The 144,179-nt window shown below is 41.3% G+C and overlaps 1 long non-coding RNA gene across 1 annotated transcript; it reads right to left on the bottom strand.

The window, feature by feature from the left end:
- Positions 1-58,011: 58,011 nt before the first annotated feature.
- LOC141983947 (uncharacterized) lies at positions 58,012-115,357 on the bottom strand. The gene is made up of 3 exons (XR_012638586.1): positions 115,268-115,357; positions 67,592-67,665; positions 58,012-58,122 (listed from the first exon to the last, which is right to left on the bottom strand). It is a non-coding gene; the product is annotated as an uncharacterized LOC141983947 (long non-coding RNA).
- Between the last annotated feature and the right edge of the window lie 28,822 nt (positions 115,358-144,179).

Here is a 144,179-nt window from a genome sequence, read left to right as displayed (position 1 = left end):
TGTTCAGATCTCAGGAGAGAACGGGAAATTGGTAGGGATTTGAGGGAAGAGACAGTGCCAGGAATTTAGTGCACTGCAGAGTCTGAAATATTTAGCCCATTGCTACCCACTTGAGTCTCAATGATCCTTAAGTAGCCTTTTCTTGGCACTCAAATGGGGAGCCAATCAAAATATATTTGACAATTGAAAAGAGTGTAAGAGAGGGGGGGAAATCAAGCTTTTCTAAGTAATATTTAAATAGTTGTTGCCTTCCTGTTAAAAGGACCTCAGTTAGCGTCACTGCTGTCATACCAACACTGTCACAGTTGTGAACATAAGACGCTCACCTTCGGAGAGGACCTAAATTTAAATATGTCCAGGATTAAGCAATAGGCCAATGAAACTCCATGGCAATCCTAATGGATTAGGATTGGGAGATCTTTGTTTTCCCCCCTTTGCATTCCTTGGTTTTGTTGTAATGCAAGAGATTCAAACACCTTTGTAAACCAGTTGTCTAACTTGGTACAAAGTTGCCCATCTTGGAATTTAACTTCTCTTGAGTTGCATAACTGTACTTTCAGTTCTGCTTGTCAGATGTGGAAAGTCTTGATGGAGTAAGACAGGATTTAAAATGAATGCAAACTTGCAAAAAATATTTCACTTGAGGCAAACTTTGACACTGCAGATTCTTAATGCAAAATTGGGTTGGACAGCACTTATCAACCAGCTAATCTGCTCCACTCACACCACTTGTTAAGAATACAGAATATCAGTTCAGTCCCTATGATAGTGGAGATCAGGCAGTGAACAATAGTTGTTATTTTTTTGTTTAAGTTAAAGTCTTAAATTCAACTTTTACTATGCAGACAAAGCCAGTATTTGTTAGCTGGGAACACACACTGAGATTTAGTCAGCTACAAAAGGAAATCAGCATGGGTCCGTATTTCAAATATTTCTTTTCTCTAGATTTCTCCTTCTAAATGCACGTGAATTGTGCTGGAAATATCCACTGATTACTAGTAAAGAAATGTTAATTGAGAACAGTCTTTCCAACTATTTCTACTAACTCTACATGCTAGAATTATGTGCTATCTAACCCTCAAAGATGCACACTGCTGTTTAAAGCAATCTGGTGAAATGCGATGACTGACCTAGAGACTGCACTTCTGAGGGACTGAGTCCCCAGCCAAACAAAACACAAAGAAATATATGGTTGAAAATAGAGAAGTAGGAACAGAGCTATCAAAAGAATGAATCCCCCAGTGAAACAAAATACCAAGAATTAAAATTTAATATGGTAGAAAGCAAAGTAAGCATTTTACACCTCTATTAAATTCTCCTTATAGGTTTTCTTTGCAAATACAGAAAAGATGGGAATTCTGCCTCCTTTACACAGACCGTTAAAGTTTTGTTGGTTGTGATTTATTTACACAGGTCTGACAAATGGCTTGAAATGAAATAGCTGCAGCAGGGAAATGATAAATTATCTAGAGAATAATGCAGTTTAAAACCTAAACATGTGTTTATAGTTGCTGTTTTGGGCTGGATGCCAAGGGGGCATTTTACTTAGCAAGTTATATTACTATTTTTTTATATAAAAATAAAAGGCTCCAAAAATAATAAAGGCAGTATAGGAAGAATTCTCTTTTGCCATGTTTCTGGGACCTACCAGGAACGAGATTTTCTAAAGAATTCACACACTGTTGTTATTAAAATGTCAATTTTTAATACAAAAAAGGGTGGGGGTTCAGTAAAGATATGCATTACACAGTAAATAATCTGGTCACTTGGTTGAGGTGCAATTTCTGGACACCTGAGTTGACCGCTGCTTAGAACAATTAGTTCTAGAGCACCCAAGAGGAGATGATATACCCAACTTATTCCAAAGTAGCACATAAGAGTTGGTTCAAGCAGCAAACAATAGTTGAGCCACTAAGCAATAGTGAACACAGGATAGTTCATTTAAACATCCTTGGGAGGAGGAAAGTCTCCACAAACTAGCATGATGACTCTCTGGCAGGGACTTAAAAAAAATGGGGAAGATTATCCAAAATGCCTTAAAATCAAAAGTAAAGAAATGACCATACTTGCATTCACTATAGATGCTACTTAAAGAAACAGTAATAGAGTCTCAAAAGGAGCACAATACCTCTCAACATAAAAGTAAGTAGGAATCATAGAATCATAGAATATCAGGGTTGGAAGGGACCTCAGGAGGTCATCTAGTCCAACCCCCTGCTCAAAGCAGGGCCAATCCCCAACTAAATCATTGTCAAGCCTGACCTTAAAAACTTCTAGGGAAGGAGATTCCACCACCTGCCTAGGTAACACATTCCAGTGTTTCACCACACTCCTAATGAAAATTTTTTTCCTAATATCCAACCTAAACTTCCCCCACTGCAATTTGAGACCATTACTCCTTGTTCTGTCATCAGCTACCACTGAGAACAGTCTAGATCCATCCTCTTTGGAACCACCTTTCAGGTAGTTGAAAGCAGCTATCAAATCCCCCCTCATTCTTCTCTTCCGCAGACTAAACAATCCCAGTTCCCTCAGCCTCTCCTCATAAGTCATGTGTTCCAGTCCCCTAATCATTTTTGTTGCCCTCCGCTGGACTCCTTCCAATTTTTCCACATCCTTCTTGTAGTGTGGGGCCCAAAACTGGACACAGTACTCCAGATGAGGCCTCACCAATGTTGAATAGAGGGGAACGATCACGTCCCTCGATCTGCTGGCAATGCCCCTACATATAATCCCAAAATGCCATTGGCCTTCTTGGCAACAAGGGCACACTGTTGACTCATATCCAGCTTCTCGTCCACTGTAACCCCTAGGTCCTTTTCTGCAGAATTGCTGCCTAGCCATTCGGTCCCTAGTCTGTAGCAGAGCACAGGATTCTTCCGTCCTAAGTGCAGGACTCTGCACTTGTCCTTGCTGAACCTCATCAGATTTCTTTTGGCCCAATCCTCTAATTTGTCTAGGGCCCTCTGTATCCTATCCCTACCCTCCAGCGTATCTACCTCTCCTCCCAATTTAGTGTCATCTGCAGACTTGCTGAGGGTGCAATCCACACCATCCTCCAGATCATTTATGAAGATATTGAACAAAACCGGCCCCAGGACCGACCCTTGGGGCACTCCACTTGATACCGGCTGCCAAATAGACATGGAGCCATTGATCACTACCCATTGAGCCCGATGATCTAGCTGGCCTTTTATCCACCTTATAGTCCATTCATCCAGCCCATACTTCTTTAACTTGCTGGCAAGAATACTGTGGGAGACCATGTCAAAAGCTTTGCTAAAGTCAAGGAACAACACGTCCACCGCTTTCCCCTCATCCACAGAGCCAGTTATCTCGTCATAGAAGGCAATTAGATTAGTCAGGCATGACTTGCCCTTGGTGAATCCATGATGACTGTTCCTGATCACTTTCCTCTCCTCTAAGTGCTTCAGAAAGCACTTCAGGAAGGCAAGAAGCAAATAGCTAAATGGCAAATATCAAAAGGTTGTTCGCACCAAACCCAGGTCCTTCAGAAAACAGAAATCAAACCCTAGTGACACCAATAACAAGGAGTGTAGGCTACAGAAGGCAACAGAAGTAAATCAGGAAGCCTGAGATGGAAACAGATATGCAAACAGCTAAAGGCATAAAAACAAATAACAAATTCTTTATAGCAGCAACAAGGAGCTTATGAAAGAATCAGAGGGTCTGCTAGCCCTCCACAGGTGAAAGGGAACAATTAAAGAAGATAAAGATGTTGCTGAGAAACTAAATGATTTCTTTGCATTAGTCTTCAACATAGAGGATATTGGTGATATACTTACCCTGGACCAACTCTTTTCTAGTAATAAAGATGAAGTACTATCAGAGACTGATGGGACAAACTGATAAATTTAAAAGCAACCAGTCACCAGTTGCTACATCCAAGATTTCTGAAAGGGACTTAAAATATAGATTCTGAACTACTAGTAAGTGCATTCACAATAAAATCAGCTACTACACCAGAGAATTATAGGGTAACAAATATTTTGCCTATATTTAAAGAAACCAATCCTAACCAGAGGTAACCTTTCCTGAACTGACCAATCAGATTTGAAGTGGCTTCTTAAATTGGTCACATGGCTCTAACACTTTAGAAAACAAAGAACAAAGCTATAGGGGAGAGAGGCAAGCTTATTTTAAACAATATTTGTTATGTCTTCAGGTTGTTGCACTTCATCTGTTAATCAGTGCTCTCTAAATGAACTTTCACAGTCTAGTTCTCTTAGCAGGAACTTCTTCTGTTATCAGCTACTGGTCTGTTCTGCTGTTCCATTCTCCCAGTCATATCATAAAATCATAGAATATCAGGCTTGGAAGGGACCTCAGGAGGTCATCTAGTCCAACCCCCTGCTCAAAGCAGGACCGATCCCCAATTAAATCATCCCAGACAAGGCTTTGTCAAGCCTGACCTTAAAAACTTCTAGGGAAGGAGATTCCACCACCTCCCTAGGTAACGCATTCCAGTGTTTCACCACCCTCCTAGTGAAAAAGTTTTTCCTGATATCCAACCTAAATCTCCCACACTGCAACTTGAGACCATTACTCCTTGTCCTGTCGTCCACTACTACTGAGAATAGTCTAGATCCATCCTCTTTGGAACCACCTTTCAGGTAGTTGAAAGCAGCTATCAAATCCCCCCTCATTCTTCTCTTCTGTAGAGTAAACAATCCCAGTTCCCTCAGCCTCTCCTCATAACTCATGTGTTCCAGTCCCCTAATCATTTTTGTTGCCCTCCGCTGGACTCTCTCCAATTTTTCCACATCCTTCTTGTAGTGTGGGGCCAAAACTGGACACAGTACTCCAGATGAGGCCTCACCAATGTCAAATAGAGGAGAACAATCACATCCCTCGATCTGCTGGCAATGCCCCTACGTATACATCCCAAAATGCCATTGGCCTTCTTGGCAACAAGGGCACACTGTTGACTCATATCCAGCTTCTCGTCCACTGTCACCCCTAGGTCCTTCTCTGCAGAACTGCTGCCTAGCCATTCGGTCCCTAGTCTGTAGCGGTGCATGGGATTCTTCCGTCCTAAGTGCAGGACTCTGCACTTGTCCTTGTTGAACCTCATCAGATTTCTTTTGGCCCAATCCTCCAATTTGTCTAGGTCCCTCTATATCCTATCCCTACCCTCCAGCGTATCTACCACTCCTCCCAGTTTAGTGTTGTCTGCAAACTTGCTGAGGGTGCAATCCACACCATCCTCCAGCTCATTTATGAAGATATTGAACAAAACCGGCCCCAGGACTGACCCTTGGGGCACTCTGCTTGATACTGGCTGCCAACTAGACATGGAGCCATTGATCACTACCCGTTGAGCCCGACAATCTAGCCAACTTTCTACCCACCTTATAGTGCATTCATCCAGCCCATACGTCTTTAACTTGCTGGCAAGAATACTGTGGAAGACAGTGTCAAAAGCTTTGCTAAAGTCAAGGAACAATGATTTCCTAGTTTCATTAAAAAGAACAGGAATATTCGTGGCACCTTAGAGACTAACAAATTTATTTGAGCATAAGCTTTCGTGAGCTAAAGCTCACTTCATCGGATGCATCTTTTTGTGGATACAGACTAATATGGCTGCTGCTCTGAAACCTGTCATAGTTTCATTAAGGCAGTTTTTACTTCACAGTCCCATCATGGTGTTTGTGGACTCATGCTAATAACACTTTAAAAAGCCGTGCATAGTTAAAGCCAGGGCAAAACTTATGCATAACAATCGGTTTCCATTTTTAAAAAGTAAAATTACAACTGGGCTAACAGGTCATAGCTATGGTAACTTTCTGCACAATAGAAAGGGCAACAATTGAGAATGCACATTTTTAATGTGGTTGTGTATGATATGGTACTCTCTTTGACTCAATATGCACAAGGGAGATGCACGTGTCCAGATAAATCTGTGCTTGCTTTTAAGTGTGTGCCTGGAAAAGACCATTGAGAATGGAGCAGGGAGCACACTGAACTAATTAATTCTGAAACCAGTACAACCTCCCTAAAATGATGTATTTAATAGCATATTGCACCTGGTAATGTGCTCCCCCAATATTCACCTTAAGGTTAGGAGGGAGGACAATGTTTTTCCAATGCCCCATTGTGCCTGTACCTCTTGTGACAATATATGAGATCCCCATTGCTCTTCTGCACTATCTGCATCTACACAGAGAGAAAAGTGGGGACTGCAGACAGCCCAGTAGCATAAATCTGTTGATATTCACATCAAAGTAGTTCTTATGAAAGGAAATACTAGAATGTTGCTAAATTCAAGCCACCCTTCAAAGGTCTATTCCCTATTCCTTTTGTTCAGGGAAGTAAGATGAGGAGAAAGAGAAGAAAGAAAGGAGAGGGACAGACAGAAATAATGGAGAGAGAGGAAAAGGGGGCATGTGGAGATGGTAAGGAGAGATAGGTGTTCCTGTGGTCTATGGATCCAAAAAATCTCATGGCCCACACATGCCTAGATATGAGAGGGATTGCCCATTTTCAATGGTATCCAGTCTCCTGCCCTATGTGAAGCACAAACATAAACTAGCTAATGTGATTTAAAAAAAAATCCAAATGATGGTGGCATTTGTTTTTTTTTAACCAGATCTGACTAAATTTCCTGTGGGAATCACGGGGAACATCATGTGCCACAGCAGAAAATGCTGTTATCTAGGACTGTTTTTAATCCGGACATTCTGTTACATTTGCATTTGCAGGTGTACACACAGAAGTTCACACCTCATGCTTGGTTTATCTAATCATCCAAAAATAGATAAAAATCAGAGCTCTTCCTATGGGCGTCCCAGATTCTAGCCATATTTGAGGCAACAGTGGGATGAATGATAAAATCAGACCCCTCTCACTCCAAGTGTAAGAGTGAATTGAAATTCAACAATACAAACCTGCTGCTAATATGGGCTGGTCTTTCAACATTTTAAAGGCAGTGCCGGTGTAGCCAGGGGGTGGGAGGACACCAGTTTATCCTCCCACCCCCTCCAACTCCCTGAAAGTGATTTTTGTAACAGCCCCTACCCCATCTGCTGAAGTTCCTATCACTCTCCATCTTCCCATTAGGAACAAAAAATATGGCTTTTGTGCTATGCCTCCTAGCCCTAACAGGGCAGATTCTGCTGTGCTCTGCACACCTAAGACTGGCTCTGCTACTAATACTGTCATTTTGTGATATATTAATCATGGTCTTCACAGTCTTAGAAACCGAGCGGGTAAAGATCCAGGAGCAAGATGTCTGTGTTTTTTTCAGTTTGATCTCTCTCTCTAGCTTCTTATATGTACCCACCACAGTACATCACTCTGATCCTAAAGTGATGTCTGTGATAATGTTAACTCTTATTATTGGATGGGATAATTTTTGTCTTTTTCTGTAACTCCTGTTTCTAGTAAAACATAATTAAAAAATCCAGTAATAGTTAATTCTGAAGGTTTGTAAAAGAGCTGTGTGCGCTGCTTTTAAGCTTGTGTACGCAGTAAATAACATAGACATAAAAGGACAAGTCTGAAAAGTTCTGGAGGTTCAATTACAATAAACACCCATCAGATGGGATGCTTTTCTAAAGCTTAGCCAAAATGAAACAGACAAGAGACATCCTTAGCTCACAGATGTAGCTAATTTTAGCACATTACTCTAACTTTACATTTCCTGCCTTTACCTTGTTCATGTCAGCAACATTACATAATTTTTATGTCTATTATTTATTTTGCATTTAGTAACAGCTTATCCCTTCCCCATAACCAGCCACAAATAGACTATTGTGAGTCTATGCGGGTGGACATCTTCCTCTGCAAATGTAACAATGTTCTGAGCCAGCTAACAGTCATCTAGTCTTCATTGTTCCCACCCAAGGAATAAGGAGGTTACCTCCTAAACAGTCCCACTCTCTCTGATAATCAACATGAGCAGCATTGGCTGGACTGCATTTCCCTGGAAACTTGATTTGGAGCAATGAATAAAAGTAGCATCATTACTTAAAGATAAGTGGGGTTTTTTTGCCTACTTTGAAGTCCTCAGCTTGATACATCAGCTCCATAATATTTCACTCCTCATTCCATGGGTCTTGAAGAGTTACACAATGCACAACCATAGTGGGATCAAACTGAGGGAGAGCAATGTAATGTTTGGAGAGAGACCAGAACAGAACTGTGTCCAAATACCTGCAATAATTCCAGCAGAGTATTTAACTGCCTCGCCAGTTATAAGGTAGCAGAAACAAAGTAATGATCTACATTCCCATGTGATTTTGTGAGCACTTTTTTCTCTTTGATGTGAGCCACCAGCTCTGGAGACCATTGTTTGCAATGGAAACAATGGTTTCAGGAGAAGGATGGTGAGTGGCATGAAACAACATGCAGAAATGGCAAGCAACATTGTTTTGGCAGGGAAGATGACACTTGTGTTTACACCTATTGTAGTTTCTACTTACAAAAACCAAAGCACTGCTTTGAAATGAATCATCTTGCGTGTGTTGTAGGCCTGCAAATGTGGCCATGTAAACGATGACACACAACACCATTCAGAATGGAACTATAAATGGGAGGCAGCATAGTCCAGTAGATTGTGCACTCTGGGCTCTGCGTCAGAAATGGAACCCAATTCTTCTAACACAGTCTCTGACTAGCTGTTTGAAGGAGTCATTCCACATCTCATCTTGCTCCTTACCCTTTCACTTACCCCTATTGGATAAAATTCTGTGGCCTGTCTTATCCTGGAAGTCAGAGTGGGCCTTTCTGACCTTAAAATCTATGAATCTGTCTGATAAATCATCATGATCGATCAGCCCATCAGCCCTCACAAAGAGAGTGCCGATCACAACACACCTTTCGTGTTGTTCTAGCCAGTTCCTCAGCCATCCACTGGCCAGGCTGTCAGTGGCATCGAACACCCAATCAGCACAGAACGCTGCAGCCCAGGACCCCTGAGCTCAAGCAATCTGCTAGCCTTACCTTACCAAGTAGCTGGGATTACAGGTGCGCACCACCGCGCTTGACGACTGATAAGTATCTGAGATATATCTGGGTATATTACATTTATATAGGTGGGGAAATAATACCCACAAATAATTCCCAACCAAACAGCAGAGTAAATGAGTGTGTTTCTAATAGCCGGGGACTCTGTGGTTATGGAGTAAAAATGTCAGTGGATTCACATTATTAGGGCTCTACCAAATTCCTGGTCCATTTTGGTCAATTTCATGGTCATAGGATTTTAAAAATCAAATTTCATGATTTCATCTATTTAAATCTGAAATTTCACAGTGTTGTAACTGTAGGATCCTGACCCAAAAAGGACTTGGGAGGGGAGTTGCAGTACTGCTACACTTACTTCTGCGCTGCTGCTGACAGCAGCTCTGCCTTCAGAGCTGGGTGCCCAACCAACAGCCACTGCTCTCCGGCTGCCCAGCTCTGAAGGCAGCACAGAAGCAAGGGTGGCAATACCGTGACCCCCCTAAAATTACCTTGTGACCCCCCCGCAACACCCTTTTGGGTCAGAACCCCCAATTTGATAAATGCTGGTCTCCCTCATGAACAGAAGACCAGATTTCAAGGGGGAAGACCAGATTTCATGGTATGTGATGCATTTTTCATGGCCGTGAATTTGGTAGGGCCCTACATATTATCCACAGATATTGTGTGATTCAGGATTGACTAATAAATAGATGTATAGCCACTTACTCTGGAGTGGGTCCGGAAATTAGCAATTTTTGTTCTCATAAACGACATCAACTTTTTTCCTCACCATATCTGATCATTTGATTTTAGTTCATATGGGACCTGATTCAAAGCCCACTGAAGTTAATAGAGAGGCTCCCACTGACTTCAGCACACTTTAGCTTAGACCAATACATGGCATCTCTGATCAGCTCTTCATTCCTATTCAAAGCTTACAGCGAGAAAAGGCATACTCTGGAAGCCTTTTTGCTTAAACCTTAGACTTTGCCACTGACGAATGTGTTCCATAAAGTTCAACTAACATTTTTTTTTAAATCATCTCATTCTGTAGGCAGACACAATGTGAAATAATAGAAAGCAATTAGGCATAAACTACATATCAGAAAAACAGCATTAGAAATAAGAACCTTAGCAACAAATGCCAGGACACAAAACCAGGGAAATGATATGGATGGGAAAGTTAAATGACTGATGAAAAGAAAAGTGTGAGCAAATGATAGATAGAGAGATGAAAGAAGAAAATGTTAGGAAACACCACCAAAAGGGAAAATAAAGAAAGATAATAGTGTTATCCCTTGCAGATAGATTAAGAAATGGGAATCAAGCCAGTGAAAGGAATAGAAGAATGGTATTATAATCTTTTCTTGAGAATGATGGCAATGAGCCATTATCCCGTTGGTTTTACCTTGGGTCGTTGCCCAGGCTGGACAATTAAAAAGATATTTTTGTCAAAGCGCCAACCATTTTATCTCACTGCTGTTAACAAGGTGTCACTACCAACTGTGCACACTGATTTAATCTGTAGTCCTAGGATTAAGAGAAACAAAAAGCATTCAGTAGAATTCAGACAGCTCGGAAGCACCTCCTTTGTGATAATGGTGAGTGGGCTTTTAGTCTCTAGTAGCTTGCAGGTCAAATATGGGACGCTCAGTAAAGTAAATGGTGACAAATTCAAAACAAATTGAACCAGCCAACTATGCTTTTTCATTGCACGCTAACCTATTCTCTTCTCCTCTCTCTCCCTGACTGGTGCCATCCTCAGGAAACCAATTTTAAATAGAAACATCTAAATATTAATATCCCTGGTTGCCCATCCAAAGCCTAAGGAATGAATATTGATGAGCCCACAGTGTTGCCACTGAAACCTATCACCACATCTATTTTCCAAGGCTCCTTCTGAGGGCTTTCCTGGTTTGATGGTGGAGTTATTTTAGTTGCATTGGATCACATTGGGTTAATACATATGTAATGCTGAGGCTTTATTGTAAGTGGTTCTAAATGATATACAAAAATTGCAAAAATGTGAAAAAATGAATAAAATAAATGCTTATAGGAGCTCATTGTCTATGTCACTCTCTCATAAACAGATTGTTGACGCTATAGCCGTTTCCTGAGGTTTTATTTTTTAAAAATATTGCAATTCTTGGAACCATTTCCACTCACTGTTTAGCTTTGAGAAAAAAGATAAGCAAGAATTCTCCATACTGTAAAGCAAGCAATTAAAATGTCATTCGCTACACTGTTTGAAGTAACCATCTCAGAAAAAAATATAATCCACAATGTGTAGCATTACAGCTGTTCATGCCTGAGAATGGGTGGGCAGATTGCTCTCCTTACTTCTTCAGCGTTTGGAATCAAGTGGGTCAAATCAAACCCGACAAAATCAGGATCAGATACAAGATCAACACATCCTTTTCAGCCCTTCTCGTTTTCAGTGCATACGCCCAAGAGATGTGTTAACAGATCAATCCTTGGATTTCAAAAATGTTTCCAGTCACCAGAAAATTAAATGCAACAGTTTCCACCTAAACAATTGTTTTATACGGAACCTTTACCCTTTATGCTATTTTGTTATCATCAGACAGTGTACTAGATGGTATAGGGGGGTAGTTTACCATCCTGATCAGTTACAGATACAGAGTTCATTGTAGAACAGGGCCTTTATTGACTTAAAACAGCAGTAGTGACTGCTATTGTCAGGGCTTTTTCTGGGGCTCCATCCCTAACCAATTTCCAGGTGCTCATAATTTTCTGAAACTTAACTTTTTGGGTTGAAATGTCCCAAGTTTTTTTTGTTTTGTTTTTTGTCAGCTTCAAGGATGCAGATCTCAAAGTGCTTTACAAAGGAAGTATTCCCATTTTACAGATGGAGAAACTAAGTCTAAATGACTTTCCCAAGGTTGCACAGAATGTCAGTATCATAGCCTGGACTAGAACACAGGGTCTTCCAAATCCCCATCCCATCGTCTCTTTACTAGGCCATGTAACTACATTCTGTACATGCACTATACCTATTTTTTATGGTCTTTTCTTGCTAAGGACCCACTCCAAAGCCATTGAAGTCAGTGGAAGAAGTAAACTATAAAGTGCACAGCTAAGGAATACCATTCCAAACATGCATGGCTAACTTAACTGTGCAGTGAAAAATGTAGTGAAGGTTTCCAGTGATTGAGGCAAGCACTTACCAGGAACCTTGCTATTACTTGTTGTGTAGCTCTTAAGGTAAACACTGTGCTGCTACTCTGGTTGGCAGGAATACACTCTTTCCCATTGACTTCCTAAGGTGTGTAGCGAGAAGATATCCCACCACCAGCACCCTATGAGTACAGCTGGTAATAAACATTGAATGACCAAAATGTTTCTGACCAGCTATACTCTTAAAGTTACATAGGCTAGCGGGAGAGAGTTTCTGTAGTAATATAGCCAACCAGTTCACATTATTATTTTTTTCCCTTAAAAAAACACCCAAGGAAAGTCATCACCAGAATAACTGCTAAAATTAAGAATGTAAAGGCTGCAGGGCTGTGTGCTCAAGACAGTGAACAGGAAAATTAAGGCTGCCCTTTGCCTCCCCATTATATGTCTTCTTTATGATTCAGTCACTAATTATATACCTCATAGGTGCTAAGATACTATGGTGACAGGACCCACTAAGTAACTAGGCCTCATATAACACTATTTCATACTATACATGTTTTCTACAGTCATATTCATGTATCATTTTATAGTAATTTTCACCACACTGTGTGTTACATAGACCCCATGAAAATTATCTATCTGAAAATTACACCGGGAACCATATTGCCTGTATTTAGGAAAACATAGCTATGTAGACTCCCTCCTCAGGCCCTACGCTACCAGCACTCCCAGCTACCTTCGAGACACCACTGACTTCCTGAGGAAACTACAATCCATCGGTGATCTTCCTGATAACACCATCCTGGCCACTATGGATGTAGAAAACCTCTACACCAACATTCCACACAAAGATGGACTACAAGCCGTCAAGAACACTATCCCCGATAATGTCACGGCTAACCTGGTGGCTGAACTTTGTGACTTTGTCCTTACCCATAACTGTTTTACATTTGGGGACAATGTATACCTTCAGATCAGCGGCACTGCTATGGGTACCCGCATGGCCCCACAGTATGCCAACATTTTTATGGCTGATTTAGAACAACGCTTCCTCAGCTCTCGTCCCCTAACGCCCCTACTCTACTTGCGCTATATTGATGACATCATCATCATCTGGACCCATGGAAAAGAAGCCCTTGAGGAATTCCACCATGATTTCAACAATTTCCATCCCACCATCAACCTCAGCCCTAACAAAGAAAATAACAGAACGCCACTAGCCGTCACCTTCAGCCCCCAACTAAAACCCCTCCAACGCATTATTAAGGATCTACAACCTATCCTGAAGGATGACCCAACACTCTCACAAATCTTGGGAGACAGGCCAGTCCTTGCCTACAGACAGCCCCCCAACCTGAAGCAAATACTCACCAACAACCACATACCACACAACAGAACCACTAACCCAGGAACCTATCCTTGCAACAAAGCCTGTTGCCAACTGTGCCCACATATCTATTCAGGGGACACCATCACAGGGCCTAATAACATCAGCCACACTATCAGAGGCTCGTTCACCTGCACATCCACCAATGTGATGTATGCCATCATGTGCCAGCAATGCCCCTCTGCCATATACATTGGTCAAACTGGACAGTCTCTACGTAAAAGAATAAATGGACACAAATCAGATGTCAAGAATTATAACATTCATAAACCAGTTGGAGAACACTTCAATCTCTCTGGTCACGCAATCACAGACATGAAGGTCGCTATCTTACAACAAAAAAACTTCAAATCCAGACTCCAGCGAGAAACTGCTGAATTGGAATTCATTTGCAAATTGGATACTATTAATTTAGGCTTAAATAGAGACTGCGAGTGGCTAAGTCATTATGCAAGGTAGCCTATTTCCCCTTGTTTTTTCCTACCCGCCCCCCCCCCCACTCCCCCCAGACGTTCTGGTTAAACTTGGATTTATGCTGGAAATGGCCCACCTTGATTATCATGCACATTGTAGGGAGAGTGGTCACTTTGGATGAGCTATTACCAGCAGGGGAGTGAGTTTGTATGTGTGTGTTTTTTGGGAAGGGGGAGGGGGGTGAGAAAACCTGTATTTGTGCTGGAAATGGCCCACCTTGATTTTCATGCACGTTGTAAGGAGAGTGGTCACTTTGGATAGGCTATTACCAGCAGGAGAGAGAGTTTGTGTGTGTGGTTTTTGGAGGGGGGTGAGGGGATGAGAGAACCTGGATTTGTGCTGGAAATGGCCCACCTTGATTATCATACACATTGTGAAGAGAGTGGTCACTTTGGATGGGCTATTACCAGCAGGAGAGTGAGTTTGTGTGTGGGGGGGCGGAGGGTGAGAATTTGTGCTGGAAATGGCCCAACTTGATGATCACTTTAGATAAGCTATTACCAGCAGGAGAGTGGGGTGGGAGGAGGTATTGTTTCATGGTCTCTGTGTATATAATGTCTTCTGCAGTTTCCACAGTATGCATCCGATGAAGTGAGCTGTAGCTCACGAAAGCTCATGCTCAAATAAATTGGTTAGTCTCTAAGGTGCCACAAGTACTCCTTTTCTTATAGCATGCAAGTAAGGCTTCACTTGGCATTACAGACATAACTCTTTTTCTGGTTTGTCAAGAAGCAAAGATTTCGGGTTTACTAGTGGCTTATGTAGATAAACAGTTAAAATATTCTAATAATTGTTTCCCATTAAACTCTACCCTCCTCAGATATGTGCAACAAAATATTAATGTAAAAGGAGAAAAATGGGAAAGAAGACAGAGAAAACTAGTTTTGCTTCTCATAATAACATACACAAAAGGAGCCTGTTATATTCTGCCTCAAACCACCCAACCCCCCGTAGAGAGTCATAAACAGAGAAAAATCTAAGTGGAACTAAAACCCAGATTTGTTTTTTTTCAGGCAAATACTCTGCTGCTGACCTACAGGGGCAAATATGCTAGCTCAAGCCAGAGATTCATGCTTTACTCACAGTCTCTTCCAAGATAGTCACAGTGTTGTAACAAGACATACCGTTGTTTATATGAAATAATGGCACCGAGATTATAATGAACATATTGTAATGTAGTCTGCAGACAAAGAACTACATCATTCTCACTGAAAACAGTAATTTCAATCACTAAGGACTAGCTTCTGCCCTGGCATCTGCATGAACAATTCCCATTGTTGAGTTGTGTGCCTGGAGTTAAAAGTAGATTTTGGTCTTATGTTTGGCAAAGAGTGCCCATAAATAGTTGAAAAGGATAAGGCCTTGGTGAGACACCATGCATTCCAGATCAGGTGTTCTGTTTTTCATCCTAGAAAGTCCTATTGATTCCTATTTTTACAATGAATGTTGTGTTCATCCTTATGTTGCATTGGGAAGAAAACGGAATTACTTAAACAGAGGAACAACTTGATCCAGAAGGTCGAGTGTGGGACCTGGAGCCAGAAATGCCTGACTTGGAATTCCAGCCACAATACAAACACAGAGCTGATCACCTGTTCTCTCTTGTCTTATGTTTAGCTTGCAAGCTCTTTGGAACATGGGCTGTCTTTTTGCAATGCGCTTGTACAGGGCTTGGCACAACAGGGCCTTGATCCCTGAATAGAGCCTAGTTGTTACCATAATACCAATAAATCAAGAAATAATAATTGGAGAGAAATCCATCAAAAAAGTTCTATCCACTGTGTTTTTGAATCTTAAAATACATTCCCACCAACCAAGAAAAGAATCCTCCATGAACTCTATTAAATAAGCAACAACCTGATGTAATGAATTATTCTTCATGCTTGGGAATGTCACATATGTAAATCCAAGTAAAGTTAAACACAAACCTGAACAAAACACAAATTTCATCTACCTTTCATAATACCATAGTCAGTTGATTACCACAGAGAGAAAAAGAGAGGTTGAACAGACACTTAAACACTTATTTTAATCTTCTTGTCAAACCAATGCAGCTACTCTTCTAAAGTGTGAGATCATTGGTTTGGCATTTTCCTATTAAAACTTTCCTACCTCTCACCCTGTAATTGGCCTGTGAATGTGAGATTGCATGGTAACAATATCCCTCACCAGGAATATAAACTTTTTCTAAAGTTCTTGAGTGACATGTAGCAGATAGTATAATTCACTTTCAACCATGTACGCTGAGATGCAGTAGTTTTCCTTTTTAAATCTGTGTGCTATTAAACTGCAAGGGCTAGATGTGATTTGGAAAAGAAGTTTAGAGCCTGGAATGTCACCAGACAGAATCCTTTAAAAATTTTCAGAAAATAGCTGTTTCTAAATCAAAGTATGAAAATACTGAGGCGGTAATCTTCACCCCTTAGCTCTCAGCCTGCTAACGTCCCCAGTACAGCACCCAAAACATATGGGGCACACTAGAATACTGCAGGAAAAGCTACTATGTTCTGGAATTAATCTCTTACCAGTAAATGAAGATTTCTATAACTGGAGTGTCATGTTTAACCAATTTTTTATGTCAACAATGTGGTAGGATAGCACCCACCTGTGTGGGATAGAGGTAAATGGGAGTCTTAAATGAAACAGAGATGAGTTTATATAATCGCCGAATAAAACTGCTGCGGCATGTGAGCTCTACTCAGCTGTCCTGTTAATAACTCATAACCACTGGCGGCAGGGAGACTTTTCCACTCAGTACAGCCAGAGACAGCTTAAATTAATAAAAAAGGAGCAGGCCAGTGGTACAGTCTGATCTGCAGTAAAGCTGTCTCTTGTCTGGAAACATCTGAATTTAACATGAATTAAAATCTGAAAGGTTCTTTTAAACTTTTGCTGCCTTTCCGTGTTCCTGTGGAGATCAGGGCGTTCACATTTCAGAGCGCTGTTGTCAGAAGGATTTTCCCTCTTGCCTTCAAACTGTTTGGTTGTTAAGAAAATTGATTTTATACACCCACCCCATATGTGGCTTTATGCCTCAACATGAGAGCAAAAATAGACTCTGATTTCTCGCAATTCATAAATAAACAGAATAAAATCATACTCTTCAGTGGTAGAGTCTTTCACCATCTCAAAAAGCGGCAGCTAAGTTTAATGGAACCACCTCAATCCAAGCAAATTAATCTTTTAAAGTATTTTAAAGTAGCCTTTAACCAGTATCTCAAAATTGGTCACTTGGGGTCTTTAGTCTCTCCCCTAATGTGGTCAGCAGCAGTGACAGTGTGTTTTGAAAATGCAAACTAGGCCAGTTTTTAAAGACTGAATGGTCTTCTGTAAGTAAAAAAAGCTCTTATCTCGTTGTTGGTTTTTGTGACACAAACCCCCTCCCACTTTCCCCCATTTTTCTTGGCTTATACGTACTGAAAAGAACTAAGAATGGTTTTCAAAGTATAGCTTCAAACTGCCACATGGCAGCTCAGAGGGTGTAGAAAAAACATATGGATTGTGTTTGCCTTTCCATCAGGTTTTAATTAGCGAGAAAGGATCCTTAAAGGTGCAGACTAGGTACGGCCATCCCACTTTGCAGCCTTTTACATTTCCCTGAAACTTCCTTTTTCTCCACAAGCATCCTGGGCTCTCTGCATTCCATCTCCATATACTTCCAAAAGGCCTTATTTCCCTAGACTTCCCTTTACCTGATGCGGGGCTATGCAGTGCCATATGCATTTTACTCTCCAGAGCATGACATCGTTATATGGAAGCTGGACCATAGCAGAGAGACAAGAAGCTACAAGATGTAAACTGCTTGGAGCAGAGATTATCTTTGTGTCTTCTATAGCATTGTCAGCACTTCAATAATAATAAAGTTTATGTTGTTACATATTAAGTTTGTAATGTAAGAATAATTCAATTTGCAGGATGCTTTTCATCCAACGTTTTCCAAATGCTTTACAAAAACATTATTTTCACATCAGTCCTTTAAATCAGTATTATATCACTTCACAGATTTGTAAACTGAGGCACTAGAGATGCTAAGTAACATGAGTATCACGTAGATAATGAGTGATAAATCCAGGAATTCTCCAACTAGCAATTCCTTGCTCTAACCACTGGACATGCTGTTTCATCCCAAGCTTCTGAGCTTGCTTGAAATCATCCTGTGGAAATTGGGCCATACATTTTCAAGAATTGGCTTTTTTACTATATTTCTAGTGCTTCCTTTTCTTCTTCAGGCTGTAAATTGTTGGCCACAGTATTGTGGTACTTTGTTTCAAGTCCCAGCTGGTACAAGTGGTATGTAACGTATTTTAGAAAGGTTTGTCCATTTTTTTTTTTTGAACCTAGTAAAAAGGTTCATGTCAAGTTCAGGTGAATTTTCAAATGAAATATTGGGTCAATTTTTATTTCATCCATACCGGTTGGTCCATCCTTACTACAGACCATGAGGCACACCCAGGTACCTGGGAGCAATGAAACAGTTAAACAAATATAGGAAATCAGTCCCAACCATAAAGGATACCCATTAATTTATGGATTTCAGTAGCATTCTTTCGTTTGCTGTTGAGAATTTTGGTTGGCTTCCGTAGTCATAAGACTTTTCCTAGAATGTATTTATGTAAATTGGCTCCATTTTTTCTTTGCGAGTATTCCCAACATGACAAGCATTTTGACATATTTATGTGACATAACTTGTGAAGAGATGATAGGGGTATTATAGCATTGAGTTTGTGATGCTATAGGTTAGGGCTGTCATATTTTCTGTTATAAAACACTCTATTTAACAGTTTATAAATCTAGGATGAAAATTCCCTTTGGACAGTAGTTTAAAATACAAGTTCTCAGATTGAGAAGTCATATGTTTTGGTAGAATTCAAAAAAACAAACAAACCCACAGCTGTTTAGTAGACTTTTGAGATAAGACCACAAACAAGTAAATGTCAGAAATATTTGTGTACTGTATTAATTCAAAAAACACATTTCCTTTTTGAAAATGAAACCTTGCAGCTTATTGGTCTTTACTGTGAATGCAGAGCTTTTGGGATAAAAACTGTGCACATCTATGGTAATTTAAAAACATTTCTTTATGTGTGAATAATGAATGCATTGATTTTGGAGGTGTTTTTAGATAAAAGACAGTAACAACTCACAATGAACCATTAAAGTGATACTGATGCCTCACAGAAGACTTTCAAAAACATTAGATTTCAATATCATTCTACTTCTAGATCTTAGATTTTTCCTCCACCATTATTTTACTGTTCAGGTCATTTTCATACAGATGAGAATTGCTGTTTTTTAAGCATTCATCTTTTCCTGCTGCTTCTTACCAACCTTTGAGGATGTATCTCAAATGGTTTGGGAGATCTATTTTGATAAGCTTCTTAACCAAACCTCTCAAAATCTTTGAGAATTTTCATCTCTCCTTCTCTTCCCTTTGGCTCTCATATACTTCCCCCTACCACACCCGAACATCTCCTACCTTAAATTTCTCTGTCATTTTGTGGTGGCAGGATCTTTGCACCAGAAAGCACATCATCTTTTCCCATTCCACCCCTGGTATGGCATTTTCTTAATATCTAGGGAATAGTATTTTTACTGCTGATCCTAAAGTTCACGACATTTTGCAATCTTCCCTAGGGGTTTAATATGTGAAGAATGGGAAGGGGATAGATATCTGCCTCTTGGAGCACTGCAGATTAGTGTTGTCTAGATGGAGGAGCAGCTGCCCACCACAATCCTCTGTAATACCCGAGAGAAAGGATCAGAGCCAACACTGCAATTCTGACCATCAATGCTGGCCTCAACAACACCTGAGGGACAATAGCATCAACCTGTGCTGTAGCAGTATGAACATGTACATTTATTCCTTTTCCATAGCTAAAAGGAATGCATGCAAATGAGCAGATGCACTGTCCCAGTACCCTGTTCTGGCCAGGAAAGTGATGGAGATGCACCAAGTATCATTACAGTAACTATGATTTCACTAACCCTGTTCACGCACACTAGATACAGAAATGGTACAGGCATGCCACGCGCTCCCAAAGAAATGCCATAATGACTGGGTAGCTGGGGAGTACCTGGCTTGTCTATTACACCATTTCTTCAACCAGAACACCACATTGTTAAATAAAGGTTAATATGCACAATAATATAACACCTTTAAAACTTAGTCTAGACAAGGCCCTCTTCTTCCAGTGTGAGTGAGCAGATCAATATGGGTGGGTAGCATCACAGCGACTCTGGGAAAGAAGAAAGATGGGGAGGTGTTACCTACCTAATTGTGATAGAGAGCAGTTTTGAAGGCTTCCTCAGAGAGATCAGTTTTCTCACTTTAACAAACCAAACCTGAAAACAGATTTGGTTTGAGAGTTAGGTGAATATTCAGGCTTATTCTTATTTGGGCTGAATTGGCTTCCTCATACCTTATTGCAACTCACATTTCCCCTTTTAAATCTACTGAATTCTTTCAAGACCAGAAACAGAAGAAAAACAAGATATCAGTGAATTTCATTAACATCTCACATTTGTTTTTAAAAAGAAAATCTCTCTCATACACATTAAAAACTAAGGGCTGACATCAGCATAAATCATATTCATGTAGGTGTTGAAGCTATTTTTTACAGGTAAATTATATTTGTCTCTAAGCAGAAGTAGTAATGATATTGCCACCTCATCCATATGTGTAGAGACTCTTCACAAGCATTTAAAAGTCAACATTCCTGGAGAGGATTATAGCCCTCTTTCCTCAGATATACTGCACCTGCAAGTTCTCCAGCAAACCTACACTCCTGCCCACCTGTAAGGGTGGCATCGTGTTCACTCTCACAACAAGGTGAGGCAAGCATATGTGCCAGTCAAAGAATCTGACATAGCTTGAGAAGGTTAACATGCAGAATGCTAAGAGTAACATTTTAAGAAGGTCCTGGCATACCCCATATTTTTTCTGCATTCAGTCCAATGCTCAGGGTTGTCCCACCTGCATAACCCTTGTGGCAGGGGATTAGAGCAGATGGCAGTGCCATTGTATTGTGTACAGACAGAAGGGTCATCACCTTTTAAAAATTCAGTGTTGAAGTTGTTTTCTTCTCGTAGGAAATTTCATGCTGGTGAAAGATGCAGCACAGTCTAATGGAGATCATTGTTTATTCACAGTACAGATATGGGCAGAGCAAGGATCCCTACTTGAAACCTCTCAGACTGCCTGCACCCTCACCTGCAGGGATGAAAGGGTATTTCAGCCTCCATGTCTATTCAGTCCTTGGCTTCTCTGCTGTGGTTTCCAACCAGGATACCATTCAGCATGTGTTTGTGGATTTGTTTGTTTTTGTGATGTGAACAGCTGTCTACTACAAAATGGCCTGAGATCACCAATTCTTTCATGCAGACCAGCCATCTGGCTGAGCAATTGATGGGAACACTTTCCAATTACCACCAAGCTGGGCTGGATCTGCAGTACTAGAGATGAAAGGCTTTGTATGGCATAACCAGTGGTCACCCAATGTCCTAAGAGTTCACACTGGTACATTATAAAGAGTTCCCATGGTCCAATATGATGCTTTTATTGTGAATAGCAGCTCTGGTGACATACCAAAAATTGATTTGTTGAATTATTTAGTTGATGAAAAATGACAAAATCAAATGTAATTGATGATTAGTATTTGACTAGCTCTAATAAATCGTCACTATTAGGCTTTTTTCTGAGGCCCATGCCTCAGGTCTCTCTCCATCTTCAATCTTGGACCCCTAGAGGAGTCATTAAAAGTGTCTCATACACAGGAGCATAGAACTTAGGTAAAGCCGCTCCTCCAGTCACATCAGTCAGTAGGGTGTTGCGCCTCGTGTTCATGTGCTGAGTGCCACAGAATCTATTAAGGAACTTATTTACTTGGACTCATCATACTCCTAAGATATAGAAGAGGATAAGGCTGGTCTCCAAAAATAAACTAAGCAAACTTTGGGGGATTGCAGCTCGTGGGCTGATTTGATCTCCCCTTTCCAACAGAGTGATGGGAAGAAAAGGGGCCTTTCTGCTAAATTCTCCCCTCCAGCAGGTTGGGAACCTGACCTCGTCTGGAGTGTCAAAAAATAGTACAACTAGCCCTGAGAGGGCTTCCATCATTCTCCACACTTACTGGCTCATTGTATCTACTACAGCTATTTGCTAGTTCCATTTCCTCTCTCACCTATTAAGATTCTAAGGCAGTTCTGTATTGAACCCATGCTCATTCCCCAGCTGCCCTAATCTGCTACCTCTGATACCTTGGGAATCTTAACAAGCATGCACACTCAATCCCTGCACCCTGCAGGGAATGCCAGAGGTTGACCTGGATGCTCTAAAACTGGTGATTCAGGACACAGCATATATCTCACTTGCTCAGTCTCCCATGTGGCTCTGCAATGGGGTTTGCAAACTTCACACAGAACATATGTAGAGGAAAGAGAGTCTTCCCCACTTATATGCAACCAGGCTGACCACACCCATGCTCAGCTGCCAGAACTGCCAGTCACGGAGACACGCACCCAGAGCTGACACCAATAAGGAAAGTAAGCCAAGCAATAAAGGAAGAAGAACAGAGGGTGAAAGGGAGGCAGAAGGGCCTGGGATAATAGCCCCAAGCCAGGCTGCCTATAGGGAACTAAATATGGAATCAAAGGAGGACTGCAAGCCCAGGAGTTTAAGGGCCGATTGATTTGTTTTATATTAAGTTGACAGACTGAGCTAATTTGAGTCAAACAGAGGAGACCCAGTTCGGCAAAAGTGAGCCACCAAAAAAGGACTGCACAGAACCATTGACAGGCTCACAACAGGGAACATATATCACTGCCCTTAGGTCTAGGGAGTTCGTGTATGCAAAGAGAGGTGTCCACTGTGGCATTATTTTTTCTCCCTCCTTATGTCAACAGATGTTCCTGTTATGTTGCTACTCCAAGGAAGGTGATTTGCTGGCCTCTCTGGACTCCTGGGCTCTGGTCCAGCTGCAGCTGCGTAAAAAGGATACATATAATACTGGACTCTTCTTGTTCTCATTTCAGCTTGACATGATTCTGGCACTGATTATCAGGTAGCAGCCATCGGGTTTCTCTGGATTCCTCCTCCCATCCACACCCTTTTATCTCCACGACCCTGCTCACTTTACTTAAGACTCAAATGATTTTCAGACTCAGGAAAGATCTTGTTGTGGCTCTGTTGATCATAGCATGATTTAGTTAGTTAGTTTAGGATTTAGTTTATAGAATCTTTATATCTCCATAAAATATTAAATGCTTTAATGTAACACATTTCAAGTACCCATCCTTTTTGACAGTTAAATGAAATCGGATCCGTTGTATTTCACATTTTATATCTTACATGCATAGCAGAATCACCATTTCTTACCAGTGACTGGAAAGCATAACTGCAATTTTTTAACCAGTAAGTGAATACATGCAATTACAGAACATTCTCTAGACATTACTGGCTCCAATCCTGGAAACCTAACTGCCATGTTAGGCACCTACATTCCCTAGGCACGGAAGTTTGCACCTATAAAGGCCCCTAAGTGCCTAAAAATCTTCCAGTGGACATGCCCACAGCTACTTAATACTCATGCCCAGCACCTAGCTCATGATTAAATCCTGAGGATCCCACCAGGCTAGGCATTCCCCCATCTATCTCACTTGTTGGGCCTGATCTAGTGGACTTGCTCCGAGGCAATACAACTATAGATTGAGCCCAAAAACACAGGAAGTGGTGGTAACCCTGCTTTGTCCAATTGCCCAGTGGTTAGAGCTCTCATCCAAAACATGGGTGGTCAGCGTTCAAATCCCCACTTGGGCTGAGAGGAGCAGAGGTGTGAACCTGACTCTCCTACGTGATTGGGAGTGCCCTAGCAGACTACAGAATCATTCTCACATGCCCTTTGGAAGAAAAGGCTGACCTGCCTTAGGCCAATCTACAGCAGCTGTGCAACTATAGTTAAGGTTGCTTCACAACTTCTGTTTAAAGTTCAACCTTTCTAAGCCCTCTAAAATCAACATGCTTAGTCTGATTTCTTTAGTTTTTGGTACGCCTCGGGAGGGTGCAGTGTAAGGTTAGTGACCCAAATCTGGAGTCATTTGAGCCAGGTGTTCTGGAGTTATAAGTGTAGGGAAAAATAGCCATTTTGTAAAAAGTTTCTAGACTTTGTTTGTTTGTTCCCCAAGAGATAGAGATCAAATTTTTGATGTGATGTGGACAAAATGATCTTTCAATTTGTAGAGTTTTAACCAGAGTAGTGCAATGGCACCCACTAAATCTTTGGGGGATCCAAACTGAGAACAGTATTTTAGAAAATGTACATTTTTTTTTTACACTGCTTGTGTGCCAATTCAGAAAAACAGCTAGCGAAATTTCTGTGTCATTTTATGTGGTTTAAAGCTTGATTATTGAAAGTGCTCTAAAATCTGAACAGTTAATCATATTTCTTTGAAATTTGGTATGCCTGATTGGGATGTGGAGTAATATTAGTGAATCAAATTTGGGGTAATTTGACCAAAGGGCTACAGAGTTAAAAGCCCCCCGCCCAAAATGGAAAGTAAATATGGAAGTGTTATTTACTCCTTCTGCGAATATTAGGGGTCACCAAATGAAAATACACTGCAGGTTTAAAACAAAAGGAAGTATTTCTTCCTCACAATAAACAGTCAACCTGTGGAACTCCTTGCCAGAGGATGTTATAAAGGCCCCAACTATAACAGGGTTCAAAAAAGAACTAGGTAAGTTCATGGAGGATAGATCCATCAATGGCTATTAGCCAGGATGGGCAGGGATGGTGTCCATAGCCTCTGTTTGCCAGGAGCTGGGAATGGGAGATGGGGAAAAGGATCACTTGATGATTACTTGTTCTGTTCATTCCCTCTGAAGCACCTGGCATTGACCACTGTCAGAAGATAGGATACTGGGCTAGAGGGACCTTTGGTCTGACGCCCCAGTATGGCTGTTCTTATAGTGTCCTTCCACTCCCTTGTACTGTTCAGCTGAGAGGTACTAGAGTAGCAGCCGTGTTAGTCTGTATTCGCAAAAAGAAAAAGGAGTACGTGTGGCACCTTAGATGTTCAAATAAATTGGTTAGTCTCTAAGGTGCCACAAGTACTCCTTTTCTTTTTGAGAGGTACTAATGACTGGATGAATCACAGACCTCGACGGCTGTGAACTCAACACAAGCAACTTATCCTTAGTTAACATAACTAAGGACAAGTTAATCACAACCCCACCCACCACCAAAGAGTTTTGGATTGAGTGGCTAGAGTTTGCTACAATTTGTGAGTCAAGGGTGGAAATTTTATTTTAGGGGGAATGTAATCAAAGTCTTGGGGGAAAATATTAGACTGAGTGCTTCCTGGGAGGAGCAGAGGAGTGGGTGTGGGGGGGGGGTAGGAGGAGAGGGGTTTGGGGAAGGGAGGAAGTGATGTAGCTTTTCCCTTTCCTTACATACAAAGGGTGAAAAACAGCTTTTCTTATACCATAATCACATCTCTGTTACACATGTCATTGTAATCCACACGTCTTCATATCACAAACAAACCTTTACCAAGCAGGCTCAACTACTACCTCCACAATGTAGCGTAGGCATACCTAACACACAGATTGCACCTGGAGTATGTGCAAATAATTCTGGTTGGCTACTGCCACCTCCAGGGGATCAGAGGGAAGGTGGCATCGGCAAACTTTTTTGTTGTTGTTGTCGTCCTTTAATAATGTTAGATGGACTCCTGTGAGTGAGAATAAATGGGCTGTAAAAGGCGGTGAAGAGCTTCTACTTTTCAGCAGTTGTGGGGTTGGCAGGATAAAGGTAAGTGTGTTATAGGACATATTGGGGCATTGCTGAAAGAGGGCAGTTAAGGTTGCATGAGTAACCTTAACTGTGTATTTATTGGATTTCATAAGTTTGTGTTTGTTCAATTCAGCATTCTGCAAGGGGATGACATTCACCAAACAACCTTAATTCTGCATTAACATAGATTTATATTTCGGTGGACACTTGCATCAAGGTGACACCTTCAAAAATTCTATGGCCCCTTTTTCTAGACATGTTGTTCCGACAGGCACATTCTGTTTCACTCGCCTTTGAAGATACTCACCATGTAAAAATCTCCCTTTATGCATATTTTTATGTCTGCAAAAACCTTCTGAATATCGGCGGATGTGATTGCAGAGCCATTGGCCATTATCTTTGAAAACTCATGGCAATCGGGGGAGGTCCTGGCCGACTGGAAAAAGGCTAATGTCGTGCCCATCTTTAAAAAAGGGGAGGAGGAGGATCTGGGAACTACAGGCCAGTCAGCCTCACCTCAGGCCCTGGAAAAATCATAGAGCAGGTCCTCAAGGAATCAATTCTGAAGCACTTTGAGGAGAGGAAAGTGATCAGGAACAGTCAGCATGGATTCACCAAGGGCAAGTCATGCCTGGCTAACCTAATTGCCTTCTACAACGAGATAACTGGCTCTGTGGATGAGGGGAAAGTGGTGGACATGTTATTCCTTGACTTCAGCAAAGCTTTTGACACGGTCTCCCACAGTATTCTTGCCAGCAAGTTAAAGAAGTATGGGCTGGATGAATGCACTATAAGGTGGATAGAAAGCTGGCTAGATTGTCGGGCTCAATGGATAGTGATCAATGGCTCCATGTCTAGTTGGCAGCCGGTATCAAGTGGAGTGCTCCAAGGGTCGGTTTTGTTCAATATCTTCATTAATGATCTGGAAGATGGTGTGGATTGCACCCTCAGCAAGTTTGCAGATGACACTAAACTGGGAGGAGAGGTAGATACGCTGGAGGGTAGGGATAGGATACAGAGGGACCTAGACAAATTGGAGGATTGGGCCAAAAGAAATCTGATGAGGTTCAATAAGGACAAGTGCAGAGTCCTGCACTTAGGACGGAAGAATCCCATGCACCGCTACAGACTAGAGACCGAATAGTTCTGCAGAGAAGGACCTAGGGGTTACAGTGGATGAGAAGCTGGATATGAGTCAACAGTTTGCTGTTGTTGCCAAGAAGGCCAATGGCATTTTGGGCTGTATAAGTAGGGGCATTGCCAGCAGATCGAGGGATGTGATCATTCCCCTCTATTCGACATTGGTGAGGCCTCATCTGGAGTACTGTATCCAGTTTTGGGTCCCACACTACAAGAAGTATGTGGAAAAATTGGAAGACGTCCAGCGGAAGGCAACAAAAATGATTAGGGGACTCCTGACTTATGAGGAGAGGCTGAGGAAACTGGGATTGTTTAGTCTGTGGAAGAGAAGAATGAGGGGGGATTTGATAGCTGCTTTCAACTACCTGAAAGGGGGTTCCAAAGAGACTAGTCTAGGATCTAGACTGTTCAGTGGTAGCGGATGACAGAACGAGGAGTAATGGTCTCAAGTTGCAGTGGGGGAGGTTTAGGTTGGATATTAGGAAAAACTTTTTCACTACGAGGGTGGTGAAACACTGGAATGCGTTACCTACGGAGGTGGTGGAATCTCCTTCCTTAAAAACTTTTAAGGTCAGGCTTGACAAAGCCCTGTCTGGGATGATTTAGTTGGGGACTGGTCCTGCTTTGAGTAGGGGGTTAGACTAGATGACCTCCTGAGGTCCCTTCCAACCCTGATATTCTAAGATTCTATGTTTCTATATGAAACCCTTTGGAAACTGTAGTCTATAACATCTGCAAATTGTAGTTAGCAGAGCCATATACAAATCAAAACAACTTTGTTGCTTCAATTATATTACTTTTGTGGATAGGTCTTGCATAGATCTTGAAAATTGCTTAATTAAAATATATATCTGTAGAGGCACAAAAATCAAGGCAATGTAGTATTTTGAGTTAAATTAGAAAGAATGAATGAAAATAAGCAGTTCTCAACCATACTCCACTCTTGGAAGAATAGTACATAGGAATATCTGTGAATCAGAATAGCTAAATTTCTTTAAGAGTCTGAAAGAGTGTGAGAAGAAGCAATGGTAATGGTTTTCCTTATTAGAAAAAAATGCCTATTTATGTATAACTCACCAGCAAGATTATCCCAATGTACAGACAGAAAAACAAACACAAGTACCATAGTAAAAATCTCAAGGAAATGGATTTCGTCTTCATAAAAAAAAAAATAGGGAATCCAGAACTATTACATTTGGCAGTGTAGAAGTGTGGAAAACAGAAAGCAGAATGTGTTGCTACAATGCTCTAATCCACCTTCAACATCCAGTATCCACAAAAATTACTTTACATACTGAGGAAGGATCCAAAGTGGAGTATGCTATCCAAAATTCCTTTCTTTTTATCCCTTGATGCTTTCTACTGCTTCCCTCATTCTGTTTTCCTCTATCTGCAAGACTCCTTAGGAAAGCCATTTGCAGCTTGCCCAGCTGTGATCCAACAGCCTAACTTAGATTCCTTTTTCTCTCTTTCACCTTTGTTTATGTTTGTTATTTCTTCCAGCATGTTTCCTATTTTACACCTGAAGAGCACCGGACAAAAGCTCTCTATAGACAATAATAAGAAAAAGACTGAACAGAAGATGTTTAGTATGACCTATGTGGATGGCAAACGAAGATCAAACATTAAGAAATACACAAGAGAAAGGACAAAAGAGGGAGGCATTCAGCATTTCTATGGTTTGCATTTTATTGTGACCATGGTTGAACCCATCTATTTACAGTCACGGAGAAAGAAAATATTTTCCTGACCACAGCTGAAGAGAGACTCTGACAGAGTTTTCCTGCTCGCCATCTCCCATGTCATCAGTGTTTTCTGGGAGAAGAATCTGAGGTGGTTTTCCACCTAAGTGGTTACAGCTGTTTCCACATGATCAGTCAGATGGAGTTTCTGCCTATGTTTGTTTTGGCTCTGATTTTCAACTGGAGCCCGGCAGGATGACAGAGTTTGCTCTGGGTCTTGGGACTTTGGACAAACATTCCAGAATTTCTGACTTCTTAACATTAATGTTTGATGAATTCTGCTCTTAATTTCTTCTAGAAAAAAAGTCAAGCCCACTGGGGATTTCCATTAGGATGAAAACAAAAGATGGTTGCAAGACCTTCTTTTGGGGAGTGGAAGGGAAAGAAACCATTTACCACCCTGTGAAAATGAGACTGCTTAAAAAAAAAAAAAAAAACACATTTGTACTGTAATTTTCTCAAATTGCAGGCTTCAGTTCTGCTGTATTTTTTCTTATTTGTCATGCTTGAAAGGAAACATCCACTGTGGGTATTTGTAAAGCTAAAACCTCTGTGACAAAGTTTGGAACATAGTCAAAGAATCAGTTGCAAAGATCAGTTAACATGTATGCAGTATAACTTTCTCAAAGCTGCTATTTTAACAACCCTCATCAACAAGCATCATCGGTCTATTATTTTATGTACATTGCCTTTAAAGAAACATGATAAAGATCTGGGGTAAAATCCTGAAAGGGAAAGGGAGTTCTGCCATTAATTTCAATGGGGCCATGTAGCAGGGTGAGACTCACTGGTGTGGCACCTCCTGCTGATCATCTAGGGAATTAGCTCTTCACCAGCACTGGAGTGCCCTCTGCAGGTCCGTATCTTGCCTGCCGCTGGCCCCGTGTCCCTCCCGGACGCTGGTGCCTCTTTATCTTGGGGTTCTGCCGCAGCAGTAGCCCCCTCGCTGGGTCTCCCCTCCCAGGGAACCCCCAACCCTCTAGACCCACCTTGCCTCAGTGGCTACTGCCAGTCATCAGCTAGGCCCCGTTCACTGGGGCAGACTGCAGTGTAATGGCCACTCATCATTGGCAAGGGTGTAGGACCTGCTGCCTTTGCCTATCCTCAGGCTGCCCCTCTGGAGCCCTAGTGCATCTGTAGGCCTTCACCAAGACCTGCAGCCTGGGGGTTTATCAGGCTGGAGCTCCCCAGCTCCATTTGCCCTTCCCCAGCGCTGCGCTGCGCTGCTCAGGCACCCTGTTCTCAGGCAGCTAGCCCTTCCCACTCCAGGGCTAGAGTGGGCCTCCTCAGCTTCTGGCCCAGAGCCCTCTTATAAGGGCCAGCTGGGCCCTAATTGAGCTGGCCACAGCTGTGGCTGCTTCCCCACTGCTTTCCCCAGCTGTTCTCACTCCATTTCCCAGCCACAGCCCTCTCCACAGCTGCTTTTAACCCCCCGCTCTGCAAGAGTGGGGCAGCTGCCCCACTACAGGCCAGGATTTCATCTCTGCTATCTGAACACTTGAAAGACTGGAAAATGGAGGTAATAAAACCTGAAATCTGGGAACATTTCTAATTGCACAGAGCTGGATGATGGATGGAAAAATGTATTCACAGGTTACTTGAAAAAGGGTAGCAATTTCTTTTTACTAAACTTGTATGTAAATAGTGTTCCAACAGCTGCATTACTGTGGAAGGTTGCTGCTGATTTTTTACACATATTGGTCTTCCAACAAGTAAGGGACATTTAAATGTACATCCTTTGGACATAATTATCAGATGGGCCCAGATCCTCCTCTCACTGAAGAGAATGAGATTAAGATTGAGCACAGAGGGACAGATCTTCAATTGAGGTGAATTGCCACAGCTCCATGGATGAAATGACAATTTTCACCAGCTAAGAATCTGCTTCTCAATAGCTATCACTCTGCTTTTGTTTTGATTTCAATGGTAAAAATGAGAGAAGGAAAAGAAGAGGGGGAGGGGAGGGCTTTGTGGCTGTGGAAATAGAAAAAACATTTTTAATGAATATGCAGTTTTGCACAGGAGCAGCTTTGTACACGCAGCTTCACAGAACACTTGAGTGCAGCAGGTGTATCAATCACTGTCCACTGATCCATGTTGGTGGCTGTAGGAGCTAGCACTAGAAATGATGCTAGTTTCACGTTGTGCACTCCTACGTCAAAGTGTGAAAGCTCCTGGCAGCCTCTTCCCCAGTTTGTTTATCCAATCAGCAGCCTAATGGAAACCTGAGTTTACTAATCTGCCCCACTGACTGTCTTTTCATACACTGCAGTGTGAAGGTGGATGGTTAGGAAAGGTTTTGAAGATTACATTTTAATTTGTCTTTCAGGATCAGCAAAAATCAAGGAAAGCACTTGCTCACATGCCATACGCACATATATAACCAAACCTCTTGAAGCTGTTCCCTCCTGTGCCTTTCAGTGGCTATATGACAATAGGGCCACGTTGGGGGCCAGCTGTCCTCAGTCATACAAAGTAAAGGCCTTCAAGAGAAATGAGGTGGATATCACCCACCACCGAGACTGAATCCAGTAGCAATTTGCTTTAAGTATTGCTATAGTCCAAGCAAAAATACCCAGGCTTCCATTTCAGTATGTAAAATGCTTTACTCTTTAAGCCAATACACTGAATAATTTCTGCCATACTTAGTTTGTAACGGCTGGATCCAAAGGGATTAGAATGAGGATAGGCTGGTGGCTTTTCAAATGTTAATGGGGAGCTCTTTCCATGCAGAGTGGAAGACTTGGGAGAAAGCGCACAGTTACTTGTGAGAAGCCCAGAGGAGTGGGCAAGCGAGGCTGGCATGGATGGCACAGCAAAGAGCAGGGTAACTTTACATTAAGAGATTAGAGTTAATAGTTTGGAAGGCGCTAGTTGATGGAAGAATCCTATAGGTGAAGATAAGCACATGCTCAATGTGTGGGAGAACAGGAACCAGATGTGGAATGCAAAGAGGAAGTGGACCGAGGTGGTCAAACCAACAGTCTAGAAAAATGAACTTAACAGCATCATTTGGAATGGATTTAAGGGGAGCAAGCTGGGAGTAATCCAAGCCAAAGAGGAGGAAATTATTGTAGTCCAAGCACAGGGCTTCAGCACACATTTTGGTAGTCTGTGGAGGAAGAAAAGGCTTTATCTCTGAGATGTTTTACAAGAAGAGGCAGTGAGATTGTCAGTGGATTGTCAACTGCATTTATATTGTTTAAGGGCTTAACTCTTATTTATAATAATTTAGGAACTTCTCGCTATGATATTTTTACACCCAGAAGACAAAAATAAAATATTAAATAAACTCTTAATAGTGTAAGACATTTTCACATTGAGGGTTCAGGAGACTGGTAATGAGATATGGAGAGTGTCACCTATGGGTCATGAGTATATGTCCAGTCCAGGGTAAGTGTTAGTGAACCAGTGATTACTATCTGATTATTGCTCAGTGGCTGATGCAAAATGAATTAGTAGTCTCAAGAAGAGAAATCACCAGAAAAAAAAAATCTCAAAGTTATCAGTTTTGGATAAGTAAAGTCTGGAGGTTTGATTGATCCATCCAAACATTTTGACAGGACTGTGTGACCCTCCCTCAGTCTCAGCACTTTAACAGATTGTTACTATACAATCTACCACCTGCACATTGATTTCCCTTGTCAGCCACCATCACAAGGGGCTTGTGGTTGGGGAGGAGTGGGCAGCCCACCCTCTCCTGCATTCATTGTTTTCAAGGAGTCCAGTTCTGCCAGTCAGCAGGATTATTTTCTGGAAGATGTCCAGTCAGCTGACTTCTGACTCTGAGCAGAGAAGGCATGCTGCACCAATCAGCCCTTTAAAATTTATAAGGAACTCTGGAGTCCTCTTCCCTCTGCATCCCGCTGAAACTGGAGCTTTTTGCAATATCTGGAACGTAAATTCCAAAGTGGTTTGAAACTTTCAGAATGATTCCCAAATTGAAACAGATGCACACTGTACTAGATAGGTTCCAAAGGTTTCCCCATATAGTTCACAATTTAAGATAGAAACTGATTGTAGTGGGGCAGCTGCCCCACTCCTGGAGAACAGGGGTTAAAAGCAGTCCTGGAGAGTGCTGTGGCTGGGAAAAGGGATTAAGAGCATCTGAGGGAGGCTGGTGAGATAGTTGGCCCCAGGTGTGGCTGGCTTAATCAGGCCACAGCTGGCCTGGTAAAAGGGCTGGGGGACCAGGAGACAGAGGAGCCTCACCCTAGCCCTGGAGTGGGAAGGGCTAGCTGCCTGAGAGGATGGTACCTGAAGCAGAGCAGTGCTGGGGAATAGGGCAAGGGAGCTGGGAAGCTCCAGCCTGGTAAGCCCCCAGGCTGCAGACCTGGATGAAGGGCTACAGAGGTGCAGCTTGGGAATAGGCAGAGGCAGCTGGTCCAACCACTTTGCCAATGATGAGTGGATTACAGACTGCAGTCTGCCCAGTGAGCGGAGGCTAGATGATGACTGGCAGCACCCACTGAGACAAGGTGGATTTAGAGGGTTTGGAGTTCCCCTGGGAGGGGAGACCCAGTGTGTGGGGGTACTGCGGTGGGCAGAATCCTGAGGTAAAGGGCACCAGGGTCTGGGAGGGACACGGGGGCCCTGAGGCAGGCAAGCCACTGGCCAACAGAGGGCGCTCTGGAGGCTGGAGAGCTAATTCCCAAGATGACCAGCAGGAGGCGCTGTGCCAGTGAGTCCTCACCTTGCTACACTGATCATAAACTTTTAGAAGCCGTTGACCCATCATTGAAAAGCTTTTGAACAGAGCAAACTGTGCCAGAATAAAAGGTTACTCGTGAGACTGAAGAGGAGCCAGTTTAATCCAAGCACCTCAGTTAATCATAAGACCATAGTTGTGGCAGATACAATAGAACATAGGCATCAGAAGCCGAGAGTACCATGGAATGTGATGTAGAAGAACAGTGCACATGCTTACTGAAGTCTACCAATCTCTATTGATAAAATACTGATCTGCTACTGGAGATACATGAATTGTACCTTATGAGGAGGCAAAAGTTCAAGTCCTCAGAAAGTTGAAGCCTGAGGGATAGCCAAAGGTGAGAAGTTTCATCCCTGCTACATCAATGCAGCTGTGTTCAAGAGTTGAATGGTTATTGGTCATGTAATTGTTAAAAGGAGAGGAATGAGTCATTCCTTGCTGAATGACATCAGAAATGTGATTCATGAACATCTGTACAAAAGGAGAGCCAGAGGAATTCTTTACAAGCCTGGTTTTGGTATGCACAAGGATTTAAACACCGCACTAGCAACATTCAATGTACCAACATATTGATGACAGCAGCATAATTTCAGTCCTTAGGAAGAAACAAGACAGACCTTAGAAATATATATTAATGGCAAATACTATTTAAAGGTAACTAACTCATTCTCACCACCCTGGTTCTAGTCTTCTAAAAGTTTCTGGGTGAAACAGTGATTCTTAATCTGAAATCCATTTTTGCAAAACAGATTTCCTGATAATTTTTTACAAATAATGGTGCAGAAGAAAAAATAATGTGTAATTGAACCAAGTTCATACAAACAGTCAAATGAGCTAGCAGAATAAATTCTTCAAACTATGAAAAAAATACTCAAGAAAGCAAAGGAAGATAATCTGGATCCTTACTGAACTATAATTTTGTAACAATATATCTGGAAAGACCTATCTAGAACCATGTACCTGCTTAGTAATGAATAGATATCTGGAGGGAAAAATGCCACTTACAACTCTTTTGAATTAGAAAAACAAAATATTTTTCATGAAATTTGTAATGGTTTTCTCCCCATTTTTCAACCAGGTCTACAACTAGTCTACATGAAACAAAAATTAGCCACTCTATTAAGAAGCTGAGCCTTCATAAGCAGATGCAGAAAAGCTATTGCCACACAAAAGTAAAACCAGCCTCCTCTTTGAAAACTGCTGACCAGATTGGTGTACATCAAGGAAGCAAATGAGAACCTGCTTAAGAGTAGAACAAAAGTACTGCTCCCACATTTTATATGGGAGTAGAGATGAATCCAGAAAGATATCTTGATGGTTCCAATACACTCTGAAAGACATAGCTTGAAACATCCCTATAACGGTGCCAGACTCACCACCACAGCACCTCCTGCTGGTTGCTTAGGGAATTTGCTCTTTCAGCAGTGTGCCTTCGCTAGTGGTGTTTCACCCTCCATTATTTTCTTGGTCTCCACCATCCTCATGTCAGACCCACATCACTCCCAGACAGCATCTGCTTCTCCAGCTGTGCTCGCTCTGCTGGCTCTCCCCACTTTCCAGGGGACCAGCAGCTTCTGGTTCTACCATTCACCTCAATTGCTCACTGCAGACCTCAGTCTAGCCCCTTCCTCCAAGGGCAAACTGCAGTCTGGCTTAGCCACTCTGGCAAGTTGGGGGAAAAGGGTGAGGGGCCCAGGCCCACCCGCTACTCTGGACCCTGACCCAGGGACACTCAAGCAGCAGCCATTTACTGCCCTCCTCTAATTCTCCTCTACTGCCTACTTCCCTTGGCCACTTCCCCATAGCCCCAGCACCTTCTCTGCCCCTTTGTGTCAGGGCCCCAGTCTAGCAGTCATCAGAGCTTTCCCAGCCTCTGCTCTGCCCTGCAGACTTCTTCTTATAGGGCCCAGCCTGGCCCTGATAGGCTGCTTTCAAGCCTCCACTTGATTGGCTCCCTATAAGCCCTTCCAGGATTGGATGGGGCTCTGCACAGCCTTGCTGGCTTGCTTTAACCCCTTCCACACCAGCTGCCCCACTACAATCCCAATCCACAGTATGTTGTGAATGCCATACCACATCAGAAAGAAAGCTTGGAAGGAAACAAGAAAAACTATGTACTCTCTAGTACACCTTTCATAGTTTCATAGAGTTCAAGGCCAGAAAGACCATCTAGTCTAACTTCCTGTATATCACAGGCCATTACATTTCACCCAGTAATCCCTATACTGAGCCCAGTAACTTGGGTTACACTAAAGAATTTCAGTCCTCAGGAAACTAAACTGTTGTGTGCCACAGGCAGAGATCAGGAGAGACCAAGGTGTCACCAATGTCTGAAACCCCTGCAATGGCAGGAAATTGATTAGATAATATATGTTCATGTGATCCACTCTCCATACTGCCAAAGAAGGCAAAAAAAAAAAAAAAAACCCAACCTGCCAATCTGATCTGGGAAAAAATTCTTTCCCAACCCCAAATCTGATGATCACTTTAACCTGGAGCACATAGAATATCAGGGTTGGAAGGGACCTCAGGAGGTCATCTAGTCCAATCCCCTGCTCAAAGCAGGAGCTATCCCCAATTTTTGCCCCAGATCCCTAAATGGCCCCCTCAAGGATTGAGCTTACAACCCTGGGTTTAGCAGGCTAATGCTCAAACCAGTGAGCTATCCCTCCCCCTAACATGAGCAAGACATACCAGCTGGTAGCATAAAGTAATGTATTATGTTAGCATATGAGCTCCCACTCAGGGTTGATAATGTGGCTTTACTCTCAGAATGTCAATGTTGTCTAATAACCAAGGACACGGTGCTACCTGAATGCGCCAAGCTTCCTTGGTGAGGGAGCTAGGGTTCTGAATCAGCATTACAAACCTTAAAGTTTGGCACAGGTTCAGTTTTAGTCTGAATGAAGGTTCTGGAAATGTTCAGGTTTTTTTTTTTTAAACTGTTTTTACCATCCTTAGCGAGCAGGTGTCCACACCACACACACAAAAATCTTCATCATAATTGGCACCAGTTTCTGCTCCATTTGGATTCTCAGCTGAGTGGTCAAAGTTTTAGCCCCTGATCCAGCAGAGTTCTTAAACTTTGGCTTAAAGAGAATTGCATGAATACATTGATGGTACTATTCAGATGTGTAAAGTTAACATATGCTTAAGTGCTTTGATGGATCAGAACCTTAATGGGTATGCAGGTCATGACTGAGGTGTAGTTTGTGGAGCTGTGTGAAGAAGCTACAACTAATTTGTTGATATAACTAGGTTGTGACTAGATGATTTCATTTTCCAGGAATGGTGCCTTTAAATATCAGTAAGTTAGTTAGAACACTTTTAAAAATAGGCTACACAATTCCCTGTATTTATCATTTAACAAAGAAATGATTAGAGATTTTATCTTCATTTGGCTATCGGAATAACTGTCTGGTATCCAATTAAAACTATAAGGTTTATCTACTGCTTCCAGTTTAAAAAAAAAATCACCTCCTGAAAAAGGACAGATTTGAGACAAAATAGCTACTATTGCTTTGAAAAATCTATACCACTAATCTCCTCACTAAACAATTTTCAAAATGCACCTGTAATGGTCATTGTCAAGAGGAGCTGGCAAGGGGCATCAGCTTCTGCCTGAGTTAATAACTGAGCCTGGTATTCTTGCTGATTATTTATGAGCTAGTGGTAGTTCCTATGGAGCTATTCTTACTGGAGGGAGGGGGAATAACAAAGTGCAGTAGTTAGTTGTCATTGAAAAAAGGAGTGGGAATGTAATGTTTCTTGCTACAACTGTCCAGAGTAAATACAAGGCTATATCATTATGTCTCATTCTTTCTGTTGCTTTTCTTCTCTGGTGGAGAGCAGGCAAAGAAAATGAATGCTTTAAACGATTGGGGGTAAAATTGGGGTCCCTAAAGAAGGAGATGGTATCAAAAGAGCCTCCACTTGTACAATGGAAATTGCTTTGCATAAACATAGACCTTGTCTGCATGAGAAAATTGTACCAGTCTAACCAAAATGGCTTAGAAACCAATTACTTACCAGTTTACAGGCGTACCGGAAGAGGGGGTGCAGGAGGCCATGGCCCCGTCACTTTTAAAAGCGAGAGGGCTATGCCCTCCACTTTTTACCAGCCACAAAGGTGAGCGACAGGGGGGAGGGGACGAAGAGGAGCAAGTCTTGGGTGGAAGAGATGGTGCAGGGCTTCTGGAGAAGGGACGATGTGAGGACAGGGGTTCGGGAGGCAGGGGTGGGGTGGGGGTGGGGGCTCAGGGGGAAGGAGTAGGGTGGGGTGGAGCAACAGGAGAAGGGGTAGTACAGGGGTGCAGCTGTGGAGGAAGGGGCAGTGCAAGGATAGGAGCTCAGGGGGCAGGGTCACACTTCGAGCACCGGTGGACTCTCCACTTTTAAGAAGCTTCCATCACCCCTGCCAGTTACACTAGGTACTCAGGCTCAGACCCATTGGAAGTTAGGAGCCTGAATACTTGGGCCTCTTAAACCAAACTGAGAAGACACACACAAGGGGGGGGGGAGGGGGTCTGCAATGCTGCAACAATTTTCCCATGTAGACAAGGCCTTCATATTGGGCTTGTCTTCTCGTGAGCTGCTTTCAACATTCTTTGACACTATTTAATTACTTCAACTATTTGTTTTAAAAGGCAGAACATTATTGCTAATGACATGTTGGCAAACAGTCAATCCATGTGGGAGTTAGCAGATAGACAAGAACCTCTCTGATACCATGTGGGTTGGTAACTGGTATATAATCAACTCAACAAATGTAGTGTAAAGGAATACAAAAGGCAAAATATTCAGCGTCCATTTTATGCAGGTAGTCTGCCTTGAAGGATGTTTTCAACTGGATCCATTCTAGTGTTCTCTATTCCAGAAGACACTCTTAGGGTATGTCTACAGTGCAATTAAAAACCCGCAACCAGCCTGTGCTAGCTGAATCGGGGTCATGGGACTCGGGCTAATGGGCTGTTTAATTGTGGTTTAGATGTTTGGGCTCAGGCTCTAGGATCCTGTGAGAGGCAAGGGTCCCCAGAGCTCAGGCTCCAGCCCGAGCGCTAACATCTACACTGCAATTAAACAACTCCTTACCCCAAGACCTTTGAGCCTGAGTCAACTGGCATGGGCCAGCCACAAGTGTCTAATTACAGGGTATACATACCCTTCGAGAACTGCAGAATTTTGAGATTTGCCCAGTAGACGTATGTGAAAATGTTCACCCCTGAAGTGAAATTGGAACATGTTGAGGTTTATACCTGTCTCATCTGATTTATTTACATCTGGAAATTGCTTTTAACTTTTTACACCCTTTAGTTTTAATTTCTTCAACTCTTACCTAAATCTGTAACTCACTATAAAAACCTGTAGGTAAAAATCTGTGGTGATTTACACATCTCTGAAATAATCCCTTCATTGAAAAGTGTGTGCTCCTGCAACAATGTTCTACTTCCTCCAGTAGTTTCTTTCCCATTTTATAGGTCTCTTACTTCCTTGTATGCTAATTTAGAAGCAACTAGCTGGCCCAGCATACAGTTGTTAGATTTTGCATATGAACAAGTATTTTCAAAATTAAGTCCAGACTAGCTCTGCCACTGAAGACATCCTCATACTGAAAATACTTTATAAAAAAAAAATGCTGCTTTAGAATTCAGCCCAGGTCAATAGTAATTTGGGGAGGTGGTGGGGGAAGAGTTATTCCCCACCATGTGACTATTTGGTGCACTAAAGTATATGAAATGAGGATGTGGCCATTACTCAACTGATAGATGTCTACATCACATAAATCTTCATCACAACTAACACCCTTATTGGGGGCATCAATCAAGAGGTCAAGTATTAAACTGGCATGGAGACTTCCTTATCACAACAGAGATGATCCCTCCAGGTCAGAGTTGAATCACTTACATCAGACAGTGAGAAGAATCATGCAGTGATGTTACATATTTTCAAGGTAAACGGAAGATTTCTGTTTTGTTCTGGTTGGGACCAAATAAACCCAATTCAGGGTTCAGGCACACCCTAAACAAGGTCCCCAGCTCTGCACCATAGTCCTGCCCATGCCATGCCCATGCCCCTCCTGGCAGCAGCGTTCAGAATTAAGTGGATCTGTTTACACTCTTGGAGCTATTGTTTTAGGTTGTCTGCAACTCAGACAGAAATTAGTTACACATGATTCACATTTAGTGAAAGGCATTATATAACAGCAAAGTATCATTAGTAGTAATATTTCCAATTTTTTCTTTGCATCCATGAATGCTAGAACCTTTTCTCTAAATGAAAGTTGAGCTTATTCTGATCTCATCCAGTGACTCCAGAAGATGGGGATGTAGGTATGAGCCTGTGCCTCAATCTGGCATTTATACTGACACCTTGTCATTGGTAATAAAGAAGGTGTGCTCAGAGTAGCCCATGTAAAAAGATAGGGTGGTTGGGTTTTTTTTTGTAATTTCATTTAATCTGGATAATTTATTATATGGTCCATTTTAAGGATGGTACTTTTTGACATAAATGAGAACCTGCTTTCAGTTCGGTTCACTGCCATGAATTTATTTTACTGAATATAATGTTTTAGCCAGCTATTAAAATTGGGTTCTGCAAAGGGAAACTGTTTGACTTCAGTTTTCACTTGTTTCCTCCATTTAAAGCATATTTTGGAGGAACATATTTTAAGACATATTGGTGTACATCAACTGAATTTCAATGCTGACAAATCACAGAGCTCATATCTTATCTGAAACACACACACACACACACACACACACACACACAAAACAGGTCTTCCTCTGAAATCATGTACAGCTGGCAGAGACAGAAGCATATGGAATCTTAGACAGGACCACACTTCTGAAGGCTAATAATAGTGTACATTTATATGGCATTTTTTATTATGAAGGATCTCAAAATGCTTTAAAAACTGTAGCTACTATCCATACAGCATCACACTATATATAAAACAAGCTGTCCTTTAGGAGAAGAGACAGCAACTATTCAGATCCATAGTGCTATATGCAATACTATATATGTATAATGGCTCAGCTGGTGTAAATTGGAATCTCTCCGGTGACTTACATGGGGCTATGGTGATTTACATCAGCTGAGGATCTGCTCCAACATCACTGAAATAATGTTGTTCCATTCCCCTGTGGAAGGTGGCAGTCAAACAGACAACTGCCCTATTTCACATTGGACAACAGTAGTAGGAGGACAATTTTTGACCAAGGACACAGAAAAAAAATCTTACTTTTATAAAAAGTACTGGGGGATCATTAGTGACCATAGGAAGCAGGCAAGACCTCAATTCTAAGGTTTCATCCAATGACCTGCACACAGTGCACTGAGGGAACTCCGTCGATCTGCCCTGACATGGCCATTATTTGTAGCTTGTGGTTCCTGGGAGGTTAGGTATTTCCATCCTGGTGCTCAGACCACTGATCCATCCCCCTTCATTCAGGTTTTATCACCAGGTACAGTGAAGAGCTAGATAAAGAAACTGATGTTGCTCTGGAAAAAGCAAATTAACACATAAGTGTAAACAATTTGTCACTACATAAAATGACAATGCATTGCTCGGTATCCATAGCAACAGCAGAAACCAATGCTCTTTAACAGTCTTGCCTGGAATCATATAAACTGCTTTGATAAAACATGAATCGCGGCAGATGGATGTATGAAAATAGAAATAATTTTGTATCCAAACAGGCCACCCTTGAAGTATAGCACCAGTTATACTACCCTTCCTGGAATCATTTTGTTCTATCATATTGAGCCCAGGATGGAGATAATTTGCTTCCACATATTTCTACTGCATGAGCACTTGCTAACAAAATGCAATAGCAACAATACTGCAATAGCTAAGGGTCAGCTCTAGCCCCCGCTATGGAGCAGAACAGGTGTGATTCTGTGCAAGGACAGGGGTTGGATTTGTGGGTTGGACACCTTCTGCAGGCCACAGACCCTAGCTCCACAGAGTCTCCCTTCACTACAGAGTCCAGGGAGCATTCGGGAGCAGAGCACAGGTGAGCTAGGATAGGGGTAGGGAACTGGACCAGAGATATGTTAGGCTGAAGTAGCTGTTATAGAGTGTCACCAAAGCTTGTCCACAGACCTGGGAGAAGCATTCATCTCATCAGTCTTTCCACAGAGAATACCCAGTCCCAGCTTGATAGGACCCTAAGCTGAAATAATTGCCATTGAGGGAACAGTATTGCAATTCAGCAATAACTTTAAACCTGGATGAATGGGCACCTTCAAGATCACAGGCTATTGCTTTAATTTCTGATAAAATTGATGCTAAGAGAGGTATGATTCACTGTGCATTTTTTCATGTGTATAAGAGGAAATGTGAGTAGGCAGGTATTGACAGAATTCCACCCCTGAGTGAGAAGGAGGAAAAGGCAAAGGTGTGTGTATTTACTTCTAGTGAAAGGAGATGATTGATAGTCCTGGAAAGTTAACTGTTCTCCTTTACCCAGAGATCAGGTAGTCTGCACTGAAGTGGAACCTTTTCTGCCCGGCTCTACCTATGGACCTTACCCCCCGACTGGTAGGAGCCACCCCTCTAGATAAAAAGATGGTCATGCCCCTTCAGTGGGCCTCTTCTGAGACTGTTACTCAGGAAGTCAACTATAGAGGTACTAGAAACTAGACTGAAACCACCAAACTCATCTCCCATAATCTACCAACCAGCCATTAAATGGTGGCCACTTTTGATCACTACAAACCTGGGCACATGTAGCCCAAATTACCGATATTCAAAGAAATATCTAACATGAAGTTCAGTGGAGTTACTCCAGATTTACACCCCTGCCACAGAGATCAGCATCTGAACCAAGATTTTGTAGTTGAAAATCAATCTGATAATCAGAGGTATGCATCTGCATTCACTCTTTTTTCCATCCCAGTATCATCCTCAAAAGTTGATACAATGAAGTCTGTCCTTGTTTCAAGGTGTTTATATACTTAGCAAATAAAACTTGTACATTTAAAATAGAACTTCTCCCACTACAAAATCTGCTCCCAGTGCTCATTACCTTTCTCCAAGGTGATTTATTCTCATTTTACTTCTGCAATAGAAGGCATTCTCCATCATTCAAAGGAAAAAACTCACAGAAAACCCTGGAAGGGCAACACAAAAGCATTTTTACAAATCAATGAGGTGCTATTTCAAAACCGAAAATGTGGCTCTATGCTATTGGTTATATTAGTGTTTTGCCCAAATCAGGAATGGGTCATGTAAAACCTAAATACAACCTTGCATTTCATTGCAAGAGTGGGCCAAGCTGCAGAAGCACTCCGGTCCATTTAGGGGACTCTGTACCATGATTTCACTAGGGCAAGATCCATAACTGAAGGGGAATGGCACTTCACATCCAGTTCTCACCCTATACCCTACAGAAACGAGCCACAAATTTATTTTGAGAGTTACTTCCCTTCACTCTGCTGTGTACCTTATCCTCTGGGTAAGTCCCTTTACTCAAGTTTTGTTATATTTTTCAAGACATGACCATTTATTAACATTCTCTTATTCTGATTCATAAGAATAGGGGTGCTGGAACTTGGGGTTCTGGGGGTGCGGCAGCACTGTCTGGCCTGAAGTAGTCATAATCACCAAAAACATGGTTTCTACTTTCAGCACCTCCTCTACAAAAAATTTTCCAACACCCCTGCATAAGAACATACTTTTCTCCTATTTTTGACTTACCCTAAAGCTGTTGTCTCACTGTTTGGGCTTCTGAATTCTAGTAGCAATGGAAAATAGCTACTTCAAGAACCATAGAGTTCCTCCTGATTCCCAGGTAAAATAATTGCTTCTCTACCTGTACTTACACTTTTACTCATGTTTCTCCTCCCAAATAGTCTCTTTGGCTCCATCTTGTGATGTACTGGTATTAGAGCTATGCCCAATGCAGTCTCCACCTCGCTCCTGAGAGCTTTCAAAACCTTACATTTCTATAAACAGAAAGTTTTGTTTATAGAAATCGGTCCCTGTGCTAATTTTGTATACAAGACTCCAAGACAGACAAATTGGCATGGGGTACATAAAGAAACTCTAGCAATGGAGTTTCTCTATTTTTACATCTGCTTTTACTGAGAACAGGATCTGGGGCTATGGTGCTATGATTCTAAAGTATTGTGAATTTAATGGCACTAGGTACAGGTTTTTAATAAAACAGTAACAATAATAAAAATGACCTATATACCAGTGCTTTGCAATATTGAGAAGTGAAGACTCAGAGCAAGTTAATAGGAATGACTAAAATTTTGCAAATAATAGCTTTTGAGAGATTAATATTTTTATGCTATTCATATAAAGTGTGTTTTCGCAAACCAATTTGTGAATGAACGTGAAGTAAAAATGATGTAATATTTTAAGGTAATAAATATTATAGTACAAAGTATTAAGTAGCGTGTGCAATTTCCTGGAAAATACAATGTCATATAACTCCAAATATATGAGATGTATTTTTATCTTGCTTTTGGGGTAGAATAACTGCACAATTACTGGAGCATATTAGTAGCATTGCAAATACATTGAAAATAATAAACTCAGGAGCTGCTTTAATCTGAACTTTCAGAGTAGCAGCCGTGTTAGTCTGTATTCACAAAAAGAAAAGGAGTACTTGTGGCACCTTAGAGACTAACCAATTTATTTGAGCATAAGCTTTCATGAGCTACAGCTCACTTCATCTGATGCTGTAGCTCACGAAAGCTTATGCTCAAATAAATTGGCTAGTCTCTAAGGTGCCACAAGTACTCCTTTTCTTTTTAATTTGAACTGTGTACATGAAATGTAGTACGTTGCAAGATCCAGTCTGCATCCTGGCAAAAATTAAGTTTGTCTCACAAATACAGAATGAACCTGCTCCTGATCGTGCATACGCCAACCAGTGTAAATGAGAAGTAGCTCAACTGAAGTCATTGCTGTGAAATCATAATATGGCCTTTTATGTTCAGAATTTGGTCACAGAGGGATTTTTATGGTATGGAAAGGAAATCTGAGGTTACCGTCTAGTTAAAATGATCCTTTTGAAGCACATGTAGGCCTTGTTATTCTTTGCACACAGCTGTAATGCACACTGTATACAAATGAACACGGGCCACTTACAATTTACAAGGCTGTTTCTCAAGACCACTCCAAACCCTCACAACTAAACTGAAAGTCCCCTGCTGAATCAGCTTAGGAAACACATCGTTTGTTCAGTTAATGCCATTCTGTTTCTCCAAGTGACCCTCACCCTCAACCTTTTCCCAGGTCTTTTTTGTTTTCTTTTCATTCAAATATTTTCCTGTTTTCCTGTGTAAATCTGCGTAATAGATTTTCATGCTTCCTGCTGGCATCACTTCATATGTATCATATGCATCCTGCCCATCGTTGTCCCACAGGTGGCATCATCTTTACTCAAGAGCCTGCCCTTTGTGGGTTGTGACGCTTCCTGTTGCAATCCCTATCTCTGTGGCTCCCAGAAGCATTCCATTTCCTAGGGAACATTCCTGCACTGAAGTGAACTGCCATTGTCTTTCATAATATAATAAATAATGCCCCTCTGCTGGAGCACACAGAGAGGAAACAGAGGAATTTTTACAGTTTTGCGGTATATGGTAATTTATGAGTGAGTAACATTTGAGGGCAAAAATCACTGCTAAGTTAGTGATTCATGAATACCTGATCACAGGAGATTCAGATGTTGATGCCTTTAGTCTTTTAGCGTCAGAGAAGCTCATGAAAATCAATGCTACCACTGTAGGTGTTGAATGAAAAAAAAAATAGAGTTGTATCTGATAGAGTAGCTAGAAAAATATGGCTTATTTAAATTTATTTTTCTTTATTTTGGTAGGTAATTACATTTTCCTTTGGCCTGAAATCTTTGGAAAGAAATGGCTGATTATTTCACAATGTTTCCCAAGGTCTCATAGTTGTAGGTCATTGTAATTCTGCATGAAAATGACAGCGATACAACTGGTAAACAAATCTTAGTCACTAATGAAAATAGTGAAAAAGAAGCCTGTCAAAAACATGCTGTTCTTTCTAAGAAAATCACAGCTACTATTGGTGTGGCACTCTGAAATGCAAATACTGTCGAGAACACAAAGATTTGTCTAACCTGAAATCTTCTCCCCAAAACCAGCTTTATACTGGTCTGTATCTTGGAATGTGTCAACAAATCTCCTCTTATTACTATGTTGTTGGTATGCAGTCATGGGGAATGGGACATATCCGTATTAGATTGTCCTTGCAGAATGCTGCCTTCCCTCATGGTCTGTTATAAATATTTTTTAACTTTTAAGTTCAGCATTCATCAACCTTTCGCCCTGTTCTCTAACATTTGAATTGGAGTCAAACACTGAACAAGTCAGAGAAGAACTGTTGTGATAACTGGACATACAACTTTACACTAACTATGAGCTCAACTGTGAAAAGAGAATTAAAGTCATAAAATGTCACACTAACCCATAACAACAAATATTGATGGCAAAAGGTGAAAAAGGGGGACAGAAAGACTGAATTAGTCCAAACAAAAAAGGCTTACTGATACTAACTCAAGGACTGTTAAAATCATGTGTGGTAAACAAGAGAAGTGTGGGGGGACCAAAATTGGTGTGTCGAAAATTAGGCCTAATTGGTGGACAAAATAATGAAGGGATGGACTATTCCAGCCATTATCCCCTTTTGAGGTCATTAAAAGAAAAGACTTTGGGGGAAAATCAAGAATGCTGGCTGACTGAAAGACGGGAGAACAGGAAGGAGAGAGTTTCAACATCCTAGCTGCTACTCCCACTGTCTCCTGGGAACCCGAGATTCACTATAACACCATTGGGCCTTCATCATCTTGATCCTGAGAGATCTTCTGACCAGCCCAGCCAGAGAGATGGACCCAGATGACCTCCACTGGCTTTGGCTAAATTCTGAACACCGCCTGGGATGTGAGTCTTAGTCAATCTCTCCCCATAATGTGTTCTTTTCTTTTCTACTCTTTCCTCTCCCTCTCCCTTTGTCATCTGTTTAATAAAAGTCTTGCTTAGCCAGCAAAGACTGCATGTTTTTCAACACTGTTCTGAGCCTGTGATCAAGAAGGCAGATAAAAGAGGTGAGCTGTAGTTCACAAAAGCTTATGCTCAAATAAATTTGTTAGTCTCTAAGGTGCCACAAGTACTCCTTTTCTTTTTGCGAATACAGACTAACACGGCTGCTACTCTGAAACCTAAATAGCCCTGTGATGGCACAAGTTTGTCAGGTCTCAGAGTGGTTAATAAGACCGTGCGCCATATCTGTGATTCTCCAGTAGTGAGACTGCAAGTGAAAGTCAACGCCAGAAAGAGAAGCTGCATTTTCTGTCTTTGCTGTTCTTTTCTCTTCCCTCTTGTGTGTGTTTTTCTTGTTGTGTCTTCTAGGAAATGGGATTGAACTTTAACAACAGCTCTAGTCCATCTCAACTCATTTCTTCTCTTTCCCCCAAAAGGACAGTTATTACCATCTTTAATACCATCTAAAAGACTATCAGACCAGGGGGATTCTTTCTATAAACCCTCCCTAGCTAAAGGGAAAGGAAACAAAGCATGTTGTTAAAATGGAAGCCTTACTTAATATTTTACATTTCAAACGTTTTAACTGTTTTTCCTTCTTTTCTGTATTTTTAATAAATGTATTAAAATATTTTAAATTGTGTGTTTGCCATGATACTAAGCAGGATGAGGTCTCTGTATACCAACCCTTAGGCCTTGTTTAAAACTATTAAATATGGGACAGTGACAGTCATTTTAACACCTTTGACTCTTTGTGCCCCTATATTCCATCAATCAATACAACGGAACCACTACCAGCATGCAGGACAGTAATGATAATGTCGTGGGAAGAGGAGATGCTGTTACAGAGGGGCAGTTCTAATACTTTCTGCAACATCACAATGTTAGCCAGATTTGAATGACCCTTTAGAACAAGCTGGGTAATTCTAAGCAGTACTCTGCATTCAGCCATCCACACAATTACCCTTTCGTGGCTATCGTAGCTCCATTATCTAGTTACTGCACCTTTACATTTTCAGGTAATCTAAACATTTTGTTGATGATGACAAGAAACAAGATTCTTCAAGAAACAAACAAAATAAAAACACAGCTCAATACATTTTGTATGCTGACTGGTGGGGAAATCAGCTGATCAGATCAGTCCTTGTAGACCACTTTTATGCAGAAACCAGTTAGACATGCGCTGTGCGTACAAACACTGTGTGAACTAAGTATGCCAGGATTCTTACAAGAAACAAGTTAAAGCATTCATGTTTTGGAAGAATGCTGCATTTTCCTTGCCCACTCATCTTACCCATGCATTTTGATTTGACATATTAAATCCTGGGTTCTATACACTGAACAATCATTAGTTCCATGTGGAATATTATTGATATAACCTGAAGCCTACACTCAAACTCATTGTAAAAAATGTTTTGTTTGTGGGGCTGGGAAAAAACTTACTTCCTCTCCTCATTTCCCCTGCTCCCTGCTTCTCTGGACAAAACTGATTGGCTATGGGGGAGTGCCACTCCAAAAAGAGACACCAAATTAGCTCTGACCCCTGGGAGGGCTTGAGCCAATAAGGAGATGGGGGGGGGGGGCATGGCGGCATGTGAAGGAAAAAGGAGGAGCCCTGAGCTAGGGCAGAAAGAGAGACTGAACTAGGAGCTCCTTAAAGGAGATCCAGCTGCTTGTGAAAGGGGACTCATAAAATCCCAGCCTGGAGCTGGCAGAACAGCTGAGACCATGTAACTGATACGCCATTCTGAGCTCACACTGCAGGCCAGTGTCAGAGAGCATGGCCAGGTTGGACTTACCCAAAGTGGGGGGGGGGGATTGCATGGGTGTGAAGCAGACAGTCTGCATATCTAGCCAGACATAGGGTGCCTGTGTGCTATATTCTGTATCAGGGACAAGGGAGTTTGTGTAACTCCTGCTAGATAACCTGACCAAGGTCTACTCCTGCCTTTGCCTGGGTTAGAGAAAAGTGTTGTTCTGTTGTTAAGTGTGGTGTGTGTTCCAGGCTTAACTCTCACCCCACTAGAAGAGAAGGTTGGTGTTTGTGCAGAGGTGCATGCCCAGGACCCCTCTCCAGACCCAGATGTTTTGTTTGAAAGACCAAGTTTTGTTTGAAGGACAAAGTTTTTGGTCCTTTATCACTGCCTAGGTGGGCAGGAGGTGGGAGTGGCAAGGAACTGACATCCTGGGTTGTGAAAGGAAGGGAGAGGGGATGCACTTTCTACCTTTGCTGGGTTTAAATCCCGTGCCTTTCTCACAATTTTTACATTACATGAAGTCACTATGTACATTTCAGGGAGATACAGCAATGCAGTGTCCCGCACAATGGCATCATGAATGCCATTATATGGGCATTTCCATGTGCTCTCATCCATCAGCACCACTGGTTTTTACATTTTGTTGTTATTTTTACATTTTACAGTCACTCAACGTGGAGGCCAACTTAAGTATCTCTTTATCTATGGGGTGTTCTATACCACAGAATGAAGGAGAAATAGGAGCACTGGTTCCTCCATCTGCATCGAGAAGATTGTTAGGTATCAGTGCACTGCACTGGATTGGGCATGAATAAGTGCTGTGAAGAGAAGCTTATTTCCATCCTGAAGGTTATGGCCCTGTTGATCTCTTCATACTGCCTAGCATAGCTGCATAGATATAATGGGGAGCACCCAGAGAAATTCTGGCTGAGTGTCTTGCTGCAGCATAGCCCTTCTATTTCTCCCCTGAGCAAGTTTTAGTTTACAAGACACAAAATAGCCCTCAAAACATACCCTCTCCCCAGCATACTGAGAATGAGAACCTGCTCCATTCCTCTGCCATAGCCCTCCCTGCTTCCTTAGATATCTTACCAGATCTCTTCCCTCAATTAAAAGCCAGAATAGGAGTTGCTTTCAAGCATGAAATTATATCATTTGAGTTATTCTTCCTCCATATTGCCTGCTCCTGGAAGTCAAACCCTTTGAAAGGTTACTGCGTAGGCCAGTCTGGCTGCTGCAGATTACCAGCTAAATATTGCACAGAGGAAAGTGGCTAAATCCAGCTGCTTCTCTTAAAAAAACAAACCACAATTTGGTGAGCAGTGACTAATGTCCTCCTAGAAAGCATAGCTCCAGAAAGGCCAATATTTTATGATCTTTTAAAAACCAAATAACACTAGAGTAATGTACTTCTTAGTGAATGACAATACAGATATGGACTGGACCCGTTCTTCAAACAGAGATTTCCCCATACACAAGTATCTAAAATATGGCTGATATTTTTACTGCTAGTTACAACCCTGCCTCTCAGCTCAGGTAGCTGGTTCCAAGAGCAGTTCAGCTGGCAGTAAGTACAGTAGAATCTTAGTGTTACAAACACCTCTGGAATGGAGGTTGTTCATAACTCTTGAAATGTTCGTAACTCTGAAAAAAACGTTTTGGTTGTTCTTTCAAAAGTTTACAACTGAACATTGACTTAATACAGCTTTGAAACTTTACTATGAAGAAAAATGCTGCTTTTAACCATCTTAATTTCAATGAAATGAGTACAGAAACAGTTTCCTTACCTTGTCAAATATTTTTTAAAACTTTTTTTTAGTAGTTTAGTACTATATTTGTTCCGCCCCCACCTCCTCTGCTGCCTGATTGCATAGTTGTGGTTGACTGCTCAGTTTGTAACTCTGAGGTTGATTAGCCCTGTCTTAGAAACCATACTGTCTCTGTGTGGTTACCTCTGATTACATTGTTTCTTTGCAAATGGTAGGCATGTCCCCCTCCTTTTAGGCTGGTAAGGATTGGGACACAATGTAGCCACTGCAAACTGCCATCTTCTGTGTCTTTGCCCTACAGAATATCTTTGTTGGCAGCCAGGAACCATGACCTAGACCAACTGTGCATTGTTAGGACAAGTCTAAGATTTTAGCATTGCAACCTCATGATTGGCCTCATTTTTCCCCTTCCCCTCACAGGGGACTGTTCCTGCCCTCCAACCATTTTACTTCTGAAACGTAAGGAGACCATTATTATGTTTCCCAAATAGATCTGCACAAATTTGTTCCACTTTTCTGTGAACTTATAGGGTTCCATTGATCCCTGGCCTAACTCCACAAGCTTCAGTAAAGCTACTGCCAGAGGTGAATTTGGCCCATGTTGCTCATATTTCTTTTTTCATTTTATTCTTTGTTCCTACTGCTCGGACACTTTAAATTGTATATGTTCCATGTTGTCAGAGGTCTCATGATAAAGTATTTACTAAAGAAGATTTTGTAAATGTTACTTTACCTTTGGCCAGCATTAATTGCACACTTGGATTTTCAAACATTTTTCACCATTTCCCTTGTGAACAGATGTAATGCACATGTTGGAGCCAAATATTTATAGCCATCTCCACTCCCTCCTTTCTGGCTTGTGCACACACCCCTGAGGAGGGTAACAAAGCTCAAGGAAGCCATTAACTTAGGCTTTAGTGAACTCAAAAAGCATGAGATTTATATAACTTGTCAGCACAATTCATTGTTCAGTGCCGGAATGGATTGTGTTGTTTTTGTGGTCTAGTGGTTATAGTAGGTGACTGGGATTCAGGAGTCCTAGTTTTTTTTTCCTGAGTCCACCACAGTCTTATAACCTCTCTGTGCCTCAGTTTACAACTTGTAAAATAATAGCAGTTTGCCCCTATACACCACCTTTCATTCTGAAGTGCTTTGCAAATGATGAATGATATCAGTGAAATGTATACAGTGGAGAGCAGCAGTCAGGCAACCAGCCCACAGCATACTGCACAGTTGGAAGGAAAGGGGAAATCCTGGCCCAAGACAATGCAGAAAAAAAGCCTATTCTTATGAAAGTGCTATAGAAACTTTAATGTCTCCACTGCTCCATATTTTATCCCAAACAGCCACAGGGTGAACTTCAGGGAACTCCATATATTTACTTTAGGAAGATAAAGGAGTGAGACAATTCTAGTGGGATTTGCACTTCTGATATTTAGTGTGCTGATATTTCAAGGCTGACGTTTAGCCTGTTAACCTGACTCTCTAGATTGTCACAGAATAATATAAAATTTGACTGAAAGGGGTGTTGTGAGGCTTTAATTAATGTTTGAGATTCTCTGCAGGAAGGCACTATGCAACTGCAAGTATTATTATTATGATGACGATGATTATTAATCATGTGGATCTATGGAAAGAGGATATGCAGTGTCCTGTGCTTTTATAATTTAGAATTAATGACAGTTTCTAGGGAGGATGGGCATTGCGCTCCATTTTGTGCCTGCTATTTAATCCTCTCTGATAGACTGCAACTGTGTCATGGTGGAGAGGCTTGCATGGGTGAAAACCCTCAGAGCTATACCTCCGGAGCCTTTATACCCTGGTAGGGTCCCCTTTGGCAAGCAGGTCTGAGGCAAGGCTCCTGACTAACCGTGGTCCAAACTTCAAAAGACCCCAACGGTGGATCAGGCACATATAGAGGACCTTCTAGTACTCTGCGGCTATGAAGTCAGATGACCGCTGCAGCAGGAGGGAGGCCCCGGTTGCTTTGGATCTCCTTGCCACTGGGTCAGGGTTTTCCTCCTGTCAAGTTTTGTGTGGTTACCGCCTGCACACTGGTTTCCCCTTGTTAAAAGATTTTATACACAGGCCTCTGCCAGTGGGTTCACGCCTGCACAAAGTCCTGCGGCAATGGACGAGTGGCAGGGAAGACAGGAGCAGTGATCTCTGGGAGTCTTTAGTCACAAATCTGCATGCAGGTGGCCACTGTGTGATGGTCTTTTTGTGCTTGGTTGAGACAGATCTGCATTTCAGCAGCAGCGGCTGTGACTGACCAGGCCTTTTCAGGATCCCCTCTGCTCACCCTAAATGGGGATGAGGCTAGAAAAAGTGCCCCAAACATAGGCTGGCTCACACTCTTCCAACTGGATGGCTGTATCCAGTGGGATCACTCAACTCTGTGGCCAAAACAAGAGATACAGGAGAATGAATTTTGCCACCTGGAATGTCCACACCCTTATGGACTCTCAGCACAGTGAATGCCCAAAAAGAAGAATTGCCATAATTGCCAGAGAACTGGCACGACTCAACATTGACATTGCAGCTCTTAGTGAGACCCACTGAGCCGATGAGGGCCAATTAAAAGAGAATGGAAGTGGTTACACCTTCTTTTGGAAAGGAAAGTGACCTGAAGAGAGGTGCATTCACATGATTGACTTTGCCATCAAAATAAGATTGCCAGTCAGCTTTTGGAGCTTCCCCTGGGGATGAACAAGCCTCTCATGACTCTGCGGCTCAAGCTTAGCAACAACCAGTATTCCACGGTCATCAGAGCATGCATCCCAACACTCAATGCTGAGGAAGACAATAAGGAGCAGTTTTATAGAACTCTTGATGCAGTCCTCACAGCCACACCTAACGCAGACAAACTCATCCTCATGAGAGATTTCAATGCCAGAGTCAGATGGGATTCCCAACTCCGGAGAGGCACAATAGGCAAAGAAGGGGTGGGAAATATAAACCCCAATGCCATTCTTCTCCTCAGCAAATGTGTGGAGCATGACCTGCTCATCACAAATACCATCTTTAGGCAGAGTAACAAATTTAAGACCACCTTGACTATGTTAGAGTCAGAGCCCGAGACTATACCGATGTCCATATAACATGACCTATGAGAGGTACCGATCCCTGTTGGACAGACCATCGATTAGTAAAATCAGTCATGTACCTGCATCATTTGAAAGTGATACAACGTCAAAGCACTTCAGGACCAAACTAGCTGCGAGACGTTCCAGCAACATCAGCCTAAGAAACTCTCTAACCAGCTTGACAACATCATTGACATTCAAGAGCACTGGGATCAACTTAAAAGCACCATTAACAATGCATGTGCTGAAACCATGGGATATTCCACTCACTGGCACTGTCAAGGCTGATTCCCCACTCCAGCACTTCTAGTGCAGAAGGTGGGGGCCTGCAAGGATTCTAAAAATCAATACTGGCCACTCCAGGCTTGTATTAAACTCCCAAGGTTACAGATTCTCTCCGACCTTGGATGGATAGATGTTGCCACAACCCAAATGCAAAGCCCTTGGAACCCAGGAAGGCACACTTGGGAATTCCTTCCTGTGGGGTACCCTCAAGCCCTTCCTCCACCCCCTCCAGGGAAGAGCTGAGAAAGAAAACAAAGGAAATTAGCTGTTGCCCCCAGCTAATTAAACAACATATGCACAAACCTCTTAGGACACCAAAAATCCAATCCTGTTCTTAAAAAAGGGTAAATTTTATGTTTTTTAAAAGAAAGAAAATACATCTGGAATTTAGGCTTTTGCTAGATTTAAAAACTGCACTTACAAAAATTAAACATCAAGAATAATCTTCTTGAGTTTCAACGTAAAGGTTACAAACAAAACAAAAAGCATTTGAGGTTAGCACAGAGGAGTCCACACGCCAATAAGAAATAAAAGAAATAACCCTAATCGTGTCTTCCTAGACATTCCTTGATTACTTACATATTTGGAGTTTCAGATAAGTAGGGTTGAGGTATGATTTGATACTTTTTCATACCTGGTTTTAAAGCTTTTTACAGCATAGCTCCAGCCCTCTCCTGCTCTGTCCCCTCTCCCTGGAGAACAACAACAGACAAAGGGAAGTTTTTTTTCCCAATTTTAAAAAGTTCTAGCCCTCCCATTGACTCTAGCGGTCAGGTGCCCGCTCTCTTTCTTTTACCTAGCCAGGGAGACTTTTTAACCCTTTACAGGTAAAGCAAGCAGAGAACAGCCACCAAGAGGGACTTTATAGCTAACTGGCTGGCTGGCTGTCCATAAAAGGGAGTTACCCACCCCCTTCATTTATCACACACCAAGACTGGTTTGATGAAAACAATGAGGAAATCCTAATGTTAATTCAACAGAAAAGAAATGCATTTTGTAATTGGAAAAATGATTCCTCTAACAAATGAAAACATGAGGCCTATCACCTGCTTAAACCAAAGTCCAAAGGAGGCTACGCTACGTCAAAAACAAGTGGTGGCAGGAGAAGGCCTCTGAGATCCAAGGTTTCATAAACCAGGATGACATGAGAAGCTTCTTTCCAGCAAAAAAAAGCTATTTATGGACCAAGCTCTAAAGGCCCACCCCCCTTATGTTCCCAGGATGGCTCTATCCTCCTCAAGTACAATGCAGCCATTAAACAATGCTGGAAGGAGCACTTTGAGAGCCTACTAAACCGCGAATTCATGGTCTCAGAAGACACCATTGAGTTTATTCCAGAATGCTCAGCAATGGAACACCTTGCTGACCCCTCATCTTTTGAGGAAGTCCAGCATGCCATCACTCAGACAAAAAATCACAAGGCACCAGGCCTACACGGCATCCCAGCTGAGGTTTTGAAAGCTGATACAAAAATGCTCCAGCACAAACTTTGCCAACTCCTCAACAAAACCTGTACTTGCGAAGAAATTCCACTTGACTTTAAGAATGCCACCATTGTTACAATATTCAAGAAAGGGGACAAATCTTACAGGAACTACAGAGGTATTGCTCTCCTCTCCATCGCAGGGAAGGTTCTTGCCCGGATCCTATTAAACCGCCTCCTCCCCCTTGCCAACTCCTTCCCGAATCACAGTGTGGCTTCAGGCCATCCTGAAGCACAACTGATATGATCTTTATGGCACGACAGATTCAGGAGAAGTGCAGAGAGCAACACTAGGAACTGTTCATGGCATTCATCGACCTAACCAAGGCCTTTGACTCTATCAATGATGATGCCCTATGGAAGGTACTGTGTAGGTTTGGCTGTCCACAGAAATTCATTTCCATCATCAGACTACTCCATGATGGGATAACTGCCACCATTTTGTTCAACAGCTCAGAGACCGAACCATTCACCATTCTAACCGTGTCAAGCAGGGCTGTGTGATTGCTCCAACACTCTTCTCCATTTACCTTGTTGTGATCCTGATTCTCATTCATTACCGCCTTCCTGACGGAATCGGGATTGAGTATCGTATGGATGGCCAACTCCTCAATCTTTGATGTCTCCAAACAAAATCTAAGATCATGAGAACTGGCATAACTGACCGTGTCATTCTTTCACACACAGAGGCTGACCAGCAAAGCACCCTAAATCTTTTCCCAGAATCCTATCACAGCCTGGGTTTCTCTCTCAACATCAGGAAAATCAAGGTACTCTACCAGCCCTCACCTGCACAAACTACTCTTTGTACTCCACAAATCACCATCAGCGGAGAACCCCTGGAAAATGTGGACCATTTTCTGTACCTTGGCAGCCACCTCTCCCAAACAGCCAGCATTGACACAGAAATTGAATACAGGATCCACTGTGCCAGCTCATTTTTTGGAAGATTACTCAAAGGAGTCTTCAATGATAGGGATCTACAAACAGTTACCAAGATCTTGGTCTACAAGGCAGTTGTCATCCCCACCCTTCTCTATGGGTGTGAGACCTGGGTAACCTATAGATGACATCTCAAGCAGCTGGAGTGGTTCCAGCAGCGCTGCCTCAGGAGCATTCTCAGGATCAACTGGGAAGACCGATGCACTAACATCTGTGTTCTATCTGCAGCCCACATCAGCAGGATAGAAGCACAGGTCATGAAATACCAGCGCTGCTGGGCTGGCCACGGTGTACATATGCCTGACACTTGCCTCCCGAAGCAAGTACTCTTCTCTCAGTTAAGTCGGGGGAAAAGGGCTCATGGAGAGCAGCAAAAGCAGTGAGCTGTAGCTCACGAAAGCTTATGCTCAAATAAATTGGTTAGTCTCTAAGGTGCCACAAGTACTCCTTTTCTTTTTGTGAAAAGCGTTTCAAAGACATACTGAAAGTACATCTTAAAAATGGAGGCATCAACCCAACAAACTGGGAGAACCTGGCACGGAACAGAACACAGTGGCACCACACCATACACCAAGCCACAGCTCACTTAGAGGAGAACAAACGTACTCGTGAGACAGAGAAGTGACAAAGGAGGGAAGAAAGGGCACAACAGTCCAGCCAACAACTATGTCTCCTCCAAGATTACACCTGTCACGTCTGTGGGAAAATCTGCAGGGCAAGAATTGGGCTCCTCAGCCACTTAAAAACTGACCAATGAACTCCCTTGGCAGAAATCATCCTCGCATCGAGGGACAGCCGAAGAGACAAGAGAGAGCTACTTAATGGGGAAAGACTAGTTTTTTTAACTCCATGACTGTACATATACTGAACAATGTTTTGTTCTGTTCTGTCAGGATGCACTGAGTGCCTTTGAGAAAAATATAGCTGCAGTTGGGATGCGATGAGAGAAAGAAGGTGTTTGCCAGAGTTTAGCAAATATAAATCATGCAGCTATATTGGTGTGTCATTTCTTTAACACTGGATTTCCACATTTATGCTAAAATTACAGGAAAGACACACAAATATTTTGTGAAATATTATGTACTTACATCCCCCACCCCTGTTCTGCCAGAATAGTAGAATTTTATCTAGAACCTCAGTGATTTTCTGTCAAAGAAAAATATTCTGCAGCACAATGACAGCTGAATGTGGTGAGAGTTACAACCTGCAGTTCAGTGCTGGCCTAGAATTCAAGCCAGTACCATGGCAACAGACTTCAGGACCTGTCAGGAGCTTGTAAGTCACTATATATGTACTGTATGTTATTGCCATGCATTTGCACCACTGAAGTTAAGCAGAGTTGCAGTTTTCATTATAAAGCCATATTTCCTGTTAAAATTTCCTCTGTGATGGAATTTAACATTGAAGCCAAGTATATCCTTCTCCTCCTTCAAAAAAAATTAGATTACTTTTAAATTGCACCTGTGCCAAAAATGAAAACTAAACAAAACCACAGTGTCAGAGCTCTTTTCCCCTAAGAAAATAATAACAAATTAAACTTGGCAAATAATTAGTGTACAGCAAAAGTTATACTTCCACCTTTACAGTAGATAACATTAACCAAAGATGATTTGTGAACAAAATGGCTTGACGTTAGGGAATCAGTTAGAGAAGGCACAACTGAGTGTAGCTGGGATGATGTCAGAGGCTGGGCGAGAGTCACAAAGCAGCAGTTGGGGGTGGAGATGGACAATCAAGTTGCTTTGTTAAAGGTTTATTTTTGCCGTTGTTTTAATCACACTAGCTAGATTTTTGTGTCTGTGGTACAAAACAACAATAATGAGAAGTGTTTATCAGTCAGTTGTGAGTCATATCTCATCACCTGTCATACAACAGCAGCCTCAACATGGAAAGTAGTGTAAAAAGCCTGTTCTGTGGCTATACAACCAAACTTAAGTATGCATTGTAATTACACAAGAGATGAATCAAAGCTGCTAAATTTCAAAGTGGTCTCTTGTTTCCTCTTCTGAATATTTCTTTATTGTTATAGAGATATCCTTCAGTCGTTGTCCCCAACACCAGGCATCAGTGCTAAAGTAGCAATGCTATTTTCAAATATAATTGGAAGACAAAATAAAAATATCAGGCCATATTTTGAAGGTTTTACTCAGTTTTTATTCAGTAAAAACTTCCATCTATCTCAGTAAGAGTTCTGCATACTTGAGGACTTAGGGCCATATTCTGTTGCCTTCTCTCTTGTTGAATAGGAGCTTAATACCAGTAGACCCACTGAAGCTCATGTTGAATAAGAGCTTACCCAGCAGACCCCCTGAAGTCAATGGTTATGTCACAACAGGTGGAGCAAGGTGCTTTTCAGTGTAAGGGAATCACAAGTCTGGCCCACAGGGAATGAATAAGTCCTCCAGGGTTTGCCCTTTTCAGCAGAAATCCTAAAGACGTGTAAAAGTGCAATGATTTTATCAGTTAGAATGTAAAGGCGTCTGTACATTTTGAGAAATAAAAATAAAGAACAACAACAAATAACTACTTCTTACCCCACCTTTGTTCTGTTGTTCCTGCAGCCTCTTTCTAACTTTTGAGTCAAGGAGATAACGTTGCCAGTGAAATCACAGCCTTGGCTCACCAACCAGTCTCTAAACTAAATTCCCTAAAGTTTGGGGTTTTAAATTCTTTTATTTCCTGTTTTAGATGTGGAATATGCCCAATTCTACCCTGGTCTAAGTCCTAGTTGGAATTGCCTCACTGATGCTTATCCATTTAATAAACCCAGAGCATGTCGTCTGTCTGACTGTTTCCAAATAAAGTGTTTGTTTATTCTGTAAAACCCTCTTTATTTCTCCTATGAACTCTTTCCAAATTGTTCATGAACTCTTAATTGATTTTAACAGAAACTGAAATGCTATCTCTGTATGTGTAATTGCCCTGAAAAAAAAAAGAGGAGTAAGGGAAAGAAAAGGGTGTGAAGAAGCAAAAGAAAAGAGAGAAATAGTATATATCTGAGATCTGCGAGAGAATGCTCTGCAAGCAGAGAAGTAATTGGTATTAGAATATTTTGGTTGCATGCTGAGATGCAGGCACCAATGCCAACTGCCAACTGTTTTACATGACACAGTTGGCACTGCTGATTTAAACAGATTGATGAATGGGACCTCCTCAGTAAAATTGGTGATAATTATGCACTATATACAGTGCAGGCTAACACTAAGAACACTGCATAGAAGGTGTTGGTTTTTTTAAAAAAAGATTAACTGATTTCACAAACACATACTGGTTTGCAATTGTAAATGCTGAATATATATTCATATTCAGTGACCATGGCTCTTCTTCTACTGCTCCAGTTCTTTTCAAAGAAGAAGCTATAAAAAGCTTTCAAGTGGGTGTGAAAAGGGTGAAGACCAAGATTTGAAATGTCAGGAACCATTTGCCTTGTGAAAATGTTGTAACTGCATTAGTCAATGGAAGGAGATAGAGAGAGATGGATGATTTACCATAGATAGAATCCTGTTAATAATCATGCTTTTGGTCTTTCTTCATGTTTTAAGGGAATAAAATTACCCCTCCATTTTTTGTTGCTGTTGTTTGAAGGAACAATTTTTGCTGAGCATTCAAACTTCATGATGGATTAATGGAACAGCAAGAAATTCAAAAAAGCAAGTCACCCTGTCACACCATCCAAACAATGACAGAGCAAAAATATCCTCATTCTAAGTGTACTGGCAAGAATGTCAGAGGAAATAAAGTACTTGTATGTCCTTAGAAACAAGGGCACTGTGAGTGCTACTCCTTGAAGAAAATATGCCATAAAGTTTCTGCTGCAGCTCTGAAGATACAGCAGAACCTCAGAGTTACGAACACCTCGGGAATAGAGGTTGTTAGTAACTCTGGAATGTTCATTAACTCTGAACAAAACGTTATACTTGTTCTTTCAAAAGTTTATAACTGAGCATTGACTTAATACAGCTTTGAAACTTTACTACATAGAAGAAGAATGCTGCTTTCCCTTTATTTTTTTAATAGTTTATATTTCACACAGTACTGTATTGTATTTTCTTTGTTGTTATTGTTGTCGTCTCTCCAACTGCCTGATTGTGTACTTCTGGATCCAAATGGAGTGCATGGTTCAAACTCTGGTGTTCATAACTCTGAGGTTCTACTGTAACTTAATTGTCCAGAGGAACAGAACATATTAACATTGTATACTGAACATGTCAATTACATGTACTGCCTATATTACATATTTATTAAAAAAAAATCTGGTTTAGTGTTATTTAGATCTATACTGTACTAAAAATAGTAGATGTTAATTAAGTCATTTTGTCTTATTTTATACCCTGGAACTATATACTGTATTATTCATCGTAGGACCAGCTCCTACAGATCTTTTGAAAAAACTAGAAGCATAATAGGTTATTACTATTCATCTGTCTAGCTCAGAGCTATCTAAGATGTCCATCACTGTGGTATCTAAGGCCCAGATCATCCAAGGTATTTAGGTGTCAAACTCCCATTGATTACAGGTAATCTGGATTTCAATGGAAGTTAAGCACCTAAATACCTTTGAGGAGCTGGGCCTAAAAGATTTCCAGGTTAATTATACTAGCATACTGAGATTCCTAGTTGACTTAATGGTGTCTTCTTCTCTCTCCCGTCCCTGGTTTCAGGAGGTTCTGCTTTGGGTGTGATGGAGCTCATTACGTCCATGGAAAATATGATTCACAACTGCAATCCACTGCAATCATCATCTCTCCAAAGGGTTTCAATTTGCAAAACTTTACACACACACCTCCCAGAATAAAGGGAAATTTAATCATAATAAGATAAATTGATTGGTTAACATACTAGTAAATCAGTAGTGTCTGAAAATAATAATTGCTGCTCAATATGGAAAAAGAAACAAAAAGAAATGGAAAACCCAAAAGGAGCAATAATTTAATGAAATGATGCATCACATTATCAACTGAGATAATAAAGCATCTGGGGAAGCCAAAATATTGTTGTCTATCTAGATGTTCTTATTTTCATGTCAAAAGAGGAAATGCAGAAGTGAAAGAAAGATCCAAGTAATGCAAGAATAAAATTAGGACCAACCAACATCTACTAATGGAGAAATAAATTATTTGTACTAGTTGGTTGTACAATTAAGTCAACCTGTTCATTGAACCAAATGGAATAGAGTAACAAGTAAAATGCTAAAATTACTTAAGAGAAAAAAGCCTGAGGTAACATAAAGTTTTCAATGTTTTGTAATTTTCTTCAACATTCATCTCGTTAAATGATATGACTGAAGAATCTCAACTAAATGTTGGCAAAAAGAATGGGGAGTATTTGTGGCACTTTAGAGACTAACAAATTTAGTTGGGCATAAGCTTTTGTGCGCTAAAACCCACGTCATCGGATACATGCAGTGGAAAATACAGTAGGAAGATATACACACACACACACACACACATATATATATATATATATATATATATATATATATATATATATATATATATATATACACACAGAGAACATGAAAATAAATCCCTGCCCTGAATCAGGTACAGCAGGGAATGATTGCATATTTATTGGACCAGAAATAGAATGAGGCAGAGCAGGGTCTTCCACATCCCAGATGAGTGGCCTAACATCTAGGCTATTGGTTATTTTGGAGTGTGTTCGGGTCTGTCTCTCTCTCTCTCTCACACACACACAAGCACACACACACACACACACAGGCATTTTCTTACCTTCTCCCCCCCCCCCCCCCCAAAATACCAACTAGTTCTAATACTCAGGCATCACCTTTGCGTGGTATGGGGACATTTTGACTGGTCGTCCTTTTCATGTGATTTTTGAAAATAGCAACTTTTTACTTTTTAAAATTACTTGTTTTGAATTTTTTTAAAGTCCAACAATAAAATGTTTCACAAAAATGAAAAACTGGTCAATTTAAAAAACTAATGCAAGGAAATAATGTCAGAAATTGTAACTGTTTTTATTCCCCTCCTCCCCCCATATTTTTGACCAACTCTAGTTTGCAGGTCTGTAGACCCACTAAGTTCTAGTTTCCTTTTGCCCTTGCTGTCACAGGTCACAAGGTGCATTCAAAGGTTTAGATTTCTAGGATGAGGCATTTTCTGCTTCTGAGGTTGGAGGAGAACAAGGCTGCTGCATCACCTTTTACTTCTTTTTCTTTGCCTTTTTCTAGAACCCATCTTTATTTGTTTAGTATCAGTTAACCTGAGGACTAGCTGAGCTATATAGTGTTGATGATAACATTTATTCAGATATGAAAGTAATATCAGGTGACTTCTTCAAACTCAAACTGCAAATGGTGCTGGTTTCATTAATGGCTCACCTTGCTTTTATTGGCAAGATCTTGAGGTGGTTGTCCTGTGATGAGCTGATTGCTAGTGATATGGTTAGGAAAACAATAGAAGAATGGTCTCTGAAAGTAACAGTAAACCCCTAAATGAAATCTGAGTTCTCTATTTCAGTGTTTCTCAATGACCGGTCCATGGACCGACACCGGTCCCTGAGTTCCCCCGACACAGTTTAGGAAGGCAGCAAACCAGTCCCTGGTATCAAAAAGACTGAGAAACAATGATCTATTTCATATTTAGTAGATCTGTATCTGGCTTACATGGCAGATTTCACTTGGCATTTCAAAGGACAGAAGTTCAATTTGTCCAGTTTCAAAGGTCAAATTACTATAAAAACTCTATCTACTTCCCTCTCCCGCAACCCCCAGTGCTGCTTGATTCTTCCTATCTAAATTTTGAAAAATCTGGTAACTCTATTGGTACCAGTCTGATTGTTTTAAGTTTGAATACTTGGCTGCCTATTACTCTTAAAAGTTACCAATAGCTACAGTGCTCATAACGTACTTTTATGAATTGCGCAAATAAACAGATATTCTTTAGGGTACAATTTGTTTTTAAAAGATTAAGATTACTTCAGGGGATGTTGAACTCGATACATTTATTTGTTAAATTAGTATAGGCCTGGTGAATATAAAATATTATATTTTATGTACTCTTGTTAGAAGGGAAAAATGCATGGCTATTAAAAGGCTTTTACCTGCCCTCAACATTTTTCCCAAGGCAGACAGTATTAATTACATCCGAATCAATAACTCTTAAATTAATCTTCCAGAACTACAGACAATTAGGGAAGAAAAAAACAAATAGTAATGTGCAGTGAAATAAACATAATTGTATGCATTTACATTTATTTTACAGTGCAATCAATCAAGTTATTTAGAAAATCTTAGCCTAGATACGTTTATTGCAAGCCTAATAAATGCTCTGATTCCTTTCTCCAGTGATTCAGTCATTCCAATTGTGTAAAATATTAAGCAGTCAAAGGCCCAATAAAGGACAGCAGAATCTGCATTCCATAAAGAGATGGTCGTCTTCCTGTGTCTTTCTTCGTTGGGTGTATTTTTAAATATTTGGATTCCATATTATTTGCGGAGTGCAGAGAGTGAGGGGTGGCCATGTGGGTGTTCACATTAATTCAGACAAGCTTACTTCAGATGGATTTAGAAACTATTCAGTATTTTCATGAATGCCTTGAATAATGGAATGGATAATGCTTATAAAATTTATGAATGACTCCAAGCTGGCAAGCGTTGCAAGCACTTTGGAGGACAGTATTCAAATTCATAATGATCTTGATAAATTGGAGAATTGGTCTGAAATCAACAAGATGAAATCCAGTAAAGACAAGTAAAAAGTACTTGACATAGGAAGGAAAAATCAAAAGCACAAATACAAAATGGGGAACTACTGTCTAGACAGTAGTCATGCTGAAAAGGATCTGGGGGTAATAGTAAACCACAAATTGAGCCAACAATGTGGTATCATTGCAAAAAAGACTAATATAATTTTGGGGTGTATTAACAGAAGTGTTATATCTAAGACACATGCAGTAAATGACTCACTAATCAGCACTGCAGAGGCCTCAGCTGGAGTATTGTGTCCAGTTGTGGGCATAACATGTTCAGAAAGATATGGACTGACTGGAAAGAGTCCAGAGGACAGCAACAAAAAAGATAAACCTGACCTATGAGGAAAGGTTAAAAAAAACGCTGTATGTTTAGTCTGCAGAAAAGAAGACTTAGCAGGATCCTAACAATATTTTTCAAATATGTTAAAGGTTTTATAAAGAAGATGGTAATCAATTGTTCTTCACATCCACTGAAGGCAAGATAAGAAATAATGGGTTTAACCTGAAACAAGAGTGATTTACGTTAGATATTAGGAATAACTTTCTAACTATAAGAATAGTTAAATAGTGGAATAGGAGGAAGGTTGTGGAATCCCCATCAGTGGAGGATTTTAGGAACAGGTTACATAAACACCTGTCAGAGATGGTCTAGGTATATTTGGTCCTGCCTCATCAAGGGTCGTATGGACTAGATAACCACTCAAGGTCCTTTCTAGCCCTACATTTCTATGATTCTGAAGTTCCTATTCCTTGTTGTCCGTATCCAGTTAAAATCAACCAAAGAGAAATGTAATTGTGAATGCATAACAGCTGGAGCTGATCATTTCTTTGGCCAAAATTGAGTGCAAAGATATGCCCAATAGTATACAGATGTCTAAAATATATCTAATGAGTTGACATCAATACATATGGTTGAACTTTAAAAAATTATTCAAAAGAATTAGGAATTAAAATCCCATTGAAAGTTAACAGCACCTGCGCTTCCGACTCCCTTAAGTGTTTTTGAAAACCCATTCTCTCTATCAGTATTCCATTCCTGAATTCCTTGTGGAAATAAAACTTCCACACTAAGAAGTTGTTGGTTTGCAAGAAATGTGGGATTGGTCCCCAAGTGGCACACACTCTGCAGTGAAGAATCTTCCCACCTAGCCTTGATCTTTTCCAACTACAACCACATATAGCCTGGAAGGGACAGTATGTTAAAAACTAGTTACCTTATTTTCATTTTTTTAAATAGTATGAGAGAATTTCTTTAAGAAAGATCAGCCATTGTGGGAGATGGTAGATGGACTCAATCTGTTAGTGACATGCTCCAAAGTGGTCAGCGACCAATTGAGAATGTGTTTCCATGCAAATTTCTCTACTGTCTATTGACAAAACCTGACTATGTGAAATGATTTAATCTTTTATTGGATCCTTTTCATCTTTGCCAAGAGAGCTGTTAACTTTTGGCTGGTAAAAGACATGTCAGTAAAAAACCACTTTTTCCTGATCCCTTGAGTGATTGGTTAATACTCGTTTCACTGGACTTCAGATGACAAGCATTGCACCATATGCAAAGGTTTATATGAATTATATTTTAAATACGAAAACATATCCTGTGGCAAAAGTTTTAAATGCTATAGTCAAGACTCATTATGGCCTCAGTCCTGCTGCTTGCTCCTTGCCTCTCCCGATCTATTCATTCCAGTGGGTTCCAACTGACCCACAGCTCCTGTGCTCTGTTGAACCATAGAGCCATGATCAAGGTAATCCTTACATGGACTGCAGAAGGGCATGGGGGATCCTTACTCTCCTGCATTGACACACAATGTAGGCACAATCTAGCCCTACATCTCCAAAGTACTGTGTAAACATTAACTCTGTTTAACTCTCCCATACCCAGATGACATTGGAAATGTGCAAATTGGGCTATCTTTTGTTATCTTGTATTTCTCTCTTAAATACTCCTTCCACTTCAGAAGGCAGTATCTTTTTAATGTCTATGAAACATGCCTTTTGCAGCTTAATAAAGCTGATCTCATTTGCTAGCTCTAAGAGGTGATTTATACTATCTCTATTGAAATTTGCAACCTGCATGGTGAAACACACCACATTTTGTTTCCAAGTTGTGTCTGATTTGACTACAATTACAGACCATGCCATGTAACCATTCCCAGTAGGTACTATAGGTTGTCAGATGACGTTAATTCTTCTTTTCCTCCAATGGGAATTTTCAGGAAAAAAGGCCCTCTGTATAATTGGCCTTGACAGTATAACTGCAGACCTTTTATGCTGGCCTCAACAATATTTCATTAGACTTATGTCGTTAGTAATTACATTTGTCTTAGAACATAACTATATGTTAAACCATTACTGCGGGGAAGGGAAAAAAGTTTGCATTTCACATTATAGGAATAGTGATTGGCTCTGAATCATTAATCTTAGGCATGCCGTGATCATCAGTAAGGAATGGAACTCCCTGAAACCCATTCTTTCCATGCTTTTTCTGTGAGAGATCTATCACATCCAAATATATGTTGTTGTTGTTTTTTGCAGGGACGGAGGGTTCATTTGGGAGTTTTGGTTCATGCTATGTATGATATTAAAGTCCTTGTGAATTGCATCAGCCCATGCCCACAAAACTTAAATGGATGTTTCCAATAAAGTGTGAACTTACTCACCATGAAGATTATTCTTTATTAATATTACAGTAGTGCCAGAAGTCCTCAACTGGGTCAAGGTGTCATTGTGCTAGGTGCTGTGCAAACATTTAGAAAATGAAAGCCCTGGCCCTAAAGAGTTTACAACCTGAAAGTTCCACTTTTCAGGGAGCCCTAAACAAGATCCCAGATCTTCTTATGCCATATGGTCAGTTCTAGATAGATAACATACCTATATCATGTTTAATTGGAGATTTGAAGAAATCCTGAATATATGTTTATTCAGATTCTAAAGTCTTTGGGTCTGGTGTCTTTCAGTGTCAAGTAAACTCCAAGTCCACTATTAGATGTTAACAAATAATAAAATAATAATAATAGATCATCTCCTTAGTACCCTCTTCATGGAGGTTGCTACCTGCCATGGGGAAGGGGAGTGGGAAGTGCCATCTCACTACAGATATATACAGGATGGAAAGGGTAGAGGATGGTTGCACTATTCACATTGTTTCCCCCAAGGCAACAAATGGGCAATACTCAGAAAAGTTAATAGAGCCTCGAGCTGGGCAGCAGGAAGAAAGAAGGCTTGTGGGTAGTGGGTGGAAGGGTTGGGAGAGAGGGACAAATGAGGGAATGGACGGGTGAGAGAGGGAATGGACGGGTGAGAGAGACAGAGCAGGTGAGTGGTGAAGAGGGGGTGATTAGGAGAAGGGTTGAGCATGTCAGTGATTGTGGATGGATGGGATCTGAGAGGGTGTGAGAAAAAATACTATCTTCTCCTACCCCATCATTTGCCATCACATCTCTCATTCAGAAAGGGGGACAAGGGGATAGCTTGGAGGAGAGGCAAATGTAATAGATACTTTGTCTCTCTCCTCCAGCTGTCTAAACTTCACCACATATATCTTTCCACTGGCCCTTCTCCATGGCCTCTCTCCCCTAACAGTCATCCCATTTTTTTCACTTTGAAAACTCAGACACCTACAGGAGCTGAAGCATGAAGTGTAGAAGGCAACAGGTCATGGTGATGGGAATGGAACAGGGAATCCCTGGTGCCTCCCTCATGCACCTTTGGTACATACCTATAACCAGCCACCCATTTAAGGCACCAGCCACGTCTGTGTAACTTCCTCCCTATTTGATAGAAGAACAACGGACTGGCTTCAACAAGAAACAAAGACAAGGAAAACAAGAAAAAAGAAAAAAAATCTAGCATATAAAAGCAATATTATTACCAAAAAACCACCACACTCACACACACACCCCACACTCACCTTATACTCCACTGAAATTTTTAAAACTATTATCTATTTTATCCAAATTGTTTCTTTTTGAATCCTATAAATTGGACATTTTAAGTCTGAATTATTTTTAGTATTACTTTCTGATCTACAGTACCTACCGGTAGTGTTTTTTTTTTAACCATTAAACTTGGTGAGAAAAAAGACTGAACAGACACTATGTTTCAATCCTTTTCTATCTCTAATGGATTACGTACTTTTAAAGGGAAGTATCCACTCTGTGTTGATGGACACAAACACACCTGCGGAGATCTGGTTTTGGCTGATATCGCATATCCAAGTTCCTCCAAGAGATTTCAATAAAAAAATGCAGTACCTGCAGAAAGTAAATTGAAAACAAACTGTAGTTGAACATTTTTTTACTTCCCAGTGGTGTACTTTGACCCCCAAAGGCAACTCTACTCTTGATGTACAGCTTTTCACCTTGTATCTCATTCATATTAAACATCACTTCTTTGTTATGTTAGGTTGTTGTGTGCTTCATTCGGCTTGGAAAAAAAATCCCTCCTCAGATATCAAGAGAAAAGCAGCAGAAGATAATTGAGCTAGCATTTGTGCATGAAGGATCTTTGGCCACTTTGAATATTATATCACAAAGGAAAAATTATTCAGAATCATCCTGGGTGTCACCACATTGACTTTTTGTATGCACAGATTAATTGATTCTATGTGTTTAAGATGTGGGATTTCAACATAATTTAAATCGTACAGGCCTCATCTGTAGCCAGTTGGAAGGGGAGGGCTGTTAAGAAAAGATAAATCTCTCCCCGAAAATTGGATTGAACCAGAAGAAAGTGGCTAGAGGTGTTCCTGAACCACAGTGCTGTCCCCCTGGCTCCAGCAAGTGACCCTCTGTCCCTCACAGGTATCATCTGTTCCCAAGTGGGAGTGAAAGTGATGTTTGCTGCTTGCTGAGAACAGCTGAAAGAGGCACAAAGGACAAAGTGATAAGAGAAATAATCTTTGGATTTTGTGTGAAAATAGAAGGGCAGGGAGCCTCAGACTTCAGGAGCTACGTGATGATGGCAGGAAAGTGATACTTAAACACAGCAACTCAATAAGTAATTTTCCAGCAACACTACTCCCATGCAGATGCATATTTAGCCATTAAGACATGGGCAGGAACCAAACTGTCACACACAATAACTTTATTAATGAAGAATGTAACTGACACTATTTTACTTAACTACAATTCTCTTAATGACTTGATTACTAACAGCAGTGCTGGAACTGAACAATGGCATGTGAAATCGAACATGCCATTGTTTGTCAATTTGTTTTGCCCTGTCTTCCTCAGAATTTGTGTAAAAGCCATTTCTAGCTTGGAATTTCATGTTAACTTTTGTGCAGTTATAATTAGCAGTCATTTCTGGCAATTTTGGCTGTGGATGAAAGACAGGGAGAGACCAACCTCCACACAAAATGTTTCACGTCCACATTTATAATACATAATGCAGACAAAAACACAGTCACAAAGGCTATGTCTACACTGGCAAAAGAACAACAAAACTTTTGTCTTTCAGAGCTTTTAAAAAAAACCCTGAAAGACAAAAGTTTTGCCACGACAAGTGCCAGTGTGAACAGCGCATTATTGGCAGACGTGTTCTCCTGACGACGGTGCAAACGCTGCTCGCTGGGAGTGGAAGTTTGTTGTCAGCGGAAGAGCCGACAAACAGTGGCTAAACTGCATGACTTCTAGCAGCACGGCTGTAGCGACACCACCATGTCGCTAAAAGCTGCGTAGTCTAGGCATAACCAAAAAGGATTAGCATCAGAGGTGGTAAATTGTTCCATGGCTTGCAGCACTTCTGGTGTTCAGACTGAGACAAGTATTGTCCCACACCAAACAATATTTTACAATAAGGAAGCAATAATAGAGGTTGATTTTCTGCTGGGAGGTCAGCCTGAAGTGAGGCAGAGATGGAAGAACCAAAAACGTGTGCACTAGAGAGGAAGAATGGCTTGGTCTTTGCATTGGAAGACATGAGTCCAATGCCTATTCTGTCATTGACTTCATCTGTGACTCTTGGTGAGTCATTCAGTTTCTCTGTTCCCATCTGTAGAACGGCATACTAGCACTTCCCCACTAAAGAGAAGAGTTGTGAAGATAAACACTTTAAAGATTGGGAGGTGCTCAGATACTGTTGTAAAGGAGACCACGTAAGCAGTGCTGGATGAGTAGATGTATCAGTTTGCTGTCAATCCTGAAAAAACAAAATCATTTCAGGTCAAACTGAAAATGAAATTTTTCTGCAAATCAACAAGTCAAAAACATTTTCAAGTCAGATCAAAGCAAAAGAGGACAAAACAAAACAAAAACAAAACAAAAGAACCTCCCTTGAAACTTTTGGTACAACAGTTTCTGTGCATGATATGGAGAAAGATTGGACCTTGGGTATTAGATATTATAGGAGACAGTCCAAGCCACTAGACTGTGGGATAGGCTCATGTGGTTTTTTTCCACTCTCTCCTCTTGAAGCTGTTCCACTGTGTATAAATAAAGAAATATTTACTAGACAGGGACTTGAGTGTCCCCCATCCACAGACACAGTCCCACACCACCAGGCTAGAAGAACATCCTCACTAGCTACTCCTCACCCACTGACTAGTCACTGTCATTCATAGTAGCAATTCAGAGTCATTCATGAGATTTTTTTAAATCTACTACATGAGTTTGAAGTGAATTGATGACTTGGTGGGGGAAAGCCAGTGTCACCATTGGTGGGGTTTTTCACCATCAGAGGGTGAGGCTCTAGAACAGCCTCCCAGTAGGAGTTTTGGGGGGAAACAACTTAATTAGCTTTAGGAGAGAGAATAACAAGTTTACAAATACAATTATGTGATGCTTGTGATGATGAGGGGCAGAGCTCAACAGCCCGGCAGCTCATTTCTGGTTTATGTCTTATGTTCCTAAAGCTCATGCCTCAGGGTTTCAGCTGGCCATGATCAGGGGTCAGGAAGGGATTTTTTCCTCCCTAATGTATTCCGGGAATACATTTTTATCTCCTCCGTCTAACTCAGGTAGCCATGGCTGGAGATAGAATATTGGGTGGGGTGAGGCAGGGCTCTGAGCATTCCCTCTCTCTCTCAGGTGGTTGGGTGGCTGGTTCTTGCTCACATGCTCAGGGTTTAACTAATCACCATATGTGAGGTTGGGAAGGAATTTTCCCCCAGGTCAGATTGGCAGTGATATTGCAGGGTTTTCACCTTCCTCTGTAGTGTGTGAGTGTGGGTCACTTGCCACGGTATCTCATTTAATCATTTCCTTGCCATTGCAGGGGCCTTGAGCACTGACGCACCTCAGTCCCTCCTTTTCTCTGCCCGTGGCACACAATAATCTAATCTCCTGTGGGTTGCCGTACTTTGGTCTCATTTTGGTTCCTGGGTTTAATGTGCAGGTCCTGGGTGGTGTTGATGGCCTGTGATCTACAGGAGATCAGACTATCTGATATAGTGAGTCCCTCTGGCCTTAAACTCTATGGCCATGTGGTGTGATGATGATTCTGCATCCACAAACCACTCACTATTCACAATAGTGTTTACTCTAGTTTGGGAGGCTTTAAAGCGAGAGAAATAAATGATCTGTCTGAAAGAAGGGCTGTGAGGTGGCATGACAAGGATGGAAAATGTACAAACCACGGATGGATCGGGAAGAGCTCCTGGATTAGTGCTAATGGATTAGTGTTTGTCACATTGGCAAAGTTGAATCACTGATAGCAAAAATCACTCGATTACAACAGACACTACAAATTCAGATAGATCATGCTGAAGATGCATCAGAGCTGGACTGAAGTACTCTAGTATCAAAAGGACTCCTTCATAAAACAAAAAATTGAGGTCTGATATTCTCAACCAAGATAAGGATCATTTCTAAGTCATATTTCTATCCAGATACCTTAAGACTAAATTGTGCCCTCCCCTGTCACAATGTGGTTGGCCCTTGTGACTGAAAATAGGCCCAGGTTCCCAGCTAAGCCAATGAAGGAGGTGGAGCTACACCAGAGCTATAAAGGGTCAGAGAAAGTTCAATGAGGGCAGAGCTTAGAGGGAAACTACAGTGTTGGGGAGAGAAGGTCTTTTGCAGTGATCCTGAAGGAAGGATATTGGGGCTGGGGAGGAAGACCCAGCTGAGACAGTTCCTGAGGGAGGAGGGGCTGTTCCTGGCTTAAAGCTAGGTGGAAGATTTGTTTTATGTTTGCACTGGAATTTTGTAAAGAAAGAAAGCAGCTCCCAAGGCATGCTGTGACTGAATGAGAAAGTGAGTTTGCTTAAGGATCCCTGAAGAAGGAGAAGACAGGCATGGGGCACTGCAGAGGCACCCCTGGCTACAAGGGGGAGTTCAGATGGCAGCCAACCCTGTTACAAACCCCTTCTCAGTCTCTTGCTCAGCCTTCCCAGGTATTGGGTCCAGGTCTGGTGTGGAGTGTGCAGCTAGTGCTTTCTGCATAGCAACCCCTCCGAACAAATGGATGGGGAAGAGAAAAGAGGGGTGGAAAGTGGGTAAAGCATTGACTCCATTCCCTGTCCCCCTACTCACTGACTAGGCATAACGGGGCAGGGTGAAGTAAGGTGCATCCTTTCAAGGGCTACAATAATGCATTTCTCCCCCTGAAGCAAGAGGACAGGAGCTGAGACTTTGAGTCACAAGCTGGATCCTTCCTAACACTGCTACCAAGGCAAAGCAATTACATACCAGCCAAGCTCTGGGCAGAGTCTCAGGGCTCACTCTAGCCTTTATGCATTTCCACTGTGCCATAGTGTCTAGGCACCATATATGCACTACAGTCAGCCAACCCTCAGCCTGGGCTCAGCCGTAGTCTCATTGAGTCTATTGCCCCTGGGTCTCCTATGAGAGCCCCGCTCCTCAGCAATCTCAATCTTCCCAGCAGGAGTTCATCTCACTCCCATGATTTTTTCAGGGTCCAACTACTGTTCACTTGTCTGCAGTCCCTGGAGGTGCTCCCCAGGTCCCACCACTGGCTGCTGGCAGGAAACAACACTCCAAGGCCCCATGCAAGAAAAATTATTAAAGGCCTAGAAAATATGACTTATGAGGTGCTCTGGATTTTCTCCAGTTTGTCCACATCTTTTCTGAAATGTGGTGCCCAGAACTGGACATAGTACTCCAGTTGAGGCCTAATCAGCATGGAGTAGAGCTGAAGAATTACTTCTCTTGTCTTGCTTACAACATTCCTACTAATACACCCCAGAATGAGGTTTGCTTTTTTTGCAACAGTGTTACACTGTTGACTCATATTTAGCTTGTGATCCACTATGACCCCCGAAATCCCTTTCTGTGGTACTCCTTCCTAGGCAGTCATTTCCCATTTTGTATTTGTGCAACTGACTGTTCCTTCCTAAGTGGAGTACTTTGCATTTGTCCTGATTTAATTTTATCTTATTTACTTCAGACCATTTCTCCAGTTTGTCCAGATAATTTTGAATTTTAATCCTATCCTCCAAAGCACTTGCAACCCCTCCCAGCTTGGTATTGTCTGCAAACTTTATAAGTGTATTCTCTGTGCCATTATCTAAGTCATTGATGAAGCGATCTTACAGAACCAGACCCAAAACTGATCCTTGAGGGACTCCACGTGATATGCCCTTCCAGCTGGACTGTGAACCGCAGATAACTACTCTCTGGGAATGGCTTTCCAACCAGCTTTGCAACTAACTTATAGTAGCTCTATCTAGGTTATATTTCCCTAGTTTGTTTATGAGAAGGTCATGTGAGACAGTAGCAAAAGCCTTACCAAAGTCAAGATATACCACATCTACTGCTTCCCTTGATCCACAAGGCTTGTTACTCTATCAAAGAAAGCTATTAGGTTGGTTTGACATGATTTTCTCATGACAAATCCATGCTGACTGTTACTTATCACTTTAGGATTTCTGCATTTGTGAAGGTGGGCAAAGTTTAAGCTTGCATATGAAGTTTAACTCTGTCTCCTTATGAATTGCAAATACAGTTGGCCTGGAAAGGCTTTTTTTGTTACCACAAAAAATGCCACCGAAACTGAAAGTTCATTTTTTCTTCTTCAAAAGTCTTGTGATTTTTGATAAAAAAATTAAAACCCACAAATCAAAAAATGTCATCCTAAAAACAAAACAAACTTTTCAGTTGTCCAGTTCATCAATGAAAACTCATTTTTATTTTATATATATAAATATTTTATATGTAATATATATTCAAATCACACATTTCCAATGACAATTTCTGCTTTAGTAAAAAAGTCAAAATATTTTGAATGAAATATTTCTGCCAAATTTAACTGCAATAAAGTAGAAGTGGAGGTGCAGCTCCACCTTCTTTGATTATGTTATAACATCATGGCCACAATTTACAAAGGTGAGTAGTGATTTTGGGTGTATCAATTAATGGGTATCCAATTTAAGACACATTAGGGGAACCCCTCCATGTGATAATAAGAATGCAGGAATTCGTTATTATTTTCTGCTTTTGCACCAATATATTCCTCTCTGTGGTCTAATTTCACAAATAAGAAAAAGGAAGAAGAAATCTGTGACGGGTTGGACCCCTTGGGAAGTCACCTGATGAGCTGAGATACCACTGAGTCTACCTGTTCTGACAGCATGGGCCCCCTTTAACCTGTTTTGTTGAACCAGGCTCTTAAAACCTCTTCTAACACACACAGGCCGGGCCACACCCAGCTGCAGATCAGGGAACTGATGGGCAGGATACCCTGGGAGAATAACATGAAGGGGAAAGGAGTCCAGGAGAGCTGGCTGTATTTTAAAGAATCCTTATTGAGATTACAGGGACAAACCATCCCGATGTGTAGAAAGAACAGTAAATATGGCAGGCGACCAGCTTGGCTTAACAGTGAAATCCTTGCTGATCTTAAACACAAAAAAGAAGCTTACAAGAAGTGGAAGATTGGACAAATGACCAGGGAGGAGTATAAAAATATTGCTCGGGCATGCAGGAGTGAAATCAGGAAGGCCAAATCACACCTGGAGGTGCAGCTAGCAAGAGATGTTAAGAGTAACAAGAAGGGTTTCTTCAGGTATGTTAGCAACAAGAAGAAAATCAAGGAAAGTGTGGGCCCCTTACTGAATGAGGGAGGCAACCTAGTGACAGAGGATGTGGAAAAAGCTAATATACTCAATGCTTTTTTTGCCTCTGTCTTCACAAACAAGGTCAGCTCCCAGACTGCTGCACTGGGCAGCACAGCATGGGGAGGAGGTGACCAGCCCTCTGTGAAGAAAGAAGTGGTTCGGGACTATTTAGAAAAGCTGGACGATCACAAGTTCATGGGGCCGGATGTGCTGCATCCGAGAGTGCTAAATGAGTTGGCGGATGTGATTGCAGAGCCATTGGCCATTATCTTTGAAAACTCATGGCGACTGGGGGAGGTCCCGGATGACTGGAAAAAGGCTAATGTAGTGCCCATCTTTAAAAAAGGGAAGGAGGAGGCTCCTGGAAACTACAAGCCAGTCAGCCTCACCTCAGTGCCTGGAAAAATCATGCAGCAGGTCCTCAAGGAATCAATTCTGAAGCACTTAGAGGAGAGGAAAATGACCAGGAACAGTCAGCATGGATTCACCAAGGGCAAGTCATGCCTGACTAATCTAATTGCCTTCTATGACGAGATAACTGGCTCTGTGGATGAGGGGAAAGCAGTGGATGTGTTGTTCTTTGACTTTAGCAAAGCTTTTGACACAGTCTCCCACAGTATTCTTGCCAGTAAGTTAAAGAAATATGGGCTGGATGAATGGACGATAAGGTGGATAGAAAGCTGGCTAGATCATCGGGCTCAATGGGCAGTGATCAATGGCTCCATGTCTAGTTGGCAGCTGGTATCAAGTGGAGTGCCCCAAGGGTCGGTCCTGGGGCCGGTTTTGTTCAATATCTTCATAAATGAGCTGGAGGATGGTGTGGATTGCACCCTCAGCAAGTTTGCAGATGACACTAAACTGGGAGGAGAGGTAAATACGCTGGAGGGTAGGGATAGGATACAGAGGGCCCTAGACAAATTAGAGGATTGGGCCAAAAGAAATCCGATGAGGTTCAACAAGGACAAGTGCAGAGTCCTGCACTTAGGAAGGAAGACTAGGGACCGAATGGCTAGGCAGCAGTTCTGCAGAAAAGGACTTAGGGGTTACAGTGGACGAGAAGCTGGATATGAGTCAACAGTGTGCCCTTGTTGCCAAGAAGGCCAATGGCATTTTGGGCTGTATAAGTAGGGGCATTGCCAGCAGATCGAGGGATGTGATCGTTCCCCTCTATTTGACATTGGTGAGGCTTCATCTGGAGTACTGTGTCTAGTTTTGGGCCCCACACTACAAGAAGGATGTGAAAAGCGTCCAGCGGAGGGCAACAAAAATTATTAGAGGACTGGAACACAAGAGTTATGAGGAGAGGCTGAGGGAACTGGGATTGTTTAGTCTGCGGAAGAGAAGAATGAGGGGGGATTTGATAGCTGCTGTCAACTACCTGAAAGGGGGTTCCAAAGAGGATGGATCTAGACTGTTCTCAGTGGTAGCGGATTACAGAACGAGGAGTAATGGTCTCAAGTTGCAGTGGGGGAGGTTTAGGTTGGATATTAGGAAAAACTTTTTCACTAGGAGGGTGGTGAAACACTGGAAAGCGTTACCTAGGGAGGTGGTGGAATCTCCTTCCCTAGAAGTTTTTAAGGTCAGGCTTGACAAAGCCCTGTCTGGGATGATTTAGTTGGGGATTGGTCCTGCTTTGAGCAGGGGTTAGACTAGATGACCTCCTGAGGTCCCTTCCAACCCTGATATTCTATGATTCTATGTCCATCTCCCTTGGAGTACAGACCCTGAGATATATTATATTCGCCTCTTCTCTCAATGTGGAAAAGTGGATGCACAATTTCTCGCCCCATCCCCAACCCCCACAGTTAGAAATCACATAAACTGGGTTGTATTATAAACTGGAAATAAATTTATTAACTATAACAGGTGTATTTTAAGTAGTTAAGGAGGTAGCAAGACACAGAACAAGGCAGATTACTAAGAAAATAAAACAGAGCACACAAACTAATCTTAATATACTAAAGAAACTGGTTACATGTGAGTTCTCACCCTAAATGTGATTCTAATAATCTTCTTCACAGGCCAGATGCCCTTCCAGCCTGGGCCCAGTTCTTTCCCCCTGTTCAGTCTTAGTTGTTTCCAGCAGTCATCTTGGGTGGCGTCGCAGGGGAGAACTGACAACTAGGATTATCTCACTCCCCTCTGCTACTAGATTTGCCTGTTACTTTGGGGTATGCTCATTTATTAGGGTTACTCTTCTGGGAGGGGTTTCTGTAATTCTATCAATGTACTGCTTGTGTCACTTGTGTTTTCATACGGAGCTCTACTTCTCCCTTCTGCAAGTCCCCTCCCAATGGAGCTATCTTGCAGGACCTAGGTTCCCCAGGACTGGGTTCCTCCAGCCCCAAAATCAGATGAACACACACAGACTTTAACAGAGCAAGTCTGAGTGGACCGGGTCAATCAGCACTCTTAAGCTAACCCCTTATATGTCCCTGGACTTAGTGGGCTGGGTCAAGCAGGATTTCCAAGCTGCCACCCTTATATGCCCATGGGCTCAATAGGCTGGGCCAAGCAGCACTTCCAAGCTGCCAACCTTATATGCCACAGGCACTGCACCAGAATAGAGTAAGCCTGAGCAGGCTGGGTCAAACTGCACTTCCAGGATGCCACCCTTATATGCCCCTGGACTCAGCGGACTGAGTCAAGCAGCACTGTCAAGCTGCCACCCTCATCTGTCACAGGTTCAGCATGTCCCTATCCCCACTTTCGTGTTACAATTGTTCTGGTAGTAACCCACTTGATGAGCAAACCCCACAGTATTTCTGGGCACTACAGGGATCTTTAGTTTAGGTAAGACGAGCGTTGCTGCAGAGTAAATGGGGAAGCCAAAACCACAAAAGAGTAAAGTTCAGAGAGAGAGAGGGAAGCACCCAGCTTAACCATAAAAGTTATTTACTGAATAATAGTGATAACACAAGGAGAGCCTAAGCAAATATAAGTTACATTATTAAAGATTACAAATGTTATATATAGAAAACTATACCTGATCAAACAAGTCAGGGTTAAAAAGTTATACCTGAGGTAGAAAAGAAAACACAGAGAGAGAAAGAGAAAGAGAAAGAGCTGGGGTCTCATCACTCCATGAAGCTTGAACTGCTCAGGGTTTCTAGGTGATGGTGGTAGCTCAGGGTCCTGAGTGCTGGAGACAGGCAGAGGTCCCAGGATGATCAGTCAGGAGAAGATGAAGTCCCAGTGGAACTGATGCAGGGTTTGGATCCAGACATCTGAACACATACTTGAGCATGGGTAAGGGTTTTTGAAGGGAAACAGCAATGGTTCAAGGGAGAACACTAGATTTGTTTATGGGTAAACTGATGACTCAAGGTTTTCTTTAAGCTAGACAATAGGAATTGATAATTGCTGGGTATGGCCGGTGTTCCTTCAAGGGAGCTCACAGTGCAACTAGGCAGCTTCAGTATTTTGGATATCAATCAAGAATTCATTACTAGAATGGTCTGATAACTGCTGAGCTGGGTGTGTGCAGGTGTAGGTTCATTAACATCTGGAGCAGAGATCCCCCATGATGCAGTGCTTCCCTGTTTTTCTGGTCCCAGAGTTCAGTGCGGTTCTTGCCTTGGAATCTCTGTTCTCCATTCTGTATGCTAATGGAGATGCCTCCCTGTCCCATCTTTGATACAGATGAGGCTAGGGAAGTTGCCTTAATCCTGTCACCCTTGTCCGGAGGGGTTTAGGTGTGTCTCCCACTGCCTTTTTATTGCTTTCTGTAAGTCTTTCCTCTGATTGGTTTTGGTTCAAGCAGAGGCTGGGCGGGGGGGGGGGGGAGTGTCCTTCACAAGTCAGACAGGCTGGATACTGCCCCCGGTTCCCCAAGAACACAGAGCTGACTGGTATCACCACCCTTAAATAGGATTTGCATAAGGAGCGAGTCCTTTGTTTCCTAGTTTGACCCCCACCCCACCCCTTCCCTTACAGTGGAAAGTTACAGGAAGTCTCCCAGGTAATGTTTTAGTATCAGGTGACAAGACCACCTGACTCTGTAGGGGCTTTGTATCCACTTTTCACAGGCTGACCCACACATTCACAGGAAGACTAAGCTCTTTTACAGCCCATTGTCCTTGTTGATGGGCCCTATCTGCCCTGTCTGTCTTTTCCATTGTTGTACCTGAAGTGTTAGCAGTGGGCGTCACCCAAAGTAGCATAGCTGAAATACTGATACATAGTCAATATTCCTAATTTCAGATACAGAAATGATACAGGTATACAAATAGGATAATCACATTCAGTAAATCATAACCTTTCCAATGATATCTCACATGAGCCATCTTGCATAAAGTATATCTCAGTTATGTCATATTCAAATCATAAGCATATTTTCATAAATAATATGGAATGACACATCACAAAATCCATTCCTGATTATATGGAGGGACTTTTTTTTTTAATAAAGATTTGAAAAGACAAATTCATCTATGGTGATATACTATATATTCTGTTATATCATCTGTACTCCTTTTGTGTGTAACTTATGAACTATGGAAATGGAGCAATTATATCATTACTTTGTTGATATGAAAATTAGTCTTCTATTGTGTAATTGCAAAGAGATTTCCCCTTTTATGGTTCCTTATGAAATATGTATTCAAAGCAATTATAAGTAACAGAAAGAAAAATATCCCATTTTCAGAATAAAAACAAACAAAAATACAATAATATAGCTTTGATATGACATAAGATGCAAAAAGGAGTTCTGCTATAATGCTTTGAAATCCGTGCTGTGCTTAAAACACACACTCGAGGAAAAAAAATCACTTCATATTTTAATTACAAAAAGTCACTATGATTTCAATTACGTATAGGGTTCAATTACATAATAGGTAGGGAACTAAATGGAAAATGATCCTTTGTAATTATTCAAACAGAAGGCTAATTTCCTGATTAACACCAGAGAAGGCAATAATTCAGAATTGCCTCAAACACATTGCCTGGGAGCTTTTTGAACCAGCACCCCACATTCAGAAAAAAGCAATTACAATGGATTAGGTTGGGCATCTGGGAATTTTGACACATGCATAAAATCTGAGCTATTATTCTGGCAATACCAAGCACTGCAATGTAAGTCTTTTGGGTCAGATCATGGCCTAGTCCTACACAGCTGCCCATGGGCATCATGGAGAGTAAGACCCACATGTACACACTTTCCTGGGTGGCCTCCTTGCACATTTGCTGCAGAAGCCGGGGGAACAGAAGCTGAGCACCCAATATTCCCATTCCCACCTCCCCGACTCAAGAGGAGGAAGAGGGGGAGGCATGGGCAGAGTTTTGGCTCAACCCCTTCATGTGTCCGCCAGCACAAGAGGGTTAGCAATCTGGTGCTGGGAGAGGTCAGTAGCTGATTACTGTTCCACAAAAGCAAGAGGGAGTTAGTGAAGGAACTGTGCCTCTTATGCTTGCTGCTCCTTAGGCAGTGAAGCTATGGATCACCCTTTACACATGACTAGATGTTAAAGCATAATATAGTCCTTTCCGTTTTTGGAAAGAAAGAAAGAAAGAAAGAAAGAAAGAAAGAAAGAAAGAAAGAAAGAAAGAAAGAAAGAAAGAAAGAAAGAAAGAAAGAAAGAAAGAAAGAAAGAAAGAAAGAAAGAAAGAAAAAGATTATATCTGAGCTAAAATGTTTCTTATGTAAAACAAGCCAAGTTAGAATAGTCTTTCCAGATAGAGATATGATAACTATAAAAACAGCCACATTAGAAAAATCTTAACGGTTTAATTAATCAAGTTAAACAAACTGCAGTTACAGCTCACTAGGTCCCCCTTCTCTGGGTCTGACTTCCATTTGTAGGTTTATGATTCTCTGGAGGGGACCAAGTTAGTCTTAATTGTTTCTTGTTTGAATTAACCACTTAATGATCTATCCCTTTTCTACTGTGGCGGTTTTATAGCTGTCATGTCTTTATGTGGCTGTAGTGTTTTTCTTTTCTTTTCTTTTCTTTTCTTTTCTTTTCTTTTCTTTTCTTACTTGTCTTTTTAACATAATATGTTTTCCATCAGATACAAAGTGTACAGTCTATGGACTGCATTCTCCTTTGTGGCTGAGAAGTGTTGATCACAGAAGAGGAGGGACATGTGTAAATGTAGCTTGCTTTGATCTCTGTGCTTCCTCGGTTCTAGGGCCATTGTCCACTTGATGGGTTCCCTAAGAGCAAGTTAGAACAGCATGAATGTTGCACTAACTTGCACCAGCTGCTTATGACCAAGGGCACAATTTGGCAGATGTGGAACATTGTTTGTAGGTTGGGGGTTAGTGTGTTAGAGCCCCGCAAATCCACAGACAGAGCCGTCCCTCGGGTAGGGCGAATCAGGGCGACTGCTCCAGGCCCTGCACTTTGGGGGGCCCCACAGGCCGGTGCGATGGGCCGGCGCGGTCAGTCCTGGAAGATGAATCCGTCACTTCTGCCCCAGGCCACACACCCCATCACTTCCACTCCAGGCCCCACACCACCTTGGGGATGGCAATGTCTGTGGATAGCCACTTTATATCATGGGTCATTTTTGGGGATAGCGGGTGGATGTGGATCCAAATTTTATATATAAAGCCCTGAAAATCTGTGGATAGCTGCTTTATATCTGCAGACATCTGCATTCATGGATTCAGATATCCGCATATCATTTTTGCAGATACAAATTTTCTGTCCTCACAGGGCACTACTTAGTGTAAGACCCACTTTGGAGAAAGTATGCTATCCCATGGAGTAGATCCTCCAGTGAATGGTGGAGCTGGTGTTAGTAGTATATGCAATGCAAACATGTCTAAAGAACGTGGGCCAAACCCTGCAGTTCTTACTCACACCTTGCCCAGTGGGTGTTTAACTTGAATAAGGAGTATGAAGTGCAGGATTAGGCCCATCTGAGTCCTGAGAGCCCCCGAGTACCTGACTAGGGTAACTCAGGAACAGCAAAGGCCTAAAAGTCTATTTTCTCTTTTAGATCATCAAAGGTCTGAATGGCTGAGGCAGATGCTGCTGAAGTTCATTAAACTATAGGAACCAGCTGCATAAAATGGGGCAGAGGAAAGAAGTGCAGAAAGTTGTAGGAAACCTGGATTCAACCTAAGAAGATCCTGTGTTTGGATCAGGTATCTGCTAAAACCCAAATGGGGGAGAAACTTTTATATGGACATTATTAATACCAACAGAAAAGGAAGAAGTTTCTTAAGACCTGTTAACTTCCTAGAAAGGGGAAGAGAATTTGGTGTTTTGTTCCAGGAATGACACCAAGCTGGTGAGGAAGAGCAGATATTGTGACAGGACATTGTAAAATGATAGGAATTGCATAAAAGGGGGGGAGGGGAAGAGAAAAGGGATTAAAAATATCACATCAAGTAATCAGTAGCCAGTCTTTCTTCATGTTTAAATTATTTACTACTTACATTATATAGGCACTCATATATGCAGTATGTTGTAAATAAATCAGGTGGCATTTATGTTGGGGACCAATGACCTATTCATTATTCTCTGTGGAAATGTCTCACAAATCATTGTGTTATTGTTATGCTCTGACTGGTTGTAACACTTTCTTGGGGTGCCCAGAGCTGTAAATCACCCTGTTACCTCATTGCTCAGCATAAAAGGGATCTGTTGGTATTACACTGGATGAAAACTCTTTGCCACTCCAGTTTGTTAGCCAGCCACACCCATTCCTCCGGACTCTGCCAGTCCTAACATTGCATTGCAGATTAACCCTTTGTGTACTGTGGTTCCCAGACTCTCCAGAGGTATCTCCCTGCTGCATCCAGCCACTGTCACTGGACATTCAGAGAAATTACCAAAGCCACTGTCTCCAAAAAGACAAGAGTACACACCAGCCTGTTTAGTCAACTGAGGATGTACATCTTACTTTAATATAACAGTACTGAGATGGGGATATATATTAACAGAGATTTAAGTAGTACTAAGCAAAGATACAAGAAACAGAAAATGGTTACCAGTAAAACTAAAGTATATTCATGTTTCCTTGTAAACTTAACAGACTATAGTCCTGGACTCAGATAAGTTTCTTATCTAAAGCAACCTTTCATTGTCACCCACCCACACGGCAGGGGATCCACCATCTGGGGTGCTGGAATGGAGAAGGGGGGGCAGAGGGACCAGGTGGCCATGGCCCCATCACTTTTAAAAGGGGGAGGGCTATGACCTCCCACTTTTTACTGGACGAAAGGACACGTGACAGTGGGAAGGGGACAGAGACAAGCGAGTAGGAAGAGGGGTCTTGGGGGGAAGAGGCAGCACAGGAGTAGGGTCCTGGGGGAAGAGGGGGGGCAGGGGCTCAGGGAGAAGAGGAGGTGTGTGTGCAGGGACTTGGGGAGAAGGGATGGCACAAAGGCAGGAACTTGGACCGAATAGGTGGTATGAGGGCAGGGCCTTGGGGGAGGGGTGGCAGGGGGTGGGGCCCTGGTTCAGGAGCCGGTGGCCCCCCTCACTTTTAGGGAGCTTCTGCTGCTCCTGTCCACCATAGAGATATACAGAGTGTGCTAGCCTCTTTTCCCCCTAAGTGGTGGATAATCAAAATGTCTTTTTGCTTCTCCTTGTATTCCCCAACATTTATTGTCTGTGTCACCAGAGTCAGGATGAACGCCTGGGATTCAAACCCCAGTGTGATCTTCTGTGTGTTGAAACCTTGCTGTTTCCTCCTCTTCCTGGTAATTCCTGAGATGCAAATGAACTGCCATTGTCTCTGACGTCACCAAGCTTGATTTACATTAGAGGCTGGGAAATAACTATCCTCCCTCTTGTCTAGAAGAAAATCTGTTTTCCCTGTTGTTTGGTTACAGACTTAAAAGCACAAATCAGTAAGTATCCATAATTCCTCAAAAAGTATTAATACATATATTTCACAATGATATTAATGACCAGTACGTCACTGGCTTTCACTTGATATCTCACATTCTTTATAGCTGAATATTGTGACAGCAATGTGTTAGGTGTAGTGAGTTTGTTAGGCTTGATGAGAGTTACCTTTACATGTCAGTGTACCCTTTGCCAGTGGGCACTGAGGGGCTGTTAGGGTCACACCTCCCCTCTCACAATGATGCAGGAGGTTCAGCCACTGGCTGATCCATAGGCAGTGGATCAGAACCCTCTGTCCTGCACAGGGCATCTGCTAATATATTTTCTTTCACCTCAATCGGCACAATTTCCATGTCATGTTCTTGGAGCATCATGCTCCATTACAGTGTTTGAAATAGGTGCTTTGGTTCTGTGTAACTAAATTAATGGACAGTTAGAACCCTGGATTTCCTGTGAAAGAGAGGGCCTTAACTGTTTGGTTGCCCACACAATGGCATAACCCTCTTTTTCTATGACAGAGTAATTCTGTTCAGTGTGTGTGAGTTTTTTACTTAAGGAAGCAATGGTGTGCTTTTTGTTACTTTTCCTTGACTGCATCAATATTGCATTAAACTAACGTCTGAGCCATCAGTACATAGTTCAAACAGTTTGTCAAAATCTGGACTGGCCAGAACAGGCTTTTCTGACAAGGTCTTCTTTACCTTATCAAAATCCGCTTGACAAGCTTTTGTACACAGGACTTTGTTTGACTTTGTGTTTTTTTGCAGGAGTCCGTGATTGCAGGCACAACATTACTGAATCCATGCACAAATCAGCAGTAATAGTTAGCCAAGCTTAGGAAACACTGGACCTGCATTTTGGTTGGGGGTATAGGCCAATTAATAATAGCTTCCACTTTCAAGGGATCAGGAGACATTTGGCCATTCCCTACCCTATGTCCCAAATAAGGAAACTTGACTGCTCCTATTTTACGTTTGGATGCCTGTACAGCAAGACCTGCATCTCTGAGTTTTGTTAATACAATCCCCAATTCTTGTGATCTGATCAAGAGTTAAAAAATATTGCTACATAGTTGATATAAGTCTTGTAATCCATATAACACTTGGTTGCTGAGCCTCTGAAAAGTGGTTCCTGTTTTAATCCACCCAAAAGATAACACCTTGAACTCATACAGTTCCATATCAGTAATAATAGCAGATTTTTTTCTATACATCATTGTCTAAAGGAATCTGCCAATAACCTTTAGTCAGATCTATTGTGCTCAGGTATTTTGCTTTGCCCAAAGTATCTAACATGTCACCAATTCTATACATAGGATATGCATCAGGAACTGTGACAGAATTATGTTTTCTATAATCAACACAAAAACCTTACAGTTTTATCTTTTTTTAGGAACCAATACAACAGGTGAGGCTTAGGAGTTGTCAGATTCTTTATTTAACCCATTATCCAGTACAGTCTGTATTTCTTTGAGAATTTGTTCCTGTTCTTTGCCAGTGGTTGGGTGTGCCCTGCCAGGTGCAGGCTAGGGTCCCACAGTGGCAATCCTATGGACCGACTCATGAGTCATCCCTGACATGCTAGAGAATACTTTCTGTGGCTTTGCAGCTTAGCCAGAATTTCTGCCCTTTCAGTCTGTGTTAACTCTTTACATATGTGTAGTGAGTTTGTTAGGCTTGATAGGAGTTGCTGCTAAATGGCTGTGAACTGTTTGCCAGTGGATATTGAGGGACTCTTATGGTCACACTGATTGCCTTCCATACATATTTTGTTCGAAACAACTCTTCAGCCATGTTAGTCAAATCAATCAAGACAATAAAATTCCTCTCATACTGTGGAAATACTACACAAAATGCTTCAAATGACTAACCCCTCACCACCCAGTGCATGTAAGCCAAAATACTGATACATTCTGCAGGCCTAAGTTTCACAGAGAGAGCACTGTTTATAAAGAAAAGCTATTCGCTAAAATGACACACTTGCAGAGAGAAACTTATATTTGGTTGTGAGCAGACACTGGATTGATTGGGGTCTGGTGTCTGAAATACTTGGTCAGATGCATCAGTAGTCATAAACAATTAGCTTCTTTCTTCATCAAAGAACCAAAGGTCAGCAAACTGCCAAAGCTGTCTAAATTAGTGACGATCAATGATTAATTGTACTACTTGGTTTTAATTACTACTACTTTAATTACTACTACTACTATACTACTTGATATATTATTTCTAGTATTGTTTTAATTTGTGGCTTTTTATTTTGTTAGTACTAAGGCTGTTGATTAATCGCAGTTAACTCACGCGATTCAAAAAAAATTATCGTGATTAAAAAAATTAATCATGATTAATCACAGTTTTAATTGCACTGTTAAACAATAGAATACCAACTGAAATTTATGAAATATTTTTCTACATTTTCAAATATATTGGTTTCAATTACAACACAGAATACGATTAATTAATCATGATTAAATTTTTTAATAGCTTGACAGCCCTAATATATATATATATATATATATATATATATATATATAGTTTTTAATTTTTTGTATAATAGAGGGAACTTTCATATTGCAATAAATGTGAGAAAGAGGTTGATTGTAAGGTCAAAAGCAACATTTTAGATCAAACTTGGCTCTTGCATGTAAATGAATGACTACTATTTATTATCAAAAATCAATGGAAACCACAAGTGCACATTGTGTTTGGCTTTATGAATTCACAGAAGGTTCACACATAAGGACAAAATCACCTGGGATAATATATTTGGAAGATTTCCTTACTATAAAATATCTTTAAGCTTTTGTAATAATAACGGGTCAGAATTTCTATACAAGTCAAGCATCTTTGTAGACTGTAGATTCACTTTACACAATCTTTAATTATAGTCTGTGAACCGCAATTAAAAGAGGGCATGGCTGAGACTAAGTGAATGGGACAAGTTGAGTTGAAGACAGTGCCATCATTTTAAAGAATGATGGCACTCCTTCCCCATAGCCGCCAAGTCCAGTCACACCATGTGTTCTGAATCTGTCCTTTCCTGGAATGTATACTATGTAAAGTATTTAAGTGCTTTTTATTCCATTTCAAAGGCAGATTTAGGAGCAGGAAAAGAATTTTGACAAGCAATGATGAATTATAGAATTTCCCTGAAAACCCAGTTGATGTCCCTGGGGGATGCTGGTTGTAGCTCACTGAGAGTCACAGTCGAGTTCCTGGTTTTCACCCTTGCTCCAGGTAGGAAGTAAATGTTAGGATTTCCTCCGAGACCTTTCCACCTGGCTTATCCAGAACAGCTTGCCCAGTCTGGAAAAACAAGTCTGAAAAACAATTGAACCAGTTCTCTGGGATCCAGAAAGAAATCACGTTGACTCCAGCTAATTGCTTTAGGCAGGTAGCAGCTCTTTGCCCATGCTGGCCAGGCCCAGATGCAGGGGCGCTAGGTACAGGGTGATGACCACAGTTCCAATTCATGTAACACGCTACAGAGTTTTATACCTCTTTCCTAGCTACTAACAGCTGTCTCTTGCTAAGGACAAATTGCTTTGCAGATTGCTCAGTTCAGGGTGTTCCAGCTGCTTACTTGGTTTACTATAAACATAGCCACAATAGTTAGTTGTTCCAGCAATTACTTGTTCAGCAGTTACTTGTTCAGGCATGGCTTAACTTGGGCCTGCTCAGGTCAGCTAAGTTAACCATACAGTAAATTGTACTAACCCCATATCTGGTGCAAGTCACTTCTAACTCTGTAACAGCTCTGCTGAGTTGAGGAGGCAGATCCAAGGCTCTGTCCACTTCTCACCCCCGCCCATGACTTCTGCTGGAGAAGGCAGAGAGTGCCTTCACTAAGGATACTCTCCCTTTCCCACACACTAACCCACGGTAGGGTAGCAAGGGGATGTCTTAGGCTATGTCTACACTATGCTGCTTTTAGCAACACGACTGTGCAGCTACAGCCGTGCTGCTAAAAGGCACACAGTGTAGCTGCTGTTTATGGGCAGGAGAGAGCTCTCCTGATGACAAAAAACTTCAACCCCCAGCGACTGGCATTAGCATTGTCAGCAGGAGAGCGCTCCTGCAAACAAAGCGCTGTTCACACCAGCGCTTGTCCTCGACAAAACTTTTGTCTTTTTGGGGGGGGGGGTGTGTTTTTTTCACACCTCTGAACAACAAAAGTTTTGGCTTTCACTTGCCAGTGTAGCAGAGCCTTATACTCCCTTACTCCTTTGTGTGGACACATACCATAGGTCCCAGTTGTACTTTCATTTGGACAGCAGAGCTGTACTGGTAACATCAACCCTGTGACTGTAGGTCATGTGCTCTTGGTTGATAATCTACATTTCATAACTTTTCCTTTTCTCTTGGTTGAATGAGGATAATATTCTCAATGGGTCAGATGTCATTTTTGATATCATAATCTTCTTAGGGACAGAAGGGATTCATTTCCCAACTGATGTCCCAGCAAGACATGAGGAATGTTTGTTCACATAAGATTTTGTAATCAGCAAGCTCAGAACTAAGTTTTTGGCCCTAGTGACAGTGATATGTTTCTGTAGTGATCTGGGGTTAAATGCTGACCTCACTTACAATGGAGTGACTCCATTAAAATTAATGGAATGACTCCTGATGTACACTAACTGAGATTAGAAATTGTCCTGAGATGGTATTTATTTAAAAATCTACTCAGTGAAAAAGCTAAAGGTTCATGCTTATGGAAGGGACACTTGGAAATTGCACTGTATAGTGTTAACCTGTGCATTTTAATCCTCATTCACAGAACAAAAAATATAGGAAGGGATTATTATATGACTGTGGATGCAAGCCCATGCTGGGTGTGCAGCTTTGCATGGAAAATAGATGCAAATATTAGAGTCTATGCAGGTGGTATTCCCATCCTGCTCCAATAAGAAGTCACACATATTGTATATAACGTAAATGTGCCCCCTTCCTGGGGTTTGCCTTGTTAATAAACAATAACAACATAATAGAAATGTCAGCCTAAGATTTTGCCTGAGCTTGGTTGTTTCTATAGTTTTCCCTGCACGACCCTTTGTCCCTCCCCCTATCTCCATATACTAGACAGAGATATGAAAACCCCTCTTTCCTGGTTTGGCAGTAATAGGACCTGATATCAAAGTGAGTCAGCTAAAATAACTGTGCATATCTGTGCAGGAGACTTGCACCTGATATCACAATAAGACAATTAAAAGGGCAGGGAGAAAAAAAGAGCCCTATATTGAAAGAGTGGGGGGAAATAATGGACAGAAAACAAAGAGAACATAAGTTTTATATTCTAAATTAAAGTAAACCATTTAAAGAAAATTGACCTGCTCCTAGCCTTGTATAAAAGCAATCCCAGATGGGACCCTTCACATTCCTCATGCTGCCTGAAATGCTTAGATGTGCACATTTCAGCGCTTCCTGTGCTGGGCTGTGATTTGGCTCCTAATAAGAGCTTTTGCTACAAAAGGGGCTAGGGAATGGAATTCTCACTAGCAGCCAGCTGGGTTGCATGGTAAATGGGACAGGAAGTCATGGTCTCTGTCTGAGAGAAACAGTAAGGAGACAGGCTGCACGCTGCCTTCCTTATCTCTGTAAGGAAGTCGGTTAGAATCAAGATGATATGAATTAGCACTACTGTTTTCTGTCTACTATTCCACATGCCTTTTTACAAACATGTCACCAACTGATTTGTATGCTGAGAAAATACATAACCCTTGCATGTGTTTTTGTCTCACTGTTCTTTAACTGGCGTGGTCTTTATATAGCATTTGGCAGAGCTCGAAGAACGAAGGGCCAGAGGAAATACAAACTGCTGAAGGTTTTCAAGCTCACTGCAGGAGTTTGTAATAGGCATTTATTTTTTCCTTTTAAAATGACAGTATAATTTATACCTTGATTTACAAATGCAATTTCTTCTGTGCTTGAATTTCAGACAGTCTCACTCTCCAAGGTTCTGGACATGTTGGAAGTAAATGGTTTTGACCTGCAATGAGGACCCAGACCTCTCATGTCTGGGCACATTCACCGTATCTGTTGTTCTTAGATTTTGTCAGTGTCTTCATTCAGGAGGGCAAAGTGCCTGCAGTCCTCCTATCAGTGATTAATAAGTTCTTTCTCAAGGAAAATTTCTTAGCACTGGGAATCTTGTCAATTTCATACCATCTATTGTTCCTTTTTCAGAGTTCATACGGAAGCATTTTGGCAATATTTGGAGCTTTCAGACTTCTTTAGTCTGTTTATAGTCAGGCTAAGCCACTGTCAGTGGCTGAAAATCTGTTTTTGTTGCTCAGTCATGGTTAGGTACCCAATGGTGGTTCCCTTAGATCCGTCAGCAGCCAATTGATACAATTGACGGGAGGGTAGTTAGGGACATTGTTCATCTGTACTAAAAAGATTCTCCGAACAGTTCCATTCTGTCAACCTGCATGCTCCACACCTATGTCAGTTGTTAGGTGTTGGAAGGTGCAGGGCAGGAGCATGCCCACTCCTGGAGTGGCATGAAACATGGCAGTCATCCTGCCTCAGATTCCCTTCTGGTATCTCCCTCAGTAATTCTCTCAGCCTTCAGCATAGTTCAGTTGCTGTGGTAATTTAGCCCCCTGGCCAAGTCAAAGCTGTCCACCCCTTCTAGGGTATCAAATTCCAAGCAAAACAAATCAGGCTTCTGCCCCAGTCTCATTAGGCAGAGCCCTTTGTTTCTGAGGGTCTGCCTTCTCTTCTTTTGTGTTCAGCCCTTCTCCTGAGCTCACTCTGCCAGTCCAGACTTCCCCTTGTATATAGCAGACCACTGCACCTCCTCACAGGGTGGCAGTACAGAGGGAACCCACATCCACCCTTTACTATGGATTTCCCATCAGGACCCCTAAATAATTGAGCTGTCTGCTCATGTAGACACAACCTGTCCTGCTTCGCCTTCCTATATTATGAGCCTTCCTGGCTGCCCTCCTGGTTTTTTTGTTTAAATAGAGGGCCAGTTTTGGCTCCTCCCCCCGAGTCTCTCTCTGATTGGCTCTCCCTCTCTGGGATCATAGAATATCATGGTTGGGAGGGACCTCAGGAGGTCATCTAGTCCAACCCCTTGCTCAAAGCAGGACCAATCCCTAATTTTTGCCCCAGATCCCTAAATGGCCCCCTGAAGGATTGAACTCACAACTCTGGATTTAGCAAGCCAATGCTCAAACCACTGAGCTATCCCTCCCTGTTCTACTTCCACTCCAGAGTCTCTCCTAGGTCTCTCCCTTGCCTCAGTCCTGGGGTCAAACTTCTTCTCCCTGGGGACAGGGTGACCATAGCCCTCCTTCCTGGGACTGTGCTTCACTTCTGGCAGGCTTCCTCTGTTTCCTCTTGAAACAGGATGACCACAACACTCCTTCCTGGGAATGTGATTGCACGTGGCTCTCCGAGAGTCATTTCCCCAATCCTGGGCTCCAATTCCTTCTCCCCTTGGAACAGTGTAGCCACAGTTATCCTTCCTGGGGCTGTGCTTAAATTGTGGCAAGCTCGCTCAGCCCACCAGGAGCCAGCAGCCATGTACTTCTCAAAGTGGACCCTGGGCCTCGCTGGAGAGACCTCCCCTCTAGCCTCTTCCTAGCACCTATTCCTGGGCTCAAACCTCATCTTTCCTAGGGACAGGGACTCCATAGCCCTCCTTCCTGGGTAGCATCAGCAGGGCTTTGGTTCCATTCCAGGGAGCTAACTTATCCTTGACTGCTGCTTCCCCTCTGCTACTGCTGCCAGGTGATGCACAAGCAGCAGCTTCAGAGTGCATTTTTTTCATCTGCATCTGACTAGGAGTTTGTTGTGACCTTTCCTCTCAGATGCATACCACACCACAGTTATCCCTACCTTTGTCACTTCAAGATTGTACTCTGCATAATGTAGGTGTGAACACTTGGAAACGCCAGCTTTTTAACCAGTGCATCTTTTAATCATTTGCCCACTTATTAACCAGTGCATCTTGCACAGAATATATGCTCCATCAATTGCACTGGTTTCTAGTTCTTTTACAGGTGTAATTCAAGGTTTCATTCACAGCCTATAGAGCCCTCTACAGCTTGAGGCCTGGTAATCTCAGAAGTCACTTTTCCCCTTAAATTTTATCTTGATAGCTGAGAGCAACTGTAATGCTTTGGTTGACAATCCACAGATTCGTACATCACAGCTCTGGAGACAGAGTGCTGTCAGTGGAGGTCTCGTGTCTGGAATTTGCTTTCCCTGTTACTTTAACACGTTTGTTGACATTAAGGGCACAGTGCAATTATGAAAGGCCTATTTATTAAGCATTCCTCCCTCCCCAACCCTCACCAAAATGGGAGTGATTTACCTAAGGAAAAACGTGAGAAGTGGGTGATTTTTTTTCTTTTCTTTTTTTTTTAAGTGAAAGGATGGAGTTTGCTGTGCCTAGAGAAATAGTTCTGTTAATAAGATGCCCATTTATTTACTTAAATTAGGTGATTTTTTCTTTATATACATGTGTAGAGATTCTTGATAGGTGCATTTTCTCAGGTTCATAAAAATAAACAATTGATTATCTCTAAGATGTTTAGGGAGATGAAGATAATAATACTTAGCCATTATGACACTTTATTCACCTTTATAGCAATTTACAAACATTACATTAGCTACTAATTAAGAAATTTAATTACAGACTATAAACATTAACTCGTTAGCTCTCAAGACACTCTTATGATGTGCAAGATGTAAGAAAATGTACTTAACCGAAAAATTTTTCCAATAAAAGTTTAAAACTTTGCCTGCATAGTACTTCATCCCTTTCTCAAAGAGTCACATGAGACTAAGCTATGTCTACACTACATCTGCTGCTGGCATAACTTATGTCGCTCACGGGTGTGAATAAATCACGCCCCTGAACGACATAAGTTACACCAACATAAGCGCCGCTGGACAACACTGTGTCAGTGGGACAACTACTGCTGCTTGTGAGGGCTGGAGTAGCTAAGCTGATGGGAGAGCTTTCTCCCGTTTGCTTAGAGCAGCTACATTAGGCCCTGTCTACTCTAGAGCGCTTGCAGCCGCACAGCTGTACCAATGCAGCTGCGCTGCTGTAAGATCGCTCATGTATCCTCCCTATGCCAATGGAAGAGAGCTCTGCCGTCGGCATAATAAAACCACCTCCATGGGTGGTGGTAGCTATGTTGGCGGGAGAAGCTCTGCCGTAGCACTGGCCACACCGGCACTTCCGTTGGTGTAACTTATGTCACTCAGGGATGTATTTTATCACACCCCTGAGCAACAAAAGTTATACCAACAAAAGTGGTAGTGCAGACATGGCCTTAGAGAGATGACAGTGGCGCAGCTCTAAGCTAGTGTAGCCGTGCCCTAAGGATCTCACATGGGAGGGTTCATATCACAGCTGTGCAAAGTAGGGGTTTTTTTCCCCTTCTCAAAATGGGTGGATGGTGTTTGTTCCAATTTTCAGAACAATCAGTCTGAGAAGCAGAACAATGGAATCTTTTATTTGAGAAGAATATTTCAGAATGTTATGCGCATTTGAAAATATGTGATTATAACAGAAATCTCACCGTAGCCCTCTCTATAGCTTCCGCTATGAGAGAAAGATACAATGAATCAAGACAGTTACTACATACTTACTGTGGCATCTCTTTACCCTGAGAGGGTCCTTGCACATCAAATGTAACGTATACCATGATAAGCATTAAATAAGCACATGCACTCTCATATTCTGTGCACTGACTGGAACTGTCACTTCATGTAAAGTGTAATGCTATCACATTTTGGGCACGACACAGTTTTATATTTAATTTCATAGATGAGCCTAGATCAGCATCTGTGTTACGATTTCCTTACAGTTGAACTGAAATACACTGGAGATAATAATGCAATTGTAACTATTACAAGGCCATATTTGAATCAATTGGCAGATCAAAGCACCTGCTACAGCTGTTAAAGTGTTGAAATAGCCATTTTTCTGGCTCTGAGTGACTCAAAAAAGGTTTATCTTTTGAAATTCACACATCTTTTTTCCTTCTAAGCAAATGTTCCTTTATTTTTCCCTCTTTTAATGGCCAGCCCAGGCCCACAAATAAATATATTTTGTGGAAACTAAGAAGGGGTAAAGATGAAATCCACCTTTCCTGCCCTAACTGGTAGGGCTCACACACAGTAAATCTGTGACTGTTGTTTTCATCTGTGGGCTGGGGTAGCTGTTGATATGCCCCTATCCTGGGGGTGTGGACAGGTGGCCTACTTAGGGCTGGTGCCAAGAGCACCTCTGAAGCATGCACACAGTGCGAACATCTCGCCATGTAGCTGAGATAGCCCCTTTCCTCCAATCCTCCATCAGTTTCACTACAGGACTTTAGAGGTGAAGAGCACTTTGTGCAGACCCTTCACTTCTGTTTGCAGTTCACTGAAAATAAGGTAGACAAAGTACTTCATGTTTGGTGGATTTACAATTCTCTGTATGTTCATGTGTGTATGTATGCGTGTGTGGGTACATAGATACACTGTATTTACACTGTGTGTGTGTATTTAAAGACTATGGCCTGGACACACACAAGGAGTTAGGTGTTGCGATGCTCAGTTTCTAATCACCTAACTTTTAGGCTCTTGAAAATCACCTTGATTCAACTTGATGCAGCTGTGCCACTATAGCGCTTAAGTGAAGATGCTCCTATACCAATGGGAGAACTCCCATTGGTGTAGTTAATCCACCTCCCTGAGAGTTGGTAGCTATGTCAACGGGAGAAGCTCTCTCATCGACATAGCGCTGTATACACAGGGCATTTGGTCAGTATAACTACGTGCCTCAGGGGTGTGGATTTTTGGTGAGTCAGTTTCCCCAGCTTGAAGAAGAGCTCTGTGTCTCTCTCTCACCAACAGAAGTTGGTCCAATAAAAGATATTACTTCACCCACCTTGTCTTTCTAATCAACCTTAATAGTTTTCTTTTAACATCATTGTTTTGTGAGTAATATATTAAATAGATACTGTCAGGGATTAGAGGTCTTGGACCTTGGGCCACAAGAGGCAGTAAATTCCAACCTGCCATCCAAGGCTCTGCTAACAGTTGCCAGAATAGAAGCTGAACCTCCACAGAGGACTCCAGGCCTGGAATCTGATTGGCAGAATGCTGGGGGTCCTGACTTGTTCACAACTTCTATATAAACCCAGGACAGGAACAGGAAGTTGTCCATGCCACTGGATTTGCCCTGCTTCTGACTGCTTCCTCTCTGGTACCGGCTCCTGGTAACCTGACCTCCTGGTTTGCCCTCTGGCCTGTCTCAGACTTTGACCTACTCATATCTGATCTGACTTGACCCCTGACTCCAGCTCTGACCACTAGGTCAAACCACCCATATCCTGGTGATGACAGATGTATTGGAATAACACTATATCTGAGATAGGGTTCTAGATTTTCCTTTATAGCTTTTTAGGTATGGCTTGATGACATTTCAAGGAGGAAGGTATTCAAAATAAAAGAATAAAAGATATTCAATTAATTATAATGTCACATTGGTAATATGATAGCTGGTGTTTTAATAAAATATTTAAGGTAAATGTTATGTAAATGCTATAAATTTTAAATATTTATATATAAATTAGTGTATTAAAAATTCTATAGTTGTCATGGCTTTAACTTTCACTCTAACTTTATATTGTGCAGTTATTTGCTTGACATTATTTCCCACATAGTCTGACTTATTTTAAGAATGTTTACAAGTCCAGGAGCATGTGTGGATAGTAAGCCTGATGCATTTTTATTGACCCATTGACACAACCTGTATTTTTGTACACTAATTAGCCAATTTGGTTTTGAACTGTGTGTTTAGTAATTATTTACAAATGCAGTTTTCTCTTGGGAAACCCTTACAGTTTCACTCTATTCAGTCAAACTGGTTTGCTGAGTTCATAGCTGATTCCAGTTCCATAAATGTTCTAGAAAGAACATTTTACAGTAACAGCAAGGCAGGATTGCACTTTACAAGATAAAGGCCTCCGCATATTATGATCTGGATCAAACGTAATGCAGTGACTCGGCCTTGCAATGACACTGCTTCCACAGTGCACTGCTTGCCTTTGCAGCAGATACCATTATTTTCTATTCAGTTTTAAGTGTCATCTGTTTTTTTCCTATGTAGAGCACGGTCAAACCCTCTAGCTTTGCATAGTTTAAGTGGGCTAAAATCTATATATCCTTGTCCTGCTTTAAGGTTCATTTCCATCATCTTGGTGAGTGCCCAGGTTTTCTGTTCTGTACTCAGTAGCTGTCTGTAAATGTTTAAAAAAACAAGTTTGGGATTTTTTATTTAACATTTCTACAGGGAATGTAATGCCCATGAAAGATGCTGGACTGACAGCTCTGGAAAATGAAGCCCTCTCTACTCACACAAAAAGAAGAGTAAAGGAAGGTGCAATGCATTTTTGCTATACTGTTCCACAGCAGTACCTTAATCTCGAGCAGAAAAGCCACTCTTCCATGGCTCAGAAGGTAACTCCCTGTAATTATTCAGCTACCAAGGGTGTAACTATTGTGGTGGTGATGGTTTATCACTGACTCACTAGTCTAGTGATAGCTTGACAGAGAATAATTCATTTCCCACAGACATACACTAGGACCTACAATCAGCTGCTAACAGTAACCAGTTTAAATCATTCAGTCCCCAGTCCAATCAAGGCTGCTCTGTAACGACCTCTAAGGAGCCATTCTGCCGGGCTGGTGGTTGCTGGAGTGCAAACATTCCCACTATGCTCATAATGTGCTTTCATGCCAGGAAAACCACAGTTATCCTGTTAAGACAATTTTATGTCCCCTTTTCTATACCCAAAACAGCACAAAGGGATAATGTCTCAAGTCAAGTTCTGGCTCACTGGCTTAAAACTGAGCCCAGAATTACTTACAGCTTGGCACACATTTTCATGAACTGGGCCTGAATCCAGGTTTGAAACCAAAGTACAAATCAGGTGAACCTCAGTTAGTTTTTGTGAAGTTCAGTCTGCAGCTCAAACTACTACTTGTCTGGCACTGTGTGTGAGACAGAGAAGAGAGCTGAGGACCTGGACATAGTCCTGCATCTTTCTCATCCCAGGAGATGCAAACAAATCCATGTACCCACTGAACACCCAAAATAATGCAGTATACAAAGCAGTCAGCAGCTAACACCCTCCTGAGAGGGCTGGGACAAATGAACCTAGCTCTTTTGTTTCTTGTTCCTTATCCTTTGCTGTAATTATGAGGATATGTTAATCTGCCATTGTTGGCAGGTCTAAGCTGCTACACTGATACATCAAGCTCATCACCACCTTGAAAAATTTAGAGCATTAGCACTGGAAGGACTAGCTATCTGACCTTCTGCACAGCTGCTTCCTGCAAGATTTGTACATTTTAAACTTGATAGTTCACACCATGGGATAGCAGAAGAGATCACTTACAGAACAACAAACAGTAGCTCTACTATACGTTAACAAATTAAACATCTAACCCTGACAAATTCTGCAATGGTCCCAAAACAGCATGGGACCAGGAATACTACCCTATCAGAACAGTTCATCCCCCTTAATAAGGATGCTGATGTTGCAATACCTGAAACAGCACTATGTGTACTGAGCACATTCACGAACAATATATGCAAATAAGAGTCTGAGCAACTTATGGTATCTAGTTGGTCAATATAGCTGATAAACTACTACTCAGGAAGAGAGCTAAGTTCATGAGAACACTCAGCCTTTGATACAGGCAGGAAAGGACAACATTCAGGCTACTTACTACCCATAAAGAGCCCCAGAGTCTAGCACAGGAGAGAACAAGGGAGCGCATGTTTGACGTGGAAAAAAACAGACAGATAAGGCCCTTTTGAAGAAACAGAAAATGAAAAGAGGGGCTGGGGAAGTGAAAGGTAGGCATCTGAAGGCAAACAGTGACTTGGGTACCTGGGCATAGAGAGTAGATGCCTTCAAAGTAAGGATATGGCAAAATCTAGGCTAAAGAGGAGCTCCAAAGATTGCAGCCCTTTCAGGCCCATCCAGCCAACTTGGGCTGAGAGTCTATTTTTTTCTTTTCAAAACGCAAGTTGTAAACTATGCTCTGTCTAAGTTACATCCTAACTCAAGCTTAGCATATTGTTTTACCCAAATTTGCTACAAGGCTTTGGTTCTAAAAGCTTCTTTTATCCCCAGGAGGCACACCAAAAAAATGCTGTCGTATACAGTGTATGCACATGGCAAGGGCAAAAAGGTTGAACAAAAATCAAACAGAAACCAAACTCCCCTTATTTTCAAGAACAGAGACATTTACAACAATCATAAACACCAAAGCCGTTCCTTCAAGTGTTTCAGCAGCTTGAGGCGTGTTCATTAAAGCAGTGAATCTCCAGATGTACAATAGAGACAGACTCTCTGTAGGACGGCTCTCTTGCTTATCCAGAAAGGGTTTCTTGCTGAGCTCCCACTGGTTTGTTCAGGAGTTATGCTAGTCTCCTGTTACTCTTCTCCAGCTGCAAGCTAAACTGGTTTTTGCTAGCCCTATTGACTGACTGCAGTAAATGAGACAGCCCTGGGCATACAGAGAACACTCCAAAGCAGAATAAGATTATCATGGGAAACCTTCCAAATTCAAAACAGGCTGGAATTTTAAACTTGGAGCCAAGACAGTTTTAATGAGGGGAAAATATTTCCTTCTGAATTTTATTTTCAAAGTAATTCTTTATTATTTTTAATAGGGAAAGAAATAATTTTATTTGCTTTTTATCCTTTAGCAAGAAGCATTATAAAATGTCAGTACAATTCAGTACTGGATCTCCTGAGTCCCAGCCCTGTGATTTAGCGACAAAACCATGTTGTACACGTGGGTAGGTAGTACTGAATGAGGACTGAGGCTTGGACATATTTGAAATGTTTTTATTTTGAAATAAAGTTATGGGAATTCAAAACTAACAATGCTGACATGTATCATGTTCATTTTCAGAAAAGAGCAGCTAATCATGACCATTCTCATAGCTTCAAGTGATTCTGTTTGGCTGTTGTCTGCAAAGAGATTAGGGTCCCACAAATATTCAAATTCAAAGCTGATTTTCTTATTTTACAGAGGAATCCACTGATTAGGGCACAGGACTTGGAGTCAGAAGATATCGTCTCTATTGTCTGTTCTGCCACTCTCACTCTACGTCTTCGGTCAGTCACTTAGGCTGGCACTTCAATTAGAGATGTACACCTAACTCCCCTAGGCACCTTCGGGAATATCATTCTTAACCTCTTGGTACTTCAGTTTGCCCATCTGTTTAATGGAGGTAAACTTCCTATTTATTCCCCTTTGTAAAGTGCTATGGGAACTGTTGATGAAAAGTGCTAAATAAAATGTATTAATATCATAGTTGTGATGGATCAGGTAAGTAACATGATATTATTTCTACCATGTTATACGGATGAGCTTACAAGTGTGAATATGGACACTTGCTTTGAATTCACTTTTTTACAAACATTTGTGCAAGGGCAATGGGTCAGTGGACTGTTTATGCTATGAGAATGTAAAAGTTGCAAAAACATGGGCAAAGAAAATTAATTTTAAAATGTGAATGAACATACGTGGTAAAAAAGAAATACATTATTCCAACCAGTTCTATTGATTCCTGTTTGCTACGTCTGACTTGTTAAGATATCAATCATAGATGTAGGAAAAGGATTGTATCAATAGGAGACACAATAGGAGAATGATTGTATTGTATTTTTTAAAATGTATTTATAATGATATTTAACCACAAATAATAAAACACAAAAAATAATGCAATTTCCAGAGTGCGCTACATATATACAAAAATTACTATTCCTTTTCAACCAATTCTCAGCTAAAGTAAGGAACAGCACAGCAACAACAACAAAAACCATATAAAAAGATAGGTAGCTGTGTATGGAGAGGTTAATTTATTAAGCCCCAACGCTTCCAGTAAAATTCTCTCAGTTAGCCATTTTTTAACATGAGTAGGTTACTAATAGGACAACTGTTTCAAGAACGATTTCAATAGCAGGAAGAGCAGACAGGACTAGAACTAAGGCAGTACTTGCTTCTGTGCCATAACAGTACTTCTCTGCCCATCCATCACTGTCCGCAGAATGCAACCTTTTGTTATGTAAAAAATTGAAGGATTTTCAAAATGGCTCAGGCTAACCTATCCATGCTTCCATTGAAGTCAACTACAGTCAAAATCACACTCTTAACTTTTTAGTCCTTTTCGTTTGTGAAGAAACCCTTCCAAATGAGAAATGATGTCATGCCGTCTTACTGAGTCTGCTCATAGAAAGGAACAATAACTCTGAGTGGTATGAACTGCTCCATTCTTGGCAGTGATGTGTTAATCCTGAGGCCTAATAGTGGCACAGGAGATGCATATATTATTAACTGTTTCTCTGTAGATCAGTTTTGCAGACACATCCAGTTATTCTGAGTGGAGCTCAAATACCATTCCTCCAACTTCAGTTTAACCTTGGCCCTGCCTCCAACCCCAAAGTTATATGAAGGTCATCAGTGCATTTGGTTCATTTGGACACTTCCATTTGGGTTGAACTGTATGGGTTCACAGCTCTTGACCTCTAGTCTGCATGCAGTCTTCCATGCAGTGGAATCAGCGAGTGCAAATAAGCCATTCTGCCAGGTGGAGTGTAGGCAGGGAAGCAGAAGAGAGTGCCTAGTTTTCTGCAGGGATTGCCAAAATAACTATGGATCTGTGACATTCTGGGCAGGAGCATGGAGTCAGAGGGCCACATCTCTGACCCCACTAGCTGCACCCTGCATGCCCCAAAGTGGAACTAATGCATTAGAAATTCTAAACAGTGTTATCCCCTTCCACCAGTTTTTAATACACATGAGTATGCTTCCATGCCTGATCCTAATGTTGCATGATGTGTAATGGTTTCAATAGTTACTTTAATTCCATTATATCTGGCTACAAATCTGTTAAGCTTGCTGACACCTATACTTAACATTATCCGCTTGGACTCTCCAAGCACTTGGTAGTACTATGGAAAGCTCTTTCTGCTCCCCTTTACGTATTGTAACATAAAATGCAGCACTTTCAAAGGTGGCCTACAAATGGAAAAAAATTGCCCTTTTTTGCATATTTATGGAGTACAAAGAAAACCTGAAAGGTGTGTTTGTTTAAAAAAAAAACCTGCTTGTCTTTTTACGGGAGAAACTAAGGTTGTGTCCCCTCAGAACTATGTAGCAATTGGAGAACTAGTGAAATTATTACATCACAAAAGGCAAAGCTGAACACGAGGGAGCGTTCATCAAACTGTTTAAAATATTGTTTTTGCTTCTCTTTGTTAAGACATATTTAACAGAGCGAACATACTCCAGTGGCTATTGAACACTTGCTTGTTTGGGAATGTTAGCCACAGGAAGTATACGGATTTTCTCTAGAAACTTTATTGACTTCCTGTAGATTTTGAAGACAATGAAAGGTGTTGACATTGATTTATAAAATGCCATATGACCTGAGTCCTGTCAACCTGAGAGGTTTCCTTCCCTAACTTTGTTGTCATGACAGTCCACGTTAGATGGAATACTCCTGCTCCCAAGATTTAAACATCTGTGGCTGAGAACAGGTGTTCTTCACTGAGGGACCTTGATTCTTTGATTTCCTTCCCACACTGGTCTGAAAAAGTTCTAGCTATTGATTATTGAGAGTGGATGCCCTCTGTTTACTTAAGAATGATTCTGGAGTAGACATTCTGGGCCAGATTCTGATACCTTTACCGATATTGAAATCAGTGAGACCATTCATGGAGCAAGGTACTAAGCCACATGAGCAAAGGTACTAGAATCTGCCCTTTAGCAATGGAATGGGAGTTTTTTAATGATGACTGTGGCCAAGTATTATTGTGTGATAAGTCTTTATTAAGATTATTAACAAGCAGAGTATACAAATGAAAGACAAATACATGTAATCATAATCCTCAGAAAAAAAATTCACAGAATTAAATTTCATCCTTTTAACTAACATATCCCTTGTGTATTACTTTAAAGATTTTCAATGCCCCCAGACACTCTGCAGTTGACTCATTTTATAAATCAATAAGTAAGAATCCTGAATATAAAAGGCCAGATTCTGATCCCATTCACACAATAGGAAATAATACCACAGATGTAAATGAAGTAACTCCACATTTATATTGGTAGAAATGAGATCAGAATCTAGTCCAAAGAATTATATTTAAGGACCACTTTATGGTAATAGCTCATTCAAATTACTACATGCTGGTATTCATATTTTTTAAAAGTTATGTCTCCTTTTCTAATTTATTTGGGTGCCTAACCCATCTCAAAATACTACAGTATGTTATATTCATAATCTGAAATACTACAGTTTACAATACTGTTACTACAGAAATTGAGTGGTTACTGTAAAATGCTGTGGTATATTTTATAAGGGTCCACTGCCTATTTGCCAATGATGTATACAGAATATATATACAGTATCACAAAGACACAAAACATGTCTGGACTGTAAGAAAATATCAAGTAAAAGCAGACACATCGAGGTAAATTTTTAGGGCTAGATTCTGCCAGCTTGTCTCGGGGGGATTATTCAGGAAGTAAGGCACCCCTCAGTGTGAGTAAGGGAGACAGAATCTGGCCTATGTTGTTATGACATGCATTAAGCTATAGAAATGAAGCAAGATAATTCATAATGCAAGAATGAAGGTGTCAGCTAACCACTAGCTAACCTATGACAACAGCTGTGAAAGTGGGATTCATCTGACATAATCCCTTTCTGATCCTTGAATGAAACCAATTATCAACACCAGGAGGAAGGCAGCCAGTAAGTTCAGGCTTGAAACCTGTGTGATAGGAGCTTGAACATATTGGTGCTTACTGTGTAATCTGTAAACCATTATCATTTAATTCAACCCCTTCGGAACAAAGTGGATCTTCCATGGATTCCTGTCTGTCTACATGCTTGTGTGCACAAAGCCTTGGCTTGACAAATGCAGAACAGCTGGATACAGAGTAGTTATGTGATCCCCAATATTTCTGAACTGTTGACTAGGCTAGTCATTGACTGAAAGAACAGAAGATCACATGGCCCTGTGAAAGCCAATTGGATTAGATGTGACTATCCAAGAAACAGGACTCTTGGAAGCTCCCCTCCCAATCCTGGTTCTTTGGATACAGATCTCAGCCCCATCAATGTTCCACGCTGTTGGTACTGGGGGGTTGGCTTAGGCACAGACCTTTTCAAATTTGTTTTTGTTTTTTTAGCATTAAAAGCATATAAAGAGGCAGATCTGAATCTGATCCTAGCTTTCGGGCTTCCATTTACACACCCAAGCAATACAGTTGCAGGGGCTTTATAAATCATCCTGAACGAAGAGTCAGCATTTCTTTCAGTGAGCTCTCTGAGCAAAAATATGACTACGGCTGGAATAATCATGTCCTTTCTCAGGGAGGCCACTGCATGCTGCACTTCCATCAAGGCCACATAATTCACCTTTTTCCTTTAGCACAGAATAAAATATTTCTATTTGCCTAAAAGTTCTGTTAGGTTTGAGGATGTCACCACTCTGATTTGATACCAACTAATGAACGTGAGGAAGTAAAGTAGGCGCAATTCTATTTTGAATGAAAAATATCGGCCTTCTGGACTCTGCTCTTTGCAGGTCTTTGTTCTGTTCTTGAGAAGGAATTGCTAGAATCTTTAAAATCTTTTCCAGTATCGCCTGAGAAGGCAGAGGAAAAAGTTTAGGGTGTAATATTGTCACCCCTTTTCACCGAAGCAGTTAGCCAATATTTGGAGTCTTGTAGGTTGTTTAGGTTAGGAAGAAAAATTGTTGACAGAGTCAAGTGTTTCTTTGCTGCAATCCTGTTTATTTACAAAGATGGTACACAAAGTCATGTTTCCATGAATATGGTAGGACAGTTTCTTTACCTACAATTCCAAGCTCCCTTCTAGCTAGTGTTCTACTCAAATGCCTTCTCCTCTCTCTTAGTTTTCTCTCAGGGCACACAACAAGCCCTTCTCTCGTTGTCTCTAGGGCTTCCTTACTGCCTTCTCTGTGTGCTTCTGAAGGGTTTTTGCCCCTTTTCTCTCTCTCATAGACACAGAGCTCTCTCAAACCATACCCAGTCCCTGTATTCGCAGTCAGACCTCAGTCAAACTTTGGCCCACATAGCTCAGATTCCTTGCATGTGGCCTGTGTTTTAGGCAGTGGCTCCTATTGTTTCAGCTATCTGAGGCATAAAGGAGTTTAAATGATCTTTACGTTTATCCTGAATGAAGGGAAGCTGTTACACACATCAGCTTCAAGGAGGTTTCACCCAGCCACCAGCATAACAGTACTTAGTTACTGTAAAGAATCTTAAGAAACAGAAGGTGGGGAAGATTTTAGGATATTTTTCCTCATTATGTAAATGAGATGCTATTGTGACGAAGCTAATGCAATTGCCAAACCAAAGTCCTAGATCGGAACAGCTTCAAACTTTAGTGAAGTTCAGAATTTTCATCCTGGGTCCATCTCTAAATGAAACCATAACCAAATGCCCAAATCATCCTGTGATGGCGTGTGTAAACACCATACTGGTAGACAGAAGGTTACCAGAAACTTTAGGGCCCAATTAACTCACCTGGTTACAGCTGGAGGGTGTACCAGACTCAATTTGTTATCAGACCACCTCAGAAGGAGCTAGATTTTATACCTAAAAGGGTGAACTCAGAGCAGTGAGGGGAGACATCCAAAAGAGAAGAACCCAGAATAATTGCTGTCTTGGGGTACCTACAGGAGCAGAGCTAGACCTGTGCTGGGTGCTGAAATGTGGGTATGGCTCCAGGAAGTCATCCCTATGGGGGTGTTACGGAAAAGAAATAGGAAGCTGGAGAGAACCTAGAAGGACTACAAGCTCAACCATGGGGTGGTTAGAAGTGGCATAAGTTATATTTGGTTTTGTTTGAGTTTTTTGAGTTCTGCTGGGGGAGTTCAGAGAGAAGCCTAGAATCCTGCTACTCTGATGGAAGAGTGGGATTGAAGAGAAGTCCAGGAGGGGTAGCATATATTGTAGTGATGACTAATATCATGTTGGATACTGTTGATCTGGAACATTGATACAGTCTCATCCTTTCCAGAGTAAAGAACCAGACCACCACAGGGCCTGACTTACTGTTGGACAAAGGTGACTGGGGGAAGGTCTGGCAAGGCTGTGCCCAGCCATGAGGAAGTGTGCTGACTGGTGAGTCACTCTTCTACACAGCCTATCAGAATAAGGCCTCAGAAAAAAATTAAGGCCAGATATTCACAAAACTGTACAGACAACTTTTTATGAAAGTTATCAGATAAATATCCACCTAGTAAATTGTGTATTCAGTTACTATGACTGCATTCATGGTTGCAGTAATTTTATGCACAAATTAGAAATTCTGTATGACTAACATCATGCAGATACATGCACAATTTTCTGAAAATCTGGCCTTTAGTTTCCAAAATCATATAACTTTTAGCAACTACTGGACAAAAGTGTTAATACTGACAAGTCTCGTTTTGTTATATGCCATAGAAAAATTATCCAGCCCATTGCCAGATATTAGCTTGTGTTGGCTACTTTCCTGAAAGCTGGACTCAAAATGCCAGGGACTGGAAAGTGGAACGATGACTAATCCATGCACTCAGGGTGAAAACGAGACTTATCCAATAGGTTAACAGCTTTCCTCCCTGTAAGGCACTATGGCCATGTTTTAAAAGAATGACTCTGCATTTGGACAATATGTGAACTAGTAATGTGAACTACAGAACAAACAGTAGTATTAGAGTGAGAGCAATTCATTCCTAAAATATTTAAAGTTGATAAATCATGTAAGAGTAGTTAAAGAAACCCTTTCTGAATGATTATTCTCACAAAATCAATTCCTCCTTGTACTTTAGCTATGTGTCTTTAACTTTGAGACAACAGTAGAGAACTTTCTCCTTCATAAGAGGCACTTCCTTCCATTTTCAGAAATCATTAAAATATAAAACAACATCATTACGAGAACCCTGGACAACCAGGACAACCCCCCACCCATAATTTTGAGATAAAAGATTTCTGTTCAAAAGCGAGCAAGTTCCCCAGTCTTGCACTACATGACTTTATAGAGACCTCTGACAAAGTACTTAACACTATAATTCTTTCCAGCATGCTAAATGCCTGGAAATGGCTCAAAATATTTGGCATACCTGTCAGATGAGAACAACATTCATTATAGAATTGGAATGTATGAAAAGTGTAACAAAGAGTAAAGACCCATACGGCTGTTCTCATGGGAAAGTGCTAGGGCTAACCCATCTGTCTTCTGTTGGTTCATCCAAACTGCCAACATGCAAAGCTTTGGATTGCAAAGAGTCTTAATATTGGTTCTTAAATGAGTCAAAAATATCAATATCCTGTATTTATATAATACCCTTCATCTGAGAATCCCAAAGAAATGTAATAATTAAGCCTCACAACCTGTGAAATAGGTTAACAGTATAAAATGGTTGACAGTATAAAAATGGCTCTAAAAATCCCTCTGACTCTTCTATGACATTGTTATTAAGGTAGCTTCTAGCCACGATCTGGGCCCAACTGTGCTGGGTGCTGTACAAACAAAGAGGGAGAGACAGTCCCTGCCTCTAAGAGGCTAAATAAACCAGACAGGTAAGGACTAGGAGCCGGGGGGAAAGTGGCACAGAAGTCAAGTAACTTACTTAAGGACACACAATACATCAGTGGCAGAGCTGGAAATAGAATCCAGATTTCATGACTCACAGGCCAGTGTGCCTTATCCACTGAACAACACTGCCTCTCAATAAGTTGCACAGGGCCTACTAAAGAGGAATCCCAATCCTGACTGGAGACTCTGGATGCTACTGTAATATAAATATGAAATAATATGGCTAAACTGATGTTGAGAGGGATGAAATAACTTGTCCAGGATTACACAACAAATCTGTGACAGAGTCAGTAGTTAGAGGCCCAGTGTATAGTCAGAGCTTCAGCTACAAAATGACTTCACCATGTTCCTTCCTAGTCTTTCCTCCAGAAGACCCTTGAAGCAAATGTTTTACACACACAGATTTTGGCATCCCTGATTTTACTGTTACAGCTGTTAATGTTGCAATTAAACTTTAATATACAGCTACAAACACGAGATTTAATTCATAATGGTAGCAAAATTGTAGAAAAATCTGTTGTTTTTTTTTCAGTTCTGCAACAAAACAAGCCAACCATTTAAAATAGTCACATACATTTTCTTGTTGCTTCTGCTGCTGCTTTTTTGTGAAAATGGTAGGAAGTTCCAGCAGACAAAGAAATACCGTTTTCTTCTGTGAGAAGGCAACTCGGTACATTTTCAGTGAAAGGCTCGGTTTCACTGCAAAGGTAGCAAATTTTTCCCTTAATCAAATTATCAGATTCTGGGCAAAATATCAGGGTGATACTGGATGCTCACATAGCCTGAGTCATAACCAATCTCCCCAAGAACTTTAACCTTCAATTAGCTTCTGACTGTGAACCTTACAGGCCAGATACTAGCTATTACTTTAACAGAGCCTGTGTCAAGAAGGTCTGAACTTCAGTGGTTCAAATGCCCAACAGTTTAGAAATGGTGAAGTTGCCAGGACTCCAATGCTGCGAACAATTCCAGTTAGTCACTTTATAAGAAAAATGTTGGGGAGATCATCTATCTGCCAGTCTGATCGATCTCTGTCATGTCCCCACTCAATGTGGCCAAAGTATCCTGTTAAATAAATTGTATTCTCTTATTTAATAGACCACTGCTCTCTTGCCCAGGCAGCAGAATCTGGTCAAAAGCTTACTATAGGGACATGGAACTACAATCCCAGCTTAGGCAATGGTACATCAAGTCCAGAATTCTGCTTTCTAGAATTAGAGTAGTAGAATAATGAATAGTACTCTTTTGGCACTTATTCTGAGAAGAATTCTGTGCTAAAATTCATTATATTTTCAGGATTTATTACAATTTTCATACGTATCCAACTCTTCTACACCTATCTTCTAATAATTGCGCCTTAACAATTAGCCAAATGCTAAAAATCAATGTAGCTTTATTTCCCAATGTATGTGTTTTATATTTATGATGTTTTAACAATGTTGGATGAGTTTTCTTTGCACTAACTGGCTTGGTGTCCGATACATTTGTGAAACAACTTAATTGATTCTGATTATGTTAATTTTACTGAAAATTAAAGAGGTGAACCAGTGCATAGCAATAAATTTGTTAAAACCCTTCCTTTGCTTAGTTAATTTGTAGGCAACGCAATCTTTCTTTCTTTCTTTTTTCTTTTTTTTTTTTTAAGATTTTCTTCAGAGGTATTCATTTTAAAATGTGAAAGCATTTAAAGAGGTTAGTCTTTTAACATCTATCCAGTTCTGGACTTAAATGATCCAGAATTGTGGCATATGGAATAGCTTTATTAAAGAGTTAAGAGGACTTAATTATATGAAAAAGAAAGCTGTACACTCACTATGAATCATGGTCTAATAAGACCTATGTAGACTGAGACCCACAGGTGAAATTCTGGTCCTATTTAAATCAGCGGTGATATTCTCATTGTCTTCAGTGAAGCCAGGATTTCATCTCAGAGCCTCTATCAGTTTTAGGGACAGCTTCTGCCACCCTTATTCGTGTTAAATAGTACCTTATTCCAGGTGTAGCCCCATTAAAATCAATGGAGCACATGCAGGTACTACTCAGCATTCAGCCTATCCTGTACACAGTCACAAATGTTATAATAGTATACAATTTCCTGGAGTTAAATTCTTATTCACAGTGAGTAATAATCATTGATTCTTCATAAATCTTTGACAAAAGAAGTTCAACAGCACAATTGTAAGAGTCTAAACCAGCAAAGCTACATTCTTTCTTTTCAATAAAAAGCCTTTATTATAAAGTTCCAACTCTTAAAGGGATTTTTCATTTCCTTAATTATTCTCAAGCTACAATGACACCAGTTCAAGTGATTATCCCCATTCAGCACACACTGCTGATTTATACTGCTTCTCTTGCACGTGTCAAGGAATGTTAGACGGGAATTTCTGTGTAGAAAGCAAGTATGTGGTAACAAACCTAGCTGAAGTGAATATTTCTGTCTGGGCTTAGCAAGGATGCCTGTCTGATTTATATAACATACAGGGATGAAGATTACACTTTCTGGATAAGGAATTTTACTTCATGATATACCAAGCTGCTAGTTTTGCATTGTACTTTGTTATGAGTAGCTCACATTCAACCTCCCTTTCTAGCCAGATGCCATGTGCTGTTAGTCACAGATGGGGACAAGGGGGGGACACTACAACACAGAATACTCATGGCAGCGACCATTACATGGAGCCTTTATTGATGTATTCCTTGAAGACTATGGCAGTATTGTAATAAACTGAGAATTTCTGCACTGCCAGAAGTTAGTCTGGTGTGCGAGCTTTTAGGCTTTAGAAAAGGTGGCAGAAGCTCTGCTAGGAAAAGAGCATTAATAGGGTACCTGGAAATGTGTGCACCTGGATGTCACTACAGGCCTTACTGTCACAGATTCTCCCACACCTGAGCTAGAGGGGTAGGTTGTTGTTACTGTGTCCAATGTCAGCAACACTTTGTCCAGAGAAACAACACGTTCAGAATTTTAGAAGGGCCCTGTGGGTTTCAGTTGCTATCCTGCGAAAAAAGTATTTTTGAACAAAATGAAGGCCTCATTCGCCTCTCTTTCTTCCAGTCTACAGTAGTTCTTGCTAGCTCATGAATTAGACTAGAAGTACTGCATAATGTACTATAGAAAACAATGTTGCTTTATCAGAGATGTGGACCAGATGACCTAGTAAGGCTGTTTCTTTAAGTATTTGAACAGTGAGTGTCTTCATCAGAACTCAAAACCATACGAAATGTGCCTGTGTTTTGCTTTTATTACAAATTAGAAACACAGATTTTTTGATTCATTTCAAGTCCTAAGCTCAAACTGAAATTTGTGGGGTACAAATAGTCTGAAACCAAACCAAATACGTACATGCTAAATGAAGGCATCAATGTGCTAATAACGATAGTAATTACTATGATTCAGTGGGAAAAACATTTTTAGCGAATGCTATTGATAATAAGAAATGAGGACAAATTGTGAAAATGTAGTAATGTGAAGAATTACAACCTTATTGTATTGGATTGTGACTGATTCAAGACACAACTGCTTTCCCCTCCCCCCCAGTTCATATGATGGAACAGAAAATCTTGTACCAATGCGTGTGTACACGCGTAGGGTTGGTGGGCCAGGGGGGAGGAAAACAATAATGGCTTGCTCAAACATAGTAGTGGAGGAGAACAAGGAACAGGTAACACTAAAGCTATGTCTAAACTACCACTTATGTTGGTATAACTTCTGTTGCTCAGGGGTGTGAAAAAGCCACCTCCTGAGCAACATAAGTTACACTGACCTAAGCGACAGTATGGACAGCACTGATGCAGCTGCGCCATTGTAAGCTCTCTAACATAGCCACTCAAAGCCAATGGGAGAGAGCTCTCCTATTGGCCCCATCAGCTCCTGCAAGCAGATGTAGCTATGCCAGCAGGAGAAGTTCTCCCACTGACATAACGCTGTCCATACCGGTGCTTAGGTCGGTGTAACTTATGTCACTCGGGAGGTGGCTTTTTCTCACCCCTGAGCAACAGAAGTTATACCAACATAAGTGGTAGTATAGACATAGCCTGAGAGTTGTCACTCCTTGTGATTTTTGTCCTGAATCTCTCAATAAGTGGTAATTTTTGTAAAGTTTCAGCTCCTAGAGCCATATACGTGAGGATCTCAGCTTTCATTTTTGCTTTTAGAGAGAAGCTGGAAAACATGGATCCAGGGCACTCAAAAGCCAGAAGGCAAATAAAGACACAAAATTCTGGGGTTTTGGGTTTTTTTTTTTAAATCTCATGATCATTAGGGGGTCTGCAATTCTAGATATTAATTTTTCCACAACAACAGGTTCTTTCCAGTTGCACAGAGCTCTTCCTCAAATACTCAGTACTGCTATTCTGCACTCAAATCTGGTAAAAGCTTAGCATACCAGCAGCATTTGCCTATACACAATTTACTTTACTTCACGTGCTCTTTGAACCAAGCTTGTACCTGATTTTACTCTAGAAGGAAGTGGATTCAACTTTTGTTTCAACCACCTGATAACTTTCAAATTTATTGTAGCACTGCAGCACAATGACAGAGTCTAATTCAAATGGACTAGCTGCAACCCACAGTTGCCCTTCACATGTGAAGCAGTAGAGGTGGGCAAGTACATTATTAATTAGAATATCTAACAACTGGCCCCCCTATTGCTCTTTGCCAGTTGTCAACAAGCAGTTAGAAACTCTCATTTACTAGTTACCGAAAATGTGCAAACTAGTTTTTGCAATTTTTTTTTGGTCTGCGGATTATTCTCAAGCAATTTATTTCAAGTATTTGAAATCTGAGCAGTGTGTTGGCTTTGCCTGGACACAGATCACACAGTATTGTCTTTTGTTCCTTAAGTGGATGAGCACAGCTCTTAAAATCAAGATACCATTATAAAAGCTAGCATTAGCAAATTCACAATTCATTTTCTACTAAATCTCCTAGAATTCAATATTTCCATCAGCACCACAGTGCATACACTCATTCACTAGAATAGCCACAGAAATCAAACACAAGGGCAAAAACCCAGTAGAAATAAATATATTTAAAGGTTGGAATATTTATGACTTTGTTTTGCTGGTTTCACTCAGCTCTAACCATGGAGGCCCTGATTCAGCAGGATGTGCTTAAAGTTTAAAAATACAAGTAGCCCCATTGAAGTAAATTGGCTTACTTACGTGCATAACTTTAAGTCCTGTGCTTAAGAATATTACTGAATTTGGGCCAGAAAGTGTTTTTGTTTTATTTTATTTGTTGTTGTTTCTGTGTAGCGTGAGATGGCTTTATTTTGTGTTGTTTTGTTTAAGTTTTAACACCTTACCAATCATATTTCAGAATATTCTGATAAAATTGCAAGTAATCGCTTATGAATTATTGTAAATTATTGGCAGGTAGTCAAAGTTTCAGCATGTTGATGTATTATCCAGTCATATGATGGACTGCTTTCTTTGTAACTATGTTAACATTATGAAGAAAACCCTTGCAACCTGGATGCTTCCGGCTACCCGTACAATCTCCAAGCATCTGTGTGCTAGATAATTACATGCTAGAGACTGCTTCAAGTACTGCAGTGCATAACTTTCTAAGAAATTGGGTGGATGGGAAGTGTAAGAATTTAAGTCTCAATCATAATTAAACATAGAGGTTTTTTTAAAGTAGAGAAATAATAACAAAACTGATTAGTTATAACAATAGAATTATACATATTTCGTGGAACTGATGACCACTAAATTGACTGGAACAATGCAAAGTCAATCATGTCAGTGTGTGCTGACTGCTTGTGAACGGGTGTCCCTGGTGCTTGATGCCCCCTTTCTGGGGGTCCCACCACCATCCACACCATGACCAAAGGAGGCCTTTAGGGAGCAAAAAAACAGCAAATGTAGACGTCCAAGAGTTGCCTAGAGAGGCCATCCAGGATCAGTCTCTGGCAGAACTAATGAGAATAGGTCCTTCAGCAAATAGAAGAGCTGGGAGTGAACAAAAGCCAGTCAGGTCCCAGCAGACAAGATAAACAGGCTGGCTGCTTCCTCTTCAAGTTCTGGGTGCAGCTAGGCCAGGGGAGCAAGGCTCTCCCCTGTGGAAGCCCAATAAAGCCCGCTTGTACAGGAGGCCTACTCTGACTGCACCTTTATTACTGAGTCGGCAAAAGATTGTTTTTGTTTTATTTTGTGGAATATAAAGCCTAGGAGACATCTTGAGTGGGACACCAATTGACTTAAGAGGTGCCTGCCGCCTGTGACACTGCTATATTGTTATGGTTGCTGACTTCTAGCTCTTATGGAACACACAGCTTCCCCACAATTTTTCTCATCAATTCAAAAGAATTTTATCTCCTCAATTCCAAAGAAATCATGTTCCAGGACAAAATAATCAGACCACCAGATAGGGAACTGAACTGGGAGTCAAGCTTGGATGCTACTCCAGCATCTGTCTCTGACCTGTTATGTGACTTTGAGAAAGTTACTTCACCTCTGTTTCCTCTCCATCCTTTGTCTGCTTAGATTCTAAGCGCTTCTGGGCAGGACTGTGTTTACTATAGATTTGTACAATGCCTAGTACAATGGGACCTTACCATGGTTAGTGCCTCTGGACCCTAGTCAACACAATTATTAATAATAAAGAACAATGATCTATTTAGGATACAAAATCAAATTAAGTCACTGAGTATTCACCAGGAATTTATATTCTGCTTCCATCTGCAAAGTGGAAGGACAGAGAAATTCCATGGGTGCACGAATGCTATGCACCATTTAACTTGAACCAAGAAACTACACTGTATTTCTCTATAACCTCTGTTAAAAGTGGAACTCAAATTTCTGGCACTGTGATAAAGATGAACAAGTCATCTGGACATAGGGCCTGATGATGATCCCCACCTCTAGCCATCAGCCCCTTTCTCATCAGAAATTTGAATGGCTTTTGTTAGAGTCATGGTTATCATTATCACACTGAAAAGAATAGGAGAGAGTGAGCATCTTGGTTCATCCTTTGGGACAATGGGAATGCTGAAGGAGGAAAACAAATTACCACCACTGGGGCCAGTGAGACTACGTAATAATTGGATTCAGTTAATGAAATAGAGATAAGAAGTAAAAAAGATCTTCTAGGACATCTAGTCAAGCTCCATTCCAGTGCAGGATGGGTCCTTACAGTATATTCACTAGTGCATTGTCCAATTTAGTTTTATGCATTCCTTATATGTGTTCACAAGATGTTCTAGCACCGTGATATTGCTTTAGGGACTAGCCAAAGATCTGAACATCCTGCACTAGTGTCTGTACCACCCAGGAAGAAATTTATCAAACAGTTTGGTTCTGCTGCTTTCCTGCTGTTCGGGCATCAGGGAAATATGAAACTAAGTCAGCTGGATGCTGTAATTCTTTTCCTGTTGATTCAGGCACATAAGAGCATACTTTTGGTCTGGAAAACTGAGATTTTCTCCCTATACACTCAAGCTGGTTACATTTCATAACAGAGGATCAACCACCAGGGGGAAAATGATTCTTTTAAGAAATTATTGGATGACTTTTACAGTGGATGGGATAAAATTATAGAGTACATGGAGGGGAGTGGCGGGAAAACAAATTGGCAGTGTATACTTGGACCCCATGGATGAGGATCTGTGTTTGATCAGATGGGTAATATAAAAATGTATATTAAAAGAATATATCTTCTGAGTTTATAACCTCTGAATTATTCAATTAGTGCATTATATTTCATTACTGTGTGTGAATATAGTACATGAAGGTACCAAAATATAGGATCTTAATTCAAACTATAATACATCTTACCAAAATATGGAGTTCATATGTATAACCTGACAGTGATTAAAATAAAAACCAGTGGAATATTTTTATGTGTTGCTCAAAGTGGGGAGTGTTAGACTGAGACAGGTGCCCAGAGGGTGCAAGATCCAGACCCTGGGGATCAATAATAGACAAGCTTAGTTACTTGCCAATCAAAACAAGATAGTGGAAGATTGTGCCACAACCCAGTCCTGTACTGCTAAGAGCTTTAAAAACCAACCAGGCCAACTTAAATTCAATCCACCACGTAATAAGACGCCAGTGTAGAGAATGCAGGTTGTATGTAGCATGATCAGTGTTACTCCGTTCAGGCAGCAGCTGTCGTGTTGCATTCCACACTAGCTGGAAGCCATGGAGAAGGCCTGCACAAGGTGATGGTGTGAGATAAAACACTCGAGAGATTTTATTTTTTACCAAGATATTGAGGTGGGGGAGCAGCAACACGCTGGCTCAAGAGACAAGCTTAGCCCATCCCTCTCACTAGGCTGCCAGAGGTACTGCAACATATACCTGAAACTTTTATCCACTGAGCAATACATTGAAAGTGTGTATATGTGTAATAATGTGTTTTCGAAAAGAAGTCATAGAATCAATGTGCGTCCACTGCATGCCAGAAGTACGGTCACTCCTTCCCCACGCTATACAAGGAGTTCTGTCAACTCTGCTTCATTCCCCCCACCCATCTGTGTCACCCTGTTTTCCCCCACATAGTAGCTGTCATTTTCTTCCATACTTGATAGGGACTGGCTACAGTGCTTGCTTATACACAGCAGCGCTGTTCATCCTGAGATCCTATAATGTTCTGCCAGATATGTCTCAGGTTAGTTTTAAATAAGGTATTTTATGTACAGTGCTATCTACCAGTAGAACAGTATAATACAGTTTAGCATTTCATTATACCAGGAGCTCTGTGTCCCTCTGTACCAGGGATCTCTGCTCCTCCATCCTCCCCAGTGACAGATGCTCTCTCCCGTACGGAAGTGCCTTTTCTGCCTTCTATTCTTTGTCTGGCAGGGTGAGGGAGCATCTGTCTTTTACACACACTCTTCCCCTCCACTACCCAACATAGTGAAGGCTTATTGAGTGGCATCTCATTGGCAAGGAAACTCTCTCCTGCACTCTGGGATCTAATACTGGCTCCCAGTGGCACTGTTAATATTCCTTCCCAGCAGCTGTTAGGTGACTCTCTGTTTGGGGGTGCAGAGAGTGCTAGTGCTACTGCTGCTGGGCTGAAAGTTGGGGTGAAGGGGAAAAATACTACTTTATTTTGTAATAATTGGGCCTACAAATTTACCCTAATTATGAGTTTAACTTCATAAGATATGAGTTCAACTTCATAAGTAACTTCATAAGATGTCACAATAACCTGCAACAATAACTGTTGATGGGAAAAGGTATGAAAGGGAGACAGAACAACTGAATTAGTCCAAACAGAAAGGTCTACTGATATAACTCAAGGACTGGTTAAGACTATGCTTGGTAAACAAGAAGAGTGTGAAACCAGCAATCAGTGAGTCAAAATTTGTATGTGGGAAACTAGGCATAATTGGTGGACAAAATAATGAGGGGATGGGTTATTCCACTTACCATTCCCTTTCTGGGTCCTTGTAGACACACTTTGAGGGGAAAGATTGGCTACTGGAGTGAGCTTCACCACCATGGCTGCCACCCCCACCATCTCCTGGGACCTTGAGCCTTCATCATTCCAATTCTGAGAGATGTCCTGACAAGGGTGGGCCAGACACAGGGACCTAGATGACATCGTCACATCTATTGGCTCCATCTGAATCCCAAACACCACCTGGGATGGAATGGGATCAGACTTTAACAACAGCAACAACAGCAGCTCTAGCCCATTTCAACTAATTTCTCTTGTCCATAAAAAGATAGTTATTAGCATCTTTAATAACATCTAAAAGACTGTCAAACCAGGTTGTTGTTTTTTTCCTTCTAAAAATTGTCTCCTACTAAAGGGAAAGTGGACAAAGAATGTTAAAATAAAAGCCTTACTTAAAACATTTCAAATGCTTTAACTGTTTTTCCTTTTCTTTAATAAAAGGTTAAAGATTTTCAGTGTTGTATTTGCCGTGGTACTAAGCAGGCAGAAGTCTCTGTATGCTGAACCCCAAACCTTCTTTAACATGGTTTAGTGTTAGATACTAAGGCCAAGTCTACACTATCCGCCGGATCGGCGGGTAGTGATCGATCTATCGGAGATCGATTTATCATGTCTAGTGTAGATGCGATAAATCGATCCCTGATCACTTTGCTGTTGATTCCGGAACTCCACCACAGCGAGAGGCGGAAGCGGAGTCGACGGGGGAGCAGCCGCCATCGATCCCGCTCCACTAGGACATGAAGTAAGTGATTCTAAGTCGATCTAAGATACGTCGACTTCAGCTATGCTATTCTCGTAGCTGAAGTTGCGTATCTTAGATCGATCTCCCCCCACCCCCCGCAATGTCGACCAGGCGTAAGTAAGTTATGTTAACACCTTTAGCTATATATTCCACCTAAATTAATAAAACATGTCCACCAGTGGAAAGTGGGGAGGAAATGCCCCAGACCCCCAAATTAGGCCTATAACCATCTATATAGGATAAATAAAGTTATAACACATGCAAATTTGCACAAGTGAAAAATGTTTTCATACCAGATCCAACTCATGTAGAATTAGTAAAGTAACTGGCAGATTATATATTGTAATAATTCCTGTTTATAGATGTACTGTTCAATTACCCTGATGCACACCACTGTAAGGCATCAATGCAGATGGACAAATTGCTTTTCAATGATCAAGCCATTCATCTCTTAAAGAACAGAGCATATCATGAGTAGAGCTATGAAAAGAAACTCCAAGCCAAATGAAACATTCCTGGTTTTGCTATTTGTTACAAACCTGAAATGGAGACCAGATTAATCAAAATCTTTTCCAGGTCACTTTTAAATTCAGTGGAAAACTCAGGAAAGACAAACAAAGTTTCTCACAATTTCAATTGCAAACCAAAGTTATGGTTATCTGTTCTATAATTTAAACAAGGAATTAAGATGCATATAATGAGCTATTCCTCATGGACCAGAAGAAAGATTGCATGTCTTCAGTCTGGCCTCCCACAACATGCAGTATAATTAGCTGGATAAATCCTGAATAACTCTCTTGGCTGATGATCAATATACCTCACAACAGATTAAATCTTGTATAAACTATACAGATTTGGATAATTAGTTCTTACATAAGTGTATTATTTGATATAAAATGAGTTTTGGAGCAAAGTTTAAAGCTATACAAGTATATGGTGCTGCTAAGATAGGGGAAAAAATCACACAATATCCTAAAGCAAAATTCAGTTTCTGTGGAAGGCAAACATGGAACAACTAGTAGATACAATTTCTCCACAAAGGTATTTTGATTTTTAATTGCCTTGCTTGGGATAGTAAGCTCATCTTACTTTTCTCTAATCAAGTGCATTGCTTGGAAGATGAAACAGTGGGACAAGTTCGTTGCTGAATTATTCAGCATACATTCATTCATTTAAATGTGGGATGTATACCAGTGCTGTATTTGGCATAGTACATCTGTTAAAAGAAATCAGTGTCATAGAAGATAGAACACTGTCAACTGAAGGAGCAAGAAAGTTTCTGTTAGAAAGAGAAACACACTAATGCTAAAGATTTCAGCCATCATTTGTTGAAGAGACTCCTTCAAAGGTATGACACAATTTAAAAAAAAGACATAAGCCAAGATTTTCGAAAAAGGAGTCTGACTTTAGGCTAAATCCCTTTTTAGACTCCAAAATAAGTAGCCTGATTTGCAGAAGTGCTGGGCCCTCAGCAGCTGTTGGTGAAGTCAATGAGTGGTCAGCACTTTTGAAAATTAGGCTACTTACGTAGATGCCTAAATATGGACTTATGAGACTAACTTTAGGCTGCTATTTTTGAAAAACTGCTCCTTATCTGCAGTATACATCTGATGTTATTCCCTTTTCTTCCTCTCAGGGTGTGTCTACACTTAAAACGCTAAAGAGGCATAACTCTGTGTAAAAGCTCATTGCAGTGACAGGAGGGCCTCTCCTGTCACTGTGGTTAATCCACATCTCTGAAAGGTAGTAGCTAGGTTGACGGAAGACTTCTCCCATAAACCTAGCACTGCCTGTATCAGGAGCTAGGTTGGGATAGCTACATCTCTCTGGGGTGTGGATGTAAATTTTCTATGTAGACCAGCCCTCTGATCTTCAGGTCTGGAAAAGGTAACCAGAGTGTCAGAGCTTAATATAAGGTGGGACAGATTGTTAAGTGTAAGAGATTCGCACTTGTTGCCAGAAACTACTGAAAATGAAGTGGGAAATTAACACCTTGGCAGTCATAGGAAAAATGAGGGTTAGTAAGTTACAAATTGTGATGAGCCAAAAAAACAGTGTTTCTGAGGTCAGGTCTACACTACAGACCTATATAAATAAAACACCACCACTCAGGGGTGTGAAAAATCCTCAACCCTAAGCGACAAAGTTATACCTACCTAACCCACCCCCCTGCCCCGTGTAGACAGCGCTATGTGAGTGGGAGAGCTTCTCTCACAACATAGCTACCGCCTCTTGGGGAGGTGAATTAACTAAACCAACGGGAGAGCTCTCTCCCTTTGGCTTACAGCATCTTCATTAAAGCACTGCAGCTGCACCAATGCAGCATTTTAAATGTAGGTGTGTCCTGAGATCATGAATTTTAGAGTATAGCCAAGTTATGAATACAAGTTCTCAAGTTCTTCATCTTTTGAAGGTATTGTGCAGGTTTCCTTGAGGATGAGGACTGAGAGGTGAGATATGGAGTGATTGCTTTGGGAAAAGTGTTCAACCACAGGTGATAGGGTGTTTTTGTCTTATTTTTCCGTGCAAGTTCATTTCAGAGCACATTTTCTCTTGTTTACATTTTTCTGAAGTGTCTGTCTGCCAGAAGCTGGGAATGGGCAACAGGGGATGGATCACTTGATGATTGCCTGTTCTGTTCATTCCCTCTGGGGCACCTGGCATTGGCCACTGGCAGAAGACAGGATACTGGGCTAGATGGACTTTTGGTCTGACCCAGTATGGCTGTTCTTATGAAGTTATATTTTGTACAACCCAAAATAGACTTTTCTGTTTTGCCAACAAGCGCCAGAAATGTTCGGAACCAAACTGAATATTTTTTTCTGATTTTTTGGAAGCAACGATTTTTGGAGCAAGGAGTTTGTCTTGCTGTGAGCATGTGCAGTGCCTAGTACTCTACGAGTATGACCAGAACACACATACTAAATAACAATGAAAGCATGAGAAAGCCATGGATGAGTGCTGAAGAGTGGCTGGGTATTGTTTCTGGAAAGGCTGACAAATAATAATTCCTTTTACATAAAGCAGGATTAGTGTAAGTGTGGCTGCTGGGGAACATTGCTTAAACAGACCTTTAGAGGTCCATTTGGAATCCATTGTAAATAATTTACATTACCAGAAAATAGACTTTCCCAGGCCTTCAGCCTGATGTCTTTGTCTGCCACAGTAGCATCACACATTCAGAGTCAGTACTTCCAAGTGGGCAGTTCCATACTCCATAGTATCATTCTTCCCCAATGACTGTACACTCCTATATGCCAATCAGTAGACTGCAAGCTCATCACTATCTTTGAGATAATGAAATTGCTCCTTCATTGTTTGCAGGCACCTTTATCTTCTTTTTGTAATTGAGTTAATGGTGGTCAAACATCAAATGCTTCAGATGGCTTCTCATTAGCATCCAAAAACTGTTTAATAATTACCCAAAGCTTCTGAATGGCTTGAATTTGTAAAACTGGGCTGGAAATCTTACAAAATGTCTTTCCTGTGACTTCAGATAATTCCTGCTTAAGGTCAAACCAGAAATACTTCACAGTTTCTCTCAAGGCACTGAGGCAATTCTTTTCAGGTCATGGGTAGAACCCAGAAGCACAGAGGAATGAAAAAAAAGAAAAAGAAAACTACTGACAACCAAAAAATTAACCATACTCTTCCTACCTCATAAAAGGTTCCACTTATATTTGCGTTGCATTTTGGCAGATGCTTAATAAAGAAGTGATTTTATCCCAATCAGTTGCCCATTCTTAATGTGTTCTCCCATTCTGACACCTTCAGAGAAGTTAAATTCTACTTTGACCTTCAGTTGCCTTTTTGCTAAGATGCTATGCACAATTTTCCTTTTCTCTAAGTGACAAGCAAACTTAATCAGGGGAAAAGTGTCTTTCATTTCAGACAACGTTAGCAAAACAACTTCAGATGCAGAGTGGATTTTCTCACCCCCTTAATGCAGCTGTTATTTCTGTGAAATACCTATCCAAAGGCTCTAAATAGCAGCACAGTATTTAGTAGAGAAAAGTGAATATTAAATAACTGTTCTGAAAATGGGAGATTTTTCTTTTTTAATGTTTGTTCATTGTTTGGCCACTTTCATTTATTTTTAAAACCTCTCAACATTACTTTACTTACTTCCAGTATGGCAATGCACATCTGTAAACTTTTCATTTATTTGTCAGAAAACAATAGTGAAAGAAGGGCAGATGGACCATCTAGAACAAAGGCAGAGCTCTGAAACTGAGAAATATGAGCCCTAAACTATATTTTGACTGTAGTTCTGAATTGAATTTCAGGTTAATACATTTAAATGGGAAAACTATGCCAACATAAATCAATTTCCTGTGTTATTCTTGTGTTTAATGTAACAGCAAGTACTTCATTCCTGAGTAACAGGACCACATCACAGCCAGGGCAGAAATGCCCATGAAAAGGTTTTGGTTTGGGTTCTCAATTCTTTTCAAATTGGCCCAAGCTAAAAGGCTCATGTCTGACTAAACCAGAACACATAGAAGATATAACCATAGAATCCCAGGACTGGAAGGTTTCAGAGTGGCAGCCGTGTTAGTCTGTATCAGCAAAAAGAATGAGGATACTTGTGGCACCTTAGAGACTAACAAATTTATTTGGGCATAAGCTTTCATGGGCTAAAGCCCACTTCATCAGATGCATGCATGAAGGGAGCTTTAGCCCACGAAAGCTTATGCCCAAATAAATTTATTAGTCTCTAAGGTGCCACAAGTACTCCTCATTCTTCTTAGGACTGGAAGGTCATTTAGTCCAGTCCCCTGCACTCATGACAGGATTAAGTATTATCTAGACCATCCCTGTCAAGTGTTCGTCTAACCTGCTCTTAAAAATCTCCAAAGATGGAGATTCCACACCTCCTTAGGCAACTTATTTTAGTGCTTAACTACCCTGACAGTTATGAAGTTTTTCCTAATATCTAACCTAAACCACGCTTGCTGCAATTTAAGCTCATTGCTTCTTGTCCTATCCCCAGAGGTTAAGGAGAACACATTTTCTCCCTCCTCCTTGTAATAACCTTTTATGTACTTGAAAACTGTTATCATGTCCCCTCTCAGTCTTCTCTTCTACAAACTCAACAAACACAATTTCTATAATCTTCCCTCAGAGGTCATGTTTTCTAGACTTTAATCATTTTTGTTGCTATCCTCTAGACTTTCTCCAATATGTCCACATCTTGCCTGAAATACATTGTCCAGAACTGGACACAATACTCCCATTGAGGCCTAATAAGCATGGAGTAGAGCGGAAGAATTACTTCTCATGTTTTGCTTACAACATTCTTACTAATACAGCCCAGAATGTTGTTTGCTTTTTTTGCAAAAGCATTACATTATTGACTCATATTTAGCTTGTGATCCACTAAGATCCTCAAACCCCCATCTGCAGTACTCCTTCCTAGGCAGTCATTTCCCATTTTGTATGTGTGCAACTGATTGTTCCTTCCTAAGTGGAGTACTTTGCATTTGTCCTTATTGAATTTCATCCTATTTATTTCAGACTCTTTCTCCAGTTTGTCCAGATCATTTTAAATTTTAATCCTATTCTCCAAAGCACTTGCAACCCCTCCCAGCTTTGTATCAACCACAAGCTTTATAAGTGTACTCTTTATGCCATTATCTAAATGATTGGTAAAGATATTGAATGGAGCCAGACCCAGAACTGATCCCTGAGGTACCCCACTCGATATGCCCTTCCAGCTTAATTGTGAACCACTGACAGCTACTCTCTGGGAATAGCTTTCCAACTAGTTATGCACCCACCTTAAGTAGCTCCATCTAGGTTGTATTTCCCTAGTATGAGAAGGTCATGCAAGACAGTGTCAAAAGCTTTACTAAAGTCAAGATATATCACATTTACTGCTTCCCCTCTTTCCACAAGGCTTGTAACCCTTTCAAAGAAAGCTACTAGGTTGGTTTGATGTGATTTTTTCTTGACAAATCCATGTTGATGGTTACTTATCAACTTATTATCTTCTATATGTCTGCAAATTGATTGCTCCATTATCTTTCCAGGTACTGAATTTAAGCTTACTGGTCTGTAATTCCCCAGGTTGTCCTTATTTCCCTTTCTTAGAGATGGGCATTATATTTGCCATTTTCCAGCCCTCTGAAATCTCTCCCATCTTCCATGACTTTTTGAAAATAATCACTAATGGCTTAGATATCTCCTCATTCAGCTCCTTGAGTATTCTAGGATGTATTTCATCTGGCCATAGTGACTTGAAGACATCTGACTTCTCTAAGTAATTTTTAACTTGTTCTTTCCCTATTTCAGTCTCTGATCCTATCTCATTTTCACTGGTATTCAGTTCACACAGTTCAAGTGCCTCATGCCCCCTTTCTCCTTTATGGGCTGAGCTCCCTGGCTGGACTATAATATCCCATGACGTGCAACAATCTCCCCACTTGCTGAGCCACAGTGCATCCTGAGAGCCCATAGCAGTGGAGTATCATAGGATATGTAGTCCAGCTGGGGGAGCCCAGCCTATAGGGGAGAAGGGAGACATTTGAACTACAATTCCCATGAGGCATCACAGTGGCATTTCTGAATTTAAATTTTCTGGTTTTAGCTGAAAGTTTTCAGTTTTTGTGTGTTCAGTTTTTCAACGAAAAGTGAAAATATTCTGTGGAAAGCAGACTCTTTTCACAAAAATATTTGTTTACTCAAAAAACCAATTTTCCACAGGAAAAAAAATTCAAATGAAAATGTTGACCAGTCCTAATAATATAATTTACTTCTTATAATGTTCCACTTATCCCTCTCAGATAGGGCAGAACTCCTTGTAACACAATGTTTTCATTACCTGCATTTTTTTATGTAAAAACTCATTTAAAGCTACCTTTACAATACTTTCCCAACATCCAGACCTTTGAGCCCTCTTCAGTTCAGGTGTGACACATGGCCAGAAAGGGTTAAGCATCCAGCAGGATAAATGACCCAAATTCAACCTTTAGGGACATATTGGTAGATAATGTTTCTGGTTTTGTGTGTTTACATATATAGTGTTAGAGGTTAACAATGTAATCAAACAGTTCCTATCTGTGCTGTATTCTGTTAATTCAGAGATGAAAAGGAGATCTTAATATTTAAATGAGCTGTAAATATAGTGATAGCACTGTACTGAATTCTCTTTGAACATATAGCAAATCACCTGTGAATGGTGGAAAACAGGCAATGGCTTATGTTAATCCATGTAACTAATTACCTGTGATGCTTAGGAAATGGGTCTACTTCAAAGTCTCCATGGTTGCCTACTGTTCGCCTAAGGACTCCGTGCTGTCAAGAGAAGGTCTGGAACTGTATGAAGGTCCTGATCCTTTTAATCTCAGATCTGCTTGATGCATTATGCAGGGGAAGCTCCAGTCATAATGTGTTATAGTGTGTATGGTAACACCCATTGTTTCATGTTCTCTGTGTATATAAAATCGTCCTACTGTATTTTCCACTGAATGAATCCGATGAAGTGGGCTGTAGCCCACGAAAGCTTACGCTCAAATAAATTTGTTAGTCTCTAATGTGCCACAAGTACTCCTGTTCTTTTTGCAGATACAGACTAACACGGCTGCTACTCTGAAACCCGTCATAATGATGCCACTTGATGATTGCCCGTTCTGTTCATTCCCTCTGGGGCACCTGGCATTGGTCGCTGTCAGAGGATAGGATGCTGGACTGGATGGACCTTTGGTCTGACCCAGTATGGCCATTCTTATAAGACTGAGATCTCCAGTCCCACCTGGATCACCCTGAATATGAACTTTGGACTATAACCTATGGACTAATTCTAAAAGAACTCTTTGCAGCTACAGAGCTCACCATGTCTACTACAAAACTGATCTCAGAACTGTACTCATGTCTGTATATATATACACTGATCTTTTAACCAATACTCACTCTCTTTTCTTTTTTAATAAATTTTAGTTTATTTAATAAGGATTTGCTGTAAGTGTGTATTTGGGTAAGATCTGAAATATTCATTAACTTGAGAGGTGATGTGTCTGATGCTTTGGGATTGGTAAAACTTTCATATTTGACTTGAGTGTTTGGGTGGAAGCCCAAGGCTGGGTTACTATAAGGGAACTGTGTTTTGGCTTGTGTAACCAATAAGGTATTGTAGAAGTTGTTTTGTGCTGGCTTGGTAAATCTAAATATTGGAATATCCACCAGATTTGGCGATTGTCTGCACCATTATTTGCAGTTTGACCTAAGTGAGTAACCTCAGTGTGGCTCTCCTGGGACCTCACAACAATTATGAAGCCATCAGCAATGATAACACACTGCTGTAAAGGATCTGTGGAAAAATTATTCTAAAAAATGCAGTTGACCTTGTGTATGCCAGAATTTCAAGTGTTACTAGTGATATTTTATTACTACCATTCTTAATTTTTAAGACTATATGGTACACATTTATGGTAACATATCTATCCTCCTTATAAGGCTGAGTGACTGTTTCTTTATGAAAGATATTTTAACAATGACTTTGGGTCTTAATGTCAAAAGAATTACAGGTACAGTACAAACTACAAAAGCATTCCTTTCAACAGTCAAATTAACTGCTCAAGAATGTGGGTAGGGCCTGCTATGACACTATCTTGCTTTGATTTTGCCTTCTAAAGGTTTGAGAGTAGCAGCCATGTTAGTCTGTATCCACAAAAAGAAAAGGAGTACTTGTGGCACCTTAGAGACTAACAAATTTATTTGAGCATAAGCTTTCGTGAGCTACAGCTCACTTCATGCTGTAGCTCACAAAAGCTTATGCTCAAATAAATTTGTTAGTCTCTAAGGTGCCACAAATCCTCCTTTTCTTTTTGCCTTCTAAAGGTTATTTCTAATTTAGTTAATATGGAAGTACACATTAGTATATTTTCATTTTTAAAATGGTGTGGTTTTTCCTGCTTCCCATCTCACATATGTTCAAGATGCAAATAGAGGTGGTCGGGAATGTGTTGACAATATATTTTTTCATTAGAAAATGCCAATTTGTTGAAACCAAAACTGTTTCAGCAACAGGGAAGGATCAGATCTGAAAAATCTCCCGATTAAAAAAAATATTGAAAACAAGTTTTAAAATTGTCAGTAGGAAATAATGCAACACTTTGTTTTGTTTTCTAATTCAAAAGGAGTTTTTGTTTTGAAATTTTAGTTAATTTCTATTAAAAATGTTTAAACATTTTAAAGGTTGAAATTGAAACAAAAGGTTTTAAAATGATGAAAATGAAATATAAAAAAAATTAAAAAATAAAATTTTAACTCTTCATCCCAATTTGGGATGGAAAAAAAATTGAAATCTCAAACTCTGATGTGACAGGAAAACAGTTTTCCAGCCAGCTCTCGAGGCAAATAGCAATAGGTCCTCGAGTCACCTTATCCCCTGGTGAATTGTTTATTTAAGCATCATATTTTCTATGTGAAATGAAGAGTAAAAGTCACATCGTCTCTGTCACACATTTGACATATTGTGTCTCTCAAACTACAAACCAAAGTCATTTCTTGGCAAACACTAGGACAGACATGATTAAGCTATCTACCTAAAAATTGTATTCTTAGATCAAAAGAGATATCAAAAACATCTTCTTCAGATCATGGCAAGAAAGACACTTTCTTTGTGAATAAGAAGAGGGCAATTTAACATGCTGAAAGAACAAGAGCAAAAGGTTAAGTGAACAATGCAAGTAAATAATTTTTTCCCTCAAGACTATGAAGTTGTATATTTCACTCTGCTTAGAGCAATCTTTATGTTTGTTAAGCACCATTGTCCAATGATTTGTGCTGAAGTTAGAATAATGATGTTTATACACAATATACATTTTTGATAATATGCATCTATTCTCCTTATAATGAGGTATGTCCACTAATACATGTTATCATAATTTTTATGCAAAATTTAATAAAATGCCAATTTGTGAAATAAAATTTACAGTCAAACTTGTGTATGAAAATGACTAATAATATATTTGCAACATCCTTTCAGGACCACATTGAGGACCTGATCCAAAGACAATTGAAGTCAACCGAGGTCTTTACATTGACTTCAGTGGGCTTTGGATCAGATCCGGATAGCTTAGCTGCAGAAAAAAAGGGGTTCTCTGTGGCAAGTCTGAATTTGGGACTAGAATCATGGTAGGGATATCACATGAATGACATGCAAGATGCAGATGTAATGATCTTGAAAGATCATATAGACAATCATAGAACCATAGAGTTAGAAGGGACCGCAAGGATCATTTAGTCTAATTCCCTGCCAAGATGCAGGATTTGTTGTGCTAAAACCTCCAATTAAGGAGCTTTCACGATTTCCCTCGGTAGTTTGTTCCATTGTCCTACTGTTCCTACTAGGAAGATTTTCCTGAGATTTAATCTAAAATTGCTATGCTGTAGTTTGAACCCATTGCCTCTTGTCCTACCCTCTGTAGCAAGAGAGAACAATTTTTTCCATCTTTTCTACAGCAGCCTTTCAAGTATTTGAAGACTGTTATGTCTCCCCCTTAATCTCCTCTTTTCCAGACTAAATATACCCAGTTCCTTCAGCCTTTACTCATCTGGCTTGTATTCCATCCCTTTGATCATCTCTCTCACTTGTCTCTGGATCCTTTCCAGTTTCTCTGTACCCTTTCTACAGATTGGTGACCAAAACTGGACACAGTACTCCAGCTAAGGCCGAATAGAGTGGTACTATCACCTCCAGTGACTTGCATGCTTTGCCTCTGTTAATGCAACCCAAAATTGCATTTGCTTTTTTTGCAACAGCATTGCGTTATTGACTCACGTGGAGGTTGTGATCCACCATGACTCCCAGATCCTTCTCAGCAATAGGAAAGATTCTGAAAGAATCAGAAAATTGAATGCAAACTGTATATCACAGACTCATGAAAATACCTGTGGTTCTGAATTACATATTCCATGCCAGTGCCAATGCATGATCACTTTCTTTGCTACTGTATATTTTCAAGTACTTCATCTAGTTATCCTTGAAATGACTGATGAGATGGGTCTGTTACTCTATCCCTAAGAAGACTATACCACAGTCCTGACAGTTAGAAAAATATTCTGATATTCATCTTAATTTTTTGCAGCCAAATTTACTCCATTTACATTTATTAGAAATGACTGAAAAGTATGGAGTGAATATGATATTCTGCAGTCTCCACTGTGTTTCATAGAATAGTTTATTCAGCTAACAACTTTTTCTGCTCTTTGGTCAGCTGAAATAATCTGGATCATTTTGAACAATTCCTTTAGACTCATAGAATTTGTTTACACCTCCAGTCAGGCATGTCCTCCAGGTAGGCAATGTTTAGCCAAGCTACAAATATTTAGCATTTCCTGAGTCTTTCCCTCAGACTTAATAATTAGGGTTTCTGTTTTCTGAATTCTCCTTAAACTGTGTCATTCTAGTCTTTGGGGTGTCTAGTATTGTACACAAGACAACACAACACTGCATATAGTATTGTACACAGCATTCTACTGTCGTTGCAGCCTCTGCAAGGCTGCTACATACCGTAATAGGGAACTGTTCCATGATAGGAGGCATCACTCTTAAATATTTATTTCCTATACTAATTACCCTCCATTCCAGCTTACTAAAGATGGTAAATTTTGGGATGTATAAACATGTTTTGCCTAACTATGAGCTCCTCTGAACACTGTGGGTAGAGTTGGTCAGAATTTTAAGCCTGAAAAATGTTCCCATCCAAAAATGTGGTTTTCAAGTGAAATACGTTGGTTTTGAAGATATATACTTTCATACATTTTCTTACTGTTTCTAACCTGGATTTTCTAATCAGTTCTAATAGTGGGTCTAAAATCATGAACAAAATGCAAACTTTTTGATTTTTTTATTCCATGGACAAAGACAAGACACTACTTCTGGGCTACTGCTGAGAGTGACTGGCAATTGGACTTCTCTGATTTGTCTCCCATCATTCCTACGAATCCCAAATCAAGTCCTTCCCTGCTTCTCCGTATCTCCAGCTCCCAGAAGAACTGTACTGCTCTTTCTGACACCATACAGTTGCCACCAAAAGGTCAAAGCTGAAGGACTGGGAGTTTCTCCAGCTAAGGACTGAATGAATTCTCTAGGCTGGATTGTGTCTTCAAAATCCTCGTGGCATTCATTGGAATACTCTCCACAGGAACTGTGCAGGCTAGGGGTTGGCAGTGAGCACGGTGGCAGGGGGAGGCCTATAGTCCTCCTTCCAGCACCTGGAAAAGGTATTATAGCCTGGTGCTATAAGCCCTTTCCATATATGGATCCATCATTCAGCGAAGTCCCCAGATTAGCCAGAGCCAGGGGAATTCTTGGTTATCTAGTGCTATGGAAGACATGAGGTTACGGACCACTAGGGGCCACAGACTCCATGTCCACAGGTGAGCACAGCATCTTATTCCACAGGTGCAATGGGAGAAACTTCATGACCTTAGTGGAACAAACTGAGGGAAACTCCATGAGAGGATCCTTACTGAGATCTCGTTTCCTCAGCTTCCTTCTGTGAATTTTACCATGAAAGAGGCAATCTTGCCATGAGTAAAGACCTCAGGATTTGGTCCATAGTTCTTTTTTTGCATATTATATTAACCAGATATGGAGGATTTATATGAACAGGATAATTTTCATACCAAAGATGTTAGATTCTAATGGAAAAATGGATTCTGATGCCTCCTGAACTATGACTGTTATAATTACCTTAAAACATACGTCCACTTCTTACTTTAGTGTCGTACTACTAATACAGAAATGTCTTGTCCAGCTTAGCTGCTTCAGTTTCATGTTGACAGAGTACAAGTCCAAAGGAAATCTACAGAATATACAAAAAGCCTATGAATAAACTTCTTATTTTCTGATGGTTTTAAGTGGCTGTCAGTTATTTCAAGATCATAGCTTCCCATTTAAGAGAGTTACAGCCACTGAGTACAGAGTTCTAGAAATGCAACAATAGCCTAGAGTAGATTCTCCGAGGAGGCAGCATACCCATTTCCTGTTATTTACTTATATTTGAATGTATTCACTTATCTGTCAGGTTAAGGGGAAGAAAGTTTATTCCACCATCCGAATATACAAAGAAACATGAAAGCAGAAATTGTATTTCATGGCAATACTACTCTGCTACAAAGAAATGATAGCAATAATCTGTTCAAGTCCTTTATAGAGAATATCTAATTAGCCTTCACAACAGTTACGTGATGACATGTACATGACACTGACAAATATATCTATCCATTCATATTATGCACACATATTTTGAATGCAAAATTAATTTAATTGCCTATTCCAAGTCCCCCCAAATATATGGCATTAAATATTTAATTTATATTAGATTTGGTTTAATAGTAATTTAATTATTAATACTTTCCAAACAAAGGAACTGAGATTAGTTTGCTATAATTTATGGGCCCATTATATTTTGTTCACAAACATTCTGAAGATCATTGCTAAAAACATTAATTTTAAAAGAATCATTCTTTAAATATCTTATTATAAACCTAGATTGCAAGCTCTCTGACGAAGGGATAATCTTTGAACTTGTTTGTACAGTGCCTAGCATAGTAGGGTTCTTATAGTTGACTAGGGCCCTAGGCACTACCATAATACAACAATAAATAACAATAATACTAATAAATAATAGCTAGTCTTCACCTTAAATATGATCCATATGCGTATGCCTTAGAATATTATCTCTCTATGTACATTTGAGACTATACTAATAAGTAGTAATTATAAATAATATTTTATATTAATATAATGTATATTATTTATCAAATAATACAAAATAAACTACAAACTAGAATTTCTTATACTCCTTCACATACTGAGTAAAATTCTAATATATTTACTTCAGTGGTTCTCAACATTTTCCATACCATGAACTCATAGAATCATAAAAATACAGGATTGGGAAGGAGCTCAAGAAGTCATCTACTCCATCCCCCCACGCTGAGGTAGGACCACCCCTAACAGGTGTTTATCCAACCTGTTCCTAAAAACCTCCAATAATGGGGATTCCACAACTTCCCTTGGAAACCTATTCCAGAACTTAACTCTCCTTTATAGTTAGAACGTTTTCCCCCCTAATATGTAACCTAAATCTCTTTTACTGCAGATTAAGCCCATTAGTTCTTGTCCTACCTTCAGTGGACAGGGAGAACAATTGATCATCATTCTCTTTATAAAAGGCCTTATCATATTTCAAGACTGTTATCATCTCCTCAACACCCCCCACCCTTTTTCTCTTTTCTCTAGGTTTCTCTTTTTCTTTTCTCAAAGCTAAAGAGGCCCAGTATTTTTTTAACCTTTCCTCTTAGGTCATGTTTTCTAAACCTTTTATCATGTTTATTGCTCTCCTCTGGCCTCTCTCTAATTGGTCCATATCATTCTTAAAGTGTGGCACCCAAAACTCGACACAATACTCTACCTGAGGCCATACCAGGGTTGAGTAGAGTGGAACAGTTACCAACACGTCTCACTTTTGATACTCCTGCTAATATATATCCTAGAATATCAGCCTTTTTTGTAACTGCATCAGATTGTTGACTCATATTCAATTTGTGATCCACTATAATCCCCAGAGCCTCTTCAGCATTACTACCGCCTAGTCAGTTATTTCCCATTTGTATTTGAACATTTGATTTTTTTCCTTCCTAAGTGAAGTATTTTGCACTTATTTTTACTGAATTTCATCTTGTTGATTTCAGACCAATTCTCCAATTTGTGAAGATCATTTTGAAATCTAATCCTGTGCTCCAAAGTGCTTGAAACCCTCCCCCCAAGACCCCACCCCCAGCATGCCTCTTTCTGCCCCCGTACCACCCCTTTCTCCAAGACCCCGCCACCGCTCCACCCCACCCCGTCTCCTCCCACCCAGTTCCGTCCCCTCCCTGGAGCGCACTGCATCCTCGCTCCTCCCTCTCCCTCCCAGCCTCATGCACACTGCAAAACAGCTGATTGCGGCAGGAGATGTGTGGAGAGAGAGGGGGAGGCGCTGATCCATGAGGCCCGCCATCAGGAGAAAGGAACTGGGGGGAAGTGATAAGGGGGCAGCTGGTGGGTGGTCAGCACCCACCCTTTTTTCCCCGTGGGTGCTCCAGCCCTGGAGCACCCACTGAGTCGGCGCCTATGGCAGGATCCTGCTAGATACGTCCTCCCAGTTTAACAGGACACCATTGATAATTATTCTTTGAGTAAGATTCTTCAATCAGTTTTGCACCCACCTTACAGTAATATTATCTAGGCCACATTTCCCTACTTTGCTTATGAGAATGTCATGTTGCACTGTGCCAAAAGCCTTACTAAAACCAAAATATATCATGTCTACTGCTTGCCTTCATCTACTAGGCTAGTGCCCCTGTCAAAGAAGGAAATTAGGTTGGTCTGGCATGATTTATTCTTGACAAATCCATGTTTGTTCTTACAACAGAGAAAAAATGCTCCCCTCTTGTCAGAAAGAAAGGGAGAGAGGTGCAGAGTTGCCCCCTCTTGTGATTTTCTTGCAATAGTATGTATTTTTCTTAAAACTCTAACTCCCAGAGTCATATGATTATATGCAAATCTCTGCTTACATTTTTTTTTTAAGTAGGTTTCTAGTCCTCATGGTTGCAGAGGAAAGCTTGAAAACATGAACCATAAAAGCTCAAAAAAAACCAACCAAACAAACAAAAAAAACCCAGAAGGCAAATAGAAAACATCCAGCATCTATTATTTTTGAAAATATGATTATTTTTAAGCCAGTCTCATGATACTGGGGAGGTTTTTAAATACTTGGCTATTGTGAAACCCTCAGTTCTCTGGCTGAGAATACCTTATTTTCTCAGTGTTTTTCTCCAACTTATTGTGACAAAACTCCCCTAAATTTCCGTAAGAATTTTGCCTGAGTTAAGAACTCTGGGATTCTGCCTCCTATGTGTACCATGCTTTAGTACTGTGTAATACAGACTCTGTTTCTCACATATGCCACTTTTGTTTTCACTTAGAGGATATGATGAATGCAATATTTTCAGTGTTTGAAGTTTTCCCAAAAAGCTTGTAGTTTATTAGTTACACAATGGGAATTATTTTTACTCAGTTGCTTGTGTTACAAGGTGCAACTGTGTAGACTTTTTAAATAGGTTTCTTGTTTCCTTGTTTAAAGAAAGCTGTATTCTCCCTATGCTTACTCAGAAATGTATTAAAACACCACAGGAAGTGTATTAACAAAAAACAGGTGTCTAAAATAAGTGCCTGAAGCTGCAATCTTTAGATCATGCAAATAGACTCACTGAAGTAAGTGAGGCTGTCCATATTGCTAAAATGTTTGCACGATAGGGAGTATTTGCAGGCTCTGACCCAATTTAGTTCTGATGATTGTAAAACCCCACTGAAAAATTCAAAACTGCATGATTATAATGAGAGCAGAGTTTGCCTGTGTTTTATAAAAATGGAGTATACTCCTTTAAAGTCTCAGGTAGCTCACTGCTGAAGTGATTATTAATTACCATGCTATTACAACCTTCTAGGTCTGATTCTCCATTGACTTGCAGTTTGTGCAGTTATTTACCTCTGTATGGATGCAAAATGCTATCAAATAGGAATGATAGTATTTTACCCCTACTTTGCCTGCATTTTGCATAAGTCTGAGGGGGAGAATTTCAAAGGCCTAAATGGGAGCTAGGTGCCCAACTCCTCCTTTTGTGTCCCTGTGCCGCCCAGACGATTCAGGGGGCTTGGGGCAAAGCAATTTCAGGGGCCCCTTCCATAAAAAAAAGTTAGTTTTTCTGCCCCAAGCGGCGAAGAAAAAGAAAAAGAAAAACCCAAGTCGTGCCACCAAAGAAAGAAGAGGACAGGAAGACCAACAGCCGAATTGCCGCAGAAGACTGAAGCGGAGCGATTGAGCTGCCACCAAAGTGCTGCCGATGAGGAAGAGAGGGACTGAAAGACCCGCCGCTGAATTGCCGTCGAAATTGCCCCTGCCCTGTCTGTGGGACCCAGGGGCTGGAGCCTGGGGCAAACTGCCCCACTTGCCCCCCCACCCCCACCTCTGGGTGGCCCTGTGCCTTGTATGGCAACACAAGGCAGAGGAGAATAGAGCCCAATAAGTCCAGACTGGATTATTCTGCCTACTTAGCTCCCAGTTCATTTGATAGGTCTGAAGTTGGCATATAACACCAGAGAGAAAAAGACGGACCACCAATAAGCTTGCATTATAGCAGTTAGAGCAAAGAAAAAATATACCCTCTTAACCTAGTGTTGAGTGAGTGAGAATGGGATAAGGCGGAGGAGAAAATATGGGTGAACCATATGATGGAGAAAAGTTTTCAGCCTGTGAAGTACAGGTGACACTGACCAAGAAACTTCCTGTCATCCAGGAAAACAACACACTTGAAATTGCTCCTGATACCCGGTAACAACTCATTCAGAAAGACTATGGAATAAATTCTCACCTGTGTTCATGCTACACTTGGTGTAAGAACCAAGTAGGGTGGGGCACAAAGGTGGATGTCCACTATCTGTACAGCCCCTAGCCTTTATTCCGAAGACCCCCTGGTTTGGCCCCAAGCATAACTTAGACTAGCCACGTGGTAGCTCAGTGTTATTCCTGACTACAACTGCCCTCAAGTAGCCAATCCTGTGGATCGCTATCAGGCCACAATGACACTTGGACCACATCTCATTTCCTCCAACCATGTTCTGAACACCCTCCCCATCTATATAGAGTTGTTGTCATCAATGGTGCAAGTGGAATCCATTTCTTACCGGTACACCCCACCTACTCACGTGACCCTCCATACGACTCCGCCCTGCCCCCAACCCAGGGGCCCCTACGCTCTCCCCATCCCCATGATCCACCCCCCCTTACCTGGGGGCCAGGGGGGCTCTGTCTGTCCTCCTCCTAGTGTGGCTACTGTACTGCCCCAGCCCTTCCATGCAGGGCCTCCTCCATCTATACAGCAGCCAGCCCCGCCAGAGGACAGGGCTGGGGGCGGTACAGCATCCATGCCAGAGGAGCTGGCCATGGGCGGGGCTGGCTGCTGGACAGACCGGAGGAGACCCTGTGTGAAAGGGCTGGGGGCGGTACAGCTCCTCCTCTTTCCGGAACGCCGTACTAGCTATAAATATCTTGCCGGTACGGCGTTCCGGAATGGACCTCCCTACTTGCACTGCTGGTTGTAGTGATGACTCTTCTCCACAGTCAGCAATTCACAGTCTCAGTTCACAGGCATGCTCCCAGACCCTTAACGCAGGGAAATGGGGAGGAACTCTGCCCTGCTACCTGTACTGGGAGATCAGACAATCACTCAGCATATTCAGCATCTCTAGTTGGCTGTCCCAAGAGACAGGAGAATGAGGGAGTCAATCAATCAGAAGTGTTCTCCCCGTAGACTATGAGTTGTTCCTGAAGATGTGTTTAAAAAGCCTCTGAATAACATGCATAAATTATGTTTGAATACAAATAAACACCAAATACTAACGATCTTCCCCAAACCCCATGGCCAGCAAAGCCTTCCAGAGCCACCACATTTATACATTGTTCCCAGAAATCTGTACAGTTAGTTTAACCCTCTAGTGTAATACATTGTGCCCATGGGAAGATATTTTACAGGCACACAAAGATATTGGACTTTTCCATTCACTTATTTCTGCAATGATTATGAATTTTACCTGAAGTGCAGGATACTGTCCAATAAAGTCTCCCCTGCTCATTTAATCTCATGATCTTTCAGGAAGACATGTTTGTTTTCCAATGTGGACAGTTTTGTGTATTTTAAAAACTATCATTGTAAAAATCAGCATTATGCCATACAATTAGTTTTTAAGCTACTGACAAAGTATAAAATGCTAATTATAATAAAGCATTAAATAAATGGAGTATATGTAAACTTACACAGTACAATAAAACTGGTCATTATCCCACAAAATCCCTGCAGTTCAGCCCCCATTAGACTTCTTGTTTACAAGAGCCAACTTTCTTGGTCTCATTATTAAAAACTATTGCTTCAGAGAGCTTGCTGGCTTTGCTTGCACTAAGTACGCTGGGAAACAATGAAGTTGTGGTGGAGAGAATAAAGACGGCTACATGACTTTAATACAAATAATGATGGAGAAAACGACACACAAAACTAAAAAGAGCAAAAGAAAAAAAAGCTTCCATCTACTAGAACACTATCTCTCTCTGCTGTCTGCCTCTGATATTTCAGCCACAGTACTTCTCAGAGAGGCAGAATGTGAAATCAAATGGAAGCAGGCGACTGAAGTGAAGTCAAGTGTGGTCAGTAGCCACATCTCATGAATTTTTAATTATTGTCATTGCATGGTTTTATGTTAAATTCAACCTGTTTCTTATGGCAGGGCTCATCCAACACTATGATTCAACATTCAATTAGTTTCTGAGTTGAGTTTATCTGTTTCTTTCCTCTAAAGCAGTGTTTCCCAAACTTGGGATGCCGTTTGTTCAGGGAAAGCCCCTGGTGGGCCAGTTTGTTTACCTGCTGCATCCGCAGATTCGGCCGATTGCGGCTCCCACTGGCTGCGGTTCGCCGCTGCAGGCCAATGGAGGCTGCAGGAAGCGGCGCGGGCCGAGGGTCGTACTAGCCGCCACTTCCCACAGCCCCCATTGGCCTGCAGCAGTGAACTGCAGCCAGTGGGAGCCGCGATCGGCCGAATCTGCGGATGCAGCAGGTAAACAAACTGGCCCACCAGGGGCTTTCCCTGAACAAACGGCATCCCAAGTTTGGGAAACACTGCTCTAAAGAAACTAAAGCAGGGGGGGAAATGTAATATTATGGCAGACAGTTTCACATAGAAGGCACCTGGATTGTGATAGCTTTGTGACTGGTTAATAGAGGTGGTCAAAAATGGTATGTTTAATAGAAACAAATTTTAAAAATTTCTCAAATTTTTGGATGAGAAATTTCCCATTTTTTCCACAAAACATGAAATGATGAAAACTAAAAGAATGAAAAACAATTAGGTTTCAAAACTGTTTTTTGTTTGTTTATTGAAACCAAAAATGACAAATTTTCACTTTGTGTCTGTTCAAGTTTTGGTATTCTCTCTTCCTTTCTCTCCTTTCTCTTGCCTCTTTATCAATGGCAAAATGGGGGGGGGGGGAAGGCGGGGAGAAAGGAGGAAAAGAGGTGGGGAGGAGGAAAGAGAGAGAAAAGAAGGGGGAACTGAAAAAATTTTTTTTTTAAATTATTGTAAAAAGCCCTTTTTGCATTGAACAAATATTTCAAATAAAATATTTTGACCATTTCTATTGGTTAATTTTTGTTACTAACTAGCATGTTGATTTTCAGGGAGCTGGGGTATTAAATAGCCAGAAAGTGTATTGTTAGATTCAAAAAGATTAAACCATAGTATAAATCTCCAGAGCCCTCCACAATGACACTAAATTGAAAAATGCAGATTTTTAATGGAATCGGAACAAAATATCACAACACTGACAAAAATGAAATCCATATTAATCACAATTTCATAAACTACCAAGCATCTCCAGAGAGCAGAAAAGAACACAGAGCCTGATTCACTATTGCCTTGCACTTTGTGTGGTCATTCACAGCAGTACAATGTGGGTATATAATGCTGCCCAGTTGGAAGGTTAGAATTTTACCCCCAATTTTGCACTCACTTTGCACTCGTGTGACGGCACAAAGTGCAGGGCAATAAAGAATAAGACCCATATTTTTCATGGTCGGTAAAGGGAAATGAAAATGATGTTTAATGTGTAACTAAATATAAGCCCTGGTGAGCAATGGAGTTGCAGTATTGAGGCACTGATTTAAACTACGGTTTCCACCAAGATGCTTAAACCAATCTCTTCCTCTGAAGTTAATTAGACCTCTGCTGCTTATAATGAGCTAGTCTCTTGTCATAAATATAAAGGGAAGGGTAACCACCTTTCTGTATACAGTGCTATAAAATCCCTCCTGGCCAGAGGCAACATAGAATCATAGAATCATAGAATATCAGGGTTGGAAGGGACCCCAGAAGGTCATCTAGTCCAACCCCCTGCTCGAAGCAGGACCAATTCCCAGTTAAATCATCCCAGCCAGGGCTTTGTCAAGCCTGACCTTAAAAACCTCTAAGGAAGGAGATTCTACCACCTCCCTAGGTAACGCATTCCAGTGTTTCACCACCCTCTTAGTGAAAAAGTTTTTCCTAATATCCAATCTAAACCTCCCCCATTGCAACTTGAGACCATTACTCCTCGTTCTGTCATCTGCTACCATTGAGAACAGTCTAGAGCCATCCTCTTTGGAACCCCCTTTCAGGTAGTTGAAAGCAGCTATCAAATCCCCCCTCATTCTTCTCTTCTGCAGACTAAACAATCCCAGCTCCCTCAGCCTCTCCTCATAAGTCATGTGCTCTAGACCCCTAATCATTTTTGTTGCCCTTCGCTGGACTCTCTCCAATTTATCCACATCCTTCTTGTAGTGTGGGGCCCAAAACTGGACACAGTACTCCAGATGAGGCCTCACCAGTGTTGAATAGAGGGGAACGATCACGTCCCTCGATCTGCTCGCTATGCCCCTACTTATACATCCCAAAATGCCATTGGCCTTCTTGGCAACAAGGGCACACAGTTGACTCATATCCAGCTTCTCGTCCACTGTCACCCCTAGGTCCTTTTCTGCAGAACTGCTGCCTAGCCATTCGGTCCCTAGTCTGTAGCGGTGCATTGGATTCTTCCATCCTAAGTGCAGGACCCTGCACTTATCCTTATTGAACCTCATCAGATTTCTTTTGGCCCAATCCTCCAATTTGTCTAGGTCCCTCTGTATCCTATCCCTCCCCTCCAGCGTATCTACCACTCCTCCCAGTTTAGTATCATCCGCAAATTTGTTGAGAGTGCAATCCACACCATCCTCCAGATTATTTATGAAGATATTGAACAAAACCGGCCCCAGGACCGACCCCTGGGGCACTCCACTTGACACCGGCTGCCAACTAGACATGGAGCCATTGATCACTACCTGTTGAGCCCGACAATCTAGCCAGCTTTCTACCCACCTTATAGTGCATTCATCCAGCCCATACTTCCTTAACTTGCTGACAAGAATACTGTGGGAGACCGTGTCAAAAGCTTTGCTAAAGTCAAGAAACAATACATCCACTGCTTTCCCTTCATCCACAGAACCAGTAATCTCATCATAAAAGGCGATTAGATTAGTCAGGCATGACCTTCCCTTGGTGAATCCATGCTGACTGTTCCTGATCACTTTCCTCTCATGTAAGTGCTTCAGGATTGATTCTTTGAGGACCTGCTCCATGATTTTTCCAGGGACTGAGGTGAGGCTGACTGGCCTGTAGTTCCCAGGATCCTCCTTCTTCCCTTTTTTAAAGATTGGCACTACATTAGCCTTTTTCCAGTCATCCGGGACTTCCCCCATTCGCCACGAGTTTTCCAAGATAATGGCCAAGGGCTCTGCAATCACAGCCGCCAATTCCTTCAGCACTCTCGGATGCAACTCGTCCGGCCCCATGGACTTGTGCACGTCCAGCTTTTCTAAATAGTCCCTAACCACCTCTATCTCCACAGAGGGCTGGCCATCTCTTCCCCATTCTGTGATGCCCAGCGCAGCAGTCTGGGAGCTGACCTTGTTAGTGAAAACAGAGGCAAAAAAAGCATTGAGTACATTAGCTTTTTCCACATCCTCTGTCACTAGATTGCCTCCCTCATTCAGTAAGGGGCCCACACTTTCCTTGGCTTTCTTCTTGTTGCCAACATACCTGAAGAAACCCTTCTTGTTACTCTTGACATCTCTTGCTAGCTGCAGCTCCAGGTGCGATTTGGCCCTCCTGATATCTTTCCTACATGCCCGAGCAATATTTTTATACTCTTCCCTGGTCATATGTCCAACCTTCCACTTCTTGTAAGCTTCTTTTTTATGTTTAAGATCCACTAGGATTTCACCATTAAGCCAAGCTGGTCGCCTGCCATATTTACTATTCTTTCGACTCATCGGGTTTGTCCCTGTAACCTCAACAGGGATTCCTTGAAATACAGCCAGCTCTCCTGGACTCCCTTCCCCTTCATGTTAGTCCCCCAGGGGATCCTGGCCATCTGTTCCCTGAGGGAGTCGAAGTCTGCTTTCCTGAAGTCCAGGGTCCGTATCCTGCTGCTTACCTATCTTCCCTGCGTCAGGATCCTGAACTCAACCAACTCATGGTCACTGCCTCCCAGATTCCCATCCACTTTTGCTTCCCCCACTAATTCTACCCGGTTTGTGAGCAGCAGGTCAAGAAAAGCGCCCCCCCTAGTTGGCTCCCCTAGCACTTGCGCCAGGAAATTGTCCCCTACGCTTTCCAAAAACTTCCTGGATTGTCTATGCACCGCTGTATTGCTCTCCCAGCAGATATCAGGAAAATTAAAGTCACCCATGAGAATCAGGGCATGCGATCTAGTAGCTTCCGTGAGTTGCCGGAAGAAAGCCTCATCCACCTCATCCCCCTGGTCCGGTGGTCTATAGCAGACTCCCACCACTACATCACTCTTGTTGCACACACTTCTAAACTTAATCCAGAGACACTCAGGTTTTACCACAGTTTCGTACCGGAGCTCTGAGCAGTCATACTGCTCCCTTACATACAGTGCTACTCCCCCACCTTTTCTGCCCTGCCTGTCCTTCCTGAACAGTTTATAACCATCCATGACTGTACTCCAGTCATGTGAGTTATCCCACCAAGTCTCTGTTATTCCAATCACGTCATAGTTCCTTGACATCACCAGGACCTCCAGTTCTCCCTGCTTGTTTCCAAGGCTTTGTGCATTTGTATATAAGCACTTGAGATAACCTGTTGATCGCCCCTCATTCCCAGTATGAGGCAGGAGCCCTCCCCTCACAGACATTCCTGCCTGTGCTTCCTCCCGGTATCCCGCTTTCCCACTTACCTCAGGGCTTTGGTCTCCTTCCCCCGGTGAACCTAGTTTAAAGCCCTCCTCCCTAGGTTAGCCAGCCTGCTGGCAAAGATGCTCTTCCCTCTCTTCGTAAGATGGAGCCCGTCTCTGCCCAGCACTCCTCCTTCATGGAACACCATCCCATGGTCAAAGAATCCAAAGCCTTCTCTCCGACACCACCTGTGTAGCCATTCGTTGACTTCCACGATTCGACTGTCCCTACCCAGGCCTTTTCCTTCCACGGGGAGGATGGACGAGAACACCACTTGCACCTCCAACTCCTTTATCCTTCTTCCCAGAGCCACGTAGTCCGCAGTGATCCGCTCAAGGTCATTCTTGGCAGTATCATTGGTGCCCACGTGGAGAAGCAGGAAGGGGTAGCGATCCGAGGGCTTGATGAGTCTCGGCAGTCTCTCCGTCACATCGCGAATCTTAGCCCCTGGCAAGCAGCAGACTTCTTGGTTTTCCTGGTCAGGGCGGCAGATAGATGACTCAGTCCCCCGGAGGAGAGAGTCCCCGACCACCACCACCCGCCTTCTCCTCTTGGGAGTGGTGGTCGTGGAACCCCCAACCTCAGGACATAGCATCTCATGCCTTCCAACCAGCGGAGTCTCCTTCTGCTTTCTCCCCCCAGACATATCATCTGGTCCACTCTCCACAATGGTACCTGTGGAGAGAATATGAAAGCAGTTGGTTACCTGTGTCTGTGTTACTGGAACCCGGACATTCCGCTTACCTCTTCTGGAGGTCACATGTTGCCAAGCTTCTTCACTGGCCTCTTGGCTCCTCTGGGCAACCTGCTCTATATCTTTAGAGCTTTGTGCCCCTAGAAGCCTATCCTGAGTTTTGTCCAGAAAATCCTCAGTTTCTCGTATACAACACCTTTGAAACAAAGGCATTCAAAGCTCTTTGTTTACTGGTGTGTTCTCTCTTGGGACTGAGAAAGGCCAGACAGAAATCCATCTTCTCCAACCCATCCTAATCCAAGTCTCCAATATTGCAACCAGTATAGGTAAACCAGGCAAGGTGGATTAGTTTATCTTTTGTTTTATGTGAATTTTCCCTGTGTTAAGAGGGAGGTTTATTCCTGTTTTCCATAACTTTAAGGTTTGGCCCAGAGGGGGATCCTCTGTGTTTTGAATCTGAATACCCTGTAAAGTATTTTCTGTCATGATTTTACAGAGGTGATTCTTTTACCTTTTCTTTAATTAAAATTCTTCTTTTAAGAACCTGATTGACTTTTCACTGTTCTTAAGATCCAAGGGTTTGGGTCTGTGTTCACCTGTACAAATTGGTGAGGATTAATTATCAAGCCTTCCCCAGGAAAGGGGGTGTAGGGCTTTGGGGGATATTTTGGGGGAAGACGTCTCCAAGTGGTCTCTTTCCCTGTTCTTTGTTTAAAACGCTTGGTGGTGGCAGCATACTGTTCAAGGCCAAGGCAAAGTTTGTACCTTGGGGAAGTTTTTAACCTAAGCTGGTAAGAATAAGCTTAGGGGATCTTTCATGTGGGTCCCCACATCTGTACCCTAGAGTTCAGAGTGGGGAAGGAACCCTGCCATCTTTCGTTTAGCTTTCCATTTGTTTTAAGGATATTAATAAACGTGAAGAAAAGCCATAATGGAGGCACTTTGGTCACTGTTTTAATTAGAAATACTTGCAGCATAGTGGCACCTTTTGGTTTGTTAGGATACCACTTATGGTGCCCCAGGCAAGCCTTTGACGAGACATTATAATGCCATGCATTAGAGACAAGCAGGGAATATAAAAAGTGACTAAATTAAAATATAGAGAGCCACTTTAAACAATACAGAACACATTGGCAAAAAATGTAAAATTGGTAGTTTGTTCCAAGGCTTTTGATTATTAATTACATCTTTTATTCTGATCAGCTTTACCCGGGAAACCAATTTTGGTGGGATATATCAGTCTTTAATGTTACTGATTAAAAGATGAAGGAGAATACTGCAAATTTCTATATCAAGAAACTAGAAATGGGAAAAATATTTAGAGATGTCTTAGCAAGTGTAAGGTGTGGCATTTCTGTGCACATGACCACACTAAAAACCAACAAAATAAATACTATTTCTGATTAAATAATAATGTAAGATCCTGTCTCAACTTCCTGGTCATGGCAGGGTTCCTCTTGTTTTCAAGTCTGATAATATTTAGATAGTTGCTAGGTGTTTGTACACTGCCTAGCACAATGGGCCCAGATCTTGGCTAGGATATCTAGGCATTGCCATAAAAAATTACTACTACTAATAATAATTTAGACAGGATTCAGAGCAGCAATGAAATAGTTAACAGGTAGCATCCCAGGGCCTGATCAGTCTCCTGGAGTCCAATGAAGTGTTTCCATTGATTTTAATGGAGTCTGAGTCAGTCTCTGACGCACTCTCTGTTAGGACTCAGACTTCATGGAAGAGGTCTTTCCAACTTGCACTCCCATTCTCTAAGTCTCCAGCACTGGGTATGAGAGGAGAAGATGAAGGGGGAAAAGGGCGGAGAAGTGGGGGAATTAGCAGGGGACTGAGACTGCAAGCAGAAGTCGTTGCTAACAGCTCCATAGAGCAGTGTGGAGGAAACCACTGGTATATTGCTCCAAATTCTGGTTACTTCTGCAAATGTTTGCAGCTTCCAAAAGTGTTTGCGGCGTCTCATAATACAAAAAAAAAAAAAAAAAAAAAGACATAATCCCTGCCTTGAAGGGCCTACACACTGCATTTTAAACAAGATAACAACAACAGTGAGTGAGTTGGAAAGGGAGAATAAAGGTACAAAAATGAGGTCATGCAAGTTGTGATATTGTCTGATTAAAATATAATTATGCAAATCATTATTGCTACCATTGTTATATAATTGCAACGAATCTTATACAAAGTATAATACATGGCCAGAAAGGGTTAAACAGCTTGCAGGCTGAATGACCCAAAACCAACCTTTAAAGTCATGTTAAAAAGGTATGTGAATGGTAATTAGGGCCATTCAATGGCTAGGTAAGCTAGAACTTCGAAATGCAAACCTATATTGTTAGGAGTTACAAGTGATACTAATTGTGTGTAACTTAAATACTAGCCATGTAAACAGACAGTTCCTGTTTGTCACTATAGCTAATGATTCAGAGATCAAAATGTAATATTAACATTTAGATGAATCATGGGTAAAATAATTGTCTATATGTCTACTGTCTATATGCCTCTTTAAAGTTTGTGATAAACTGCCTAATGGATAAATTTCCCTATGTTAATTTGTGTCACTAATTACTGGTGGTGTTCAGGAAACAGAAGGTTACATCAAAAGCCTATTGTTTACCCAAGACTGTACGGTCAAGTGAAGGCTAGAAAACTGAATAAAAGTCCTTTGGGTCCTGATCCTTTTTATCTCAGATCTGCTTGAGGTTTCATGCAGGGGAAGCCTAAGCCACAAGGACTGAGATGCCAATTCTCACTGGATCACTCTGAAATATAAACTTTGGACTATAACCTATGGACTATTTCTGAAAGAACTCTTTGCAACTACAAAGCTCACCATCTCTGCTATGAATATGAACTTCAAGAATTAAACTCATGTCTGTATGTATATTGATCTTTTAACCATACTCTCTCTCTCTCTCTTTTTTTAAATAAATTTTAGTTTAGCATGTATTTGGGTAAGATCTGGAATATTCAATAACCTGGGAGGTAATGTGTCCAATCCTTTGGGATTGGTAGAACCTTTTGTTTTATATGATGAACTAAGATCGTGGGAGCTACTTCAGCAAGGCATTGTACAGCACCCAAGGTTGCAGGGCAGGGATGACAAAGCCCCTGGGTCTGGATTGTACCCTGGTATGTAACACATGCAAGCACACATATATATGTAAAGCAAACCTAAGCAGTCTGGCTCTCCAGCTCTCCCTGACCTGTGGCAGCTTCAGCTTAGTAGAACTGGCTTCTCTGCCCAGTGGCTTCATGCTCTCTTCACCTTACCACCCCTGTTCTTGGAAGAGGGACAAGTGCAGGGAGTGGAAAAGCCGTAATGCAGACTGTAAAGAGCTGGCACTGGGCAGAGAAGTCAGAGATGGAAATACAAGCCTTTGTAAGCTGCTGCCAGATGGAGCAGAAGCTAGGCTAAGGGCATTAGAGACTGCTTCCCTCTTTTCTCAAGCAGCTTTTCAGGGCTCCCTCCCTCCTCATCTTATCCTTACTCTTCCCTGTAGCCCATGCTGGTATCTTAGAGGAGGATTTAGGGGATGGGAAAGATGTCTGCCCATGG

Source organism: Natator depressus, chromosome 3, assembly GCF_965152275.1.
Source record: "Natator depressus isolate rNatDep1 chromosome 3, rNatDep2.hap1, whole genome shotgun sequence".
Lineage (NCBI taxonomy): Eukaryota > Metazoa > Chordata > Testudines > Cheloniidae > Natator > Natator depressus.
The sequence above is the reverse complement of the archived record's forward strand: the minus strand, read 5'-3'. Positions and strand labels throughout refer to the sequence as shown.